At 41.9% G+C, this 144179-nt stretch overlaps 5 protein-coding genes across 7 annotated transcripts in view; 3 read left to right on the forward strand and 2 right to left on the reverse strand.

Moving 5' to 3' along the window:
• Positions 1–418: 418 nt before the first annotated feature.
• LOC139340977 (cGMP-dependent protein kinase 1) lies at positions 419–79282 on the reverse strand. Of its 3 annotated transcripts, none has more exons than XM_070977156.1 (18): positions 79026–79282; positions 68490–68656; positions 52914–53027; positions 32947–33052; positions 30094–30157; positions 24493–24570; positions 22749–22843; positions 10528–10593; positions 8154–8228; positions 3706–3802; positions 3431–3570; positions 2596–2685; positions 2028–2169; positions 1418–1581; positions 1072–1194; positions 924–986; positions 747–813; positions 419–624 (listed from the first exon to the last, which is right to left on the reverse strand). In XM_070977156.1, the coding sequence occupies exons 1-18, from the start codon at positions 79280–79282 to the stop codon at positions 526–528; spliced, it is 2007 nt and encodes a 668-aa protein (XP_070833257.1). In that variant the 3' UTR covers positions 419–525. The 3 variants fall into 3 exon arrangements, with proteins under 3 accessions (XP_070833257.1, XP_070833255.1, XP_070833258.1); XM_070977154.1 differs by lacking the exon at positions 79026–79282 and adding an exon at positions 75218–75902; XM_070977157.1 differs by lacking the exons at positions 22749–22843; positions 24493–24570; positions 30094–30157; ... (2 more) ...; positions 68490–68656; positions 79026–79282 and adding an exon at positions 10841–10917.
• A 19711-nt stretch (positions 79283–98993) lies between these two features.
• Positions 98994–118183, reverse strand: sgms1a (sphingomyelin synthase 1a). The gene is made up of 6 exons (XM_070977158.1): positions 118068–118183; positions 103271–104148; positions 103072–103189; positions 101277–101430; positions 100273–100439; positions 98994–99294 (listed from the first exon to the last, which is right to left on the reverse strand). The coding sequence occupies exons 2-6, from the start codon at positions 103882–103884 to the stop codon at positions 99118–99120; spliced, it is 1230 nt and encodes a 409-aa protein (XP_070833259.1). The 5' UTR covers positions 103885–104148; positions 118068–118183; the 3' UTR covers positions 98994–99117.
• Positions 118184–120794: 2611 nt separating this feature from the next.
• Positions 120795–124456, forward strand: LOC139341487 (multiple inositol polyphosphate phosphatase 1-like). Its single transcript, XM_070978039.1, has 5 exons — positions 120795–121272; positions 121334–121519; positions 122089–122186; positions 123493–123623; positions 123911–124456. The coding sequence occupies exons 1-5, from the start codon at positions 120795–120797 to the stop codon at positions 124287–124289; spliced, it is 1272 nt and encodes a 423-aa protein (XP_070834140.1). The 3' UTR covers positions 124290–124456.
• Positions 124457–125713: 1257 nt separating this feature from the next.
• Positions 125714–133235, forward strand: LOC139341203 (multiple inositol polyphosphate phosphatase 1-like). The gene is made up of 5 exons (XM_070977593.1): positions 125714–126359; positions 126431–126625; positions 128504–128601; positions 129366–129496; positions 131866–133235. The coding sequence occupies exons 1-5, from the start codon at positions 125771–125773 to the stop codon at positions 132242–132244; spliced, it is 1392 nt and encodes a 463-aa protein (XP_070833694.1). The 5' UTR covers positions 125714–125770; the 3' UTR covers positions 132245–133235.
• Positions 133236–133751: 516 nt separating this feature from the next.
• Positions 133752–144179, forward strand: part of LOC139341193 (bifunctional 3'-phosphoadenosine 5'-phosphosulfate synthase 2-like) — a 12244-nt gene continuing 1816 nt past the window's right edge. Inside the window, exons 1-10 of the mRNA XM_070977572.1 lie at positions 133752–133892; positions 136328–136442; positions 136550–136785; positions 136999–137137; positions 137351–137469; positions 139353–139466; positions 140384–140495; positions 142404–142609; positions 142852–142987; positions 144094–144179. The exon at positions 144094–144179 is cut by the window's right edge and continues 183 nt beyond it. Coding sequence (XP_070833673.1) covers positions 133866–133892; positions 136328–136442; positions 136550–136785; positions 136999–137137; positions 137351–137469; positions 139353–139466; positions 140384–140495; positions 142404–142609; positions 142852–142987; positions 144094–144179 — 1290 coding nt within the window. The 5' untranslated portion in view covers positions 133752–133865. The remainder of the gene's footprint in view (positions 133893–136327; positions 136443–136549; positions 136786–136998; positions 137138–137350; positions 137470–139352; positions 139467–140383; positions 140496–142403; positions 142610–142851; positions 142988–144093) is intronic.

The raw sequence follows: 144179 nt of genomic DNA on the forward strand, positions 1-144179 counted from the left end.
ACCAGTGAGCAACTGCAGTAACATCTCATTCCCTCCTAAAGTCCACCAAAGTATTTCACCAAACATGGTGGGGAAACGAACACAGAACTCAATCATCAGCCTCCTCTCTTTTTGAGACGTCCATCATCACATTTTTCTCATTTATCCTATCGAATAATCATCCACCCACTGAAACATCTTTCCCTGCGACGTGGGAAACTTGACTCCATAATCAGCCTCTCTTTATTGTGTTTATTAGTGTGTATCCCTGCTTTTTCTTTGCCTTTGCCTTTGGAGCCGAGTGTAAAACAACACTGAAGAAGTGCTACAGCAGTCCCACTATAAATGCTTGTTCCAGAGCCAAAGTGAAATAAAGGCATATCGGTGACCCAGAGGGTTTGCCATCCATCCGTTCAGCTTCTTTTCCATATGCTTTCTTTCCTTTTTATAGCAGTTTTTTTTTTTTACAACACAGCCATGTCCTCATGATGGCCTCCAAGCAAACAAAAGAGGAGTTTCTTTTGGTTTTAAGGGAAGAGGAGGACTTCAAAAATCAACGTCCCAGCCGGAGTTGTCATCTGGAGGCGGGTCCTCATTGTCCTCTGGGAAGCTGTCGAAGTTACTTGTGTCGACGGCTGATGTGACCTGGTGGAAAGACATTCACAGAAAGGCTTAACAAGCGGACAAATGGATTTTGCATACGAGATCACCTGGAAAGAAAAGGGAGTTATTATTAAGGAGTGGAGCAATCAGCAGCGTGCACTTACATTAGGGATAATTGGTGGTGTCAATGTCCCCTTCTTCAAGCCCTCCCAGTTGAAGCCCTCAAACCATCTAAAGGAAAAACAGCATCACATCGTCATTCCATGATTATATTTTACTGCACAATTATGCAGCCAAAAGAAATGAGTAAGAGGGTTCTATTCACTTATAGACATGCTTACTTGTGCTTTTGGATGTCTTTGACACCGTTTTTCAAGTTTCCCAGTCGTTCAGAAGGATTATCCCTGCAGCAGCGAGAAAAAAAACCACCATGAATCAGCATACAGACCACTTCAATGAGTTTAAACAGCTGGAAGCACCAACACTCACCTGCATAGCTTTTTGATTAGGTTGGCAGCATTTTTGGTAATTTTCTTTGGGAATTCAATCATGTCGATGCCTCTCAGGATGATGTTGTAGGTTTTCATTGGATCAGGGCCAGAGAATGGAGGGCTACATAATTGAGGCAAAGGTATTAGTCATGATAAGCAACAAAGACATTATGTACTGTAAGAACTGAATCTGTGAGCTCATGCGCTGAACTGTCACATCTAGATTTGTCACGTGTTGTAAGAAAACTCTCAGAAGATGTTTTTGTCATGTGTGGTATCATTTATTTCCTGACAGGGAGCACTTAAGATATTAGTTTAATGGACATGCCCGGGCTTGTGTGTACCTGCCAGTTAAGAGCTCAAACATGAGGATTCCTAGAGACCAGTAGTCAGCTGAGATGTCGTGGCCCTTGTTCAGAATGATCTCTGGTGCTACATACTCCGGCGTCCCACAGAAGGTCCACGTCTTCTTCCCAAAGCCGATCTTCTTGGCAAAGCCAAAGTCGACCTGAGGAAAAGGAAGAGTTTGTTGAATAAGATGGGGAATGATTTCATATGAATGTGGCTAGTGCTTGTATCAGATCATATCACAAGTTGTGTAATTATTTCAGTATTACAGTTTTTCACTTGATGCTTTGGAATGATGGATAGACAGAGTTGAGCAGCTGGTTTCTGCTCTGCCAAAAGCTACAAGCTGCTTTCTCCACAAGGAGAGAAGGGAATGGCTGCACTCCAGAAAACACACAGACTTCAATTACTCTTTTTTAGACTATGATTCTACTTTTGTTTACAACTAGCAGGAGGCAAGTGTTCAAAATTCATTCAAAATTCATTCCTTCACTGTAGCATTACAGAAACATAAGGTTTCATCTGTTCGCAGCTTTTCTGACTTTCACAAAAGACACAGATTCAGAAGTTTTTGGGTGGTAATCCCAATTAATACTGATGTCTTACCAGTTTGGCATAACCCCTGTGGTCCAATATAAGGTTCTCTGGTTTGAGGTCTCTGTAGATGATTCCTTTGGAATGCAGGTATGCGAAGGCCTCCACCACACAGGCTGTGTAAAACCTGGTGGTTGAGTCCTCAAATGAACCCCTGCAAACCAATCAGGACAACAGAGCTGAACTGTGAACCGTGTGGTGTCTAATGACAGTAGCCCAGCAGAAACGTCCTTTCTGAAACCAACCACAAGGTTTCTGCACAGGATTCCAATGAAACATTTGTGTGAAATGTTACATACAGAAAGGAAGCTCTTCCCAGAAAATTATCACCATATTTTAAGTACATATGCGACATACGCGCTTATAGCTTTGAGTTATAAACATGTAATCGAGGTCTAACAGTTAAATGTCTTCAGTTCGTATGAAGCACAAACATTACTCTCCTGATACACTGAAAACCCTGAAATCCTTGAGGTAACTTCAACTCTCCACATCTTGTGGTACTTACTCTTTGCGTATTAGCAGAAATATGACCCAGCTAATATAATTCAACTTTGTCTGACCTGAAAACACAGCTTACCGGTCTCGAAGAATGGTCCACAGCTCTCCTCCTAAACAGGCTTCCATCAACATGTAGAGGTACTTGCTGTCCTTGAATGTTCTATAGAGTCTGAAAACACCAAAGTGGATGTGATGTCAAACAGCTTTTAAATTCCAAAAATATTTGACGAATATCAGGATGGAGAGGCACAATTCATTAATGTGGGGTGTGCAAAATTAATTTTACAAAATGAAAATAAGAGCTGAAAGGAACTCGCACCAAACGACTGCTGCCACATACACACCGACAGTACATCATTTTAAATCTGCACAAGCATTGGACTGTAATTATTTAACACGAATACGATCCCACAGCTGCGTAGAAAGCAATTTCAGGTAAAACTACCTCAGTTATGAATTTTTTTAGATTTCTTTTTGCACTACTTTCCGTATCCAAATGAATAAGAGAAAAGTTTATTTGTAGCTCAACAACAACTCGAACATTTGAGAGGGTGTGCAGAGCTTCATACAGAAACACATTATATATACTGTACAGTGTGGTTTATGTGCAGTCTTGTTTTCTTTCAGGGTCAAAAGCAGAAAAAAAACACCTCGTACAGGTTACCTGAGTATCTCAGCAACATCGCGGGAACACACAAAAGCACTCGTACTCACATTCAATCTGCACTATCAGTACAATGCAAATCGTTTCCAATATACTTGACTTGCAGATCATGACAAACAACTTGCACACAGCTCCACTGAGATAAGTGGTAATCATGAACTATAAATAAAGTACTGCCTCTTGTGACACGTATGGCACATACAGTATATTTCATACATTTTGCTTCTATGACACTATTCGGGGAGTGTACCTAACAATGAAGTCAGAGTGGGCCTCCTGCATGATGAGTTTCTCTGAACGGATGTGCTCCTGCTGCCTTGTGTCGACAATGTGCCGCTTCTTCAGGATCTTCATGGCGAAGGTTTTGTTCTCGTCACTCTTGAGCTGAACCTGCAGCAAGAAGGAAAAGAAAGAACTTACAATACATAATGTCAGCCTGCACATTCACCTACACAGCCTGTTAAACAATTGTAAAGATGAAAGAAGTAATCATTCATGTTACTATCAAAGTGCAGTGCCCCCTACCAGCTCGACACGACCAAAGCCACCAACCCCCAGAGTGTCGATGATGTTGAAGTCAGCGAGGTTGAGATTGAAGAAAAACGCGTTCTCTGCTTCATACCTGTGGTGCCGGGAAAAGGGGAAAAAGAAAGAATGGGAACAGGATTAGAGATGAGGTGAAGGATGAAAGAAGAGATAATCCACTTTCAACAACCTGAGACAAAATATCCGTCTCCCCTTCAGCTCATTTGTTTGCAAATCTTAGGGGATTTAACTCATAGTAATCTATCAAGGATGTTATTGAGGATGTGGAGTGTATAAATATGAACACGTGAACAGGATGTGTTTGAGTTTAGTCCTCTGGTAAACCACTTTGACCTCTCTTTGAAAAGAGACATCTGTCCCACGCTTGTCCACATTCTCCATAGGAAAGAACAAAGATGGGACATCCGTCACACGAGCGGCTCACGACTCAGCTGGCTCTGAAGACATGCCTTGGCTCTGCCACTGAACACCCAAGCATGCCATTGCAGATCTGCCCATGCTGGCAGCGGAGACTGATTTCCACGTGTCCATCCCTTATCCCCAGATGCCCCGTGTCTTCTCTGGTTATTGTTTGATCCAGACAGAGTTTCATCAGCTCAGTCTCTGGATCAGTGGGCTTAGGACAGATCTGAGCATGGGCAGCCCTATCTGGGTCACTCGGAACAGACTATCACCTCAACGTCACGCCCCAAAACAGTACAGCGGTATGCCAATAACAGACATTTATCAAAAATACTTCGAAACTTGTATAGATATGACAGCAAGTGTCATAGAGAAGCAGGGATTAAGTTTATTTACCTAAAGGATAAATAATGACTCATTTTATACTGTTCTGCGCTTGAGTTTCATGAATAAAATGGCCAATGAGACACTTACTTTTGCCTTACTTCAGTGTAAGCTTGTGTGGCCATTTGAGACATGGAAAGAGATTTTTACCCTGCAAGCTGGAACAATAAAACCTTTTCCCTAAGCTGCATACCAGTGGGCACAGCGTTGGCACGTGTTGACAGATTACCGTGGCCGCTGTTTCTCGGAAACACTCCAGGTTACCGGGACAGTCAATGTTTATGTTTATTAGTGTGCACAGGCACAACTACTAGCATGGAAGATTCACAGGTAATCCTTTCATCTTATTCTCAACTCCCATCATCTGGAAACTGGCCCACACTCCAAATCTAAAAATGTTCCCTGCCCAACAAAAGGACAGTAACTGAGAGCACATGAATTACTGTGTGTGGGGACAGGATTATTATTAATGTCAGGTGTGCATGCATGGATTTATGAACGCGCAGAAAGGAAACCACGCACGATATTAATGAGATGTGGACATGAGGTGTTCAGGGTCTGTTTATGATGGAGGACTCATAAATTCTTCAAAGGACTGAAGGGATCAGGTTACATTATGCAGGTCTTCAGAGGTAAGAAAAGTGATAGCATCATTTGGCCAGCAGATGGCAGCATTGCTCCATTACAAGTACTAGGGCAAAGCACAAAGTCCTTGCTTATGAACCACAACTTCAAGCCTTTCAAGGCTGAACCACAAAATGAAGCTATTTCATTTGGTAGGCAATGGAAGAATCAACCCTTATATTCTATTCTGTGCAAAAGATGAACTCTCCTTTCAGCAAATAGAATAAGACGACAATGAATGTAGCTGGTGGAGTTCACTGCAATGAATTGTAACCATCCAAAGTTTTGTCAGGAACAGCACTTCCTGTTGCTCTGAGTCTCCACCGAGGACACACAGGCTCTCTGGGAGTTGATGAATAGTGGAGACATCTCCAAAAGCAGCAACACAAATATTCATACAGATTTTTTCAGACAGAGAACAACACTTGTCTATGTCCACGGCTGAAGCACTAGATGGAATATGATACTGGCAAGCAGACACAGTGGGACTCAAACCACACATCTACCTTAAATAGATGTCTAAACCATGACCTTGAATGAAAACTAACACAGAGCTCAGCTGCATCGAATACTGTAATGCAACCCTGGTTATTTACATAATACATGTATTTTGCGGTCCCTTGTAAGAGGTTGAAATGATATGTTGCGTATTACTGTCCATTACCAGCACTGCAATACAAAGTGTTCCTGCGCGGGTCAAGTAGCACCCCAGTGGGTGATAATCTGTATCAGTGAACGGATGAGATCATAAAAAATGATGCAATTCCCATGTGTCTACGTGCGTGTGAGTGTAAATGTGAGAGCGTGTTGTGTGCTATTATACTCATTTGCTTTGCTCTGGGTCTTCTTGGTCTAGTCTGACTCAAGGGAGAGAAGAGAGGAGAGGACAGCATCTCTGACCTTAAAGCTGACTCTCATTAAACGGCACTTTTATTTACCAGCAATTCCTGCTTATTGAACTCCTACACCTGCTCAATAGACACGGGACATGCTGAGTCATACTGGGTAATATTTTCTCATAAATCTTCAGTCATATAGAGTTTTATTCCCCCATGGGCCTGCATTAGCAGTAGGTGAAAAGTTAAGTATTTATGCTTAATACAAGGCATCTGCAAGTTTCATTGACTGAGATTTGAGACATTTTAATGCCAATTCAAATGGAAAATGTATTTTTTAGGACATCTAATGGCTTTATAATACAGTCAACAGTACAGATGAGGGGCGTCATGGAAGAGAGAGTTCAGGAATGACATGCAGCGGGGTCCTCGAACAGGGACATTACAGTTCAGGGTCAGAGCTATAACTCACAGACCAGCAGGACACCCTGCCAAAAAGAAGTTTTTTTTAGACTTCTGCAACTGAATTTAAGATATTAAAGCTTGCTCAAGAGAATTTAGATAACATCATTTAAGATTCTTTCTCAGGATTTGCAAAAAAGATTATTTTGTTTCTGGTAACTTATGATAACAGATTCTCACCTCTGCTTCCACTAAACAAAATACTTTGAATTCACATTTGATGCATGCAGAAATACAAGTGAGACGTTACAGCAGAGACGGATGTATTGGCTCTACTTTGAGTAGCGTGACGCTCCTCCTGCAGAGAGAAGCAGCGGCTTGATCAAAAACAATGTGCACATATAGCACATAGCGGGGAGCTAGTCTTTGAAGAAAAGACCTGTCAGCCTCACAGGGAGCAGCTGTAGTTTGCTGTACAGTTACAGTACTGCTGCATGGTGCTTATCCACTGTGACCAATTAGAGATATTTTCCATCAACGTGGGATTCTGACTCAGGCTTTCCTCACCACGACACAAATGTGCTCTGCTGGGCGGGGAGCGCCAGCGTGAGACAACACACATAAACACAGCTACCTTAATCAGGGTGAAAATGGCTTTGATGTGACAGATTTCAGGGAGTGAAGGGAGAGAGTGGCTGTATTTTAAGGTTAACTTCTGTAGAGAATAGGACTGATCATAAGTTTACAAATGGTTGCCATACAAAAGTACAACTTCTTGCTCATTTGCATAAAATCAATCTAAAACTGGCTTCCCCAGACACCTAGGAATGGGGAAAAAATGGGTGGAGAATGCACACTGCAGGTCTCTTTATATCACACACATCTGCTGGCAGAGCAATCATCAGTGGTAGTGAGCCATAAGGGGAATCTGGCCAGGGCTGAATGCCAGAGGCAAGCCACTGCACTCGCCCATTATACCCATCTTCTCTCTTTCCTCGGTGCCTCTGTTCAACAGACAAACCGCTGTTATGTTCCACTCCTTGCTGACTAAATACCACTGATTCCGAAGATGACTGACGCTCTCGGCAGTCAGCTAGAAATCTAAAGCATCAGACAGAAGTCTTGTCTGCTTTGTCACCCGCCCTGTTCTCTCCCTGTCTCTCCTCAGTCCTTCCATCTATCTGCATCCCTCTTCCCCTTTCCTTGGTGATAAGCTGCTCCTGCTCCCTCGCTCTCTGTTATCTGTCATTACCGGGTTCTTGTCTCTCCTCACCTTGACTCACAACATAGCACCAAGTGAGCCGGGTATCAGATTATGCCAACGCGTAGCTGCCTGAACCCCAAGATGCCCACCTCATTGCCAAGGTGCCCTGTGCCTTCTATAGTGCTATTCTCTTGTTTCCATAGCAACGATAAATAGAGTACATATTAATTCCTCCAGAAATAGAGGCGGAGGTCATGGCCCCTGCTTTCTGGCTCACCACATGGGTATTGTCTTGTTACGTAACAAACCTAGAGGCACCATGCATTAACAGCTGGTCGAGAGCAGCACGTTTCGTTATAAAGTGTTACTGCTGGTGGGGAGTCGTGACATGGTACAACATTAAAAGGGGTCATTGAGATTGAAAATGAATTTGCAAAAATGAATTAATGGGGGAAAAAAAAGATGAATGAAACAAAAATAAAGGCCAAAGCACAAAGCAATAAAACACATTTTATAGTCCGCATAGTGGATATTTTAATGAATTCATGCATACAAATAAATTGTAATTGTCTTACTTGGCTTTGGCATCAGCATCCTCATGGCCTTTACTGGACACATCCTCCAAACCTCCAATCAAGTGCTTGAATGAACTGCAACGCAATGCCACAATAACAGCAACCGTTAGAACAGCACATGAGCAAACTTTTCTGGGATTTACTTTGTTCAAATAAATCAAATCAAATCAAATCAAATCAAATCAAATCTATCCAGTCCAGAGTAACATGTACACATATTCTCCATTTACAATCTGTAATGAATGAATAGCTTATGGTTCGAGGAAATAAAGAAGCTTGCATTGTACACTGCAGGCGATCCGTAGAAGAAGCTGGAGCAATATATGACCAGACTGCCATAAAAAACACTGCCAGTTACTATTAAATATTCATCAGTCTGCTTTTAGAGACAAGCCACTAAAAATCACAGAGACCAGACGAGAAGACAGATCTATCGTGAAGAGGTGTAAAATACTGTGATAGCAGACGGTGGCTGAGTGAGAATTTTAGTGAGAAAAGTAGAGGCTGTGCATAAATCTTTTAATGAATGAATTACAGAACAGGAAAAAAAGTTATCATTAGACATGAAATACACATGGCAATATTTTCCGTTCTTTTAGTGCTCAGTCAGTTAAGTTATTAAACTGAAAGAAACTTCCTTTCAGACCTGAATAACAAAATTACAATAATTATCGGCTAATTTTCCAACTGGATATAGCAGAACTCAATTAATTTCCATTAGTATGACTGCGGCAGACATGAAAGCTAAAGAAAGACATGTTAACTGGAAAATAAGCTACATAATTCATTAACTCGCTGAAATAAAATCCTTCGAAGTTGCACTCATGGGGAGATCTGGTAGATGAAAAATAACAACTACACTTTGGCTCATTTCTCTCTGAAGTACGCTTCGTGTGCGAAAGGCTCCTAACATGCTGAGAGAACAACTAACTGAGACAGTTTTCATACAAAGCTTATCAGGCTGTCAGGGAGAAGAAGTAATACATCTGGTGTTTTCTCCTGTTGAGACTGTAATGCCTGTGAGCCGTGACTGTTTCCGAGCTGAGCTTTTCTTAAGGTGTCTGCCTGCTTAAAGTGTCTATTGTACAAAGTGAGTGACTCCCTGCTGCTTGTTTTTATTCCCTGTCTCTTTCCCACTGTCTCTATCTGCAACAATTATCCTTATCTTACCTCTTAAGGTGCACGGTTTTGTTTCAATGCTTCCAACATGTACGGACACACAGGAAATAAATGCACACAGAATAACAAAGAACCTGGCATCTGCACCAAAACTGGCCTGGCTGGGTGACACACGATGAGCTAGTTTTGTGGGCTCTGATAGCATTAGCTACTTGTATGACAGGCAGTGGTAATCACCTGTGCTGGATGACTCACTCACTATCCCCTCTGCTAGCTCTGAGGATGGCCCATTTGTGCCTGCCGTGTTCCCTGAGGCCAGAGGGAGGCTGTGGGTAAGCTGATACCGTCTACCATCCTCCCCACGCCTCATATCCATCTGTCTCTCTATTCTCACCACATGACTTAATGCCAGAGACGGAAGTGGATCGACATTATTTTTTCTAAAAGTACGATTTCTTGGTTAAAAAAAACAAAAAAACATCCTACACAAGTAATAAAATGTCAAACCATGTTACAGCAGTAAAAGGCAAGCAGCAATTATTATTTGAGCTGGTATTAGTTTTAAGGGCAATGTGAAGCTCAAAATAATGGCTTTGCTCTTGAATCTGACACACATCAGTGAAAAAACAGCCTTTGTTAGTCATCCCTGCACAAATGTAGCATACATCTAAATTCTTTGCTTAAGTTGACTGAAGATTTCGGGCAAATTTTACACCTGGTCACTTGATGTCATTTAACTAAGCAAGTTGAAATCTCATAAATCTAGCTGTTTGGGTCAGTGAGTTGTGAACATCGAAGCTGGATCAATCAGCAGTCTTTCGGTGATGACATGAATACCATTTATGACTCCCAAACTTTGTGAGGAAACATTCAACTGAAGCACTGCACTGAAGTGAAGCAAGATCCTGCAAATGCGCCATCTATTTCCACACCTCACATTCACTCAATTTGTCGAAATTAAACAGATAAATCTGGCATTTTCATGAGAGTCTTGATGTTTTCTTAGTTAGAAAACTGAAAGCAATGACACCTAAATGTGTGCCATGTTCATCCATTAAGGTGCAGCAGTGGATTCCTGCTAATGTCTCAGTAAACATAACACTTTATAGCCTGTCCTTTCCTGACGGTAATGAGCAAAGCAGAATTTGTGGGCTGGTTTTGCAAGGCTCACAACGAACATTCAGGCATTTCATTTCACTGCTAAAGCAACAAAATGGTTATTACGTTTTCTGGGATTCACCTTTGTGATACTCACTCTCTATCGATGACTAGACAGGTCACTGCCTCCGCCGCAATGACGTTGGCCGTCCTGATGTCCTCCCTGGGAAAAAAGATCATGCAACATAATCAGGCACAGTAACAACATTGGCACATTTGAGGCCGATATTAAATCACATCATTATTCATTTTAATTGCTTTGTCAGAGCTGTGATGATGGAAGCAGTCAAAATGTAACACCTGCGCCTCAGTTATGTTTCATTCAACTCCATGCACTCCATAAACGGCACTGGTACACAATGAAAACACTCTCAACAGGCAACACACGCCACTGCAAAGACTGGCATTACTCTTTATTGTATTTGACATCAGATTCATCTTCTTCTGATGATGATGCTTCTCCAGAGGAGTCGCCCCAATCGCATGAGTCTTCTGAGTCTGTATCCCAGGAATCCATCCTTCACTGTGAAAAAGTTTCTGCACACAAATCCCACAGCGATAAGCTCTAACTCGGAACCAGCATACTGCCCAGGGCAGCCCTTCAATAAAAGACACGTCTGTCGTAGTTGTATATAAATCTTCAAACCAAGTGCAGTGCTATCCACTTTAACGTAGACTAAACTATTACAAAAAGACAGGAAATTCTTCCAGGGTTGTCCCATACGCAGATTATTTCATGCCCCATCTTTTCAAAACAGGAAAAAAGACCATCCTCTGGATGAATTTCATATCCTGCTGGATAGCAAATTAAAAGCTAAACCAGGTTCTGTTCTAGGGAGTTGATTCAATTCAGCTGAAGTGCAAACAGTAACTGACAATCACTCTCTGTGTCTGATCTGAACTCAGACATACGGCAACCTATTTCAATGAGCCGAGGTGATAATTCCTCCGCATGCTATGTCAACTCCCTCTGCCTTCCTTCTTCCAAACACACACATAGGTACGACCATTCCTCTTCATGCACACACACATGCACTCACACACACACTCTGCCTCACTCTGTTGACCCCTTTGAATAAAGGTCACAGCTGGTGGGGGAACAACACATTCTGAAAGCTGAGGACTAACAGAGGAGAAGCGAGTGGAGGAGAGGAAGGCAGTGTTTGTCACGGGCATGGGATCTATGAACAGATGACTACTAGGGCTCTCTAGCTAGCATAGCGCATACAGTATTTCATTCACCTCTGATAAGCTCCTGTGACCTGCATCCATGCTCTTAACACAATACTCTGGCTAACATTGCTCCACCTGTTCTTCTGTTTGGCCACAACAGCATTCAATACCATTTGAATAAGCACACTTGGAGTATTCATAACCAGGTTAATGGGTAAAAGAACAACAAATGCCCCAGTTCAAATGAAGACACCTCGCTGTAACTATTGATTACGTGATAATTAGTTTGGGGAACAAGAGTCTTGAGAATTAGTTCTTAATGATTAACATTGCACAAGACTGACGTGAGAAGAAACGTTTTTGGATTAGTGGAATTCATAAAGCAAAGTATAAGAGACCCTCATAATATCTAATAGTTTAATGTGATGATTATTGAAATATTCAGAGATTGAATAGGGGCTTTCACCGTCAAGGGATGTTGAGGCACAAATGCTTGTAATGTGCCAGCTGTGAATTTGCCAGTAGCAATCCACCAGCTGTTGCGTCACTTCACAAAAACTATTGCCCATTCTTCTACAAATTTACCTGCTCCTGTCAAGTAGTGTGAACAAGCTTTTTAATTAATATCATGTACTGCATATACAAGAGGAGACAGCAAAAATGCTTCTCAAGTAAGATATTCATTCAAGATGTTCAGTACTCATACGTCAACAATTGAAGAATGGCAAGGATTTACACATCTTTGATTAACCTTTTTCTGACTTTAATACATTTTTGCAGATTATACATCACATTTTCTAAAAGGAAGATATTCAAACAAAAGCCAACTCATCAGGCAGGCAGACAGACACAGACAGACAGACAGACAGACAGACAGACAGACAGACAGACAGACAGACAGACAGACACACACACACACACACACACACACACACACGCACACACACACACACACACACACACACACACACACACACACACACACACATTGTGTTGATATCACTTGTGGGGACATTACATAGACTTACATTCATTTCCTGGAGCCTTACCCTAGCTCTAACCCTAACCCTAACCCCTATCTGCCTATTCCTAACCCTGTACCTAATCTAACCTTACCTAACCCGTAACCCTATCCTCAGTCTGCACCCTAAAATTTAATGATTTACATTAAGGGGACCAGCATTTTGTCCCCATAAGGGAGGTCAGTCCCCACAATGTGACTGTGTAAACAGATTTTTGTCCCCACAACATGATAAATACCTAGTCACACACACACACTCACTCACACACACACACACACACACACACACACACACACACACACACACACACACACACACACACACACACACACACACACACACACACACACACACACTCTCACACACACACACACACACGTCATCAGTGATAATGAGCTGCAACTACAGCGACACCCACAATCTGTTACATGAGTTACTTTGTCTCATAAAAGGAAGGCTAGTGTTTGTGTCATTTACTAACCATGGTGATACAACAAAACAACATGACACTTTGGGCTATGTTGAAATGGTGGTTACGTAAGCATGAATCATCCTTAAGAGACCTAAAGGGTTTCATATTGGAGAGCAGCTTGTTACACCTGTTCCCTGCTGCTCGACTGTAGCTGAAGAAAACAACTTAGTGTGCGATTGTGTTGATACTAGCGCTGTTCTACGTGAAACACAATCACTAAATAATATCTGTCACAATGATTCATTTGCACACTGCTGAGCCCAAGTCATCCACTGAGCCAAAGATGGCTCTGCACTTGTTAATTGCGGCGCAACAAGAAATACATTGGAAAACAGACAGACACACACACATGCTGAAGCATAGACGCACTAAAAGCAGCTGCATGCTGTGTCTTGAATGTCCTTTGGACTTACACAGAGGGGAGCCTGTGGTGTTGATTTCCAGTAGATAGTTGAAATGAACCTGGTAATTGGACAGTGATCTGGTGTCCCGGAAAGGGGTTAAGAAAATAACGTGGAGGCTTGGAGGCTGAGAGTGGAGCAGTAGCTTTGGCCTGCAGTGTTGGAAGTAAAGCTGAGCTCAGGATGGGGGCAAGAGCAAGAGATGGTTGTGGGACACAGCCAATAACTTGTGCTTCAGTTCTGTGACTGAGAGGTATTCAGGAGGGCCTGGACAGCTGAAACTTCACAGCTTGGTATCAAAGTACTTAAGTAAATGACTGCGGTGGTGTTTGTGCAGCTTTTTCCCATTAACCACAAATTGTGCATTCTCCACATAGCTGGAGAGCACGACCACTTTCCAAAGCACACGGTAATTTTTACGTTTAATAATATATTTTTCCCACTATTCCAGGTAGCCATTCGGTTCTGTGTATGACAAATAAGATCGCTTTAAAAGCATTTCCTTATATGTTCTTTTTTTATGAACATAGATGTAAACAGTCTAACCTTGAAGTTCATCAAGGAAGGAGCTATTGCTTAAACTGAATCAGAATACTAAAGATGGGCGAGCTGCCTACTTTTCTGACTTAATAGTAATAAACACAACCAAAGTATCCTGTTTAGCACTATTAACCAGCTTATAAATCCCCTTCCTGCTGTCATTCCTGCCTCATCCTCTGTTGAGAGTGAACATTTCTTATCTTTTTGTGTAGACAAAATCAATGGTGTGAAGTCCAATTTTTTCTGTTTTACCATCCACATTTTTCAGACATCCTACTTCACTGTCTGAATTTGCTCCCATCTCCCTTCAGATCCTTATAAACCCTGCAGCTCATATGTATTCCTCCTCTAGTCCATGTGATACAATTCCTACAAAATTCATAAAGTCCATTTTTTTCTGTCTTCTGTCCCAGCTTGCTCTCTACTTTCAACCACTCTCTCACATCCAGGTCTGTCCCTGACTATTTTAAAATTGCCAGTGTTCACTTCTTAAAAAACCCTCTCTACACCGAGCCCAGTTAAAGAAGTACAAACCAATCCCCAAGCTACCCTTTTTGTCCAAAATCCTTGAAAAAATTGTCCTCGACCAACTCCCAAAGTTGGCATAGTACTGAGACTGCTTTACTGAGAGTAACCAATGAGATTCTTATGTATGAGACAACGGTGAATACTTCATTCTCATCCTGCTAGATTTGACAGCTGCCTTTGACACCATCAATCATGCAGTTTTACTTGATAGGCTGCATAACTGTGTCAGCATTTCTAGTAGTTCTTTATAATGGTTTCATTCCTATTTGACAACACATATTTTAATGTCTGTATCAAAAATCATGTGTCCTCCTCAGCTCCCCTGCTCTGTGGTGCGTCTCAGGGTTCGGTCCTTGGACCAATCCTTTTTTCATCATATATGCTTCCTCTGGGTCATTTTTAGCCACTTTAGAGATGTGACACTGCTATGCTGAAGATACACAGATTTATTTCTCTGCTAAAGCCAATAATCTGAATCAACTGTCCTCCCTCCATGATTGCTAAACTGCCACCAAAGAATGGATGTAACTCAATTTCCTCACCCTAAACCCTAAACAGAAATTCTTGTAATTGGTCCTGATAGCTTTTTCTCTATAGGTGATCAGTTTATTGGTCCACACTAATATCAAATCTAATGCTACCAATATTGGTATCAGCTTTGTATATAAGTATATGACTTTTGATGAACATGTTACTAAGCCAGTTCTGTCCCGTTTTCTTCAGCTAAGACATATTGCAAAAATCAGACGTATGCTGCTTTCTACAGATCCTGAACTACTGATATACACTTTTACACACCTTTTCTCCCGCCTTAATGATTGTAATTCCCTCTACACTCAGTCTCAGTCAAGGAACTCTAAACCCTTAACACTTAGTTCAGAATGCAACTGCTGGGCTATTAACTAGAACTATGGTTTCACATTACCCCTGGTAGTGCTGCCCCCATTGACTTCCTTTGAAATTCAGAATAAACTACAAGATCCTGTTGATTACATATAAGGCTCTGAATGACCTTACCTCAAGTTATTTTTCTGATCTCCCTGCTTCAGCTGCAAAACAAAAGGTGATCCTATCTTAGCAGTTTAGCCCCACACCTCTGGAACCATCCTCCGTCATGGATGAGATTTGCTGAATCTTTGGACTGTTTCAAGTGGCTTCTAAAAATGTATTCTTACAGACGAGCCTTTTCATAGATCTCCATTCTGGAATTTGTTTTTTGTTGCTGTGTTTTTGTTGTCTGGTCTGTTTCTCACTGTGCTTATTTGTTTAGTCATTTTTATCTTTTCATGTTTGTGAAGTACTTTGTAACTGTATGTTTTAAAAAGTGCTAGCTTTCCTAACAAATTTTCTTAAGTTTTCAAGCTCCGGCAACAAGGTTTAAGTGTTACACCACGTGCTGAACAAAACTGCAGTCACAAGCTATGCTGTTCTATTAACCAAACATGGACATTGTGAAAAATTATGTGGAAAAGTTACTCACATGAACGCACTGATTCACATGTAGGGTATATTTTGTGGACCTGCTCTAAAATAAACCTTTTGTAGCAGTTTGTATTTATTATTTCTCACTGTCAAATCTCTGCTTGGACACTGACTCTCAATGCTTAATGCTGTTTTCAGCTCCCCCACCCCTCCACCCCCCCTCTTGGGTTCCAACACCTAAAATAAATGTTTGGCCTGTGGGAAACTCTGAAGGAACAGTCTCTCTTCATTGCAGCAATACATGACAATTGTGCCTGTTTCTAAAATAAAAAGGCAACATGGGATTCATTTTGACGTAGTGCTTCTCAAGCAGTCTCGAAAAAGCTTCAACTCTTTGGTCGTTGATTTTATTACTGTGATGGTATGAACTGAAAACAGTATCTGTATAATATCATAATACAGCTGCAATGCAAAATATATATATTTGTAGCTAGCAAATGGCAGAAATGAATGCTTTTACTCAAGGTACTACTACTACTACCACTACTACTACTACTAAAAGACTAAGGGTATGGCTTGACTAAAGGGAAATTCTATAAAAGTGCATTCAGACTGACCAGCTCTTCATCAAAAAATGCAGAATTTATTTCAATTAGACCACTGTGCTGGTTCAGTATGGATACCATCTAAGCACATTTGTTCGAAGAAAAACAGGTCAGCAAGAAAAAAGGTTGAATCTGGCACAGCTTTTGCAGCAGCACAGTGCGGCAATGTCCAGAAGCATGATGATCAAATTGTGAAAACTTTGTGTCGTTCTTCAATAACAGAATAACCTCAATTAGAGCCAGCATTGCTGCTGATGTAAACACAGATGACCTCAACAAATCCTGTCAAACAGATGTAACCATGGGAAAATCACCTCTATTACATTAACTGAGCTCTGCAAGACTGTCACTGAGACTAACTCGTCCAGCTAATGTGTTGACCCTGTACCTACAGCCTTTTGAAAGCAAGTGTTAGACAGAATTTCAAGTCATGTCCTGAAAACTATAAAAATATCTCTGCAAACAGGCATCTTCTCAGATGCCCTCAAAACAACTGGTAGAAACCCTTACTAAAGAAACCCAGCCTAAATGGTAATGCACTCACCAACTACAGGCTGATATCCAACCTTTCATTCATCAGTAAGATACTGGAAAAGATAGTTTCAGTGCAAATTTACTTTTATGAAAAAAAAAAAAAAAAAAAAAAAAAAAAAACAATCTGGAGGAACTTGAATCAGGATTTAGAAAATACCACAGTACTCAAACTGCTAATAATTAGTGGCCTCCAGACTAAATTCTGATGAAAATAAGGTCTCATTTCTTATCCTCTTAGACCTAAGGTGCAGCATTTGATACGACTGATGATGACATCTTAATCAATCACATTAAAAAGTTGTATGGTCTTTCTGACTGTGTGTTAAACTGGTGTAAAACATACATCAAAGGGGGAAACATCTTTTGGGATTGCTCAAGGGAGCTGCCTTGGCCCGCTGTCACTTGGTGGAATCATTAAAGACCACAATCTATCTTTCCATAGTTATACAGATGACACACAAATGTACATCTCTGCTGAACCAAATGATGCCGCAACTATGGACTCATTACTGTGTCTTGACAATAAATAAATGGACAAGCAATAATCTGTTTAAGTTAAATGAGAACAAAACTGAAATCCTACTAGTGGGCTCCAAAAAAAGAGAAATGCTGTTTCATAATCTGGGGAAATTAACTCCCTACACTGAACAAGACCTTGGTCAAGTCTTGGTGTTATCCTAGACCCAGATCTAAGCTTCAAGTCCCACATCAACAAGATGATGAAAACTTCAGTTCAAACAGCTGAAGTAAGGCCATTTCAAAATCAAAAAGATGCTGAAAAACTGATTTGTGCCCTTATTTGAAGATGACTTGATAGCTGTACTGCACTATTTACTGGCCTCCTCCCCCAGAAAACACAGAGATTTCAACTTATTGAAAACACTGCAGCTTAGCAATTAACCACAAGCAAGAGGAAAGAGCACATTACTCCAGTTTTAGCTGCTGTGCACTGGCTTACTATAACATTTAGAATTGATTTTAAGATCCTCCTCCTTGTATACAAAGCCCTTAATGAGCTAGGACCAAGCCACACTGCTAAATCCCTTGTTCACTATTTGCCTTCTAGAACACTGCGATCATCTGATGCTGGCTTATTGGATCAACAGCCATTTTTATTTTCCATCTTATTTAATGCATTGTCTTTATTTTCATCCGTATTTTATCTTATTTCTCCTTTTACTATCAAGCGGGTTTTATTCTCCATCTTATTTTACATTAATCTCTATTCCTGTTTTTATGTCTTTATTGAGTGATTTATTTGTTGTCAAGACAATTTGAGCTACAAGTTTATTATTAGCTTATTATTATTAATAGGGCTGTCAGTTTAACGCGATTAATTAATTACGCTGCAAATTAACGCGCTATAAAAATTAACGCAATTAATCATGAGTGGCAAGTCAATGCGCAAGCATTTTAAATTTGGCCCTTTGAGTGACCCGTAGGCTGCATCCTACCTGCGCCACTAGTCAAAAGCAGGGTGACAACAGACATGGATGCGACACCGGAGAGCGAGGCAAGCCTACTTGGACCTTTGAACGGCAAGTTTATTTATAAAAAGAACAAAGACGGGACTATTAACAAGAACGCAGTGATTTGTACCTTGTGTAAAAAAGAATTTTCCTATCACCATAGCAGCTCCAGCCTGAATTATCATTTAAACGCTAAACATGTAGTTGCTGCTAGTGCCGCTAGTGCTACCGTGAGCTCACTCCGCCAACCCACACTTGCTGAGTTAGGAAAACGAATGAGCAAAGCCACGACAGAAAAACTGACAAACTCAATCGCAAAGTGGGTTGCTGCTGATTGCAGGCCGATTTCAGTCGTGGAAGACGAGGGCCTAAAAGAGGCGTTTCAGATAGCGTCATCTGACTCTAATTTCCAGCTACCGTCGAGAACTACAGTGATGAAAAGAATTCACCAGCTGTAAAGTGAATGTCAGTGAATTGTAATGTCCTAGAATTCAAATTCTTTATTTGGGGACCTTTTGCAGATATGAGATTAAAATGCGATTAATTAGATTAATTAATTACAAATCCTGTAATTAATTAATTAATTTTTTTAATCGCCTGACAGCACTAATTATTAATGATTATCAGTATTATTCTTACCTATTATTCTTACCCAAATTTAGCATGTCATATTAGCATGCTAATATTTGCTAACTAGCACAAAAAACAAAGTACAGCCATGACTGGCGGCAAAGCAGTTTTTGCAAGTGTTAAGTCATGAACCAAAGGACAAATTAAATTGCACAAATTACAAATTTAACCTGATGATGGCACCAGATGAAAAGATAAGGAATCAACAATGTGATTGAAAATGATCCTCTTGATATCAATGTGTGCACCCAATGTCAGGACAATCCATCCAGTTTTTGTGACATCTTAATCAAAACCATAAATATGAACCTCGTGGTGGCACTAGAGGAAAAGTCAAGGTATCACTTAAGTATCAGGATACATCACCTTGGAACCATCGACGTCTGTGCAAAATGTTGTGCAATCCTTTGAAACAGGACAAACTTATGCTATTGTTTTGTTTTCCTGTTTTGTAAATCCCTACAGCAAATGAGTAAAAACTGTATCGGTTAAACCGTCAAAGTGGACTTCCTGGTTTGTCTGATCATCTCATCACCCTCACACAGCTGTTTTCGCAGAGGGCTATTGTGGGACTGAAAGTGGTCTGACGCCAATCACATTTCTGTCAGTGACATCACACTTTTTTTTTTAACAAAATCTCTCATCCTCTACTGGAACACACACACACACACACACACACACACACACACACACACACACACACACACACACACACACACACACACACACACACACACACACACACACACACACACACACACACACACAGTACTCAGGAGAAGAGGTCAGGGCACACAGCATTTGTGCTATTGGTCGAGTTACACCTCCACTGAAGGTTCACACTTTACTGTAAAAGGAACAATGTGACATGAGCTTCAAACAGGGAGTCTATCTTCTCCTGGAATATCCAAGTGTTCATTAAGAGCTACACAACCCTTAAGAAAAAAACATGTAATCCAATTATTCTTCAGCCGCTTGAATGTACATACACATCACACACCAGCACTCACACTCGCTCTAACAAACCATTACGGCTGGCAGGAGAACAGACTTTGATTTGTAAATATGTTCTTCTTACAGATCAAAGGCAAGGTCTTCCAATGGACAGAGCAGCCTTCGAGTAGGTGCTGTTGAGCTTCATGAGCAACGACACACATAGTTAACTTCTAATTAAGAAAGACGGCCAGCAGAAGAGCCCTCTGATCAAAAGCCTGTTTCCAAGATGGCCAGTGTCTCAATCATTTCAATTTGCAAGACATGCTTGACCATCAAAGGTGTAGTTGAATAGGCTAAGGCACTCTAAGCAAGCAGATGGCGAGGTGGGGAGAGCACTTTGTTTTCGTGGGATATAGAAAGATATGGTTTTCTTGATTAATCAAAGCACAAGATGCTCTTGAAGGTGCTTTGAAGAGCTTCTCAAAACGGCACACTACTTGAATTCTTATTCTGGGAAACACTACAAAAGCATTGATGGAAATATATGGATCTTTCAAATACATGTGATGTAGCATGTATTTATATCGAGGCTCCATTTCTTTGCTACATTATATTTGTGTGTGGACTTACAAGAAGTCACTGAATCTGCTGAAAATTCAAATGCTTCAACACAAAAGTAGCGCAGCTGCTCAATCCATTATAAATTAGCACTTTGTGTCAGGCTCTCATTCATCAAACAGCACATTTTTATGTCTCATTAGTATAAAAGGATCAAATTTCTATGTGGAACAACCCATTCCTCCCTTTGCCAAGAGATCGAGCTTCCTGTGTCTCACATGTCCCACATGCATTTTAATGCTCTGTCACATTTTATATCCTATAGTCATTAGGTTTAAGATATGGGAAGAGCCCAGCCATCTGTACAATTCCAGCTGTTGCCTGAACATCACATTTAGTGTTCCTTTTGAAGACAAAAACTATATTTAATGTGTGCTTTGACAACACATAAGCTGGCATTTATTTTTAATGGGACACTGCTTTGATTCAACTGAAGTCTGCATTTTAAAGTGTGTATTATGTGCACCTGAGGTGTAAATATTAAGTGTTGGAGAGCTAATCTGATATGACTTTCACATTCAGTGGCCACAAGATGGCGACATCTTCACTTCAGTTTCATGTTGACACTGCTGGCTATACCACGGGTGCATGCATTCTGTTTCTACCTGACCCCTTGCAGCCATAATACACTTCAGACCTTTTTTTTTTCTACCTTCCCTCTGTTTTAATAATGCAGTGTAGCACAGTCATGACAGAACACAACAAACAGTGTGATAAAAGCATCACTTCAGGACAGCGGTCTTTGATGCCAGAAGCCATATAAAATATTTTCATTAGAACAAAGTGTTCTTTGAGTGAAAGTGTTTGAGCATTTAGAGAGCACTGAATGTTAGCAGTGCCTGTGAATCATTTGATCCCTACAGCACAGACAGCCTTGTTTCCTGGTATAGATGTTTACAATGCTAGAGACTCTTCATGCTTTCTTATATCTGCTTATTCGATGTTACTCTCAATTGACATCAGCTGCTTTGTTAGTAACAGCAACTATGCTCACAAATTCAACACAAACGTTCATAGAAGAAAATGAAGAGGGTGAAAATTCATTATTACAAAAAGATAGCATGAAGAACGTCTTCATGTAATAATGAATTTGACTTGATGTCATGATGTTCTGGCGACGAGGAAGTGAGAAGAAAAGACCAAAAAATCTAGGAAGCTCTGAGATAATAACCAAACACCAAACTCCCCTCACAATAAATGACTTTTTTACTGTAGCTACTCGTCTGTGTGACATAGCTGTGTGCAAAATATAACACTTGGTGTGGTTGTGAGGGATCTCCATTATCACTTGAACATAAACACTTTTTCCCCTTTTATTTGGGCAAAAATAGAGCTTGAGAAAGAGGAGCGTGTCACAGTCATATGTGTTCTCATTTGTACTTTCTGAAAAGAGGGTTGGAGGTAAAATAGCTGCATCTTTAGCTTTAGATATTCATGCTGTTTGTATGCTATCAGCTAGGAATATGAGTCCATGTACAATCATTTAAAAATGTTTGCTTCTCAAAACTTATCTCAATATATTTTCAGTTGCACAAAAAACAAAAAAAACTTTGGATTTATATGACAGTTTCATCTCTTTCCTTCTGATCAGCTCAAGCTTAACAGTTTTTCTTTGGTTCAGAGAGAATTTCTGTGTCACATCTCAAAAATGTGGCTGGAACAGCCACAGTAAATCAGGCCTGAAGTTGTGTAATGTGCGCCCGGCTTTCAGCATTTCCAAACATTTAGCAAGTTATCATGCCTCTCAAGAAGAGTGAGTGGAGGGGGGAAAATCGGAACAGATAAGAGCTGGAGGCTGATTGAAGGCAAATAAGAAAGGATAGATGCATATTAAGTGTAAGAGGAAGGATATTAAAGACAGGTTGCAAGTGAAAATTAGAGAGGGAGTGGGTGACAGTGACGGAGACAGACAGCGGGTGAACACACAATTTAAATTGAGGAAGGCAGTGTCATCAGGAATAAACTTACCCTTGCAGTGCTTTCTCTCCAAACCAGTCTCCTTTTCCTAGGCTGCGCAGGTAGACAGGCTCTCCATTGGGCAAGTCTTCTCTGGTCACATTAACCTGATGAAAGAATGGAAATGCAGGATGAGGAGGGTTAAAGAGAAGAGTAGTGTGACAGGAAGGAAGATGGAACAAAAGTGAAGAAAGCAGGGTTGATGTAACAGTGTGAGTAAAGGAAAGGAGTTTTATTTGACATGGGTAACATTTCATTTACACATCATTCCAAAGACCCTGACAAGTAAATCATCTCTCAAGATGGCAGGTTAATCGCACTATTTCAAACCAGAGGGAAGCACCTGCATCACCCTCCTGTGCATGAATAGTCCGTTACAAACAGGTGACAGCCATCTATTTGCACGATGTGGGAGGCGCCGCTGACCACTTCATTAGCCGGATGACATGTGAGTGATGGCACTGTGCTGTGCCGCTAGACTTAACCAATCAAAGCGATGGTACTTGAGTAGATTTTAGAGGAAGTGAATGAAGACGGTCCTTTCACCTAATGAATGATCTTGTCTCCATCCATTAGTCGGTTCTGCACAGGTGTAGCAGCGCATCCAGCACCAGCAAACAAATGCTGTCTACACCTGATTGACAGTGTAATTATTTGCAATCTAATATGATCAAGTGGTAGCAGAAAAAAGCAAAGAGAGGAAGTAGAGGAGCTTACAGAGGGTAAAAAAAAAGTAGACCAAAGGGCAAATTCTGTGTGTGTGTTTTGACTTGCCCCAATTTAGTGGACTGTCCTCCAGACAAAGTGCACTGTCTGTGGTATAGACAGGGACAAAGTGAGAGATGAGGAAACAGCCAAGCAGAAAGCACTGTTAAGGTCAGGACTGTGTGTGTGTGTGTGTGTGTGTGTGTGTGTGTGTGTGTGTGTGTGGGTGTATTTATGCATGTCACCCATGAGTGTATTTGTTTGTGATGTAGTTGTGCCAACCTTCGTGAGTGGGTTGTATCTGTTTGGGGGTAAAAGGGGAGTAAAAAAAAAAAAAAGACAGGAAACATAATGTATCTTCATCTTTCCCAATGACACCTACATCCTGGACATGTGAACTGTTAGAAAATGCTGAGAATTTGTCTCACTCACTGGGACAACTTCCCACTTTGGACATCTTCAGTAAGCTATGTTTAAATCTTACCTTTTGTACAATTAAGAGACTTATGTTGTTAACAAATGTACATAATGAAAATCAGGAAGAGGGGCAGTGGAGGGTGGAGGAGTAACATGCCCCAGTGAAGGTAGGAGAATAAGTGAAGGAACAAGTGTAAAATGGACCAGAGGACAGTGTGGAAGGGGAAAAGGATAAAGAAGATACAGAGGACAAACAGGGAGGAAATGAGGAGGAACAGTGGGCATCGATGCATCAAAACATGTTAATGATGTAAGCACATGAAAGCCCTCCAACAGCATTGATACTGGACAAGGCGGTGTGTCATCTGTGCTCAGTGTGAAAGTCAGTGTTGATGGCAGAAAGGTGAAATCAAAGTGACTCCATTCTCCTCTCTAGATGCTCCCAATGGTGCTGCAAGAGATGATGAAAGAGGCGGCGCCTCTGTCTCTTCTCTCCGCTATCTCAAGGTGACTGATGGCAGCCAAATTCCACCCGAAAATACTACCACTTTGCTCCAAAGATGGGTGTCATGATGCTCTGCATTGTGACGTCGTGGCAGTAATTTTGCTGGTAAGCTGGAGGCTCTGTTCTCACCTTTCCTTTACTGATGATGAAGAAGGTGTCTCCTCTGGCCCCTTGTCTGATGATGTACTCTCCATCTTCATAATGTGTCTGTCAGAAGAGAAGACCAGAGAAGACCAGAGAAGTGTTATTCAGCGTTCAGGAACATTATGATTCTTTTGTCTCCTTTCTAACATTGGGATTGCCCAATTAGATGTATTTTCTTGTTAATCCTACAGACTGGCAAGGTTCCATGGGTGTTTCTCAGTCTTCCACCCACTACATGCTCGGATATGAAGTGTGACCTTGAATATGAACAAGCAGGTAAAGAAAATGTGCGAATAAATTGATGCTACAGCATCAAATCTGAAGGCAAATCACAGCTCCTTTCCCAGTGGAGAATTAACACTGAATATCCATTCATCAATTCATTGTCAATACCCCGTAATCCTGTTCAGGGTTGTGAGTAGAATAAGTGATACACAAGATATGACATAACTTAGTATGGTGTGAAAAACCTCATGTGCCATGGCCAGAACCACAGCACATGAAGCACAAGTAATCACTGACTAACCTTGGCAATAGGTTGACATCAGTTTCATTTTTCATTACAGCTCTGGTCAGGTTTTGACTTTCCCAGCAAAATACACAATATGCTGCATCTCAGACCACAATTCTAGATTGAAGACAGAGATCAATATTTCCTATTAGATCCTAAGTGATCTAATAGGTCATTTGCCAGGTTAGTATTCTCACAACATTTCCAGGAGAGACACATAACGTCTTATGTCACACTGAGTGTGTGTGATTCATGTCTGCTGTGTGTCACTCAAAAGCAGAGCTTCTTGTCAACAGTTGTAGTTACGATGTTTAGTTCAGCTTTATTTATTCATATAATGTACTCCCTTTTTCTCAAGCATGTCTTCAAGGACAGGAAAACAGAAAAACTAGCCAGATCTATCTAATCAAAAAATCAATCGCAGACCTAAATGATCTATTATAGCAGAGGACAAGACACAGGACAGCCTGATAGATTTAACCATTATTTGACCTGGCAACACAAACTTATAGAATCTCTGCACATAAAGGGAAATCTTACTTTTAAAAATAGGACAAACCTTGGAGGGGCCAAGTGAGATTACACATACCACTGATTGGTTGTTTATGGGGGTGGCAGCAAAGAAATAAAGCCTGCCACTTGCTTTGTCTATGAATCAGAAAAATACAAATTCAATCAACTTCCCAACACTAACATGTCCCTCAGCCAACAGTGCAAACACATTAATCATTTTGTACAGGGTTAACATTACTATTGTGTGTATTCTTTCGGCTCACTCACGTCATCCTCACACCAAGCCTAAATGATCATCTCATTAACTGAATTGCTGGCAAAAGAGGATTTGATCACAGCGATGTGAAGGTTGTTTGATATCATCACATAAATTTGTTTTAACATTCTGACAAGTCCTCACTTTTGCAAATTCTTGAATTTTCAAAATTTCTGCCCTGCTTTACATTTTCTGATTCAGGCACTGGCACAGTTTTGCTGTCGGTGATTTGGCTTGCTGCCTCCTTCTGTCAATGTACTTTCCCCTGACCTCTTTCTCTCCCTTGATGGACCTGTCCTTCACTATAAACACTGTTACGTGTAAGCCCATAGATTTCTATTTCCTGGTTCTGCTGCCTTTCAATTTTCCAGCTGAATAGAACTCGCTCTCTCTCTCTCTGACCCCTTTAACTGTTTAGGTCTTAACATTATCATGCTATGCATCATTTTGCAGTGGTACAATATTGTTCAGTGTAAGTATTCAATTTCAATTTTATCTTTATGACACGTAAGTATGTGTATGTTTATCAAGCTGCTGTACCAGGCAAACTATAATATCATCTCCAGTTATTATTTGTGTGGACTGGGACACACATCAGTCTGTTGGAGTTTGTACAAATCGATTGTGACCAAAGGATCCTGAAGTAGCAATATAATTCTTCACAGGTATTACATTGATTTTCCCCCTCTGATATAAAGTCTTAAGATGACCATTTTATTTCAAACTCAGCTATAAAAAAAAGTGACCCAGAAAACAACACAAGACCCATCCAGCATTACTCTACAAAATTACTAAGATGACAAAATACTATTAATCACATACCTGTACTTATGGCCTATTGGTGTGGAGGATATAAGAAATTCAACCGCTCCATTAACGTTTACCACAGTGCATCATCATTCACCACCAGCCTCACTAACGCGACCTTTAGAAGAAAGTTGTGATTTAGCTAACGCTACTTCTTAATATTGCCAATAACGTTGCTACGAACCGTATTTAAACGAGAGTTTGTGTTCACTTGAAAACTACCTAGAATGTTAAGTTAGATTAAGCAGTACCACATTACGGTAACTCCAAGATATTGGGAGTTTGCTCCAACGGTAGCAAAGATTAGGTTAGCTTAAAAACTTTAGCTTAACGTTAGCTATTAGCTAACACAATTCGAAAACGTTAGCTAACATTAGCCACTAGCAAACGACAGGTGCCGTACTTGTGTTTTGATGAGGATAATAGTTTCAAAAGAGCAGTTTAAGTTAGCGAATGGTGATGATGATGCCAATAAGATTAGGCAAGGTTACACAGCGTCCTTCCTGTACATTTACAAAGATGTCTCTAGCAGGAAACCTTAACGCTCGGTTGAAAATTGTGCACCTTAAACAGCTTACCTTCCCGGTATATTTTAAAGCCATTTCACGTGTCACTTTGATTTGCAGTGTTAAAAAAAACAAAAAACAAAAAAACAAAAACCTCTTCTCCGTCCCAGGGAACACTACACATGACTGGACTCCAAGGGCTGCAACTCCACACAAATTTTGCATATGCCGGTGAAGGACATTCCAGCTAGGATTTACTGGTATGTAACCCTGTTAACGTTAGATGTGTTTGCACATCATTACAGCACAGAAAAGTACGGAGCCCGCTAGGGCCAAGGTGAGAAAAATGTTTGCGTTAGCCCGCAGTAAAATTGGCGTTTTCCCGTTCATCCTCTGTACCCTAGCGAAGTTACACTAGAGGCTGTGCACAGGTGGCCCATTTCAGGTAAACATGTGTGGATAGACTATTTTACGTAAAAACCGAATGTCACCCAATGTTTACTTACTGTCTCTTTAATGATATATTTGCCACACAAAGTAAGCTAGAGATAAAAACAAGCTAACGTTAACAGCTGTTCATGAAAGTTCCAGCGTTTTGCTGCGGTGGATAAAGTGAAAACGGCAGTTGAAGATATGAAAACGTTAGAAGTGAAAGGTACGGAGCATACATACGTTAGTTCTGTGATTTTTGTCACTCACTGAACGCTCTCTTCCGTTTCTCTACGTGGACCTGAGTAAGTCATTGACTCATGTAAATGTCACAGTTTTTGTGCCATGCAAATGGTTTCCCTCCCTTTCCTCCCAGTGTGGTCCACAGTTCACCATCCCTGCTCTAAAACATGAACATCACAGCACTGACCTGTTTACTCAACCACATTTACTTAAGTCTGACAGTGTAAGACATGCTGATAAAATATGCTTCCTCATCCTGTCACAGGGTCGGGTAGCTCTAAAACTTTCAAGCACCAACTTTTCTCAACCAACTGGGAAAGATTTCAAATGTAAAGACACTAATTCCTCCGAGGGTCTTTAAAGCTTTGCTTGCTCATGAATCAGTTTTATTTAATAAGTCAGCTTTGTCTGGCAAAAAAGACTAAAGAATTTCCACATGTAAATAAGGTCTAACTGACTGAACTAATAACTGTTTTATGCAGACATGGGGGAGGACCTTGAGGACTGCCTACAGTCAAAGCATGCTTCTGAAGAAGATATAAACCAAATTAAAATGGACAAGGTAATAACATAACTACTCTTGAGAATCACCTTTCAATTAAATAACTTACTCAGTCTATATTAAATCTTTTTTCCATGCAAACGTTTTCAGATGAATGTTGTCTTCACACTGTCTGCATCCATTAGAGCTCTACTCAAAAGATATGCAAGTAATTTGGGGTTTTAAATTCTAATTGCTGATTGACCGAGCTGTATGGTATTATGATAGATGAGGAAAGAGAAAAACATCTGTTCATATGGCGCCCACTTGGCACAGAGATTGCCACAAAAAGGATGAAAAAGGCAGGATAGCTAGTTAAAGCCCAGTTGAAGTAAAACTCAGTGAGCTGATCCATACTGGGTGAAGTGATACAGTGTTCCAGTATGATGATATGATGTAAGATGATATGATAACGTGTTGGCTGAAAAAGAACCATGTGTAGTGTTTTTATTCACTGTGACCAAAAAAATAAAAACCATGACATAATGTAATGCCATGCTATAAATTCCAACTCTGTGAACACTGAGCAAACATGAGACTATGTAAGAAAGGTGGTAATTTAACTTTATGGTATTATTTTAGCCCATTTTCAATGACATTTTCACTGCACGACATGAAACAACCTAACAAATGGCACACTTAGTTTGGAAAGTAACTACTGGCAGGTTTAAAATTTGTCCGTGTACAGGTTCATATTTAACACCTAATGATTAACAAAATGGGTAATTTGCTGATTTTGCAGGCTACACAACTAGAAACTCAAAACAATCTTCAACATCAAAAGGCCAATCTCTTCCTCAGGTCAAGTCTTAAAGATTAGAAAAATCTGCTACAAGTTTGCATAAATAATTTCCCTCAATCTTTTCTTTAAAGCAAAAGGATCAAGGACGAATTTTAGTTGCATAAATGATTGCATATATACACACTGACAGTGAATAACCTATACAAGTAGGAAAAGGCCATATCTGAATGCAGTTCAGCTTACTGAAAGCCTCGATGTTCACAACACACATCAAAAGTGTAAATGAGATGTGTTTGCATAACTAAATTATGCTGGAGAAAACATCAAACGATGTGGTGTGCAGATGGGTAGAAAATGTGATATTGAGACTCATCTGAAAGTGCACACTGACCCCAGCATAAAGAGTGCATTCTGGAAAAAGAACATACCAGTGATGTTACATGTTTTAGATTTCGAACAAATTGCATATCACAACTGCTGTCCATTTTGCAAAACATGCTGTGGTGTTTCAGATTGCTTGAGGTATTTTACTGCCTTGCAGGCAGCCAGCGGTTTCCATCTGTTTACATATGCAGACTCTAGAAATTTGCCTGAGTTTTGTAATCCGTCATATTCAAAAGTGAGTCTGCATTCATTTTTGTTGTATTATTGTTTTGAGGTAATGCAGTGCAGACTTTTTAAAATCAATCTGCATAGCTTTGACAATATTTTGTTTGCTTTGATGGATTACACAACTCAAGCAAATATTGAATGCAGTGATTTCCACATCTGCAGAAATCAGTGGAAAACTATGGATGCCACAAAGACAAGTGGTAGGAAAGACATAATTAAAAGATGTTCTCATAAGAGTGAGTCAGTTTATATTGTTTGAACATACATGAAAGAGCAACAATTGCTCTAAAATCCCAAAGGTGCACACTTTGTTCCAAAAAAGAAAAAAAAAAACTCCATTATCTTTATTCATTAACTGTAATATGCCGATAAAGATGTGCAGAGTTTGTGCTGCAGATGTCACAGACTCTGACACAAAGAATTTACCTCCTCAAGGACATCTGCAAGCTTGCTCAGAATATCCTCCTGCAAGCCATGGAATGTGGGGACGCTGCAGGAGAAAGAAATGAAATGGTTTTTAGATAGAAGAATAGATAGATTCATACATATAAACAAAATTCTAATTAAGTCTTTTGTTGTTGTCAGATAAAAGAGATGTAGAAAGCGGTGTAGCTGGCAGCGCAGAATACAGGATGTACTGGCTATGAAACCATTGGCCGGAATCAAAACAGACCAGTGATCTGAAGAGAGCAACATAAATATAGGCAAGAAGAACACATACAAATCAATATTATGCTATGGGAGTTGGCCTGTATTACAATATAAATATTTCAGTATAATCTGGGCAGCATGTCTAGTTACCCTGCAAGGCATAGATCCTAAGGTTGAATACACCAGTGTGAGGCCTTAATGTTTGTTCCGCTTGCTTCCCGGCAGCCTCAGTGAATGCTATCTGCCTGTTATCAAGCCTACTAAATAAAACTGGCCCAATGTTTATCAAGGAGGAGAGAAAATAACCCGTGTTGGCGAACAAAGGACTTATCTCCCCATATCATCTCTGTTTCTGTTTCTCCATCTCCCTCTCCCCCCTCATTTTCCATGCTTTACTACAGTAATCTAAACCATCTTGCCTCGGCCCCAAACCCAGGCCCCAGCCACTGTGCTGATCCAAGTCTTGCTGCTTCCTCAACAGAGGGACTAGCTGATTAGTTAGGCAGTGATGACCTTACTCTACATGAAACATATGGAGCTTCTGTCCTCGAGCTGTGAAGCTGTTGACACATCCTCTGTTGTAGTAAATTTCCGATTCAACAGCTTAATTGTGTTACAGTAAATTAATTAAATATACAAGGCCAATGGGGAAGTGAGGTTTTGCTAATGGGAACTGTAAACAGTCTAACATCATTACACTTATGGCACCTTGCCATTGTGAGGAAAGCATAAGATAACCTTAAACATCTTCAGTTGTGATCTTGCAAACACCTTGAAAAATGAGCTCTCCTTCCACTACAGGTCTACTCGATTCCTTACGGCTAGACTTGCATCTGAAATGGAAGGGGGCAGAGGGTGAAGTAATGGCCCACCAAGCTTAACAATATTAATTCGCAGCAATACGCATTTTGTAAACCGAGGTGATGTTTGTCAGTTCATTAACGCTACCTTTGCTGTTACTCGTTCTGGAACAATGTGTTTGACTCTGAGAATAACTGCTAGAAAGAGCTCATAAAAAAAGGCTACACAAGCACACTCACTTCTCGTATGCAATCTAGCGTGGGATTTCTCAGTCAGTTTTTCATCTGTGTTCCTCCTCCACAACTTGTGAGAGCAAATATATAATTTCACAGCAGTTAAAGAGTGGGTACAAGACTCACAGGGCCCAGCATGTGTTTGTTCTTACGCTCATACTACAGCTCTTTTATTAGATCTGCTTCATGGAAACAGAACAGCAATATCATTATCTACATATTGTAAATGAACAAATGTTGCTATAAATGTCTGATTTCCCCCCCTAGATACCCATTTATAAACCAAACACACAGAGTGAGCCCAAACCAAGCAATGCATACATCTATTAAATATTTACGTATCTGTTGGACTGTTATGTAAGAGCCGCTGAAAGGCAAGAGCTGCCATACGGTACTTGTTCATACACTCAGTGAAGAGATAGAAGTGTTTTTGTGTGTCTTTTTTTAGTCAAAGCTATTCCTAAAATAGCTTCAGTCTCAGACGTGGAAATAAGATTAAAAGAGTTTTTTTATCTGGTTGGAAATGTATTTTTGGTACTGTACAGTAGGTCTTAAAGACCTGAAAAGGGGGCTGGAGATAGAGCAAGGACAGAAGTAGTATGCGATACAAGGGGTTTGTTCTCGCCAGACAGTATTTGTCATTATGGTCAAACACTTAGAACAACCTGTGATTTCTCTAACCTGCCGTATCTTGTGTAATTGTTCACTCTCAGAAGCTAAGGCAGAAGTGGTATGAAATTGCTGTACTGCTGCAAATGCCTTCAGGGGCCAGTATACTATATTAGAATAGCATTGGAAACCATCCCATCCTAACTATACCTTTACCTTTAAGGTTGCACATCAGGAAACCCATGTAGGAGTCATTTCTAGAGCAGTGAAATAGGTTGTTCTGGAAAGTGACATATGGCCTGTTCTGTAGTTTAGGGGTGTGATGATTTGTTGGAATTGTCCTGTGAAAAGTTGATTTCCTTAGTGCTATATCCAGCTGCCTGTACTAGTGTGCGAGGAAGCGAGAGGACATAGCATCACCTCTGAAACAAAGTCATTTGAAAATGAAGCAGGCACGTGTAATATAAGGAGGATGTGATATAATTTCCATAACTGGCTTGATGAAGACTAAAATAAAAAAAAAAAACAGGAAAGTCGAACAGAGATGTGGGTGACAGAGATTTATGCTGTAATTGCATCTCATGCATCTTTATCACTGCACACTGCTCTCTCTCTGTCTTTTGAAGTGTCTTTCTTTTATCCTATACTCCATGCAGGCAAAAAAAAGGAGTCTGCAGGCCTTTTAAGTGATAATTGGCTTCTCTATAGAGGAGTGGTTAGGGCTCTCTGATACAGATAGGGACATTAAAGAAACATGATATAGGTACAAGGTATTTTTTTCAGTAGGGGGAAATGATGCCTTCAGTGACGCACCAGAAATTAAGGATTAGATATATTTTATTGGCAAAAATTAGGACCGAGGAATCTTCTGAGAAACAGCTCACACATCTTCTCAATTCATTTTGTTAATTAATTCATTGAATTTCAGATCAAAGCCCTGTTGAAGCCATTTGTCATTGTGAGAAGATCTACCCCGGATACTCACCTTTTCAGAAACTCCATATACTCGGTGTGCTTGATGAGACCCGTCCTCATCATGATCGTCTGAAAACATTGCCGGTCAATGGCCCACAGCTTCACATTTGTTAGAGCTGGAAAGAAGGAGGCACAAAAACATGTTATGAAAGACAGTTATTACCCTCAAGCAATCAGAATAATAAAACAGAACATTTACTCTTAATACAAGCCCTGCGACAGCTTTGTGCTTTATGCATGCTCATTATGAATATAGTCAATATAATATGAACTTTAAAGTGTTTGATATTGACTTGAAATGTGAGAAGGGCCATAGTTGTGTCATGGCATTTGGCACGTATGGCTGAATTTGAACAAAAAACCTATTGAAATCACTGTTCAGAGAGTACGGTGGAGAAATCTGTGAACATTTGGGCTTAGTCACTCTTTAAGTGGCAATCTAAATGTTTTCTCTAGCTGCTGGTATTCTCAACAATTACTCTTTACTCAGCAGCTGGAGTTAATTGGTATGGTGCATGGATGGCTTGCTTCAAGTCACGCTACAACATTTTAATTGGTTTCAGGTCAGGAATCTGACTTGACTATGTCATTGTTTTTATTTCTTTTTAACTGGTTAAAGCCCCTGAGTTACTAATTGCTCTTTCTGTTAAGGGCAATTCTAAAAATGTGTGACGAAAGTTCTGTTTCAAATCACAAACAGCTACCCAGATATTATTCAGTACAATTTCCTGGAACAATTTGGAATTAATTGTTCCTTCAGTGATTGCAATCTGCACTGGCCCCGAGGCGCCAAGTCCAAACCATAATACTCTCTACATCTGGAGTAGATGGAGGTTAAAATGTCGGCATGTTGAGTTTTGGTTTTTTTTTCGTTTAAATATAGCACAGCCCCGCAGAAATTCATGCAAAACCTTTTTTTCATTTGTATGCCTGGCTGTTGATTGATGGAGGCATGGGTCTTCTGAAATTCCCTTTCATGCCGTTTTCAGTGTTATGAGCCTCAGCAGCACTTTCCCTGGGATCCTCTGTAGCCACCTTTGCCCAGAATATGATTTACCTCGACAGATCTCTGTTGTGTAGAGCAAACTACTGGAACCAGGCCATGTGGGTTTTCATCAGAGCAATGGACCTCTAACACACACCTGAAATTCATTGTATTTCCCCATTTAACCCCCCATTTAAAGTTTGGTTGTTGAGGCAGAAACTTCCTTACAAAACAAGTCAAATTCCCATATTACATCCAGCTGAGCCACGATGCACAGTGACTTCCAAAATTCAGTGGATCACTTTGGTAACAGTTTATGGTGATTACTTCAAAATGACCTCTCACTATTGGCAGTATCATTATCTTCAGCAAGAAAGGCTATTATTTGGACCTCATTGTTTCACTTGTGCAGTCGCGCAGTGGACTGTGAGGAATAATAAGATAAACGATACAGAGAATCCACAGTCTGACCCCAAAACGAATCTGGGGATCCCCAGGGGGGCCTGTGGCCATGGGGACGTGTAGTAATATTAGGAAAAAAATTCATCAGATGAGTCAGTCTACTTAATATTTTGCCTAAGTGTGTATGTCTGTTGATAGAGCTTTTCATTCTGTCTCATCTTCCCAGTGTGACAGGTCTTCTTCACAGGGCTCTAAAGATTTGTTATAACAATGTGGTCTGTATTGATTATACAGTTGTATGATAAATTATTTTTCGCTGACTGTCTTCAACTGCAAAGTTGAAGTGCAGGCTCAGCTACTGAACAGCACCCCTGCAGCTGATGGGGATTCAGCGTGTCACTTCAGGACACACAAACTCATATACTCCTCATGTGCTCATACACACACCCACATACACTACAAGTCTTTCTCTGCAGATGAAGAGTTTGGCAGCACTTTAAAATAGGGCCAAACCACAGGAGAAATGCCCTCATTACACAGACTGACACCGTTTTTAGTTGGAGACACTTTCTTGGAGCAGGAACCCCAAAACGCACAGTATGGCATAAAAATGTATACACAGATATGACACAGATGTGTGGACACGCATATATGCAGACATCCAATGCAGGCAATCATAGCTATCAGATGCACACATACAGAATGCGCATACACAGGTACACACGAGATATAAACACACACATGTTGCTGTGTGCACATACACACAAACATGCACATACCACCAATGAATAATTAATCATATTACACACTCTGTAAAATGTAAAATCATACACTGTGTTGACACAGTGGATCGTAATACCGATGCCAAACACACAATATTCTATTCTTTTTCCTTCTTCTTTCCAAAGGTGTGACTTAAAAAAAAAATCCAATCATATCTGGATCTAGTTCCGTCTTATCTGATCAAAAAGGTTATTTTCCTCAGGGTGATTTGGACAAATTAGACTGTAAACACAACAAAGCTGGTATATGGAGACAGGTGTAGAGAGAAATGATTAGAGGAGCCTTCTAATTTGACCCCGAAGCAACAAGAGTGGGAGGTTAGACGTCATTGCCCACTATGCAGTTTGCAATGGAGTGTTTAGTGGGAAAGTGGGAGTGTGGGGAACTGGGAAATAAGATATGTCAGGAGCCTGCAGCGCACCACAGTAGGTAAGTGTATTATTCAGAGGGTTGACTAAATTGCGATGAGACTCAGGGAGCTAGTTATCCTGTAGTGAGGGCGCAGATAACTGTCTTACTGCTCATGGGTTGCCGACCATTAGCTTCACAGCTTTGTGGATATACCTAACACCCATGGCAGTGCTGGAGAGGATGCAGGGGTGTTGTGTGTGAATAGCTTTGAGGAATTGTTCAGCGTGTTGTTCCAGTGGGATGATAATTGGCCATGCAGCAGTGGACTGTTAATGCATGCAACATGAAAACCACAAGTGTATACATATAGAAGGTAAACAAAAAAGCAGGAATGCCTGTGCAATTTAATGCAATCCAATAGAGGCCTGGTAATAAGTACTGGTTAATAGTATTGGTTCAGTTCAGTTTCCTTCAGTCTTAGTCTGGGAATATAATTATTAGCATTTGCATCCAACAGCCTGCTGATGTGCACCAATCCACCAGTGTGTGGGCTTGCATAGAAATACACTGTGCAGGTGTTTTGATACTTGGAAAATGCAGCCGATGTGTCTTGCACTTAATTGTTCATTTTGTCTCAAATATCACGTTATGATAGTTCTTTTTTGTATGTACATGTATACTGCATTAATTCACATGCATTTGTATTATAAATTTGATTCCCTAAATTGAAAGCATGCTAACCTCAATATCCACGCTGACTGCTGTTAAACACCTATTTTCTCTTTGCCCCCTGAAAGCGCCGCTAAATTGAATGTAATCCCACCTCAGAATAAAGCATGCTATTCATAGCCACGCCGCCCACAGCTGAGCACGTTATCATTATCATTCGCTTGCGCTGCTTTTTTCATTCCGTCTCCTTGATGCAGTGATCGTAATCCCTCACCCTTCAATTTCTCCCACTTATTTGCAACAATAGATCAATAGTGTTGATTGTGAATACTGCAAAACTAGCCAACTAGCTCCCTTAGCCCCAAAAGAGAGAATAAGGCTGAGGAAAACTGAGAGATTATATGCATGTGGATGTTGCCAAAAGCATATCGTTGTTCCTGCAGGACAAGCCATGTATGTAAGGAATCACTCATTCATTTGACACATTCATATTTCATTGTAACTGAATTTCAGCCCAGGGCATTATGTAAATGTTCTATGTGTGTTTGTTCTTCTAATCTAATTTTTGCTCATTAAATTATATAACTATAGGATGTCTTCTCTGCACTCTCGCCATGACAATTTACATCCAGCGAGTGTGGGGTTTGGGAGCATAAAACCTTACTGTGACTGTAATCTTGATTTCTGTTTTGAGTGCAATAAGTTTTAATGGGGTTTTAAAATGACTCAAAACAGTCTACGTCTGGCCCTTGATGATTCAGCTGAAGTATAAAACATCTGCCATTTGCACAGCAGAAAATTCACATTCGTCTCCTAAAGCACCATGGGGCTACATGAAAGTGGTACTTAAATAAAGATTAGGCCAGAGTCTCAAGCAGTGAAATGTGCCTGGAAACTTGTACTCTGATGACAAGGAATCTATTTGTTACTAACATAGTATTAACACAGTATAAAGCACTGCTCAATGTACATCACTGTGTGTAAATACACAGACAGAAAATAAGCTCCCTCTCTCCACATTCATCTGTCTCGAGGGTGCAGGAAATCTGTTTATTATCTGCCTCCTGCTGGGCCTGTAGGTACCTTTTCCAGAGGAGGAAAAAAAAAACTGCCATAACAAGATCATGACAGATGATGTTATGTATTTTGACACAATACTATATATTATTCATCTTCCTCTCCCATTTTTTACAACGTTACCATGCTGGCAATCAGATCATTGCCACGCAGCAAAGAAAATGTGTTGGAAAAACCTTGGAAATATTAATCAGCGTGTCTCTTTGGTGCTGTGTTGATTATTAGGACATGTAGATGATTAACCTGGGGTTGTACGGCTCTGAGAGACAGAGTGGTGTCTCCAAACTAATTACTGAGAGCAATCACCATATTGTTCTTTAGATTTAAGAGTCCTTGAATTGGTTTTCACTGTCATTATAAAAACGTTTCCCACCGTCAAATCCGTGACTTAATTTCTCTCATTAACATTTTCTCCCCTCTTTTCTTCCCTGTAATGTGCATGAAAATCTGCCATTCTCCTCTCGCTGACTCTGAGACAAACACACAGTCACATACATGCTTAAAACCACTTGGTCACGTGCACTCTACTCCTTCGAGGCTTCCTGCATGTCTTGTTTTGGAAAACGTTAAGAGAGCAATGCCGAGCGATGCTGTCAGGACTGCGAGGTGCAAGAGTGTAATCTCCTTTCCCCCCCAAGTCATTAATAACATCAGCCAAGTCTGATTGCATCTGGATGAGCTCTTTAGAGCGTGAGAAAGCAGGACAAGTGATTTACACCAGACAGTGTCATAGAGCCGAAAGAAAAAGGAAAACAGAGGAATTCTCTTCATAATTCTGGATCTAATTATTAGTACTGATGCTTAAAGGAACACAAGGCAGTGTAGGAAAAACAGATTCACTGAGCACATGTTTGGCACTAGCTCAAAGGTGTAATAAGTTTCTACAGTTGACATTCCAAAGAACAACAAGCGTTGATTTACATTATTTGTTGTGAAGTGGAGCATTGCATGTCTCTAGTTAGGGTGGTAGCATGTGCTCTTATGACAGCTTTCACATCTCAGTGAATCCCAATAGAGGAAAGTAGCTGGCTTCATAAGATGCAGTCTCCAGCTGACAGTTCTGCCAATGCTCACCCCATGTGGGAAACAGGAGCCCATAGACTTGGAGTAGCAGCTGTTTGAGAAATATTGAGCTGAAACACCAGCCATCCACCTACCATGTTCACCCACGCTATGCTGTATAGAGCGCAGAGGACAACCCATCTTTTGTATTGGAGAATAACAAATTTAATTACTTTTTCTTTTTTCTTTTTTTTTTTGCAATGGTATATAAACACTGTTTCATCACAAAACCATCTATGTAGACCATTAAAAGTGAAAATGACACCTAGATGTGTGGGAGTCATAATATTTAAATGCATAAATCTAACACTGAGCACAGGCAGGATACTCTTTTTACAGTTTTAGCTGGAAACTTCCTGTCAGAGGCTGATTGAATAGGAGTATTCCTAAAAGCGTGCTGTCAGCTTTCTCTGCCGAAGAGAGTCCCAAGATAAAAACACCATTCACCACTCATCTCTAACATTAACAAACCTCACTCCCAACCTTTATTCATCAACTCTAGCTGATGGTGTTTGGAAGTTTATTATAAACATACACATTTAGAAGACTGGAGTTAGATCGGTTTAGATAAGTTTTCCATTATCCTGAAAGGAGAGTGTCCATCTAAAGTTGGCTCTGTGGGCCTCCTCATACTCTCTCATTGCTTTCCTAGATGTGCTCTCTTTGTGGACGGTCAGTCATGATGGGTGACAATCATTTTCCATTAGCTGGCGCTATTTTAAAAACTGTTGTCCCTTTAAGTTCATGTGAGTATGAATATGAGTTGAACAAAGTAGATGGTGGAAAGAGTAGGGGGATGTCTTTGCTTCACACCTTTGCAAAAACAGCATTTATTTAGGACTAAACTCCACATTTGCAGACAAATATACAAAGGAAAGGGGGCATTCGGGCAGCACTGAACAGCCATGGTTATGCATTTTACAATACAGTTGGATAAGAGGAATCCAATCTCATGAGTCATAATTAATGGGCATGAGTAGTACTGATAGACATCAGGTGTTAGGCCAAAGAGAAAAGTGACATTTCTCTTTGAGGAGGAGTTAATTGGTTGACAAGAGAATGAAGAAATGAATAAGAATGAAAGAGCAGCGTGTTATGTCAAAGAAAAATAGAGCAAACTCTGTTAAACGCATTGTTCTTTTCAAAAGCCTTTAATCACCCCAGTCCATTTCTAACAGGCCCCTGCCTTTGGTTCAAAACAGTTTTCATTAAAAGGGATCTCTATCCCTACTTTTCTACAAAGATTTCATTTCATGGTGTCATGATGCACCAGCTACTTGAGCTGGTGACGTCAATGGGACAGACAACTGCTTCTGCTTCAAAGGAGCAAGGGAAGCATCTTAGCTATCCACTGCCCGCATCATAAAAAATTACCTTTTCAGCATAAATTGCTTTCCCATCGGTTTGTGAGATAAATTTTAATTGTTTGTTGTCCTCATCATTACAGACAATGAACCAGAAACTATTTGCCACAGAGGAAATCAGTTTGAATAACCTGATAAATTTTGCTGTGCCCGGCTGTAGAAAATCAAATGGAGGAAATGAAGTGTGTTTCCAATTCATCAGCAAGTAGGTTATTTTTAGGCCCTGAGTCCAGGTTGTATCAGGTGGCACATTTCTCTATATGGCTGATTCTGTGGATTACTATAAGTCAAATATCCTGTAAAACCACATGTCCCACGTTGTCAGCCAGATTTAGTCATGTAATATGGCGAGATAATATCCTCCCGAATGAGTCAACCATAGTGTCTACACTAAAATTACTACAAAGATATGAGTTTTTACAAGAAGACATAACTTGTGTCATCGTTGAATTTCTGTCAGTCAAGGCTGATGTTTTGCAACCCGCTGAGGCAAAAACATCAGAGTGATAGCTTCGATTCTGCTTTGCCAGAACACAATGAGTATATGTTCCTGTGTGAGTGAGTGACTGCGTGGCAGCATGTGTACGCATATTCATCATCGCATGTGTGTGTGTGTGTGTGTGTGTGTGTGTGTGTGTGTGTGTGTGTGTGTGTGTGTGTGTGTGTGTGTGTGTGTGTGTGTGTGTGTGTGTGTGTGTGTGTGTGTGTGTGCCACTCTGACAAGTGGCCTCTTTACTCTGCAGGAGTCCTACATTCAGCTCTGTTTCTCTGAAAGCCATGGAGAAACTGTCACAGGAGGAAGAAATGCATAAGCATGCACACTTTTATCAAACCAGTGAGTTGCCCAGAGATAATAAATGCCTTTCTCTGTTCAGTGTAAAAAAAAATAAAAAAATCTATATATATATTTATTATTTATTATATTTACTCGCCAAACGGACAATCTACCTGCATTTGGTGCTTGGCAGGTGTTAATTTTATCACAGATCCATAACAGTATAACTGATACTGATACAACCGATAATTTGTCAGATCTGTGACCAAGCAAATATTGACAGGTATCTTTTAGCCACCCTCTAAATTAAATGCCCTTGTTGGGTCATTATCTTAAGTCGCAAAATGTTTATGCTTAACATAAGAGCAAAGCTTGCAATTATTTGATCCTCACCCAATAATTAATTGATTAAATTTCCCTTCTCCAAACATTCGTTATTATATTGGCCTTTCAGATTCAGATTCAGATCGGCCAGTTTATTCGCTACCATCCACTTGTCATGGGGGATGAAATTAAGCCTTGTTTTGAGAGGATGAAGGCCAGAAAATAGAAATTTATTTGCTCATCAGTCAGTTACTTGAATTCTATTTCTATGGCTCAAACATCAGGGCCTCTTCACTGCCTTGCAATTGCAGGCTGCTTGAGCAAGTATAACCAGTTACCGTGTGTGTGTGTGTGTGTGTGTGTGTGTGTGTGTGTGTGTGTGTGTGTGTGTGTGTGTGTGTGTGTGTGTGTGTGTGTGTGTGTGTGTGTGTGTGTGTGTGTGTGGGTGTGTGTGGGTGTGTGTGTGTGTGTGTGTGTATATATATATATATATGAAGCACTGTCTTCTTCTTAGCCTGTGCTTGCACTCAATGCCAGCCATACACTGTGACCTGCTGTTTGTATTTTTCCCCATCCAGTTAAGAAAGAACAATCAGGCCATTTTGAATGAAAGGTCAGCCCCACCTTCTCGCCCAGATTGGCTCAGCATTAGTTAATCTAACAATTTGGCTGCAAATACCTACATGGTATGCGTCCTAGACTGCTGGACCACACCTATCAGATCTTTGCACTGGGATAATCAAACAAAATTACATGTTTAAATCTGCAAAAAGCATTTTCTTCCACACTCATCAAATCTGATTCTCAAGGCTACATTTTCTACAACGTGTAAGAGAATGCTTGCTCCCTTTTCCATGGACAGATCAACAAGTTCATAAAATCAATAAGACCATAAAATTACCAAGGACATGAGTCATACACACTCTAATTTGTTCTGTGGGGAATTAGCTTCGTCCAGTCATCACTTTTGGTATCGAACACCACATTTAAACTAGCTATTTCAAATGACTTGTATCCAGATAAAGATGCATTTACACCTTCCAAACAGCTGGACAGAATACATCGAAATGCAGAGAAAGCAAATTTCAGTCTATCTTGAGTTCTTCTTGGGTGCATTTACATTTTTTAAGATGAGATCCTTATTCAAGCAACCAGACTCATGAAGTGACTAATGTCACATTCAGATTACGCAATATTTTTCTCTGTTAAGAAGCTGTGTCACTGTGTCAGATTAGGCAATTATAGAGCCACATTAGAGTCAATTCTTGCCGTCTCTTGGTCCAGAGACAGACTACACATCGGCGTCTGACCAATCATCATTTGCTGTCTGTCTCGAGCTGATGTCATCGATAAGGAGCAGACTTATGGGAACGAGAATGTAAACAAATAATGGCGTCTGACCTCTGTGTGATACTGTTTGTCAGGAAAGCCCGTTTAGAGGTGAGTGTGGAGGAGCGCTCGGTGCTCCTATTGGTGAATGTCACAAAACACATCATGGAAGGCAAAAAAAAAAAAAGCTGACATGAGGTGGATAAAAGAATCACTTTCTGTTGCCAAAGCGTCTGTCAGGTTGGGCTGTTATTGGGCTGATATCATACATACGTGTAAGCGGATTTCAGATTCCAGACAAGTTGTACCTGATTCAAAGTACTGCTGAGAGGAGTGCAATGCAAATGAACCCTGGATAATGCAAAGGCAGAGAGCTTTATCCTTACTTGCCTGACATTCCCCCAGAGCCACATCCACGTTCATATCATTGGCCTGTCCATATTGTCACATGAGACTATTAGCATAAACCATGTCAAAGGAAAGCAGTTGCTTCAAGCTACACCTGCAGGGCTGTTTTCTTACTGACTGACTGTATATTGCTGCTGTCTGAGGCTGCCTCTCTGGGTACTTTAACCTTTCAAGCCATCTAGACCCCAGAGGAGCATCTAGCTCTGGGCTCACACCTGCGCTCCAACTGAGAATCAGGACAACAACAGCAGCAGGGGCCCTCAGTCCAAACACACACTCACTGGGACCTTTAACACATACATGTCCACACAAAAGTACATAAACATTCAGATGCCTCCATCCAACTAAAATAAGCCACACTGTGAAGGAGTAGACAGACATCAGACAAAAATGCACACAGCGACCAGCACACAACTGTAACTTCAAATGGCTGGGTGAGGGCTACCCTGCCGCCATCACCATTTTACCACCGCATTTCTTTCTGCACTCTGGAAACAGTGTTGCCATGGCAGCATTGGAAACAGAGAAATTTTTTTCCCCACATTGTCCCACTGGAATTGTATCTACCAAAGCCATTCTTTCTGCCTTCTTCTCTCTGCACCTGTTTTTGCATTTTATTCGGTTATCCAGTGAAATCCTTTATCTCCTGGTGGTGTACTGTAGGTCTCCTGAACCTCTGCAAAGGGAAGAGTGCTAACTTTTAAAACTAAATATTAGGGCTGTCAGTTTAACGCATTAATTAGATTAATTAATTACGCTGCAAATTAACGCGCTATAAAAATTAACGCAATTAATCATGAGTCGCAAGTCAATGCGCAAGCATTTTAAATTTGGCCCTTTGAGTGACCCGTAGGCTGCAGTGGCAGGTTGCATCCTACCTGCGCCACTAGTCAAAAGCAGGGTGACAACAGACAGGGATGCGACACCGGAGAGCGAGGCAAGCCTACTTAGACCTTTGAACGGCAAGTTTATTTATAAAAAGAACAAAGACGGGACTATTAACAAGAACGCAGTGATTTGTACCTTCCGTAAAAAAGAATTTTCCTATCACCGTAGCAGCTCCAGCCTGAATTATCATTTACACGCTACATGTAAACATGTAGTTGCTGCTAGTGCCGCTAGTGCTACCGTGAGCTCACTCCGCCAACCCACACTTGCTGAGTTAGGAAAACGAATGAGCAAAGCCACGACGGAAAAACTGACAAACTCAATCGCAAAGTGGGTTGCTGCTGATTGCAGGCCGATTTCAATCGTGGAAGACGAGGGCCTAAAAGAGGCGTTTCAGATAGCGTCATCTGACCCTAATTTCCAGCTACCGTCGAGAACTACAGTGATGAAAAGAATTCACCAGCTGTAATGTGAATGTCAGTGAATTGTAATGTCCTAGAATTCAAATTCTTCATTTGGGGACCTTTAGCAGATATGAGATTAAAATGCGATTAATTAGATTAATTAATTACAAATCCTGTAATTAATTAGATCAATTTTTTTAATCGCCTGACAGCACTACTAAATATCTGACCACCACTATGGACATGTCAGTCACAGACAATGTGATGCCAATTTGTGAGCTTTATTTTTTCATTCGTTTTAAGTCCAATCAGTAATTCCCATTGCGGCAATTTCACATATTTGTGTCATCTCCTTTTCTCTGCTTGTCTAATTGCTTGACTGAATATATACTGATATACTGTACAGTCCATTTGCCATCTCTCTCATTTTTTTTCCATTTGCATGTTTATATTTTGCACTTGTATGGTTACCCCGTCAATCTGGCATATAATCATTGTGAACAGCCTGTGATTTGAAAAAGACACAGTTGTGTTGCATGTTAAGAGTGCACACTCTAGCTTTCCTGACTCTAGGAGCCCTTATCTCCACTCCCCTGGTTCACAATAATGACTGTAATCTGTTGTTTCTCTTAATAGATGTAGTAGATCTCTATGGTACATGCTATATACTCCTAATACTTAAATCTACTTTCTGAGGTCATACGTATATTTGCGCAATACTACAACGTGTTCTCGGTTCAGCAAGTGCGGCTTCTCTCTCACTTCTCACATCCAAGTACTGTGGAACGTGTGAAATTACTTAGATATTAAGATGACCTGCAAATGTCAAGTTATAAATTCCTTACATATCCTCATGAATTACTGTGAAATAGCTCTTTTGTTGTATATTGTTAAATTTAATGGAATATTCCATTGTTTTTCAACCTTATATCAATGATTTAATGGAAAGCAGCAACAGTCTTCTATGCCTGTACTGTCACTTATTTCTTTTATCTTTATCTGTGAGCTGACACTGAATACCTTAGCTGGTTAGTCAAACATACAGGTAGCTAGAATGAGGCGGCCCCTCAGACAGCACAGACCATGGTGGCGTGCTGTATCAGAACCTGTCCAGCTGGCTAAAGAGAATGGATTAGCATTTACCCAGTATACCCAGCTTATAAATGTTCTTTGGAAACATGAATAACACAGGAGCTAGCTGCTGCTACGTGTGTCTGCAAACTAATGCTTATGCTTGTATTATGTCATCAGCAAGATCATGCTGTTTGTTTTGATGCTAAATGTGGGTAATTAGCTTTTAGCAGTTGCTAATTATTAGGATTAATGTAAGACAGAGCAAACACTTGCTACAACATATTTACTACATTACATTCCGCTGAATTTATGAGACCTCACCATATTTGAAGTGCAAATTGAAAAAGCTTACTCTGGTTCTCAAAAAGAAAGAAGTAATGGGGTTTGTTTGGAGGGTGGTTTTCAAGTCCCGCACTGCTGCATTTTAATCACACTGAAAACAAATTGTGTAAAATGCTGTTGTTTTTCTCTGCTTGCAAGGCAAAAAGCTGTTGGTTGGTATTCTGCACTAACATAAGAGCAGTGCCCGAGAGTAAGGGGAGGCCCAGAGAAGGCGCCGATGTTGTGGAATGATGCTGCAGGGTCAAAGAGAGGCTGGAGGTGATCTCACAGTTCAAGTCATGCATGAACGGCAGTAAAAAGCCACGGGAATGTTTTGTAGGAAGTCTGTGTTTCTTTGTGATGCATAGATGAAGCAGTCTGTAACAGCACAGGCACAAGAATAACAATCAGGGGACTGATTATGAAAGAGACAAGAAATGTGTTCACACACAAAAGTGGGTCCAAGAGACTTTGAGGGCACACTAACAGTCTTACCAACAACGTGTTTTATAGACAACCCAAAAACAGAGTCCCCTGCAATAGCCACCATCCTCTACCTTCCGCACCGGACATAATATTTAACTTGGTGCCTGGTTCTCCAAAGAGTCGAACCTGTAACTTATCTCCTTTTGCCAAAACAAGATTCGCTCACTGTGGACAGAGAGATTCCTGAGACTGAGCAGACGTAGTCTACTGCATGCACGCTCACACATTGACACACACTCACATGTACATTTTCTTCTCTCAGACTGATTAGACAGACGACCGTTTGCTCATCCCCAGCGGAAGGAAGGGTTTTCACACAGCTGAGCCATCGCTCTGCTACAAGGGCCATTCTCAGAAGGCTGCAGAACAATGCTGCTGCTGTGCGTTAATTTTCTCCCTGTGATACCATGATACGAAGTGCTGTTTTTAGTCACTTACGCGTGTGTATGAATACTGATGCACAAGCATTGGGCCTCCGCTAGCTGCCATGTTTCATCTATTAAGATGAAACTGCACCTATCAATATGCAAGCATGTGTGCATACATCATTGAGTATGTAGTTATGCATGTCTGTGCTGTCTATAAGGGTTTAAGGACGAATTCACCTTCCCTGTCGTGGAAAAACAATATTCACACGGACAGATAAACAGGCCTTAAACTTCTGGCAGTTCGGCTTTTAGAGCTATATATTCATGAGTCAATGGCGCATGGTGCCATTACCCCACAACCCAACATGCACCCTCATGAAAATAGAGCCCTTAATCTTTAAGGACAGACTCAGTCATGGGCTGGATGGCTGCCATCCGTAGGAAATGAAAATCTTCTATCATATTAATTAAGACTCATTTTTATCTCAAGTCCACATTATCTGGGAGAGTTAGAGTGTAAATGTCAAATAATAGGGATCATTAGCAGAGAGGAAATGTCAATTTGAGATGAATATCTGTAGTCTGTAATGTATATGTATAGACTGGTTTGCATCAATATGCATCTAATACATTTATGCATGAGATAATCATCGACACCACCCGTCACCAACTGTGTTCTTCTAAAAAATTTATTATTTTAAACTGGATGTTAGTTAACACTACAAATTAATTAACAGTGGATTTTGTTATAATGTGTTTTTCATAAAAGGCATGGTGATCCTGTAAGGCTAGGTCTATTTTTCACGAGCTTTGGTTAGGTTTGCATTACTTCCACTTGGAGTCACAGAAGCTGGATGTTGAAACCATTTATCCTGTTTCAAGCTCTATGTTGACTTGGTAGCTACTTTTCACGTCTTCTCAATTGCACCATGTGGTGTTATGGTGTCACAACATCGATGTGCTACCATAGCAGGTACTTCATTGGTTGTAAAGGTCAGTAAAACAGCAATTTCTAATCCTATCCATGGGTTCATTTTCTTTCTGAGCACAAATGTGGATTTTTTTTTGTAAATCATGAATGCAGATTAGCTGAGGTACTCTGGAACCTGCAAAGGTACCCGCTCAGGTACATATACCCCTGGTGGGAACCACAGCAGAATCCAGAAATAGTGAGGAGTGCACTTCTGTACTGAGTGCAATAATTCTAATGATAGCTTGTATAATGCTCAAAAAAGAAACAACTAAAATATCACCTTTACTCAATTTATGGAGTGACCTACAGGATAACAACGATAATAATACAATCCACAAATTAAGCTTTTCATTCTGAGCAGCACATCAGTGTGATCGTCTCCTTTTTCCCTCATTTCCCTGAGAAAACACACATTTGCTATGCAACAGCTTTAATCCCCAGTCATTTAGTTTCCAGTCAATTTAATACTACCATTTTCGTATTAATGCTTGTTTTTTTTTTTTCCAATACCAGCGGACCCACGCTCATTTAAACAGCCGAAACATAATTCTCAAATGTGCATCTGAGCATGAAAGGCAAGACGTGCCAGTGTGCAAAATGGCCAATCCATGTTGGACATTGATCATCATGAAAATAAATGCTTGTCAAAAACCGGACTGCACTATACCGAATTCTCTCTGTATGTGTGTGAGAGAGTGAGAGATAGTGAGGAATACATGTGTGAAATGTGTGTGTGTTTTTGCAAGCCTGTGTGTCTGCTGCTGGCAAACCCCCCAACAGTATACTTAATGGCTAGAACTAGACAGGATTTCCTTTCAAACACGTTACCCCCATCTCTCGATTTAGATGTTCTAATGTGGTCCAGTGCCTCTCAAAATAAATTAGGATGTTGCTTTGAATCAAAAAGTATTGTGATGTAGTCACACGTTCAAGCATGTGCATTAGATATGATCCCAGCTGAGGGCACAGCTGAGTTTCTGCAAGGATGTCTGAGACCACTATAATTAAGATGGAGCACACAGATAATCAGTCTCTCTGATTATGTTAGTAGTGACTGGCAGTGACCTCACGCTCTCAGACAGGACTGGTCCAAAACAATACCAGGATTCCCAACGCTCATTTAGAATAAAAAAAAAAAAAAGCTGTTCAGTAATTGTCGGCTATGACTGAACAGCTTTTTTGTGTGTGTGCGCGTACCATCATATTTGTTCAAGCCATAATTTTGTTTTCAGTTTTTTTTTTTTATTTGATTGTCTATAATCTAAAGGTCTATACTTGACCATGAAAGACCTTGGAGACAGTAGTTTGATAAATTAATAAAAAAGACCATGAGATGAGGTTGAGAGCTAATCAGTGGACCTTAAATTATGATTATGATTATTATTATTATTATATTTTTTTGTCAAAGGCCTACATTTCCATTGTAGAATATTTAATAAGGACTGCTAACAGCATCTGCTTGTGATTGGTTAACATTTAGATCCAGTAACTGCTTGTTACAGCTGTCAAAACTGGTCAAAAATGACACTCTATTCCTTCTTTTAAAAAAAACCCACATAGGTTTGAACAGTTTAATTTCTATTTTTGAGCATTATGTCCATAAGAGGGTAAACCAATGCAACGAAAAACATACTGTGCTGCTGAATTATTCACATGTTGAACTTGACCTTCATTTCTTTTACAGTCAATGAAAGTGTCATGTGCAGCGTTTCCATTAGAAAACATTGGTGCTGGTCCACGTGTCCGGGAAGATTTTCAATAACTGACTATTGATTATGGACCCCATTTTCCCATGTTTTTGTGTCCAAGTAGCTAATGGAGACAACAGTTGTTGAAACTGGTACATTACTTAGAGAGAGTGCTGCACCCGGCAGCCATGAAACAGGCTTCAATATAGCCCCTCCAGGCATTCGTGCACTGTAAATATACATCCACTGAAAGCGTTTTCCACTGACCAGTTATTCTTCTAAGATTTAAATATGTTGTACTTCAACTGATTTTCCCGGAATAAAAACATTGATCTCAGATTTTGTGACTCCTGTCCGTCATGCATTTATTCAATTCATCCATATATTTATTTTCACAATCAAATGAAAAATGTGATTATATATTCGAATTTAGAATATTCGTTGACGGCTCCAGTACTTATTAGTCACTTTAGATGAAACAGTTGCAGATCTTCAGTCAAGTAACTGAAGTTTGCAACTGCATGCTTGGATCCCACAGCTTCGGTGGGCATTTTCAAGAAGTCAACATCGCCACAAATCACTAAGATTGTTTTCAGTGATCTCTGTCCTGCTGTTGGCTTGAGGTGCAGTGATGTTGACTTCTTTGTCTTGCGTCGTGCTGAATTGCATCCTGTTATGCCGTCAAGACCAGTTCTTCATGAAACTGTGACATTTTAATGCTATAAAAAAAATTTTTAGCAGAGGACCACTGCCCCTCTTCTGTCTGCAGTCAAAAAAAAAAAAAAATACCAATTTTGTCTCACTTCCCTTGAGGTGGCTCCCTCATTTTGTTGTCACTGCTGTCCTGTATTTATCACCTCTTTCTCCTGTCTCTCACACCCACTCTTTTCTCCTACTTCTCTCCGACCAGCATCTTCCAGATTGTTGTCATGTGAAAATGATGTGATATGGATTTGATGGCTTCTCTGTGCTGCATCTCAGGCAGCATTTTTCTCTCAGACTGCATGTAAAATCCCACCTCATTTGCCAAGACTGGCAGAGCCGAAGCCAAATGTGGCCATAACTCTACACTGTGAAAGATTTAGGGGGATATGCTTGTAGAACATGGCAGAAATGGAGTAAAATAAGAAGCATGTTTCATTAGTGAAAATAAGAATAGTTTTTGTTATCTTAGAACAAGCTCTATCTACCTACAAAGGGAAGGGTGAGGCAAAAGGTTTTCAGTTGGTTGCAATCTCCAACCTCACTGCTAGATACCACTAAACTCAAAAAACTGGACCTTCAAGTGTCTGTATCCTGGAACTAAACATAACTTATTGATCGGCGGAGCTTGTTGGGGGCACTGCACAGCCTGGGAGTAAGTGCTGCTCAAAATGGTCAAGTCAGAGCAAACTTATAGTACATGAGTACATTTCTCACGGGAGAGTAAGAGCAAGAGCTCACACATGAAATCACCTGAAGGCTGAAAAGAAGGGGGGTCGACGGGAGACGGACATCTTCTTCGGCCCCTCCAGTAATTTGCAATCATAGAAATGCAAGAATTACCACAAATTCCACTGGTCATTGCAATTTTGCTTCATCCCTGCAGTACATCTGCATAAAAATGTGTACCTGGATGAATGTTTGCCATTCAAATCCATTTCTCGCAAGAAATACATAGCTTTCTGTTTGTATATTGCTATTATAATGTAACAGATTACAGCATTGATTTAGCAGATTTTAGACATTTTACGATAAATCACAGATTCTGCTGATTCCATTACTGCCAACCATTGTCCAAAATGTGTTTTTCCTTCTTTCCAGGCAGCTCTGTGTTCAAACTAGAGTGGTCTGACAAACAACTTGCAGAGAACTGGAAATTAAGTGAAGTTATGTCTGCTTTCACTGCAGTCAGAGCCATGTTATTCCTTTGTTGGTTGACAGACTTAAGATTGATTCAGAAAACCAGCAGACACAATGCTTACTTTGATGAATTACTGAAATCAAGCCAGTTTCAAGTCTGTGATTTTCACAATGTTCTAAAATGAACAGAAACCAAGAGAGGAAAATAGGAAAGACACAATGAAAAATCGGAAACTCTGCAGTAAGCTTTGGAAATGGTTGCCGCTAATTTAAAGGAAATGCAATTAAAATAAATGAGATAAATTATATCACTGCTACAACATTTCAAGCTCATTTTCCTCTCACTGGAACTAATTAAATCTCATGAATGAAATCAAGTTTAATTTTAAACGCTTGTGCCTGTTTAATTGTAAAGTAAAATGTGAAATGTTGCACAATGCGCTGCAGCTCTTGAAACAAAGAAACACTGGAAATGTCATCATTATGTCAACTACCTAAAGACTCCATGGTGGCCTTGAGTCCCTGATTGGTCTGACTCTGTTCAAATCACCATCTTCAAATCATCACATGTAACTGTCTCTGTGAGTTTTCTTAGTCGGTGGCAAACTCTAATAATCTCTTCATTATCACAGTTAGCAAAAATGTCATTATATCATGGGCTACCTTTGCAGTTAAAGGATGTGGTCTGCTATGACAGGGAGGGGGTGTGACTGTACACAGCTTTATGGAAGAGCCCTTCTAAGTCCACACAAGCAGGTTCATCAGCTCAATTCTGTCAAAATGTAATTACTCATGCATATGAGTTAGGAGACCATGCAATGTAAAGTGAAATTACACTGAGGATATATCCTCCTACAGGGCTCCACACGCACATCAAATTTAATTGGCTGATTGGAGGCTGAACCTCCGTGCACACTCATCGGGCAGCTGCATGATTTCCACTGAAGGCTGTCACCTCGCCTGTCCTACGCAGCAGCTGAATTCCTCTACATTCTTGTGTAGAGACATAGATTAAACCGAAGACATCCACTCTTAGAGGCAGCGCCAGTGACCCTGTTAGGCTGTAAACACACTTCTGCCAATGTAGACAATTACATCATTTGTTCCATGTGGAGTTGTTATTAAGCAGCGAAGCACTGGCGTTCATGAAAAAGTATTGTGACAGGGATTACAGGCCGATGGGCTGGTGGCAGGCAAAAGAATATACAAAAGAAGACGACAGACACTGTGTCGCCTGTGGGAAGGGGAATATTTCATCCCATAAGAGTTGGCTCATCTCCCCGTGGGCACTTGTTGCCATAGCAACGGGAGCTGGGAGTTCCGTCAGGGTGGTGTGGTCAGCGGTACAGGATCGCGGGACATGAAAGGGGCGAGCGAGGGGTGTGCAACCTTGCTGCCATCATTCATCAAACCCGTTTCCTCCACACTTCAACTCAGGCCTCCTCGCCCTTGACTGCGAGCCCGAGAGACCCCCACCCTTCATGCATTCATTCATACCTGGATCACACATTGATTTTCTTCCGGAGCAGGGAAAAATCAACCCAATCAAAGCGTGTGGAATTATTTACCAGTTCAATAGTGACTTTACTGAATAATGATTGAGTATGTTCTTTAGTGTCTGGAGAACTTACTCAGACACTGGCCTACATTCATTTATTTTAATTTCAACTGCATTCATGAGCACAAAAAACACTTTCACCCACCAGATCTGAGCTCATCTCACCTTTTGTCTATTTATTATTCCATCCGAAGGCACATTTCCAGTGATTTCCCATTTCCTGCCTCACATAAACACACATTTTTCATCCTGACACGCTCTCTTATAACACACTAGGTCTCAAATGTGCACAGTACACCATCTGTCCTGTCCTTTCTCAGTCTCCTCTCCTTACTCTATTAGGCTGACTATTCAAATCAGCAGTCTGATAGACCACCTCCTCACCCACTGTGCATCCTCCATGGTTGGAGCTCTGACACCTGAAAGAGCAGCTGCAGTGAACCTTGACATTCAGCTTCACTGGGGGTCTCGCAAGACACTTAAGTGGAGTGTTGTGGAAACACAGAGCGGTGATGGGTAGCTTGCCATCATGACCGCTGTGTTCCCCATTCATACGGTGATGGTGTGATTCCTCTCTCTGTGTTGACATAAGACTGATATCTTACGGGCAGAAAGACCCCTAATCCTCCACAACAAGGGAACAGATTTCAGTGTGTGTGTGTGTGTGTGTGTGTGTGTGTGTGTGTGTGTGTGTGTGTGTGTGTGTGTGTGTGTGTGTGTGTGTGTGTGTGTGTGTGTGTGTGTGTGTGTGTGTGTGTGTGTGTGTGTGCGCGCAAACATGTGGACATTCGATGCACACTCATGTGAGCACTTTGGATGTTTTTCCAGGTGTCTGTGGAGACTCACTCTTGACAGTGGCAGTCCTGGTGCAGTTGTAGAGAATAGCCAGCTCTCCAAACACCTTTCCTGGCCCCATGGTGCAAAGCTTCAGGCTCTCCTTCGTCACCTCCACCTTCCCGTCTGAAACACGCACACATATACAGGTACACCATCAGGCATAATGCTATTCAAATGGCACATTTATTTTCCTGCTTGATTACCCAAGTGTGGAAGTCCTCGAGTGCATTTGAAATGTGCAGCAAACAAAGTTTTAGTGATGAAATGGAGTGGATGATAGGTGTCTGAGGGCTTTTGCTTCATTTTTGGAGGCACCCAACCAGAGTGCTCTTGACTCACTGGGCTGGAAAAAAAATAAGATTATTTTGCAATGTGGAGTTTCCAAGGGCTACTGGCCTCCTACCAAGGCCTGTGTGTGGCCCTGTTAAATGCAGCAGTCGCAACATGAGAAAAATATACTTAAAGCTTAACACTCCATAACTCACACAGCATGGTATGCCTTTAAGGTGAGGATGTGTAAATCAATATACTGCATGTGAAAATATGTTAGCCGGACTGAGGAATTCACCAAGAATGATAACACAGTGACCATCCAGATCTGTAAACATATTTTTGTGTTGAAAAAGCTTTACCTTCATATGAAGAGCAATGATTAAGGAACAATCAGCTGCTTTTAACTTCAATAACAGTAGGTTTTTGCCAACAAAACCCATGCTTAAGAAGCAATAAACAACGCTCAACAATGCAGATCTGCTCATGAAGCGAGCTGATTGGTTGATCTAACATCCTGTCGGCAAGTTTTCTTTCAACGTCTGGTTAAACGTCTTTAGACTGTGGTTTGCTAAACGTAACACTGCTTCCTAGTGCTACGTTATTTTATGTTATGCCCCCCGTGTCTGAACCACCTGTGTGCGTTCGCTTACATGCGGCCCAGAGAAGCGTAATTTCATCTTAAAGCAAGTAGCCACTTCTCTTCTTTAACACTGGAAGAGGCTCTTTGCCTGTGTGAATGGGGGATGGCTGCTGCCACCGTGTAAAGACAAGCCTCATCAAGCATGCATGCTTTCCTGGAAACCCAGCATTCCAGTGAGACCATAACTGATTCACTGAGAGCAAAAACCCAAAGAAAACATTTAAAGTCGGCACTAGACTGCTGATGAAATTTGGAAAGGCGATAAAAGCCGGCGAGTCACCCGCAGAGGAAACAGTTTGACATGTTATCTTGTTAGAGAAGGCCGTGAACGCTTTTGACAAAATGCCTCCAAAAAACTCACCATGTTTCAGGACAAATTCTTTCCTCTACGCTGTAGTTTTTCCACCATACTGGAACTATAGTGCACCTTGGTTTTTTACCATGGTGAACAATGAAGTATTTATTAACGCCCAGCATGACACCCTGCACACAGAGAACGTTCAGCTCTTAAAGTGTGTCACCATCTCACTGTGTCGACTTCCCTGTTGTTTTCACTGCCTCTGTTTAATGGCCTTTTTTGTGTCAGAGCTTCCCGTCATGGTCTCTACATTATTCCAATCAAATTAAGAAACTGCTAACTAAAATGTCTCGTCCTTAAAAAGCTGTTTCCACATTTTTAACAGCGCTCTTTCATTATTATCCGCTTCAATATTCATAAGAGCTTTCTTAGATTGATTGGCAAACACGTAACAATGGTAAATAATCCCCGCCGACTTTCAGAGACTTGTGAAGTCTGAACCTGCTAGACAATAACTATTCTTCAGAAATTTGGTACATAGAAAAAATATGAAAGCACTCTTGTAGTGTCTTATATTCCTCCCACTTTTTTCTTCTCCACCCAATTAAGCTCGTGTTTGTCGCTTTAATAAATGACTTCTTGTGAATTTCTCCCAGAAAGACAGAACCCCTGCTTGTTTACAAGAGTAATTGTAAAACGTTTCATGAATTGAGTATAGCTGAAATCATTTTTGTAGTGCCAGTCTAGCCTTTGAAAATCTATAAACACTATAATTAGTGAGTTCAATTCGCTGCAAGATTTAAGTCGAGAGAATGGCCATTGAGAATCGATTGAGCACAATAAGTATGTGCCAGGCTAATCAGTGAACTGTGAGGGGTGCTGACATGATCTTTCAAAACTCCTGAGCTGTTTCATGAACTGTTAAACCTGCCTGTCATAGGTAAGAGAGAATGGATGATGAATACTTTAGACAAAAATTGCCAATGATTTAGCAACAGCTCATTTTTCCAGTTCAGAGACTGCAAGCGAGGACCAAAGACAGCTCTGTGTCTTTGTTGCCTTTATCTAATCAGGTGTAGAAAAGGTTCATGTTGATCATTAAGTGAAAGGGGGGAAGTGTCTATCATCAATAGTGCACCCCATTTGAGGTGCCTATTGAGCCCTGTGATAACACATTACTGTTGTTGGGAGGCTTTGATCCATCATCAAAAGGGTAGCAACATGGACTTCCAGTTGGAAGAAACTCTGCATATTTCTAAATGTACAGATAGAAATAGGTTCAATATGTGCCCATATGACGTGTGCTTTTCAAAAGCACACACAACACAGCGCTTCATTAAGTCCAATGCTATGTCTGTGCTTTAATAACTGCAGTGCCTTGTGGATGGGTTCATGAGGGGACAAAGACAGCCACACATCAGGTAACAAAACCTTTTTGCTTGACTGTGGACAAAGCTTATAATTTCCTGTGGATAGCCTTGTTATTAATTCCCGACAAAGGTGAGTAGTCTGAGCACAGTGCTTGTTTTGGACAAGTCACTGACTGCAGGCTGTGAGGGAGCTGCTAGGAAATTAAGTAATCTAGTTATGCAATTATGTGAATTCCACAAATGGTATTTTTGAAAGAAAACTTGTTATTCAAGAGTTCACATGAATCAATTCACACACTGATGGTCCAGCTCATTTCTTGTTTTTGTCTCTAGTCCTGCTTTATCACACTCCAAATTCACCTTTCATATGCAGGTGCCATTCAAATCTGACAACACAACAGGCAAATAGATGTCTATTAGATTGTCTCATTGCGCCATCGCTCTGATAGCAAAGTAGAGCCATTTAGCAGCTGTCGACTGTTCTTGTCTAAAGACAAATTAAAAATGTGATCCGAGGAAGAACTGAAAAATTGAAAATCCATGAAATGCCGCATGAATAATGTTAACTGTGTTTTCACTGTCAGTGTGTCACAGCATGTCTTCTCCCCTGAGGTGGTGTAGCTGTGTTAATGACTGATCATTTGAATGCACTCAGCAATGTGCTCCAGGGCATCAGGACAGACTTTCCTCTGGCTCAAGATCCAATGTGATTCTGGCTGCGTTCCAAATCAAAAAGCTGCTGTCTTTGGGTTGATTTTATCTCACACTGGTGCTGGAGACTTCACAGATGAGAAGCAACATGAATGTTCCCCTGCTCAGCCTCGAACAGGAGTGACAAATCTGACCAAAATATCAGATATTTTCTATTAAGATATCTGTCTTTAGACAAAACCTGATGGCTACGAGTAACACATTAGATCCAAGAGAAAAGCCTTTTTGTAATGGCTACTCAAATGTGCCTCTGTGAGCAGCATGTGACACAAGGCTCTTTATCCCCCCCCCAATAAACTTGGAGATAAGGACATCTGTTAACTTCCACGTGGAGTCTTTCACACTGAGGCCATTAGACTGTGTCTATAAATAAAGCTCAGTTTCAGGGTCAAGATACTGTTTAATTCGTTATCCTCTTCTTTCATTTTCTTATGTTTTTCAAGCAGCACAAAAAGGACATCAAGAAACAGGATGTGGGGGAGTTCAAATCCCCTTGAGAATAACAAACCACCACCATCCCATCCTGACAGGCCTTGCTCTTCCGCCACTGCTCAGGGGTCAGATTACTCCATCCTATCCCAATGCATTAGAGCACTGTATACCAGATCAAGCAGAACCTTGTTTCATCCTCCCAACGGCCAGAAAACAGGGTTGTTACCACTGAAGGTTTTAAGTGGTACAATGCTGAATTGGACAGCTCAGCATCAATATGTGTGTGATAAAAACATCCACGTCTGACAGTTTGAATGCAGTTTTGAATGCTTTTGTGGAGGAAAAGCCATGAGAGAAACTGAGTGTTGGATCTATTCAACAGGGACTGAAATGGGTTTAGAAAATCCCAGGGTTTAAAAATCACCATGCTCTTTATTTCTTAAAAAAAAACAAGTTTGAAAGATTTCGTGAATTGCAGTTCATTCAAAGTTTGACCGAGAAAGGCCTGAAATGATAGCGTTTGATAGCTCTGAGCTGTAATTTCTGTTTTGACGTTGTTTTTCAAAGAGCACAATGTGACCTCTGCAAAAAAAAAAAACCCGACACTTTCAGCAGAGCAAGCATTTATAGCTGCCCTGTTCTGAAAAATGAGACACATGAATCAACGCAGACATCAGAAAATGAAAAATAAAATACTGATCAAGATAAATGGGGTGCTCTACTTGACGTTCAATGAAAAGGTATTATAAGGGCTAGGCGTTTGGGTAATTGACAGCAGACCTCATTAAATTAATCAAAAACGTTAAGTTGCTCTGAAGCAGCATTCAGATGCAAGTCATGCATTATTTTTCTCTCCGGTTAAAAACAAAATAAATCTTAGACTGTAAGAAAATCCAGGTGTGGGCTGAAGTCAGCAGCAAGGACAAACCCGAGGAGAGAGGCAGAGAGTAAAAGCACTGTTATTAATCAGGGAGGAACTCAGAACGGGAACACAGTAAGTTCAGAGCAGTGGAAGTGACAAACACTGACTTGTTTCAGAGAGTCCCTGTTTGTATCACTGCGGGCTGCAATAATACAAGCAGCAGGGTGATGGGCAGACAGCGGACTTTGACTGAAACGTGTTGTCGTTGACTTGTGAAATGCAAATGTTAAGATATTTTCAGCCAGTGAGTGGCTATTTTCTGCGCCTGCCTTCTGGCAACAACGGTGTTCTGTGTTTTGAATGGGCAGCAGCAGGGTGCAACTGTGCCGTCACGCCTAACAGCTACATCCAGTCCTCCTGTACCAGGCGCTACAGGCGGCTGCTGTCCACTTACTTCAATCACACCATGATGTTGCTAAATAGAGCCTGTTGTAGCTTGAAGTACAGAGAGTTGTTAGCAGTATAGCACAGTTAATGCAGCAATTTTAGCTCACTAATGTCATAGTTTATTGGGCCTGACTGGATAATCAAACTCCTCACTGATATAAAAGGGGAGGACAAAGTAATAGGAACACCTGTCTGTATATTGCAACACAGTTCAACAGCACCACAAACTGCAGCCTCCAAAATTAAAAACTGAACAGCCTTTATGAAGGCATGAATTGTTGCAGATTGTTATATAAGACTGCATTAGTTTTAGCCAGGTGTACCTAATAAGCTGAGTGTTTTAAAGCAACACCAGCTTCAACATTTGATTATCCAATAAAAGTTGATTTTAGTTAGCTACAATTGCTGCATTAATTGTAAATGATAATGATGTGTTTTACACAGCGTCCCAAATTTTTTTGGAATCTGCCTGTGAACATACAGCCAGCTGGACATTTGCCCTGCATCCTCCGTCCTTGTTTCACAGAGCCGCACGTTTGCATCATATGCTTGTTGACTGTCAACAGACCCGTGGAGTCGTCTGCGTAGCCCTCTGCAGTTTCAGGAATCTCACCAGCTGAAGGTGGAGGAAGCTCACTCTTGTTTTGGTGTCTTTCCATGAAACACCGGTGCTACCGCTGCTTTTAAATCGACAAGAACAGGTAGTTTTGTATGTGCGCGCTGCTCCGAGGGTTGAATCTAAGTACAAACTAGCTGACGTCAAACACTCCTCTTCAACGTATGCCATTTTTATAACAGGAACAAAAAAAAAAAAGGAAAGGCAAAAAGCAGGGAGAGGGCGAGATAAGTGAGGTGAGAAATGTAAGAAGAAAGCGACAGAGAGGAGAAAAGAAACAGAGGGACAGCGGGGGAGAAAGACGAGGAAGGACACCTGATGCTATAGGTGAGCACTGCCGAGCATCACATCATTTGAGATGAGAGCACTCCAGATCTTTTTCAGCTGAACTGAGGCATGCTCACACAGAGCGCCCCGCTATCTGCACAGTGAAAAATTACACCGCAGTTTTTCACAAGTGCAGCATGAGACGAAACTGTGTGTTGTCAACTGGATACGGAGGACGGCTGGTTTCATCCTTTTTACATCATTTTGCCTTGGAGACATGAACTCGGCAAGAATATACTGTAGTGCCATATGTCTGTCTTTTAGAGCCTTTCAGCCTCACTCTGAAGATTACTTTCATTCATTGGGAGTAATCGGACACATGAGGTGAGACACGACAGCCATAATCCCTTGTCTGAGATCCCTCTTCTGTCTGTGTTTTCATTAAAACATAATAATGCCTGGTTTCATCCCTGCGACTGGCATCAAACTCAGCTTACAGCTCCTGTGTTGACAAGGTGATTGATAGCCTGAGCAGGGGGCAGTGAAAATGCTCATTTTGCATTCACAGACCAAATCACAGTATTGTAATTAGCAGTTAGCGTCCATGCCATGCACACATACTCTAGCTTTTCTTTTATGCAGGCCAGACTTAATTAGACAGCTTAAAAATCAGAATGCAGATTAATATGGCGACTTAAGTACAACAGTAATGGGTTTCTCTCATCGCCACAGCCTGCTCTCATTTCAGTAGCCTGCTGTATCACCACAGGAAGGCCTTTACAGGGAAACTTAGATTGAGAGTGTCAGGGACACGAATACACACAGAAACATAAACACGCAGTGTTTACGTACACATATACACAGCAAGACTACAGCCACGCTAGTGTCTGCTCCGTAAGCCTGCAATTAGGCACCGCTTTGAGCTAAATACTAATATGCTGATGTTTTTAGGTGACCATCTTTGGTCACCTCTGCATCTTTAGCGTGTTAGCATTGACATGTTTGACCTACTGATGGCGCTACAGGAAGTTGGAGGATCACCAATGTCAATATACTTCATGCCGAGGGGGACATGAGGGTCTGTACCAAATGTCATAGCAATCCTTCCAATAGTTGCTAAGATGTTTTAGTCTAAACCAAATGGTGCACCGACCGACAGACCAACATTGCCATCCATGTTCTATATCGTCACTGTGGGCTCAAAACATTATTATAACACTATTTTTTCTTCGATAATGTCAGTAAATGCTCTGTCATCAAGCTTGAAACGAGGCTGTTTTTCTGAGTTGTGGAAAAGTTGAGATAATTAAGATGTGCTCCTAATGTACACATGCATATACGTATCTGTGTATGTGTTCACCGCCACTCTACACACACACAAAGTCAGTGATTTGTGCTTTTGCTCCAACAAAAAAGTGTGAGAATTCCCATGCTGGGGTTGAGAGTATTTGGCGGAGGCAATCAAAGTTCAAAAAGAGATCAAAGAGATGAATTTTAACTCAATGAAAAGTCTGCAGTGAGAGAAGAAAAACGTAAAAGAAAATCTTATCTTGAACCTTGACTTCAGTGGCATTGATTGATGAAAGTGGCCTTTCTGAGCTCGATGTATTCGAGTATGTAAGTACCAATAAAAGCCAAGAATACTGATCAGCCTTCCAGACTGGGCCCTGCCGTACTGTCTTCAGATAACAAAGTTGTTTGGAGCCTGTGCCTGCTATATTTTCTTTATTTCTGCAGCTATTTCACGCATATGTATATACAGTACGTGTGTGTGTGTGTGCTGTGCATGAGCTAGTCTTAAGGGTGAAGGCAGGGATTTGTCCGTCACTGTAGCAGAGCAGATTACTCGCGCCCTATCTTGTATCCTCAAGTCTGAACCTCGGCAAACACAGAGCTTATCCAGTCACAGCAGACTCTCAGCATTTCTGCAAGTCTATGGCCACCACCTCCTGACACACACACACACACACACACACACATACACAGCAGCAGGCATACAATACAGTATGGTTTATACCTGCCTAAGTCAAAGCAAAGAAATATTTGCATAATATTGGGCTCATATGATGCTCGTGAGCTCTTTTTTGTCACTGTCTGCCTTTGCTTCCTCCTCCTCCTCCTCTCCACTACTGTCTCACATACACCAGCACACACACACACACACACACACACACACACATACTGCTTTCATCCTCTTTCCAGATGAAGAACTCTCACAAAGGGGATAAAGGCTCAGGGATCATTCACAAATTACTCATTAATTCTTGCTCTGAGGTGTATTCATCAGCCTCTGAGGAGTAAAAGTGGGGATCAATTCCTATACTAGGGTTCAGGGGAGAAAAACAAAGGCCATCTCATACTTATCAGAGAAGAAGAAAAGACGTTGAAAGGGGCTGAATGGGAAAGAAAGGCAGAGGATATAAAGAGAAACAAGCATAATGAAATGGACAGATGGGTGAAGAGCAACAAAGGAATGAGACTGTAGACGGAAAGAAGTGATGAGCGAGTGGAGAAGAGATAGTGACAAAAGGACAGATTGGGGTCAAAGTCAGCAAAATGTGAGGAGGAGCAATGGAGGGAAGCGTGCATGCCTCTGGTCTCGTGTTTCAGCATTTTGAATCGATAACTTACACCTGTGTGTGCGTGCGTGTGTGCTGGCAAAGAGAAAGTGACAAAGGGAACAACTTGGAGGTAGGAAGGGCAAATGAGAAAAGACACTTGCCAGAAAGAGTATTTCACTTAGTGTTCAGGGCAGATGGTGCACCACTCAACGCAGGTGAGATTATTAGTCTGCAACACACACACACACACACTCCATTTGCACATAAATGGAACATTAGCTGAAGTTATATTCTTCTAAATGTGTGTCACATCATTAGGCTATTATAGGTGAGCAGGTGGATGTTTACCCACCTCCTTGAGAATCAATAGGCTGACTTCGCTGTAGTGTATATAAACTCTACTTCTTCCTTTCCGTGCTTCTTTGCTCATCTTTCTCTGAATCTCTTTTTGTTGCTGTTATTTAAAAAAAATCCATCTCTGGCGATATATGCTTTGCATCTGGTTCATTCACCGTTACGATGCCGCTTTAAATGAGAAATCAAGTCACAATTTGTGAGCATGTACAAACATTTTTCTGCAGACTCCTTCACAGTAATCAATTTTTCATGCCTGGTGCATCAACAGTGCCGTCAGTCAAGCAAATGAAAGGAATCACACACACACATACGTACATACTCTAGGTGTACTTATTTCTTATAGGTGCATGTCAATTCATATATATCTTTCAGACAAAAATATCATTACATATTTCATTTAATAACATGCAACTTTGTCAATGTACTTTCTCTGCACTTGTGGACAAATACAGGGCTAACACCTGATCCTGGCGGTTGCTTCTCATGTGTGTATGTGTGTGAGATAACAGGGACAGTGTTTAAATGTCATTCCAATTACAGACCCCTCACCTTTTCCCCAGATGACACCTTAATAAACCGGCTCCATAACTCTAATGAGGCTCCAGCAGGAGCCTCTTCAGGGTTATCATAACAGCTGATAGCTTTGAAGAAGGCCAGCTTCAGGTGACTCGGTCCCATGGTAATAATGGCACTGCATTGCCATGTTACATAAGTGAGTACATACATACACACGCATACAGAGTCATTCATTATACATTTGATTTTAGTCCCAAATAGCTAAAATTGAGTTCCCTATGACCCCTTTTCAGTGGCAGTGGTGAGTGTGAGCTTCAGCAGCAAGTTAGGGTTCATTATTAACTGAGAATTGGCAGCTGTACAGCGCAGAGAAATACAACAGGCAGCAGTTCTAGTACTGAATGTTGGCTACATGCTGTATTCTCCGGGGCCAATCTGTAAGCTTCAACATTTTACTTTGCTGAGCTGCATTAGTTAAGTTGCCAGGCAACAATGCAGGGCAGTGGGTTTGTGCACTCACGTTCCTGGAGCCCGATGCGTTTTCTATTTTCATATCAACTTATTAATATGCGAATATATCATAATAATTACAAAGATCAGCCGATAATTTATAAACAGCAGTGGCTGCGGTGCTTTGAGTAGCAGTAATAATGATACCACTTCTAATTTGCTTTACATATGGTGTCCTTTCATACCTCTGACACTGAGTCACACTCAGGTCCCCCCGTTGATTACATCTCTACACTCTGCTCAAGATGAGCGAGGAGCCAATCTCCCTTTATCCTGCCTCATTGGCCAGTGAGCACACAGGGGCTCCAGCCTATAGCATAGAGAGCAGATCATTCCAGACACATTCATTCATTTTCTCTCTTTCAGATTCTTTCGGAAACTGATCAGCTGGTAGACTGGTTGGTCTTTTGGGCAGGCGATTGTTTTTTGCTGATTTTTGCTGATGAACAAATAGACTTCACACCAAACGCGCCTAATGAGGATAAAAACAAACAAGACAGTGAACGTTGAGCTCTGGAGATCAGCTTTCATGTCAGGTTTTAATAAGTCAGCCTGTAAGGTAGAGCAAGGTGACAGAGAGGTGATAAGGTGCTAGTCGAAGCTAAGGAGGATTATCACAGGATAAAATATGCCATGAAATGATATGTAAACAGACACCTGTGCCCCTCATTTCCCTATGTTGTTCATATTTGATTAGAGATACATGCAAACAGATCAGTGTTTGATGCCACACACAATCATGTTTGCTAAATATCTTGAGTGCCATATCATAAAAAAAACATCAGACACTCCCCTTGCACAGAGAAGTATTGAGCCACAGTGGGTAAACATTGCTATTCATTGTTATTCAGAGGTCTGTCTCAGTAAAAGCAGCAGGAAAAGGAAAATAACTGGAGGAGCGGTTCAGCGTGAGCCTGAAAACAGCGCATTGTTCCTTTCTGTCATTCACACATTAAAGGATGCCATTTATGCCTCACTTCAAACTTCAAGTCTTCTTGGAGAGCTCTGTCAGAATATTATGTTTGCCTTGGCTAACGCAAGGTCAGATAAAATAATTGGGACTCTATCCAATTTATGTTGAGAAAATGTCAAATCCTGGATGTATTCTCAAATCCCCTGAACACCTTCGCCTGAATAAAACGCTCTACAGTGCATCAATGGCTGCATTGAACAGGGTAGCCTGTCAAAGGAACTGTCAATGTACTGCGAGCACTTGGGGTTTAGAGTCGACTCAGATTGCAACTCTTTCTCCTCACTTTTCCATCTGCCCTCCCTGCACACTTAGTAAAACTGATAAAATATATAGTAAGGGCAGAAAGCTAGTTCTCCCTAAAAGATAACAAATAGAAGAAAATACATAATTCAGAATCAATATCACGTATGCCTGCATCCCCCGGCAAGGCTTTTTTTTTTTCTTTGAATGCACCTGATTCTCATACAGGATGGAAGATACCGACTGTTAAGTGAATTTTCAAATATGAATGCAAAGTTAGCAACGAGAAATCTAGTCCGGGGAGCCGCCTAACACATGCTGTCATCACGATGAAGTCGTCAGAGAGGAGAAAGCTCGTTATCCAAACTGTAGCTTTATGCAAACGCACGCAGCCCAGATTTTTACGCTACAACCATTTCAAGAGTTATATCTAAACATAGCAAGAGCTGAAACAATTAGTCAAATAATCACTCAATCTGGAACGATATGTCAACTTGGGAAGTTGGAAACTGTGGTCGACATGCCTCACTATTTCCTTACAGCTCGTAGACCAGAGGAGCGATTGATTCATTGACGAAAGAGTTGGCAGTGAAACAGTAATGAAAATAAATGTTACTTGCAGCCCTAAATGCAACATTTTTTAACCTTCCACCTGGAGCTAACCTTCAGACTTGACAGGTTCAAATATGAGCTTGAACTGTTTTACTGTGAGTAATGTTTAAGCTGCCCAGCTGACAGGTGCAACGATCACCTTTTTCACTGCATATGAGACTAAACCGATCATGTGTTCTTAATAGGTTTGAATGTTGGCATAGGGCCAGTATTCACTGTGTTCATCATCATATCTCTACTCTCAAAGCTAAGGATTTCCTCTGTTACACCTTTAACAAGCTTACCGTAACACTGTTAACCTGTTCCTAGAGGACACGTAAGCTACATATTTGTATTAGTATCCACATTTTATTAGATTAAGTTGAACGATTACTATGAAGGAAATTGTGAGGCTTTTACTGTCAAGGAAGTTCTTGATAGTAATTGGATGTGATTATACTAGTTATCATCATTAGCCACCTGTACGGGTCTTCCCGGATGATGCAGCCAATCAAAAATCCTCTCTCATCTCCATGGAAACGTGAGCCTTTATCTCAGTCGCAATCAGTATTTTAAAGAGGGGCCGGTGTCAGTTACAGCCCAGTGGATGCGACCAAAATACAACAAACATTCATTATTGCAGCTACTGCCAAGCAGGCAGCCTCATCATAGCAGCAAGCCAGTGCCAGGATCCACTGTTTTGTCTGATGTTTAATTATCAGCTCCAATCTGCAACAAAAGCTATCTACTCTGAAGCTGTTTAAACAGGGGGGCTGTGATTTTCTCTGATATCAGTCTAGACTCATGGACAATAAGTTCCACATATGCTCTCATATTTAAAAAAAAAAATTATATTTGAAGTGAGATCAATGATATAATGCACTGTTATCCTTGTTTTTGTATCACTGTGGTTTGACTGCACTTCATATGGTCACATGATGCATGATAAACGCTGTCAGCCCCATGGCACAATGTTAATGATTAGCCTGGCATGTCTCAGTATGAGTACAGCCTGAGCAGTGAACACTTCATTTGCGAGGAAAATGATGTACAGTGTGTGTTTGACATGGCATGGCGCAGTCAGACGTGCTGTCAGCATGGATTAAAAAGTCACAGACTGTGCTGGGCTTTCACAGTCCTTGGTACAAAGTCGTCGCTCCTTGGGCTAATGCTTTTAACATTTGCTTTTTATGCAAAACAAGTCAAGGCCGGAGACATTTAGAGCGAAAACTGCAGGCAAGGGACAGGCTGAGACGCGAGACGAACAGAGAGTGGAGGAGACAAGAGTTTGGGGCAGCAAAAGAGAGCTGATGATGTTCACTGAAGATAAATATGTTAAACCTGCCTTGAGGATTTGAAAATGGGAAATAATTAACCGCACATTTGATTTTGGTGGCATATGACCACTGTTGAATTGAAGCCATATTTCCACTCAGGCTACAGCTCTTCCTCCATCACTGTCGGACAGGAAATCACAAAGCCCCTCAACAATTATTTCTCTTACAGATTGGTATCATTTGTTCCCCTCTTTCTGTTGAGCTCAAGAGGAACCCATTCATCACGCCAGTGTGACACTTGCTCATTTGTGACCTAGCATGACGAGTCACCTCTGGCACAATCGACTTCTCGCAGCCTTCGTCACAGGATTCAGATCGACTCAGTAGCTACAGAACGGGTGACCAGCGTTGAGCAATGGCTACAGATTTTTACACAATCGGCTCAGGATCTGGAGATTCGTGGCTTTCTGTGAGAACTGCACCTCTTTCTTTTTCCCGTTTTCCTCCACAACTCTTGAACAGAAAGATACAATACCTGACTGTCACTTGTGCAGGCCACAGTTGTGTTTTGCATTTCATTTGCATTGTGCCAGTTAGACTCTTTACATATCTGACGTCTCTCTGCAGTCTACAGATAAGGGCAACAAGTGACATCTTTCTTGCAACAGGGACATGAACAGTACATGGGAGAAGTACACAAATCCTTTGCTAAAGTAAAAGTACAAACAGGACAATGTCAAAAATACTCAGCATGAGTAGAATTCCTGCTTCTAAAACTTACTTAAGTGAAAGTACAGAGGTATTTCTCGCAAAATGTACTTACATATCCTGAAAAAAGGTACCTGTTACCATTATATTATTATATTACTATATTATATTTTACTGCTGTACTTAAGCATTCATGTGCCGCGTCTTAGTTTAGTGTATTAGCATGTCATCATTTTCTAATAAGCACAAACGCAAAGTTCGGCTGAGCCTGATGGGAAGGTCATTGGCTTAGCAACGAATTGAAAATCAGACAGATTTATCCACTGTTGCACCATGAATGTACACAGTATCCTGGCAATCCATTGTACATTTCTTCATATTATACCTTATATAATTACACTTATCTCTTTCTCGAAGACAACAGTATTCATTTCAATCATGGAGTAAAATACCACTGCTTGTGTACTGATCAATACGACTGAGTCATCTCTGTAATACAATAACCTTTAAAGTCACAGCGCCACAAAGGGTTTTTGAATTCAGACCCAATGACTCACTAAAGACCGGATGAAGACAGAAAGCAGTCATAACACTTCTACTGGCATCCACACAGGGACACTGCCTGTCTCTGGAGTCCTCTCAGATGAGACAGACAATCACAGTGTTTTACATAGAAATGTAGGTTTACGGTAGAATTAAACTAACAATTTCTCTTAGTTTAGTAAAATTGCTGTCTCATTTTTTCGTCCCACAGATCTTTTCTTCACAGTGTTCGGCTGAATGGGGCACCCAGGAAATGTCTGGTCAATCCTATAATCAAAATAGGTCTTGGTTGTCAAATCCTTACAGCAGATAATGAACTGCTGTCGGTTCGATTCCAGCCGGCGACGTTTGATGCATGTCATATCCGTCTGTCTCTCTCCCTGTTTCCTGTCTGCCTCTTCATCTGTCACCGTCAAATAAAGGCAAAATAATAATAATAATGAAAAAACTAAAAAAAAAAAAAAAAAGGTGGCTGACATGAAAGAATAGGAGCAACAATCAATATCAGCAGTCCTCCAAGTGAAATACCGTCTACATACCAAACAAGATGCAGTCTTATTGCTTCTCAGTTTCTGTGTTCTCTGTCTCTCTCTCATTCTTCTGCTGTGCTGTTTTTTAGGTCCTGAATAAAATGTTTCCACCTTGAGACTTCTTGAGTTACAGTTACACTGCTCATGAACTTGTACGTCAGAGCCAAGTGCAGGTTATGAAGGGTGGAGAGCAGAAGGGAGCAGCAACAGTAATTTACACATTCAATAATTTAATCTCTATTATGTCAAAGTTCACCTCTATATAATGATCAGTTACACTGTGCAGGCATCGACCGTCATCGTTTTCCCTGAGGTCAGATCTATTGACGGGGATGATGGCTCTCTGAACGTTTTATAGCAGTATTGCTTGTCACAAATCATGTAGCAAGAATGCCCTTTCACAAGTCCCATCAGTACCAGTTTGGACTGTTGTTCCTGTCATCAGAGCTCGCACTCTGTTTCATCAATGCTCTTTTTGAAAAATGAAATAAAAAGGAAAATACAAGCCACATGCTGAAACAATACTTCTGAAAACGAATGAAATATAGAGGACTCAACGGGCACACAGCATCATACAAAGCAAAATCTGCGGGACATGAGTGAATCATACAGCATCGCTGTTCAAGTTTTGAGTTTCAGTTCATCGCCCTTCAGCAGCCCATCAATAATGCCCTTTCATAGCTTTTCTATCATTGTCAGGATGGTGCTATTGAAGCTGTCCAGAAACACCCCTGCAGAGCCTGTTAAATCTCATTTATTATATATTTATATGTAATTATATACTTCTTTTTAGGCTTTTTAACCTGTGTAGATTTGTGCTTCCACAGGATGGACATTTTACCTCTGTGCATGTGTGTTTTTACCTTCCATGACGTAGACCAGCGAGCCCACATCTCCTTCCTTGATGATGCAGCTGTCTTTTCCATACTCCACAGGGTACATGCAGTCCACGATCTCTTGGATCTGCGACAGCTCGAGGTTTTTCATGAAGTCATTGTCCAAGATGGCCTCCTTGATCAGATCCTTGGACCTGGATACAAGGTGAAATAAAATGATGTCATACCTGTATACACACAGATTCAGACGGCATTGGTGTGTCTTGGCTGTATCACACATATGTCTGATGTTTGACTTGTATTTTAACAATGAATTACAACCCATCTGAAATTATACGACAAAAATACAACTTGAACTGGAGTTCCAAAAAAATGGCATAACTCTGGGGAAGAGGAACTGATGAGCCAAAATAGATCAGGACATTAGGAATGATGATTGAGAGGTGGGTTGTCCGTGCACTGGTCCTCAGTTCATGAATAGATACTTTAAAAATGAAGTACTCCCAGGAGACTTCTACTTATTTCAGTTCGATTTTACCCATCGAGATACTTGAGAGACCATTCAGAGTCTGGGATAAAGTTATTTCAAGGTTTATACAGAATGATCAAAAGCCAAGAACAAATTTGAAACATGAACAGGATGTAGCACTTTCAGCGTTTCCATGCAACCCAATTAATTCACTGGTTAATAAAACAAATAATAATATTAATAAATAATTTTTTTTTTTTTTAAAAAGGACTGGCTTTAATCCAGTGAATCGCTTTGTTCAAATTTAGAGCTTTGCTCAAGGATTTTTTTTTGTCAAGGCATCATAAAATATAACAACAGACATTCAAAGCTTCTTATGAAATTCTCAATAGAAGATTTGAATGAAAAATAAAAAATAAAAAAGACATTCAGAACAGGTGGTGTGCTGAGCACTATGAAGCCAAATAGAAGAATCGAGAGCAATATGTAGAAGGAAGGCAAATTTAAAGCCTCATAGGAGGCAGAGATGTAGAGAAGGATTTACTTGAACAAGTCATTTGATTTACGTTAGAACTGTGGATTAATCTAGTACAAAAATAGAGATTAGAGAGAGCTCAGACTACTTCCATGCATAGCCTTTGACACACATTTCACCTCAGGCACTCTTGACCAGAGGTTCAAACAATGGTTTCCAAGTGTATAACAGCATTATGCAGCGTAATGAAGGATGGGAATGTCATGAGTTTCCAGGAGCCGAAACAAAACTACATTAAACAACCAGGATGACTTCATATGTCTGCAATTAAGGGCCTTGTATGAGAAATACAGCACAATGGGAATTTAGTTAAAAATGGAATAATTAGAATCATGACTGGGGTTTACAATTCCAGGAAATATAGAATAATATCTACATTATATCAGCACCTCGTGGAGAGAAGAGGAAATACACTTTATGTAAAGCTGAACTAGTGTGTGAATACTTCAGATAAATGGTCGCATTTATGGAGAATGGCGTCTACAGTGTCCTCACATACTTGGAGAGAACACTGTTGGAAGAATGAAACTAGATTCTTTATGACACCCAAAATTAATAATAAATACTTGTCAACAGCACAACCATGTAGGAGATTGCCTGCATCCAGATCTTTGAATCCACCGAGCTGACTGATTCGCCTGGCATCACGACATGAAACAGCAGTTTCTCGTCTGAAAAAGCAGACGATCCAGTGAGCGCCATGGGGGACTAATGATCAGCCAATCAGCACCGTGAGCACGATTAATGCTGCTCTCGTGCTTTTGTCAAACGCTGTCAATCTGTGCCCTGAACCCAAGGAGTAATAACAAGAGACCGCCATAGACAAGATAGACGCTGCCATCGAGGCTTTTCTTCACCTGACACTGTAGTTTGTTTGTACTTTACCCCGCTCCAATCTTAAAAGAGAGGGAGTGGACACAATGTCAGACGGAAGATGGAAAAGGAGAGTAAAGAGGTGACAGCTCTGTCTGATATCAGGAAATGTTGGAGACCATGTGGGGCAGTCAAATGCACGTTATTTATGATACAAGAAAGAGGCCCTGAATGTGTCACAGGATCAAATAGGTTTTATGGAGACAGGGAAATCTTCTCTTATCGTTTTATGTATGTGTGTCTTGATATATGTGTGTGAGATCTTTCTGTTATGGCACAGCGAAAACAATTAAGCATTGAAAAAAAAAAAAACAACCTTGGTGGAGATCAAAAAGTTGACCAGTTCACCAGGCACGCTGCTTTATTTCTAAGGCAATTAAAGTCTCATTCAAACTGCACGGCAGCTTTTCAAAAAAAAAAAACACATCCTCATTTCAAGGATGTCAAGGTGCAGCCTCTTTATGCCCTCCAAATGCTGAAATAAGTCAATAAATAGCATAATCCATGCCTAATGGAGGTGGATTGTTTCCACTCAGGGGTGCGTTTCTGAAAGCCAAATCAGCCTTCAGACCGCAGTCATTAGGACATTCCACAGGTTAGTATTTTTTGCAATGACTATGCAAGGAAGGGAGAAAATGCAATTAACTGCAAAGCTAATGTGGCGTTGTCAAGGTGCAGCTCGGTGTACAGGTGAAAGAGCATTTTGTCAGGCAGGCTAAAGAGAAAAGCGAGGGCAAATGGAATGAGACAACAGCGAAAGGGAACATAATGTCAAATTATCATTTAAATTAGGAGTACACATTAGATGGTACGGATATAACACACCGCTGATGTAGGAGAGACATGTGTCCATGTGTTTACAACAGGTGAATGAAGGCCAGACGCAGTGCGGGCTGAAGCGAGCATCAGTCCGATCCACTCTGACAGACGGAGGTGTCAAGAGATGGGAGAGAAATTTGGCCGGAGTCTTAACAGCAAGTCAAGATCAGTCATTTACTGAAGCGCGTCGTCACCAGTCTGAGGTGCTCGACTGGGTGCTGCGTGGCTCGTTTTGACAGCTGGATGAATGAGGTTAATAATATGTATCAAGGTTAATCCAACAAGGAGTCCCCTCCTACTGACAGCTGAGGCTTTTATACACTAATTCATAAAAAAACCACAGAGAACAGTCTCTTTCCCCGGATCGCAGGCCCCGGTGAACTGCCTCTCGCCTTTTGTTGTGTTCAGTGCCCTTTTCAGAAACTGATCACCTGAAGAGCTTAGAGCTAAAAGAGCAAATAACCTGGGAGGCATTTCTGAAGCAGTGCTCCCACCACACACAGGCTTCTCTGCCCTGCTGTCAGCCTGCAGCGACGTCCTACACAAACCACACAACCACACAATCTAAACTACACAACCAGAACTTCAGTGTCTGCCATGATACAATACCAGCAGTGCCCAGGGTTTTTCTTTGTTTTTTTTTGTAATGTACTGAGCACTATGCGCATGCCTGTGTTGAACTTTTAAGGTCATACATACGTTGCCAAAACTATGACAGATTTCCACTGAAAAGCATCTCACAGCTGGCACATAAATACAAATTTTCGACTTCAGCCGGCATCTACAGATCATTTGGACGCGTCATTTTTACACCGTCAGCTGAATGAGTTTTGGTTTGGGTCTAGAATAACATGCTGAAATATCACTAATGTGCTTCTCTCAATGTGTTTCGCATTCATCAGTCTGATGAATTTTCTGTTCGGGTTTGAAGGCCCGTGGATCCCCAAACAGCTCTGCTTTTAATCTCCGACAGCAGTGATACGTGAGGATAAAAGCGAGGAGCTAAATTACTAAAGACCACCATTAGCAAGCTGCCACAAGCAGTTAGAAAACACAGATTGCTTACTTACAGAACAAAGTACCATCCTGCTTGACGTTTCTTGCATATTATTTCTGGATCGATACACTGATCTCAGTAACAGGTCAGTTTTCTCCCTTGAAAGATCATTAACTTTATATATTCCTATAGCAACATCATTATCCCACACTTCCCTGTCATTTATGGACATGCCTTTGTCAAGTATGTTTTAGGAACAAGTCACAGACAGGGGACAGATGATGAGGGGTAACAAAGATTTTAATTGATTGAACCTACAGTGCAGTTGCTCCTCCAACAGAGCAGCCAGGATGATCCAAAGGTTCCTCATTAGATAGTTTCTATTCTGCCCTTGAGTGTCAGAACAAGTTACTCATGGGAACTGAAAAGAGGAGACAGAGGTGTTGCACCTATTTTTAAATCCACCCCACGGTCTTATGTTCAGATGTGCACCGTGCTTCCCAAACCTCCCTCCTCCTCCTCTTTTCAGCAGACGACTGCACAAGGAGGAGTAGATGATTTGGTTCAATGGTCACAGCTCTCGTTAGGTTTTGGGGAGTAAACCTTAATAAAGATGTGAAGTGCTGTTTTTTTTTTTTTTTTTTAAACTGTGATGATCCTTATGATCCCTCCTGAGTAAGTGATGCTTTCAAATAGGTTTAATTAAAGGCAGAGATAATGGAAGTCCACATTTCCTTAAGTAAACCAACAGGAACAAATTGGACATCCGTTCTTTTCCACAGTGGAAATCTGCGTCCTTGACCCCGTTTCTGTTCCGTTTACACCCAGGAGATTTCTGGCCTTCTCAACCCTGACCGGAACCCCCCAACTTGAGCCTCTGGCGGCAACGTCGAGCAACGTCCTCCAAGCAGACCCTTACGAAAACATCTGCCTGCCTCTCCTTTGTGAGGATGACAAATTTGCCTTCATCCCCTCGTGAAGTTTGGGGCTGAGCAAGTCCAGCCTTCCTTAAAAGGAGAAAATATGCTCTTTTAGGAGGAAAAACGAAGAGGGGTGGCAGAAAAGTGGGAGAGGCTAACAGAAATAAGAGGCAGACAGAGGGAGAGCGTATGTGTAAGAACGCTCTATGGGCCTTGTAAAGAAGATGAAGTGAGTGGGAATGAAAGAAAAATATAAACATTTGGCCAAATCCAAGAGGCATTATGACTACACTTCAATAACCCAAACAAAATGAAAATGCACTGGTGCCGTTTTTATCCCATGAGGACACTTGCGTACTTCGTTAAAACAGAAAACCTCTCTATTCTCAAGCGAGCAATAACAAAAGTTAGAGAAGTCACACAAGAAAATAAAAAACTTCAAATGATTTGCTTTTGCAAGATGCTCGGGCACATATATCAAACTGAAGAACGGTCATAATGCTGAACTAATAAGAGAGCATTCAACAGTCTATCTGCTTTTCAATCATGTTTTTTTTATGTGTATGCTTATTAGAAGAGAAATATTGAACACAATTATCATTCTCTGCCAGACAGACGGTGCCAAAAGGTGTGGCAGACACTCAGCAGGAAATTGAAGCCGTTGAGGGGCACTGATGGAAGTTCAAACAGCCTCATGCTAAAAAATCATTTCGTTTTCAGCTCCATCGTGTAACTTCCTTTCAGTTTGAAAAATGTCAAAATGCAGGACAAATGGATATTTTGGAGACCTTGTTTTTGTGTTTCCTGTCAAGGTCTCACTAAAAGCCTCTTTGGGAAATCTCTTAATGGAAACAGGCAAAAGCTTTAGGATGAAGACAATTATCATAATAAAATGGTCACTCTGTTGTGTTTTCCCCATCTTCCCTTTCAAGTGTCTCGCGATTATTTACGACAGCGAGACAAAGAAAGGCAGACAGATCTGACAGGTATAACAAAGACGAACGGCCTTTTCTGCTCAGATAAATACCCACTTCATTTTTTAATCTTTGATGAAATCCTTGGAGCTTGTTTGTTTGCGTGTCGATGACGTTCGTATATGACACATCTGATCTCGCTGCAAAGCCTGAGAACAGAAACATCTCATATAACACTACAAGGAAATAAGGATAATATACCAATACTTTAAATTTTAATTCGATGGTCACGTGGCAGCTTATGCCACGTGTCTTAATTGTCTCGCCGTGCCTTGCAAAGCCGGATTTAGTTGTGAAAATGTATTGATTACACTCAATATGTCCACGTTTCAATGTGCTTGCAGAATGGAGATAGATATTCTTCCTGTCCACCAGGGGGTAAGTGTACTGACTCATAATAACACAACCCTTAAGTTCAAACCCAACAGAGCGCTGGATTTGTTCACAACACAGGGCTTTGTTAGTGCCAGTTTGACAACCAGACCTCATGTTGCAGGCCAAGTTGAGTTGGAGAGAGGTGTGTTCACTTGACTTTCAAAAGGAGAGAGAGAGAGAGAGAGAGAGAGAGAGAGAGAGAGAGAGAGAGAGAGACTAGCTCCAGACACTCATAAGGTAAACATGCACAGAGCGGCTGTTAAGACTGTCACAGAATCACAGCTTGGGTAGAATACACTGGTGCATTACACAGAGCTGCTGCCATCACTACGTCTCTAAACCTATAATTCCCTGTCACTGGATGACGTTTCATTTCTCTCTCATGTTAAACCATAATCAGGATAACTGATATTCAGCCTTTTATCACTGGGCTGCTGATAGTCTTAATTGGTAACTGTCACTGATGACAGCTTCCTGATATTTCCCCCCTCTCATTTTCATACTGTAGCTGACGGCATCAGTTCACATTTTCCTTATACCCATTGTGTGTGTGTGTGTGTGTGTGTGTGTGTGTGTGTGTGTGTGTGTGTGTGTGTGTGTGTGTGTAAGAGGGCACCACCTCATCCATATGCGCTACAGGTGCCGTACCTGCTGCGCCACACGTAAAATTACGCACACGAATCAGAAAGGTGGTAAAGGGTGAATGAACTCATGCTGGTGCGCAACAGCCTATGCAAAATAAGAAAAGAAAAAGAAAAAGTGAATATTATGCGTTTATAATTCAGGCACCTACTGTGGGCTTTTGGGGTAGAAAGGTAGGGTGACATGGCTAAGATCCTGGATGTCGAAGGCAGTGGGTTCGGCCGAAATTGCCTGCCTCTTCGTCCGCTGCTGCTCATGCAGCTCATTCTGCTTGTGGACCTGCTGGGTTGCCGGTTTGATAACGGAGCGGTATTTGTCCAGCTCGTTCTGTAGTCTCTGTATAAGCTCGTCTTTCTGGTCGAGCTCCAGTTCCAGTTCGTCGATGAGCGCGTCCCTCTGGCGCAGCTCCTCGATCTTCTCCTGGAGCGCGTACTGGAGGTCGCGCAAGGTGCCCATTTCGGTTGGCGGCGACGAGCGACTTCCCAATAAGTTTACCAAAGGGTGCGCAACCGAGTCTTTATCCTCTCTCCTCTACCACGCTGCTCATAAACTTTATCCGGCATGAACGGCTTCAGAGGATGCAGCGCTGGCTCTCTTGAGGGGGGATTCCTCGCCGCACTCCGTCACCAGCGGATGTTGGGAATTTATGCGAAGGTATGTCCGGCGGTTGCCGCGATTGCCAAGGTGAAAGCGCCTCGACCACAATCACGCAAAGTTTGCCCTCTATCTCTCTCTCCCTCCCTCTCGCTGCCTCCCTCCCTCGGCGGTGTGACAGTGGAGGACCGTCCTCCCCGAGTGCGTCAGGCTGCGACCCAGAGAGAGCGCTTGGCGAGAAGGGCGCCTACAGGAATCTGTGGCACAGTGCAGTCTGCCACTCCAGAGAGAGCCGCGCTCGTCTCACATGAATAATGGACTCAGTGTGAAAGCCACTGCTTGGAGAACCATGGCATCATACCTCAGCAGCTCGCCCTGAGGCTGCTGAGTTACAAATAGATGAGCACCGGAGTCTTAATGGATGGTGAAGGTGATGGAAACTTAATGAACCTCGATGTAAAAATAAACATCATCTGCCGAGGAAGGAGGCTCCATTTGTATTGTGTTGGACTACTTGTGTATTTTGTCTACATGGGCAAAAGTGAAACTATGAGAAAATATTTGAACTCACCGATGTTGACTCCAGTGCTGGATTTGAACCCAAATGATGCTTTTGAGGGAATATGATGAATATTAAAGTGGAGAGGATATAATTACACTTTTCCCAAATCCCTGCCTAGCAACCGTTCATTTTGGTGACAGAATCCAAAGTGGAGCAAGTTAATGTGCTCCAGGCGAAATGTGGCCATCTCACAGCCTGTCAAACAGCAGCAGATTTGACAATCCTGAGGCTCAAGACTCTCCACAGCAATTCCACAGTCCTCATCTAATCTAGTGTTGTGTGTGGACTCTGCTGGTGTCTGTCCACATTATCCCAGTGAGTCATCTGAAGCTCAGCGAACAGCATTTGGCCTAATGCGCTCTGGACAAATTCAGAGGAGGATGAACTGCCAAGGACAATCTGATGGAGCGACTGAGGCTACAATGGCAATTACTGAGCTGAGAGGATGGGGAGCCACTGGCTGACAGTGGCGTCAAAAGGCTGAATAAACGAGATCTCTCAGGCTGTGAGGATAGGTGTGTTTGGTTTGTGTGGTAAAAAGCATCTTTTACCTGACAGAATGCATGTAAACAACCCTAGACAGACACAGCTGGTCTAATAAAAGATCACAGCTGCCCTCTTGTGGTGGGTCAATGCATCAACTTGGGGAAACAGCAACAAGGTGGCGTGCCTCTGCTCTGTAGGCAAAAATGTCCAACACTTAATGATTCAGCGGTGTTTACATATCATTGCATTATGACTGATGAACAATTAGTTCCATTGTTGTAAATGCTGATATGTGCAGTAGCCCTGTGTGCAATAAGTGAAAACAAATGCACATCAGTGGCCTAGCAAACGATGAAAAACCTGTTTTCACACATCACAGATACAAAAAAGTATAAATTACAGCTTTCTGTGAGACTTTAAAAGAGATAAAGCAACTGTGGGAACACCTGTTCAACAACCAATGCAGCTAATAGCCTATATTAAGCTATTAAAATAATAGCTTTAAAATATATATATGTAGAAGATTTGTTTCTCTAAATGCAAACACCAAAACTTCTAATGAAACCAAAGCAGCCTTTCTCCTCTGAGCTAATTAAAAACTTCCATATTTTCTTTTATCTCTGCCAAGGGAGGGACGCTGGGCGCAAAGCTCAGGCAGCAGCAGAGCTTCCTTTATATGAGGAAACTGCAGGAGATAGGTAGAGCTGGAGATGTCAGGCTCTCCCCAGTCCACTGTAGCATCCCCACATCCTCCCATCATCAAAAGGCCCTCCCACTGTCCTTCAAAGGACCTCTGCGCTTTAAATTTCACCTCGCTAACCATCCAGCTCAGCCCTTTTCCTATGCAGATCAATAGAAACAGGATCCGTTGCTCCATGCTGCGGTAATCCGATGAGCGGGGCAGGCCGCCGGCTGGTGCCATGTCCTGACTCTAATGGGGGTCACACCGTCTCCGACCCCTCGGCAGCCCAGCGGCCATGGCGGTGCAGGTGGAGGCCCTGCTCCAGACACCCGTGGCACCGAGAGCAGTCACATCACCCCATCGGTGCTTTTCACAAACGCAAACAAGCTTACTTCTGTTTCACTGCACAGAGTGTATAGCCACGTGCAATTTATTTGTCCACTGTGCCATTCAAGCACTTATTGTGCCTCGTCAGCTGACACATAATTTGACCCTTTTCACAATGAACCCTGGTCCTATAGCAAGGCTGAAAAATGATGATGAAGTGCAGGCCGACATGATGATTTTTGTCTTGAGTATAGCTTATTAGTCATTATTTCTCAATGAACCTGGGTCATTCAAGACCTCCGTGCCTCATTCTTAATTATTTTTTTGGCCTCAGGACCATTTGTGTGCTCTTTGGTGTTGTTTGAAGGCACACTGAGTATCAGCTAGTGAGCACAAATGAGGACCTTCCCTAGCTGTAGTTTATTAATGCAAATGAAGACTGGAAACTGTCTCGCCATCTTAATAAAATTAACCCCATTGTTTCTTGCTTTAATTGAGCAGGCAGAGTGATTTCTGCTTGTGTGTGTGAGAGAGAGCGACATCAATATAACAGCTGATTTATCCCGATGGCACTGTAATAATAGAAATGGAGAAATTAAAAGAGCCAAACTTTTTGATGGGAGTAATTAAAGCCAAATCAAGGAGAATAGACTGAAACTAAGTGAAAGGATGTTAAGGCACAGGCCTCCTAAGAAACCCTCAAAATCAAGACAGTCATACTGTGAGGCTAAAACGAGCACCTGAAGGTGATGAAGGAAGCATATGGTCAAACAAAGCGTTTTCTAATGGAGTATTAAATATCCTCAGACATGCACTTCGGGTCCTCAGCGTCCAGCTACTAAAAGCCAATAATGCATCGCACTTCCTCCTGTCTGTGTCCTGTGGGACTGCCATGATGGATCTGATCAATTAGGAGCTCTTTCTGAAGCTCGTCTTGGAGCTGCGTCATCGGCCCCAAGAATGAAAGTGCTCGTCCATTCATGGCAAACGTCTCCATCTCCCATTTAGAAAAAAAGGGGGGAAAGAAAAAGCAGAAAACAGACAAAAAAAAAAAAAAAAAAAAAAAAACCTTGGTAGAGACATGACAGTGAAGTACCACAAGTACCTGTGAGCGTGCGTTTGAGTGTGTGGAGGTGTCAGAAACACATTTACAATCACATTTCAGAGTTGTGCTTCCTAATAACATAATCGATCCGCCATTCATGGCACACCATCTGATTCTGGTCGTGAAAAGGAGAGTAAAAAGAGATAGCACACACAGCTGACACAGGCTCAACAAAGTGCCAACGCCTGCTCAAAGAGTCTTACCAGTCGGACTTGGCATATTTCCGAAACGTCTGCCTTGACAGGTCCTGGTGCGTCTGAGGCTCCGCGGAGATGCCCTGCGCCCTGCGGGTCCTCGGTCCAATAAGTTGAGCGCTGGGCAGCACAGACTGACATTTGTGTAATTTTCTCTTCAGTTCTTGAATCTCGTCTTCCCTGTCCGCCAGACGCCTCTCCAAGTCCCGTATCCTCTCCTCCTTTAGCAGCAGGATCTTGGCAAAGTCGTCCTCCAGGTCACTCATGTTGAAATCTCCGTTAAACTTTGCCGCGATCACGATACGGACAAACACGATTAACTCCCAGCAGTCGCGCAGGTTGTGAAAACGGGACACAGATGCCCACCCCCCCTCCTCTAAATACGCGCACGATGATGATGCTCCGTGGATCCCCTTCACTGCCCTCGTGTTTATTAGAGAAGAAACGAGCGGAGCGGTGTTTAAGGCCGGGCGGCGGACGGTTGAGGGAGCAGCGCCACGCTACAGTCCACCGAGCCTCCGGGGAGCTGCTGATGAGCCTTCATTGAGAAACCAATTACAGCTGCTCTTCCTCTCCGAGGACGCAGACAGGCCGTCAAACTGGGCACTGAAGAGCCGAGGCAACTCCTCTCACACTGCGAACACACCACAGAGGAAGCCCGGGGCTGCTGCTGCTGCTGCTATTTGTTTACCATCTATCTGCACAATCCCCTTTGAGCGCAATGTTAAACACCCACATCACCTCCCCGACCTAACTTACAGCAAAAATCAATTGTCCCGCACCCGCACTGGCTCCACTGCAGCGCGCACAGGACTGTAGACTCTTCGCAATGGTTGCGTTTTATATATGGAGTATAGGCACACATCAGTGAAGTGCAAGTAATCTCCTGATTATCACGATCTCTGTGTGTTCTGGTGATTTGCTCCCTTAGTTGCACTGAAGTATCATTGTGATGATTTATTGATTATAAATCTATGTTTTTAGGATAATTGCACAGCCCTGATTAAAAAAAAAAGTTTGTAGCTGTGCAAAATGAAAATAAAAACATACAAACAAACTGTGTTTACAGACAACAGTTTCATGGCCGTCATGTGTTCACAAAGTGGTGACCCTCGCTCCATCCTCGCTTGTGAACTTTTCCAGGACGCCCCTTTCATACCCAAGCATGGTACTATCACCTGTTACCAATGAACCTGTTTACCTGTGGAATGATCCAATGAGGTGTTTTTGGAGCATTCCTCTACTTTCCCAGTCTTAAGCTGCTCCTGTCTCAACTCATTTGAAACATGTTTCTGCATCAAATCCAAAATAAGGATATATTTAACAAAAATAATGAAGCTGGTGAAGTCAAACATTCAATATATCGTCTTTGGACTGTTTTCAATTGAGCATACATCAAAGAGACGAGTAAATGATCATATTCTGTTTTATGTATTGTGCCGTGTCACATACTTTAATTACAGTAAATATGTCCAATGTTATTTGAACTCAAAGGATACAAGTTTGCCTACAAAGAATGTATGAAATTAGAAATCTAGACTTTGCTCTGAAGTTATGGTTGCAGAAGGTAAAAAGTGGCTGTTATTGTATGTGCCCAGCATAAAGTAAAGATGATTGCACAAAAGATTTGAAAGCGTTCTGTCTCACTGACGAGACTAATCAGTAATAACATACTTTTTCAACAACAGCGCTCATCACCTTCACCCTCAGTATGCTGTGTGTGTGAGTGCAGTAATCGATCATCTCTTCTGTCTGCGATATTAATCTAACCCAGCCAGTCATTTTTATGCACTATTTTTCATTCTGCTGCCTAAATCTGTTTCAGCTCAATGAATTCATTGAGGGGGGGAAGAGCTCATGGGCGCTAGGGGGATGTTTCATTAAGATTCTGAGTTAAAAATAGAGTGAACAGATCTTCCCTTTGCTGCTGTAGTTCAACACATCTCACCCTTGTCTACAGCTTGCCGTCTTATTTTCCCACCTCTTATTTGCTTAGAAATGACTACTTGTTGCTGGAAAGTGCGGCTGTAAAGGCGTATTTGCAGAGTTTTATTGTACGTTATTTCTTTCCCCTTTAAGCCTGCAGCTCTCCAAATGCATCTTGGAGGAGGATATTACCATGATAACAGGTCGCAGGACTTGTGATAACTTCAGTTATCAAGTGCAGTGGTTCGCATCACATGTAGCACATATGATCTGCTTCTTTACTGCTGCTTCTGAGTGGCTCTTTGTGAGTGCGTTAGACAATAACAAAGTGAACATAATCAGCATTCAAAGACAAGGTGAGGACCGGCGTCGTGCTGTTACCAATGTGGAAAACAGTCATTGATTAATTATGTATGCAGCAGACACTGTGCCCATTATGACAGTGGTAAATTAAGTGTCACCTTCTGTGACCATATCCATATCCACAGAGAATATGGTTGCACGAAAAAAGCACTGCTTACATCATGTTCAAGTAACGCGCTTTCATGTGTTTGGACAAAAAGATGCAGAATATCATCGATCAGTTTTGCATTAAAATGTGTTTGATCTTATGTCAAAACCAGAACCAATATACGCCAACCAGTGCTTGTTCCTTCACGCACTCATTACATCATCATCATGGCTGTATCAGCAGCAGTGGCCTGAAAGGTGTATCTGTGTTTCCCCCACACTCGTCTATTCCCATGTTTACACAGAGTGAGTAATGCTGCACTACCAGTTTCAGCTTGTGTTGTCGGAGCTCTGCATGGGTCATCTCCCGTGGATGCTGTGGGTTAGATAATGGACGCCGTGTTAACCTTATGGCACCCAGAGAGAGATGCTTGGAGAGTGGCCGTTCACAGGCGCCATTGAGTTCATGATTGCCGAGTCCGGCCGTGCTGTGATAACGGGCTGGTGTGCTGTCTTTGCAGTGTTTCTACAGCATCTCTGGGCAGAGAAAAGCCGGTGCCCTCTTGTTCGCCTCTGGGACAGATCAGCTTACGGAAGAGAGAGGGCAGACATTAGTCACTGTTTTCCTGTAATACACTCACACACACATACACACACGGGAGAAACAGAGAGAAGTGTCTTGGGTATGCCCAGACATATGCTTGCACATCATTATCGCCCACGCACACACTTGCATATAAAGATTTATGTAACCATTCACAAAGCTAAAACCCCAGCAGACACACAAACATGATCGTGCCACCATCCCGTATGGAAACCTTAGAGGGGATTACTGTAAGTGCAGCAGAGGAGGAGGTATGTTGCTGCGTCTCTGTAGGGCCTTCCCCCTTGAGACACTGATGTCTTTGATACTACATGTGACTGTGCTCCCAGTGTCTCTGTTGGCGTCCCAGCGAGACACCACCAGCTGGCTGCCTTCCTGGGCCCGCTGTCCCTGGAGAAGTGAAATGATCGCTGGGAGGAGGTGAAAGACAGGAGAGAGACGTCACCGGGGTGAGGACGGGAGAGGCGCTTTTGCCCGGGGCAATCTATTTCAGAGCCTCTTCTGGCCCGTAAAAAACTGCAGCAAATCCTGCACTTTAGCAGCAATATCAATACGCCGACTTCACATCGCATCAGTGTGGTCTCACATCGTAACATGATATCATATCCCGAGCTGCAGATTGATCACTTGGCTCACACTGGAGATGGATAGAACCAGAGCTCAGGAAATTGACTTAGCAAATGCAGTAATGATACTTCCTTCCTGCCGTCCTACATCGGCACTGTCAAAATCAGATGGTGAGGATAGGGTGTATTTCAGCTTGTTTTTTTTTGTAAGAATGCGAATGCTGCAGCTAACGATTATTTTCATCATTTATTAACCTGTTGGTGAATCTGTCTGTGAAGATGCTCAGTTAAAGGCAACCGGACGTCTAGCCTGATCTTTAAGAGGCTGTAATCAGTATGTTCACGATGGATCGCATGACTGCCCCTCAGCTCTAAGGAGCGTGTAGCATCTTTAAATATATTGATTTCTCTTTCTGTTTTGGTGCACTCCCTCTGCTCTCATCAGAGCTGTTTCCAGATGCAGCTTTTCTTAAGCTCAAAAGCTCTGATGGACCCACTTCCACCGCCTGCCCAGCACCAAACGGCGGACTGAAAAGGTTAGCAACTTAGCGAGTGATGTAAATGGAGTGAATATTGGATTTTCATTCATCAGGTGGACTGAAACACGATCGCAAGTGAATGCTAACGTGTCGTATCTGCCAGATGTGTAATTAGGCAACAGTCTGCTAACAAGTTCACCTCATCAGCTTAAAAGGAGATAATATGTCAGTGTTGTGTTTACAGCTTGTTTCATGCCCCCATGTGGCCAAAAAAGTAGTTACTGCCTGTTTAAAAAGTGCAGTTGCCTTTGACTTTGCTTTGAGTTGCTTTGGAATTTCCCCTTGTGGGACTAATAAAGGAATATTGAATTGAATTGAATTGAATTGAATTGAATTGAATTGAATTGAATTGAATTGAATTGAATTGAATTGAATTGAATTGAATTGACCTTCCATCTGGGCTGCACAGTGGCGCAGCAGGTAGTGCGGGTGCCTCACAGCAAGAAGGTTGCCGGTTCGATCCCCGGGTCAGGCGGGGCCTTTCTGTGTGAAGTTTGCATGTTCTTCCCGTGCATGCGTGGGTTCTCTCCGGGTACTCCGGCTTCCTCCCACAGACCAAAAACATGCTCATTAGGTTAATTGATGACTCTAAATTGTCCGTGAGTGTGAATGTTTGTCTGTCTTTGCATGTGGCCCTGCAATCGGCTGGCGACCGGCTCAGGGTGTACCCCGCCTCTCGCCCATCGTAGCTGGGATAGGCTCCAGCCCCCCGCAACCCCGAAAGGGATAGGCGGTATAGATAATGGATGGATGGATGACCTTCCATCTATCAGTGAATCACTGGATCATACAATCCATAAAAATTTAAAAAATATTTCTATCACAGTTTTCCAGAGCTCAAGTTGACAGCTTTAAATTGCATTTTTCATCCAATACCCAAAGATATTCCATTTAAAAATGATATGAAATAGAAAAAACCCTCACATCCTCACATTTTGAGAAGCTGGAACCAGTGAATGTTTGGCATTTTCAGCTCGCTAAAAGACTTTAAATTAACAATCAAAAATTGTTCAGTTAAGTTCCCAGTTGCTAATCGGTTAATCGACTTATTGCTTCAGCACGACACGCTGCTCGAAAAAGAACTGCACTGTGATCCAAAGGTGACTTGACAGTAAGTGTGAGGAGAGACTCTGCGTCTGGTGTTACAGAGAGGAGAAATGTGTCTGTGAGGTGAACAGAGGGTCAGGGGTCACTGGCTGGAATGCAGCATTCCCGTCATCTTCCAGGTGTGCTGTGTGACTAACATTGTTAAGACCTCAGTCACATGTACGGTGGTCCAGAGAGCTCAAAGCGCAGAAATGAAAACCAAGAAAACTGAGAAACCACAGTCTGCATAGAGTTACGTAGAGCAGAGGTACTGAAGTTAACTGAAGAGTGATTTATTCTTCTTCTCCTGCTTCTCCATACCAGCCTCCAAATTCAAATACACATGTTGCATGTTTTGAGCTCCCAGGGCCACCGTACACTGAGGGGTCGAGGAGGTCAGAATTACATTTTTTGTTCACTGAAATAACAACTCACTGGGAAATAGGGTCAAAGGACAAAAGGTGTCTGTGTGCTGTACAGATTTTGATAGCTCTTAAGGGAAATTTGTGGTTTGTAATATTGAGCTATGTTGATAAAATGAGCCTGACTGGATTTCTCTCACACAATAGATACTTTATATCTGTGTCAACAATCCAACGACTCATGAATGCCCTTTGTTTTGCCGATGTAAAATCAAGAGTCATCAGCAAATGTTAACCTGAAAGAAAGACAAATCTTTGCTTGCTATTGTTGTCACTATCTTAGTCTGCTGATGTTTTACTTGTCATGACAAGAGAAAAGCATTTGCTTCAAGGACAAGTAGAGCAGACACACGGCAACAGAAGAAGACACACAAGTAGACACGGCCATCGGCTCTCACCCTCTGCTTGTCATTCCGCCAAACCCTCTCCAGATTGTTCCAATATCAGCTCATTTTTCTGGAGAAAATGGAGGCTGTGCCGCTCTGCGCTCGCTCGGTCCAGGCGGGATTGTTTCCTGCTCCTCCAATAATTGTCGGGCGTGACAGAGGCGTCTCTTCTCACGCCTGTCCCAAGTCGTCTGACACATCAAGGTGCAGTAAAGAACAGCTGTGCTGTTGTCGTTAGAGAAAAAAATAACCTTTTTGGTTCCTGCATATGTTTATTTTCACCACGCTGAGGCATGTTAGAGATGTGTCCGAGTGAGGAGTTGACCTTAGCAGTACATTTTATGGACAAAACTGTGTCTAATTTGTGGTTTAAGGCTAGATTTTTAGTTATTTTCATCTGCTCATCAGAGTTTGTTTACCTTGTTTTCATTCTGCATCAAATCTGGTGACATATAAAAAAGACTGGAATCCCTGCACTGATCACATTATTGATATCCTTCATCTAGTAATGGACAGAGCCTTGGCTGTATCGACTGAAAAGAGACATGTTACATAAACTGTGAAGAAACCCTCTCATCTCTTAGGCTGTGAGACAACAAACAGCCGTCTTTCCTCCCCAGCTGGCTGTGCAGCCGCTGCACTAAAGCAACAAACTCATATTGTGGTAGAGGTGGGATGTAATTGATGGTTCTGTGTGAAATGAAATGACCCCGTTGATGTCTCCAGCTCACCTCAAACCCCTCAGCCTCACGCATACATGAACACCGTCTCACTCCCTCCGTCTCCGCCTCTCGTCCGGTGTGTTTGTGTTAGTGAAAGCATGTGTTTGAAAAGGTTGTCACCTGCGACACATTTGCGCTGAATAACCGCCTGAGAGGATGTGTTGCTTTGACTTTTTTCCTGGAGCTCGAAGCATTTGTTAAAGAACGTCGCAGCCTGTCTGCAAAGAAGCCTCTTTTTCTTGCGTAATAAGCCGTAAACACACCTGGGTGATGAGTCACATCGCTGGAGAGCTGGGACCCACTAGCGTGCCGTTATCGGGCTGTTAACAAGGAATGCATTTAATGGAAGCTAGTTTGAGACAGCACGTTTCTCCTCTGGTGTAAACCACACCATATGGAGGCTGTATGCCAGACTTCCTTCCGCGAAGGCCGGGGATAATGTAGTGTGCGCAAAGCTTCCACAGCTGATTCTGGAAAAAGTGTTTTCATAGCCCTGTAATGGTTTTCTCAACTGTGATGTTTTCTTGAAAAATGTGTTGTTCTTTACTCAGAGTGATCGTCTCCAGCTGAAGTGTTAGGACAAGTGTTGGGATGAAAGATGTCGCTGTCTTTCCTCGCTGCTTCCTTCCAGGAAGTTTGCAGCAGAGAAATTTCTCTTGTGGCCTGTTAAGTTTTCATCGCTGTTTATATTTACAGAGCAGAATTATGTAACTTAATACCCCAGAAAAAGGTCTGATAACTTTGTAATAATAGTAGTAATGTTTTACCAACTGGTACAAATACATACAGACTATGTTAGCTAAATGAAAATGCAGTTACTAATCAGATAAATACAAGGTGATATTGATAATATTGGTAATAGTGCCCAATTTAAGCTCAGTGATGGTTGTGGACATGGACAAGCTTCACTATGATCACTGGGGATGATGCAACTCCTGCTCAAAAGGTGCATCTAGAGTGAAGTGCATAGGAAATACTAAGCTTCATCGTCTACTTTCACCATAATTGGACATTTCTACCACTTGTCGGAGTCTCTTTAAAAAACAAATTTTGCTGCTGTTAGTGCCGAAAACAACTGAGAAAGGGGTCAGAAGCTCCTCTTAAAAAGGGATTCTTGTAAAGCTTTTACAAGGCACCTTATTTATTCAGCCTCTTGTGAGCAGGGAGAGATATTTTACGTGGCTTAGATGAAGTCTGACATGAACTTTGTTAAAATAGAAACTTGCACATCCCGTAAAGTATAAGTAAAACAATAAAAATGACAAAAAGCGACAGCGTGAATATGGAAGACCTTAAAACCTCAACAAATGACAACTGAGGAAGTACAAGTTCAAGTTTTTCTGCGGAAGTTTTTTAATGTAGCCCGTTGAATTTCTTCTGGGAAGTTTCTTTGGAGCTCTTTAGAAGAAACTAATACTTCAAGAGAGTTTCATCACAACACGCTCAACAGCCTTGTTTATTCAGATCCGACTTTTTCAATCTCGATACCGATACCTGGACCTTTGGTATCGGCCCATGCTGAGCAATTGCTCTGTTTAATTCATGCGCTGAGCCTGTGTGGAGGAGGCTGGGATCAGTCTTTAATGTGAAAGGCCACATCAACACAAAATGTAAATACAAAGATAGAAGTGTACATAACTAATAGCATCCAGTACCAGATGGACCCATACCTGATCCCGCTATTGAGTCAGTATCAGACCAATATCTGATCATTATTGGTATCTCTGCTGTTTGAGTGATGAATGATAACATCACAGAATCCTGCAGACAGAAATATAAAAAATGAAGCTTTTAAAAGTTTATACTTTTAAGTAAATCACACCTCAGCACACATAGGTTAAACTGTCCTCCATCACACCATGTGCATCATGATATGACTGAAGAGGAGGAGGGCCGACATTCTGGCCAATGGCAGCGCCTGGACAGGAGCGTCATACCTCTTCAGTGAGATGAAAGGTTGTCTCTGTGCTCGTATAGCTCCACGTTGCTCTGAAAACAAATCACTTCAAAGCTCTTTGAGTGTATTCTCAGAATATTTATCAATGCAACCCTGACCTGAGCTTAAAAGCAGACACCTCCTCCTCTCACAAGTGGACTGCCTCATTAGCTGTTAATAGCTCCCTGTGTTATGGTTTGATTAGCATGTGAAGAACGTATAGGTAGCTGCAATGCAACTTAAACAAAAGTATGTATAATTAGAAAAATACATTAAAGTATCAAAAGAAAAAGTACATGCATAAATATGGCTCCTGTGAGTGTTATTACATCTTTAGATTATTCTCCCAGATGCATTAATGCTGTATGTCGGCAGTATTTACTGTTGGTCAAGGTGGATAAGATTGCAGCTAATTATTTAGATTTAGATTATTTTTGATATTTTATTTTATTAAATTTGATATTTTTTTATTGTTGCATGAAAAAATAATTGCTGATCAATTTTATGTTGATCAATTAGTTGTTTCAGCTCCAATTTTATATACTGTCAGGTCATTTAATGTATAATACATCATATTTTAAAGGCTGGCCACATGTTTTGTGTATGACATCCTTCTTGAGTTCTTTAATCTGTAAAGTCACATTAACTATTCCTGTCAAATGAATGTAGTTGAGAAAAAGTGCAATATTTCTCACTGATTTGTAGCGCAGTAGAAGTATACAGTGTACAAGTAGCTGAACTTTGTACTTAAGTGCAGCACTTGAGTAAATGTACTTAAAATTCCACCACTGAGCAGCTAGAAGACAGTAGCATTTGTGAGCTATAGAGGTCTAAGCTACTTGGACCCCTGAATTCCTCGGGCGCATGCCTTTCTCTGCAGGGTTCCCAGCAAACTAAGCAAGCTTTGCGCAACCTATGGAGGGACAAGTCATGGCGGAGACCGGCCCAAGCGTCTGGGCGAGCTCTGGCAGCGCTGCCACAGCACGCCTTCGCTTCAGCAAGCTCATAAAAGTCTGCACAGCTAAATATAGACACAGGCGGTCAGAAGGATGGCAATAAATCAGTAGGAGACCCCCAGGGCCCGATGAGAAAGGGCCCTCAGATGGTGTAGCTTAGCTAGCTGCCATTAGGCTGATCCTCAGCCTGTCACTGAACTAAACCCCTTTCATGATTTGTTCTGTGACCTAAAGACTTGGCTGTATTTGCTTTTGCCGCTGAAGGCTCTAAAGCCTCATATGTTGCTTTAATGTTCTAAACAATGACACACTTTTAATACTTTAATACCTCCAGATTTAGCCTTTTACGAGAACCCTCTCCTGTCTGCAGGGCTGCTGCTGTCTGCTTTGCACCCAAAGAGCCTCCACATTCCTGACTCAGCTGGACATTCAACAGGCCACCACCTGCAGCATGTCAACAAACTGCATAAGGTTAACACCCCCTCTGTCGAAGGGGTTGTAAAAATAGTGTCTTACTTACTGGATCTGTTAGTGAACGCTGTCCAGTAACAACTGGAAACATAGAAGTGGGAGTTGAAAGTAAGAGGAATTGAAAGAAAAATGAAGAAAATAATAAGAATTTTAAGATGCACAGCCGCACACAAAAGACAGAGAAGAGATTATTCTGTATTCATAATAAAGAGACAACAGCAAAGATCCAGAGATGTCGAGGACACAGATGATAGAGTTTAAGCTCAAAACAAAGGGCCGACTGCCATTTGCCTGTGGCTGTGCATGCTAACAACGGGGGAAGGAGAGGCATGGTTTCTTGTCTCAGCTGTCACTTCTGAGCCAGTGGTGGGAAAATGGGAGAGCAATGCCCACACTCTGGCTCTCAGTCACATCCACCGACCGGATAAAACACACACGCTGGAACATCTTTTGTTTCCCTCCTTCGCTTTGTCTCGCTCAGATTGATGTGAGTCAGTGTGTGGCCCAGAGGAGTTTTCCCAAGTCATCCTGTTAAAAAGATTGAGTGACTGTGATTAAGAAAAGCATCATTAATTTTCTTTGGCAGCTGAATGCGCCGATCTGCTTTGATGTGCGATTCGAGAAAGCATCCTTCAGCAGGAAGGAGCTCGCTCACTGTTGGTTACAAATGTGCTTTCCATATTTGCATGACAAAGACAAGACTGATATTAGGAGAGACTGAGATCTTATCTGCAGCTCCTCTTGCGTTGTTGCTAATTTTGCGCTGCGTTACAGTTGCCTGGTAGCCGGCGATGCCCTCTTCATTTGCTGTCCACATCACATGGCGCCGGAGGAGCTCACCCAGAATAACTGGACAGGCCTCCAGAGGCAGCTACTCACTCATGTAATATGCACGAGCTGAGTTGACAACTCTATCTTGGATATCACGGAAGAACGTCAGTGTGAGAGATATTGACAGTGAGATGGTCTTCATAGACGCTGGGAGGAATCTTTGCCTTTACGACATAACAGCATACTCACCCTGCGTTTAGTCAAGAAAGACACTTATGACTTTGCAAATGCAGTAAAAATCTAATAAATCTTCTGCATGGGTGCATATCAGTGGAAAAAAAGAAAAAAAACTGGTGGATGATTCAGCCTGAAGGAGCGCTCGGAGATATCTGGTTCACAGTCAGGCATGGCTGCCGGGAAAAGCCTTCATGTTGCAGGCGTGATCATTCTTCATTTGCGTGTGCTGCAGTAAATCAGCCGTGCAGGTCTCCATTAAGGAAACCCTTTGACCTCGTTTATGCTCATCGAGACAGACAGCATCACTCAGCGGACACGTTCACCAGCCAGCAGAGATTTAGATTTCAGCTCTTATTTCTGCCATTGTCGTTGTCTCTTAAGCCACGTCAAAGACGTCTTTTTTATCTGATCTCCCATATTTGTTACACAAACTCCTTTTCTGCTTTTATACGGCGGAGCGAAAGGTAATGTTCCCACGGCCAAAGATTACTCAACAAAGAGGACTTGAGAGGATCTGGAACATGAATCAGCTTTTAAGAAATACAATAAAGATGAAACGGCAACTGAATCTGCTTTTACAGGCTCTACTTTTGAGTCTAAAATCCCTGAATTGAGCAGCTAGAGCTTCAGAACACATTGTCTTCTCTGACTTTCAGAGATTACAGATTCAGACGTTCAAAATAACAGTTGTCTTGAAGATTGTTTGATGGGTTAAGATCTTTTCAGCCATGTGCTTTGGTGCCGGGCTGAACTGCAGAAGAGCATCCTTTGAAGCCAGAAGTGCTCCAGTATTTTGCTCAAGGACACCTCATGCAGGGTGTGTGCTTTCTGGCTTCAACAGCCTCAGCAGCCTCTCTATTTAGGGTCATTATTCTGTCCCTGGTAATGTTGTAACTGACTGAACTAATATGACAGCCACATACAGTGTTACATAAGACTTTGTAGAGTCTGTACTTATCGCTGACATTTACCCGTTTCCCCATCTGCTGACCAAAGCTTTGTTCTTCTTTCATAGCGTCCAAATGTCATCGCAAAGCTAAAAAAAAGTCCCAATGACACCTTAGATCAAAGGCAGCGCTGTCTATGTGGCTTTCTCAGGCTTTTGGTTTTTGAAAATGATCCACGTGTAGTCGTAAGTCAAACAGCTAGCAGTGCTACTGAGAATCACCAAAGGAGGAGAAAACCGGAGCAGGGAGGCCGGCTTTCAGTCGACGCTGCCATATTTTAAAATCATTCCTTATTGATTGCTTCACTGTTGATGGGCTTTTCAAAGGTCTTCAGGTCTGGATTCTGACTCAACACACAGCATACTGATGGGAAAAGGAACATTTTCTGGATTTAGACACGTTAACTTTTCAGTGCGGGCTTTTACAAGCAGCTGTGAATTGATGACCAGCAAGTAATGCAAGAAGACAGCCAGTCTTAGTTTGCCATAATGGTTTGAGTGATTGTTTCAGGTGACACTCTGGCACACTCTGCTGCTGTGGCTGGCATAAGCACCTGTCGCCTCTCCCAACCTGAAGCTCTGCATTGAAACATTAAGACATGGCCCTCTGCCTACCAAAAGTCAGCAACATCTGCATCAAATCACAAATATTGATTGGCAATCAGGGTATTCACTACATTAAAGCTGCTCTAGTCAATATTTTAGATCAACAGTGGATCAGATGACTGTGTATAATGTGAAAGGGGTCATTCCTGGTCATGAATCCAGAAAAAAATTACCATCCACATTTCACAGTCCCCCTCAACTCTATGCAGCTTTTTAGCATCTTTCAGCTCATTGCATTGCTTCTTATGGACCGCAGCTGTTTAGGTTGTCTCTCAACACTCTCATCGACACAGCTTCCAAACATTTTCAGCAAGAAAGCTCTGATTTACCCACAAAGCACCAAACAAAAAACTAAGCAACTAGCATCTGATGTGAGAGAATTTAGCAGCTGAAAAGACAAATATTTCCCCCAGGAACTAAAAGGACACACATTTACCAGGTGGCCACAAACTGGATTTACTGGATATGTTAATAGAAAGCTGTGCTAATACAAAAGGATACAGAATAATGTAATAGTATATGTTGCTTTTCAACCTGATGTCAAGTTGCTCTTTAAAGTAAAGCATACATACAACCAAAAACAACCAACCAACCAAAACCAATGATGCTGATGCAACAAAACTTTAAATATATTGTCTTTGTACTGTTTTCGGAAAAGGATTAGTAAGTTATCACATCCTGTTTTATTTATGTTTTACAGAATCTCAACCTTTTGTGGACTCAGGGTTGTAGCAACAGATTCCGGGTGAGCCACTGGTCAGCAGCAGTGTGGTCTCTGTCTAAATGACACTTTGACAACCAGGATGTGACAGGAATCAGTCTGTCATCTGCTCACACAAACGTATCGGCAAGATGGCTCACTTCCAACATCCCTCAACAAAAATAAACTGCTCAGCAGCCAGAGATCAAAGTGTCTGTTCAAGGATGGCGCATTAAAAATCGGCCTTCCAGGTAGAGTGGGGAGATGATGGACGTCTCTCTGTGTTCTGTCTGCTGTGCCAGCACTGGTGGCAAGGACTGTGGACAGATGGCACAGAAAGTGTTTCCATCAGTCATGAGAGTGTCCCCTCAGTTGGAGCGAGTTGACTTTTGACTTGTTATATCACACAGTATGTCGTTCTCTGAGGCGATTCCAGCTCGAACAGGGACTCGGTCCAAAAGCTTCAGCATTACAGGCGATAGAGGAAGCAAAGTCACGTACTGTGTTTAACAGCACAGCCTGAGCCAGAGTGTGACTTCCAACGTCAGACACTTCTTAGAGCGCGTCATGGCCCGCCGATGACCTCCATCACCACCTTGTCACATTGTCTGTTATGACTGCCAGTTTCTTAGTCACCTCTCCAGTGGTAGATGGACTGAAACTGCAATACAGTTTCAAGTGGTCAGAGGCTGGAGGGAGTGTTGGCCCAGCTGACAGAGTGTGGCGAGATGAGCAGGCTCTGAAGCAGGGATACACACAGTGGTTGACATGAGGGCGGGACACAGTCGCCTCTTTAAGCTCTGGTCATTTCATGGTCTCTTGAGAGGTGTGATGTGGAGGAGGTGGTATTACTACTCACGGTGTGCAGGGCTGCACTGGGAAAATAATAAGGCAAAAATCCACCTTCACAGCAGACGCATATACTGTGAGTGCTTCTATTTATTTTACGTATATTCTTTCTGCTTGCTGTTTATGACAGAAACATACAGTATCTTTTCCTCTTTAGTTGAAAAAACATCCAAAATTGTTCAAATCAGGATCTTCAGTTTCAGGAGTTAGTCGGTCGCATTTTAATAATTAAGGCAACAGGAAGAAATAACCATATAAATGTAATGCTTGTGTGGTTTTGGAGTGTTTGTTGACAGATAGAGATCATACCATCAGGTTAACAACAGGCGGGGGAGTGGACAGTCTACAGTTGGATGTGTTGAATTTACCCATTTCATTTCCCATTTTTAACACTGGCTCGACACTCCAGGCCAATCAGCTCGACAGGCCACCAGGAACTCTCCTGGCGCTCCCGACAGACACTCCGGGTCTGATGGTGTGTCTGATGAAAATAACTATCATCATTACAACCTTCAATGTGTTCAGCAGCTGCAGCCAAGTTCGTTCCGGTCCCGCAGTGCTTCGATCACTCTCGAGAGGTAACGTGAAATGAAAAAGAGGCCTCCGAACTGTGCAGCTTCTCTAATGACCTCGGCACATCTCAAAAATAGTTGGCAATAAAAAAGATATAAAAACTTGATGTTGTTGAAAGCTGCTCTTTAAGCTCTTCTGCTGTCCTTCAAATCTGTGCTTACAGAGACGTGAACCAAAACAGCAAAGAGAATATTTAACTGCTGTATAATTGAAGTGGCTATAATCAGCATTTTTTTTTAATTAAAATTAAATGAAAATGTGAAAACAAGTGACTGTGTGAGAAATCACTTGAACCTGCAGCTCCACTCTGCTTTACAGAGCTGAATAGTGAGTTTCAGCTCATTGTTTGGCTGTCTGGTCTGGCTCACTCTCACTGCTATCATAGCATAGCATAGTTTTGGCTACAGCAGGCTGCTGTTACCACTGTAAACTACCTACTCAGCACCAAACAGCAGTCAGACACAGTTAGCAACTATTTGATGAACATAGTGGAGCATTTAGCAGCTAAAGAGCTAGATGGTTCCCTCAGGAGTTGGTGGAGACCAAAAATAGAGCTAACAGAGAGGGAATATTGCACTCATGGCCAGAAACACAGCTCCAAATGAATGATAATGTGGCCCCATAACTGCTGGATGTGTAAATAAGCAACTGTGCATTGATGGGATTTTCCATCAATGCTGTGCTCACTGCCCGTGAGTGGGCAAAGCTCCCAGTTATTGCAGATTTAAGTATATTCTGACTTGGACAAGCAGCATCACTTGTTATAGATATCAGTGAGAGGAGGAAATGAATCGTCATGCGTATGCACTGCAAAAACACTCCACAGCACTCGAAAAATGATTGAAAACACAGAGACGTGGGGGGAATTTTGTGTTCAAACTGATGCCTTTATTAAATTTTACAAGACATTAAACAATCAACGGGCTTCATGAATGCAGATGTGTGTTTCTTTCTGTCCATTAACTATCAGCAAGCACAGGAGGGGACGAGGACTACAGTCCAGAACATGACTGTATACACAATGGCAGTTTTATTACCCAAATCCCTCTTTCTCATACCACCCACTTTCTGAGCCATCCATTAATAGACAAAACTCCATTTGCACTCCAACAACGTTATCTTCGCAGACTAAGTATGGTATTATGGTGAAAGGCCACGCACTGCTGAGAATAGAGTTTGCTTGTGAACCCATGAATCAGACTTGTTTCTCTTGGCTTCATGGCCTTGAGAGAGGAAAGGTTGCTCAACAGCAGCAGACAGCGCATTGTGATGCCATCGTGCAAGTGTAAAAAAAAATAAAGATATTACGCTTCTTCACATGTTGAGGCACAGTGAACAGAAAATGTCTTGTGTAGGAAAATGATTGATAGACAGCAGAGCGTAGAGAGTGGCCAGAATGGAAAACAGGCTGCTGCAGCTTGGACGCCAGAGCAGGCTGCGTTTTCACATGCTAACACATTCTTCATGTTGTCAAATCATTTGCAGAATATGATCTGAATAAAACCAAACTACTGTAACCACCTGAGTCAAAAGAAAGTGCCCCACGCAAAGCACTTTACCCCCCCCCCCAACTCTCATATCAAACATAAAGCATCAGTAATTAAGAACACAGCCCGTTTTCTGTCCACAGCACAGATTGCACAACTGTATAATTAAAATATTTTCAGCCACACAAAGCTGCGGACTATCTTGAGAGCATCACTCCGGCCTATAAAATGAAGTCAGCTGAAAGTAGAAGATGTTTAGAGCGCAGATCCGCTCCACCCTCCCCCTCATCTGACTGTGTACAGTAGTAGTGTGTGGGAGTTCGGCTTGGCTGGCCGGTGCAGTCTCTCCAGGGTGCCAGCAAATTCTCCAGCTGGCCGAGGAGCCAGCTCCACATAAATATATGCCCCTTTTCATCCAAGGAATTGTGAGGACCCTCTTGCTCTTTCAGCAGGCAGCTGCAGAAAACGCCAGAGGTGACTCAAACTCCCAACAACAATTTATCAGCAGCTGAGGTCGTGATCTAATTAGTTTTATTTGGATCTCTCGAATCTCTAGAGGCTTCCAGGGCGAGATGACAAAATAATAAGCACCGGATCAGTCCTGTGATAGTTTGGAGGATAAAATTCTTTTGGAGCCTTTTTTTGTGCGAGAGCACTTCCACAATTTCGTTCCTTGAATGTAATTTCATTCCCTGCTTTCATTCCTTGAATGAAATCGGGCGAAAGCCAGTCGCTAACTTTAAATTTTGGCCGTCTTGAAGGAAAACCAGAAAACGTTTTTTTCTTCTCGGCGTCTTGCTGGGAGTGACGGCATCCTACGTGAACACTAACTTTTCTGAAAAAGTTTGATGGGAGAGATGTTTTAGTTTTGTCTGTACTCTTTTGGAGGGCAAACATTTCTGTGCATCTTTCAGGATTTAGAAAAAATGGACTCAAAATGTAATGCGGGATTGTGATGATTAGGAGATTAGAAGTGTTAATAATAAATAATACCTAGCAAGGCTTTGACAGTATTACTCATCAATAATGAATGTTCTATGTTACAAATACTTTAGATTTCAGGCATTTCTAGTCATTATCACGAAGTGTGATTTACAGAAATGGCTTTAGAGGGTTGGAAAAACACGGGGCAAGTGTATATATGCAGTGTTTATTCAAAAACCTCATGTTCTGCTGACTAACAGCTGAGTGGACAAGAAGAGAGGCTACGGGAAGTTTGAAGCATGAGTGCGACATGTCGGAAGGGTTAGCAAGCATTAAATATATCAGACGTGCTTGCAGTAGGTGGAGAGCACAAATGCATACTGGAACTCTTTCTGGAAGGAGAGGCCAGCCCTCACTACACTGGTCTTATTTATGCAACTCAATGTGTCCATCTACTGGCTGCTCCAGGGTCTGCCATGACGTCATCTTTTGGCACAATGAGTCGACACAATGCAATCTGCTTTAAGGGACGTGTTATGATGAATTTAGAAAGACACCAATAGTAAATCAGATACATTATAGTAAAACGTTTTATTCAAAAGTGTCCCAGGTAGAATCCTTTATCATATCTTACAAACATCTGGTATACGCACAAAAACAGAGACAAGGTGGGTAAGAAGTTTACAGAGAAACACACAGGATAACCAATATCATTTATTAGAGACAAAAAGAAAAATCCAACTTGATCGGCAAACAAAAGAAGTCCAGCCTTCATCCTCGTCAAAGCTCCCGAGCATTATTAGCGAGCAACGTTTGGGCCATTGCTTCAAACGTCATTTCAGATCGAGATATGGCCGTATGCGAGGAGCCTGCTGTGCTCTTGAAAATTAACAAAACGTTCTTTCCAAGAAGTGAAATGATTGGAAAATGCTACAGATAGGAGGGTAAGTCTGTGCTGTAACTGTCGTTGGCATTGAAAGGTAACATAAGCTCACATTAAAAGTAACGCTTTTTTCTCACCTCCTCCTTTTGACAGTGGTCAAAGAAATTAATCACATCATCGATGTTATTTGGATTTTATATAACCTAAAGCTTAGTGCAGTTTTTCTTCATGACAGCTGATCAGTTTATTTTAAAATTTCACCTTCACATGAGTTAAATCTTTCCCTATAGATGGACTTGTGCAATACTTTACAGTTCAGTCAGTTACACAACAAAAAAGTCAACGAGTACAGTTTATGATTCGGATCATCAGTAAGGATGTAGTTCACATTCAAGGAAATCTGTTGTCCTGTTTGCACACATATGGCCAGAGAGATCATGAGCTCTGTGCATCACGCTTCATCTTGTTTCCCACACACAAGTACCATATTGAGCGTTTGCTACTTCTACAAAGATCATTGCGGCGTCGCATTCGAGGATACGCCGTCTTCAGACTGGAAGGTAGCAGCTGGATTTAGCACAAGACAAACCATACAAAGCACGTACAGATGCATCACAGACATGCTCAAAAATGTCGCCTGAAGCTTCAGTTTTCACAACTTTGGCGTTCCCTAAACTCAACACGAGTGTCACGTCGAACATTTTCCTCTGGAGCTCATCGCCGAAATGGTTACAAGACAAGACAGCGATGAGGGTTTCAAAATGGGACTCGATGTGGGAACAAGAGAGGGGCTCATTGTCTCCTGAGCAAAGAGATGCAGCGATGATGCAAAAAGAGTGTGAGGTCCAGGATAAATTAACGCTCCACCTCAGAGACGTTTCTTATGCAATTTGCACTCAGGCAGTGATGTTTAGCAGATAATGTTGGAAAGTAAAACGAGCAGACGTGGTGGAGTCCACCGTCAGCTGAGCATCAATGATCCGTCTTTGAACATGGCTGGTGTTGATTAAAGACTGATTGGTAAAAATGAAATGTTACAGACATAAAAAAAAATACAATTAACAGTCACTTCTTCTGTTAGAACAGCATTAACCAACTCAACACAAACTGACATCATAAAGCATCAATAAATAAACGGGACATTTCAGTCACTGTACGGAATTTTGGAAAAACCAATTTTCTGGTAAGGCTGGCGTAGTTGTTTTACATTCATGGGAATGAGACCGTTAACTAAGTACCACCTCGCACCGCGGTGTGGTCACACCCGCTGCAGAGAGACACAAGACACACAGTACTTGAACTGTTTTACAATCAAGCTAAGAAAGGCACTGGAATAATGTTATACCACATTAGATTCGTATGCTCTCAGTTATCCATCTTGAAAAAGGTAAAAATCTAAAAATCTTTTCTTGGACATCATTTGTTTTTGAAAAATAAAGTTTGACATACTTAAAAAAATTGTTTTTTGCACCTCTGACTCATTTTAGCAAGGACAGTTTACAAAAAGTAATTTGCTATAAAAAAAAAAAAGAAAAAATGCTTATGGCATTTTGGTTATCAAATAAGCTTTTCATTGACACCGTTTGCACTAAAAATCTCCTAAGAACAAGAAGACATTAACTATGGTTTTGTGCAGAGGAGAAAAAAAAAAGAATTGAGTCCTTATGGCCAGAAAGCAGATTGAGTTTGAGAAGTTTGGTGATATTTCATCGATCTGCTACAAAAGCAGAAACAGTTATGTGGCCCACGAAGAAGAAAAGACGCAAAACAAATATAAATTAGTGCTCTGTGTTGACAAATACACCAGAAGAGAAAGAGGACGAGAGAAAACAAAAATTCTATTATACATATATATCTATATATATATATATATAGATATATATCAACACATATCGAGGAAAAAAAAATACTAGGTGGGTCACAGTGCTACCCATTTGGACAGGGATGTGTCTGTTTCTAGAGGTGAAAGGACAGCGCGCTACATTTAACAGTGCCATCTTCCATGGGTAAGAACAGCACTTATGGAAGTCATAGTCCTCGCCTGCTTTGAAATGATGAGGGTCACTGGAGGTCCAGTTTGCTGTACTTCACCCCGCGGTTCCACTGCAACGCCCGCAACGACAGCGGCAGCTGGTAGTTTCGAGGGACCGTGCCGCTGACGTTCTCTTCACAGTATTGGAACAGTCTGTACCACCACACGCGGGAGAACGGGTTGCTCTGCGACGTCTCCTTCAGCGACTGCAACCAAAACACACAGTCAGCTCATTTTTACCGGTTCATTTTTGGTTTGAGCAATTTACTTCAAATTATTACTCAGATTTACCATTATAGTTATTCAGGGACTTGTGCATTTCACATTGTGTCAGCTGTGCTTTCGGTTCCTAAAGCCTTTCGCGTGGACTCGCGTACAGATAAGAGCAGGGAGTGGAACAGCCAAAATGCTGCACTTGAGAGCAACAAGCAAGAAATACTGTCTGTTGATTTGGCTAAGATACTTCATCACACTGAAGCCATAAACATTTGGGGAAATAAGCTTCTCTGCTCTATTGCAAAGAGTTCACTGAGAAGATTGATATGACTCTTGTGCCTGTAAATTGAGCTGTAAGCAGCAGGTTAGCTTTTGTTCGCACGAAGACTGGAGTCGGGGACAAACCGCTTGGCTGCCTCTGGCCAAAGGCTTGGCTACCAATTCTTTTACAGCTCACTAATTATCACATCTTATCTCAAACCATACAAAAGCAAAACTGTAAAAACAACAGGGGTGTTATGTGCCCGTCAATTACTTGTCTTTAAGATAAGATAACCAGCTTCTGGCTGTGGTTTCATACTTAGCGTACCGATATGAGAGTGTCAGTGATCTTGTCATATAAATCTCAGCGACATAGTGACTAAGCGCATTTCCAAAAAAATGTAAACCTACTCGTTTAAAGGACATGGCTGCTTCACTATAAAAATAATGATAAAGTCTGACAGTGTATTTCATCATGTTGCCCAACCATACATAGAAGATAGCATTCCAGATTGCTAACAAAGGAATGTGCTGCATGTGCTTTGCAACTCGTGCTTTAGCAGCTAACAAAAAAAATGTACAGATAGTCTTTATACTATCTGCAACATGCCATCCTCTATGTTCACTGAAAGACAGGTTCCAGTTTGTTCCTGTGCACGAGTGAATTAAAGTACAAGTTCAGTAACATTAACTTGTGTTGCACTCACCTGCTGGTTGGCCATCGTGTGGTACCACCAAAACAGGCGTGTAGTGATGAAGTATGCAACCACCACATCCACAGTGTAGTGGTCATGTGCCAGAAGGATGCAGAAAATCCCTACAGCACTCAAGGTCCAGCAAAGCCAGTGGTACCACCAGAGCCGCCTGGGGGAATCTGCCAGTCACACATAGCAATCGAGCAGGGTTAATACAGCAGAGACGCACATTAGACAGTCTATAGCAGATCAACCGACTATAAAGAAGAGACTGAACTGTGTTTAACAGCTAGACAGGTCGTCAGGAAACACTGTTTTTGGCCTGAAAAGTTCCAAAGGTGGCTTTTCTACAGGAATATTAGCCAACCATTCTCCTTTTCACCACTAGATGTCACTGCTGTATCAATCAGGCTTGTCGGCTCAACTCTGGTGGAAAAGCATTGCACCAGCAGAGGACTGTTGACTCAAAGTCTGCATGAGAAATGTAATAACGTCTATGGCTTGACCAAGCAGTTCAAATGCTCCTGCTTCTGACCCTTGAGCACAGCGCTGGGTGTAAAAACCGAATACTTGAGATAATCAAAACGAGGAACAGAAAATGCGGTTACGTAACAGAGCAATGTCTGAACAGGCTGAAACCAACATGTGACCTGATGTTTCAGAGGATAGCGCAACATTTTCTCTACATTTCCTTTGCATCTACGCTTTGTGGTGAGAAGTGTTGCAAAGGGTGAGCAGTACTACACTTTATCAGGGAGACGCAGGTGGCACTGAAGTAGTGCTTTGGGTGCCCATCTGCTTGGTCTCGGCCTTGAAAAGCACATGGTTTAACAACACAGCCACCATTTCTGATGTGTATCTTTCTTTTGACATCTGAACTGACATCCTGAAGGAAGTGTGCATTAGATTACAGCAGATGTGGTTTTCACAATGACACGCCGCAAAGAAGCTAAAAAAAAAAAATCATGTATGTCCTGTACATTCTTAAACTCTAGTAAAGACACAGTGGAACTTACACTCTTTGATGAAGAGGTACGTTAGTGTTAACATGACGGTGTGGCCACTATACAGATAATCTCCACACATTGTGTGGGACCCCGTGATTGACAGGCCCCCACCGGCGATCATCTTCATTATTCTCCTCATCTGTGCCTCCCAGTTCCCGAGAAGCTGAAAGAAACAGAGCCATTCATTACATCATCTTTAGATTATCAATAAAGGTGCAATAACTGATAAGATGACCGGTACATGCTGATGAAATATATGATGTGTAAAAGCAGGATGCAGAGGAGAGAGAGAGAATAGAGCAGCACAACATGAATGAATCCAGACAGCAGTGTTCATTTTACTCCTCAACTTTTTTCATACAACACATCAAATTCTCTCTTACAATACAACATTGCAGGAGGATCTCAGTTACAGAGGTATCCCGATGCTTAACAAAACATTGTAACGTGGCAAAAACACAAATTTACTGCATGAAGAATAGCCTCTGTCAGAGTGAAGAAGCACTCAGCACTAACAAGCATTGTAATGCGGTATGAGGTATACCACATGTTTTGTAAATCCTTATCTGGGAAGTAACCCTTAATCCATCAGATAAATCTAGAGTATCACAAAGATCTCCCCCCATACTTCCCCTGACATATTAGTAACGGTATTGCTGAATTGAATTGAAAAGCAGCACAAAGCGCAAATACCCATGTAAACTGGTCATTTGTTCATGTAAACAACCTGTAGTATTGTTCACATTTGCTGCCACAGAAGGAAGCAGTGCAACATACTTATAGAACAGAGCATAAGGGTGTGGCAGTCGAGGGTGGTGGATGGGTGTAACACGTGTTTGATTTCAACACTGGAGGCCACGGATCAGTACATGCCTGCTATGCTCAAGCTTCTTCTGTTTTTTTAACCATGACGATGAACTCGACTCATATTTGCCCAACACTCACGGTCTCACAGGCTTTATCTGTAACAGAAACTTTAGCTGCCTGACACTTGGTTGCATGTCAGATGAGCGCAGTTTTCCCAAACCAGTGTTACCCATACATTGATTTATTTGTGGCGAACCGCCACAATGTCAGCATTGGCCGCCATATATTTTCTTTTCTTTCTTGTTGTTACTATTTAAAATGGGCAAAATGTTCTTTCACTGTCGAGCTGTGTGCCGAGCAATGATTCACTCAGCCCCTCCTTAGCCTGCTCTCCTCTCTCTCATACATATGACAACATACCCGTGTGTGAACAGCCCCTCCTGTCCGTGGAGACTCTGAATCAAAACAACACTCATGCAAGAGAGGAAGGACTGTTGCTGGCTTTTCCCCGCAGATAAGACGGTCGGTCAAATTCCTGAACAGAATCGATCCTGAGCTAATGAATGGTTAATATCGCGAACATGTCCAAAACTGATGCAAGTTAATTGATAAGTTTGTCTATGCTCTTAACAGTACTCTGTCAATCCCTCAGACCCCCACCCTGCTGCTGCTGCTGCTGCACAGTGGCTTTCAGTGAAAGGACATAAATCTGCTGTCCTAGCAGAGCAACTGCAACGTGACCTTATAGGAACTACAAAAAAAAGTGAAGCAAACACTCAGAGCTCCTCTTACTCACAAAAACACGGACATGCACAAATCTTCCAATCAGTGGTCAGCAGAGAGCACTCAGAGGCTTTCAGCTTACAAAAGACATCTCATTTTTGCAGAATTTGCCCATTCAGCACAATTGTGCCGACAGCAGTGAAGTACCAAAGAAGCCTTTCTTGCTCAACCAAACTACAATGGTGCGGGAAATAAAAGTGTGTATGTATCATACCTTTGGAGAGCATTTGAAGTGCATCCCGGGAACAGGCAGAGTGGTGATGTACATTGTAATACACCGGTACAGATAGAGCGTGCCCACAATGAAAAAGAACCGCCTCCCTATAATTGACCTGGGGAAAAAAGACAAAGAGCTTTCATTTAGATGCAATTCAGATTTTAAAAGATATTTGGGTGACTAAACTACGCTGTACCTGTGTTTGAGCAGAATCCACTGTATGAGCCAGAGTCCCACTAACAGCATGCCATTAATCTCACAGATGGAGAAGGCCCACTCCACCCTGTCAAACAGGTCGAAGAACTTGTCAGGCAGTGGTGGGGTATGCTCCTTTGGCGGTACTCTCTCGTGGACCACTGAAATGACGACAGTGGTGGTCACAAAGCACGCCACTGCGTAGATGAATGCTATGCCCGTCTTCCCCCACTCGGCAGGGAACGAGGAGCGTGTCTTTTCAATAGTAGGGATGGGGATGTGGACCATCTCCATCCTGAAGTCCTTCAGCCCCAGTGTGCCATTCCTCTGAGGCTTGCTCGTTCCGTTAGGTAACCCACCAGCGTGCCCATTGGCATGGCCATTTTTGTGAGCCTCGATATGAGTCTCTATCCGCAGGGTCTCCAGTCGCTCCAACAGCTGCTGCCCGCCATCAGACGACACAACCGACAGGGGATGCATCTGGAAATCTTCCTCGGTGAGCCTGAGCAGAGCAGGGCCGTCCGTCTGACGGAGAGCATCTATGTACTCCAGCATCCCCTCTTTGCTCAGCCAATTGGACACGTCCTCTGCTGACCATGCTGCCACCTTCTTCATCTTGACCAGGAGGCAATGTGGAGGATTAGGAGGGTCCTCTGACAAGAGGGGAAGGTTCAAAAGAGGTTTGTCTGTCTATGGGTTAGCGGCAAGTCCTCCCCAGTTTTGGCACATGGTGTTTTCTTGCACCCGGAGGGAGCCCAGCCTCCTCTTGAAGTGATGGGGGGGTAGGTAGTAGGGCCACTCAGGGTTAGCGGCAGGTGAACCACACTGGCCTCCTCTGGCTGCCCTCACCTCATCAGCTCTTCCCCACACACTGCACCTCTGTTAAAGCAAAGACAAAACAGAATGCAGTGATGAAAACCACAGCCACTTTCACAACAGTACTGCATGTAGTCATGGACAATGGCTGGTCAGACCGGAGAGCTAGTGTGTAAGCTCTGAATTAATAATAGAGAAAAATCACCCATGAAACTACTTAAGGTCCATTTCAAAAACATGAAATATGAAATGAATAATTCATATTCCAAAGCTTTAACAATAATACACAACAGAAGGAGGACTTGATCGATCCACAGGTTTCTCTTCTTTAATCCTCAATGCCAGGAAACATTGTCATACATCAGTGGCAACATTCAGAGCTGATGTGCTCCTTCAAACGTGATTATACATACAAGTGGAGATGATCCATTATCCTTCACCACAGAGCAAATGTCAGCATTCACAAGTCCTGCATGCACTGGCACTTCTGAAATACCCACATGAATGGGTTTCTGGTTCAGAACCGCTATTAATAGGCAACAGAGTGTAAACAGATCTAAAGGAAAGGAAAAGGAAGTAATGGCTGGGAAGAGAAGAGAATACATGTACAAGGAGCCAGTGGTTAATTATTTACATGATAAGCAGAATAGATAGCCAAACAGATAAATCTTTATTGCTACTGTTTAAGTAGACTGCCAAGTCAAGTTTCCATGAAATTCAAGTTAACCAATTTCCTACCCAAGAGAAACAAAAGCATCTACAAACTCGTCTAATTCACTGTGTAGCAGCTAAACATAGCTCTTTCACATATCTCACTTCTCAGCTTTAACTTTGTTTTCCACAGTGTGTGTTTCTCGTCCAGGTGTCAAGCAACAGCCAAGACACAGCGTCAACAAGGAGGTGAACTCACACGTCTGCGGCATACCGCGCGTTTGTTTACAGTCCGCGATGTCGGCGGTGGACACAGGGTGGCCCCCTTGTGTTCAGGGGAGTGCATGGTGCAGCTGGAGGCAGGTTCTGATCTATTGCACGCATATGAGGAAAGAGGGAGGATGGGAGGGAAGCGGACTGCAAGGAGGAAATCATAAATCTGAGTGAAGGTCAGCACTCAGCGCTGAGACGGCCCCACCCCTACGGTTGGCCAGCAGTCAGTCCCCTGCTCAGTCGGCTCAGCTAAGGCCGATAGCAGCTGAACACACTGGCAGGCTGGCTGGTTGGCAGGACAACAAACTGCACATCAGTACCTCGCCTCACCTCGGCTCAGCTCAGAGGCCTGTTCATTTAGGCCAGCAAAACAGGGCCAAAGAAATGGGCTACGCACTGGGTCATCTACAACCCTGACAACACCTGGCATCCAATTTATTCCTGCTGAGGTCTGGAGATCAGTTTGACCTAACAACACCACAATTCCAATGAAACATGAAAACATTAAAGAGCAAGTGTAAAAACAAACATATGGATAGCATGCAAACAGCACAGCGTGAGAGTCCTGATTGCAACATTTAGCTACACGACAACCCAGCTGTGTACCTTCACATAGTGTGAGAGTGCAGAGGAGAGCACTATTTAGTAGAAATAAGGAGAAAGAGAGACACCGAGCAGTTGCATCAATGTGTTAACAGTGCACAATTCGGACCCATCAGAGATTAGCTGTCGCGGCGTCAGCTGTGTGCTGAAGACCTTTGGTCCGCGAATCAGCTTACAGCCGGTTTGGTGAAGAAATAATCTCACTCGACTGGACTGGGAAAAACAAACTAATCCTGAAACTAATACACTAACCTGTATTTAGTCAGGTATCTGAATACAGTGGTCTCAGAAATCCCACAAATCCTGCATATGAGGGCTTTTGTCATTTGTACATGAACATTTCATGAGAATGTTCATATCCACTTTGGCAGTGGAATGACGGAAAGAGTGTGACGGTGCTGGACCTGGAGAAAATACAAGTACCTGGAGTACATACTATGTACAGTATGCACTGAATTATTTCCATCGGCTGTAACCTGACCCTGCCATAACACGAGGCTGTGGAAAACACATATTTCATGTCATCGCCTGATGACCAAGCAGCGGGGCTTTGATAAAAATGTGTCCACCACAAGCAAAACAGATGGAAATCTGACCAAGAGTGAGAGTATTGTTTGAGGACAGAGAACTACAGAAACAAAGGGAAGTCTGGAAATGCTTCCGCCTTACGATGCTGAGGATTTTGATACAAGATAAAACATCGAAGCTGCTCCTTAAACAAAGGACTTTGACTTTGAAAGCCTTTTTGTTTCCCATAAGAACCTTAATAAATATGACATCACCCCAGAAAGGCCACACTGATAGGTCCTTAGGTGCGGCGAGGTTGAAGAATTCATTTTCAGAGCAGGAAATTCTATTGTTGTATGTTTACTTATTTTTGTAACCAAGCTCCCACTTCCAACCCTGACATCATTCATTTCAGGATGTTTAAGGTGTTGAGAGAAGTGGCTTTTTTTTCATTATCTTGGGACATTACATAGACTTACATTCATTTCCTGTAGACTTAGACCCTAACCATAACCGTTACTTGCCAAACCCTGACTCTAACTTTATCTGTAACCTGAACCCACGTCTTCATTCTAAAATTTAATGATTTAAGTTATGGGGTTCAGCATTTTGGACGCCATAAATATAAAAAAAATCACCACACACAGGCACACAAAGGTGAACTTTGAATCGCTACAATGCTGATACAGCGGAACAGAGTTCACACTTGAAGTGATAAAAGCAGCTATAGATCCATATAGATCAGCACACAGGAGGGAGCTTTCACAGGCAATATAGCAGACTTAGCATGTGAAGGGTCGCTGCAATGTGGATTGGCGCCCCCTTTGAACCTTTGTTTTGCTCTAATGCTCTGTCTCAGGTGTTGATTTTGTTTCACTGATCTGGCTGCACATTCCCTGTTCCATGCATAATGTCTAAACTGTAAACTTAGAACTAACTATGTAAGGTTTATTATACAATTGTTATATTTGTAATTCCTTCTCCCCCCCCTTTTTTCTTCTCTTCCTGTATGCCATTCTGTTTATGTGATATGTTTTCACCTCCCTTTGCTGTCATGTATGTTCTCCCTTTAATCATGCAAATATGGCTATTAGAATGACTCTCAGCACAGCGCAGGTGTTTGCAGATCTTGGTGCATGTGTGTGCGTTTGTTACAGCTCACATGGGCAAATCTTTAAATCTGGCAGGGACCCTGGGTTTCATTTCTTTATTTGCCGTCTTGCTGCGCTCATTTGTTTGTTTAAGTTGCTATAATGGTCCACCTTGTGTTTCACATTGAACGGCTTGTTTGTTATAACACAGAACACTAATAATTTAGCCCAGTGTCTACATTCAGCATTCATGTCAATTGCACTTGAAGTGACTGTACGTGCTTCCCCAGAGAAATTTAACTGGCATGTAATTATTTTAACATCACTTAACTTCGATTTGTTAGAATCATTATTTGCCCAGTGTAGGTTCGCTGAGCACATATTTCTCTTTTATCATCCCTGCTCCACATGCAGACAGTGGAGGTATGCTGACAGGTGAGTAGTTTAGTTCAAAGTGCTACCACACCCAAAGTCGTTTCGGCATACAACAGTCACCTCCCAAGGGCTTGAGGAGAGGCTGCAAAAAGTTTGTAGTTTGCAGTCAGCTGAATTGATAGATTTGTAGATAATAATAGTGACAAAAACAGACTCAAGGCACCTCAGTACATATTAAATTATGATGGTGATATTATTTGTTCAGATTGATGGGTAAAGCACTTGCTTTCCATGCCGGGTTTCGAATCTAAAGTCAATGAATGTAACCTCAAACTAGTTGAGGAGTCTTCTGTTCTAAGTGAATAATCAATTGTTGTTAAACAGGTAACACGGCATCAGCATAGCATGGAGGAAACAGACACCGAACATGACAGAAACATCAATATCATCAACATCATGTCAAAGAAAGACAGACCCCTGGAAACATCTTGGTGAAGCAGCATTCAAAGATGCAACATAGCTGACACATTATCTGCCCAGATCAGACCTTTTTGGTAGTTAATGTCACCACTTCCCCCTTTTTTTTTTTTTTTTTTACACTTACATGCTGTCTACACCTTAACCCAGCGGAAATGCTACCACAAATATAAAAACAAACAGTAGGGTGTATTATTTTAATAAAGTTAAACCACCAGGAGTAAGACAGCTAAATTAGCGGGGCCCACTCGAGAAAGTGATTGATTTGAAAATGTAAGACTGTATCATATGAACATTAAAGCAACTGCACTTTTCTCTCCGCGCGGTAATTTTTTCCCTGCAGAGAGTTTGGTGCGGCCAGGGGGAGGGTGAGCGATTTAGCACAAGGAAGTGCATGTGACATCACCAGAAAAATATCCCACCCAGTAGCGACAATATGTCAAGGCGACGCAAACATAAACATACGGCATCCGTAGCCCATCTTTAGGCAGCCAGGGTGGTGCTGAATGACTCATTCACAACGGCTCTGAACGGCCTTTCAGAGAAGAGGCGAGTGAGACTGAGTATGACAACAACACAGAGCCATGTTAAAGCCAAACTGCCTCTGCTCTGAGTTTCATCTCGACGTGCCATAAATACACATTTACTTGTGTGAGTAGCAACCCGGACGTACCCCCCCCCCCCCCATTAAAACTGTAATTTAAATGTTTGCCACTTCCACAAAATGCTGTGACAACTCACTACACTATTATATAACTTACTGATAAAGTCTACAAATGGGCAGAGGGTGATCAGGTGATCAAGATTAGTCTGAACGAGTTTCAACACCCATGCAACTATTAGCATTTGAGTCGGAGGTCATAAGAGCACTTAAAACACTTTCTTAGACATTAAACATTAAACACAGCAGCTGACAGAGAGAGGAGGACATATACAGAGAAAGATCAGCTTTTTCTGGGTGAATAGATGTTAATGTTACTTGTAAAAAAGGAAGCTTAAAAAAAGGCGACGAGAATGCAGAGCTTTCAAGTTCATCAGGAGTCATTAATAACACCATCGAGCACTTTGTGTTCAGGAAAGTAGTTTAAAAAGCATGTACACAAGGTTTCTTTGGAATAAACAGGGTGTTTCCTGAATGAGTTGCTGGTGAGTTCAGAGTTTAACTAGCAGTTTAGGTGTCATGCTTATGGAGTGGGGGAAATCTGGCCCTACTGTTGATTTTGCTGAGACACTGGGACATGTGAGCCTGCTTATTTGCTGCATCAAATGTTGTTTTAAATGGGGAAAAAGGGGCACAATGACCAGGGCATGCCAAACTGGCCTTGTGGCAGAAGGGGCATTTAGGCCACACAGCAGGGCGTCCACAGCACGGTGTAATTCCTGCCCTGCTGATCTGAATTTGAGCTTCACAGTAGAGGGCACCTGCGCGACACAACCTAGTACTCCTGTTCCTAAATTCCCTCGTCCTTAAACAGCTCAACAGCAGTGGCCTCAGAGGGAAGAAGCATTGTTTTCTGACCTGTCACCACCCTCTGTTTTTTAGTTTCCGCCTCCTCCTACATTCTCCTCCTTGCCTGCATGATCGGGAGCCAGCACCTATTCATTGTACTTTCTCCCACTGTATCTCTATTCCTGCACATTTGTTTCATTCTGTGATGTCTTTTTTGGTTGCTGTTGGCCTTTAAAGCACTTACAACTTGTGAGAATTGAAACCTGGTTGGAAAGAATGGCTTCCATTAAATTGGCAGAGGTACACATATATAAATATTAATGAGATGTGAGGACAGATATACAGTGACAGAGCCTCAACACACAAGACACAAGCACACGCAGACACGTCAACCTGAGGCATGTTATAGTTGGCCTTGCCGGTCTTACCACATCATGTGGAAAATGTAGCTAATATCTGACAAGCACAGTACACCTCTTACGTAACATAAGAATCAGTGAACACCAGGAGTCATCATAAAGGCTTTTCACAACAACATGTCTGTGCTTGAGCTGGTTGCTGAACCAAATCACAAACTGTTCCAGTGTTTCCACCAAGAAACCCACCATAAATGCAGAGTGATGTCAGCAACATGCAAAGCTAAGCTAATTTCTAGGCAACAAGAAGCAAAGAGCAGCAAGGAGAGCTTTGGCTAGATATTAAATGTCATTCAGCGACCCTTGAACCAAACGTATGCTCTGCAGGTCATGAGGTTGATCCTCAAGAGAAATTCGAAATGAACTGGAAAGTTGCAAAGCTATTGTGTACAGCTATTGTGAAATGAGAAAAAAGAAATGTGATTACAAGAGAACAGAAAAGGTAAAGACAGCATAATGATAAGAACCGTATCAATTTTGTCTTGCCGGATATAAGCTGATATTGAGCGGGTCACTCACTGCATTTATATAGCATCCATGTTTCACATGCTTTGCCAGTTGCCATCAACTACCACAGTCGATCATGAGTTGATCAGTATGTAAGCAAATGAGGCAGAACTGCAACGAATTAGTTGACTATTAGTCGGTCAGTCAATCAACAGAAAAATAATCATTAACTAATAATTGATAGAGATGCACCAACAGTGGTACCAGTATCGAGTCCAATGCTGTGCTCATATACTCATAATTGTTCTTGTAAAACTACTCCAAAACAACCACACGCTACCACTTTACAGCAACGCAGCATTAACATCTCATCATTTGAGCAGTTAGGCAAAGAAGGAGCAACGTCAGCAGTACGTACAGCATTTTGTCATCCAAAAGAGCGTCTAATCATGTGGATGAAGAAATTTTCAGCAATTCAGTATGAAAATATTCAAAATTTAAGAAAGTTTGAATTCATTAAATTCACCTCACCTTGGAAATCTACGAGAGAAAAATGGAGAGGGGTCTTCAGGAATTTGTCAATAGCTCATCAGCCATGTGAGTTCAATGTTGGCTGTGTCTGAACTCGTTTGGAAAAAAGTGGTTCCACCCCTCGTTAAACGCAATTACTCCAATGAACAGGTTGATGGAAAGAAGGCTGCTAATGCTTCTCATATTTGATTTATCTTTGCACAACAAGCAAACAATGTCAGTGACATAAAAGCCAAAGCCCCCCCCTCAAGAAACTGCTCTGAAAAGAAATGCTTTGCCATGTCCCTGCCTTGTCTCCTAAGGGTGTTGTCCTTGTTTTTCAAAGAGTGGTATCCCTTTACAGGTATTTTACCTGGTAAGACAAACTCACGGTGGGTTAACACCACACTCTCACCTGTATCCCTTTACACCTGGTATACAAATACCTCACAGGAAGACAATGCAAGGCCAGTATTTACACAACTGGGTCAGCAGTGGTTTGAGTGAAAGACTGCACAGTTAGAAGTAACCATATATGCGGTACACAGTTGTACATTACACAGTGGTTCAGTCCTATTGTTAACGTGAGTTAATATACAGTACTCACACCAAGCTTTATGAAGTACGGTGCTATGGCCCCTCCTGCTATTTGTAAGAAACTCTTCATAATCACGTTCATAATCAGTAAACCCTTCGTGAAAATCCCTCATAGACCTTAAGCAACTTTGGTTAAGCACTATAAACGTCTAAGATGCTAAGTTACCTCAGTGCATCTGTCTATCTTCGTTTAACTGTATGGGGGGGACAGACTAAATGATTAAACAGTGTTTGGCTTGAGTGAACACACAGGAGATGAATAACATGCCTGGAATGTGCTGCATTTTAGAGATTAAAAGGGTCAGCTCACCTAAATCTCACAAAGACACACACAAAAACATTTTACCACTAACCATGCAGAAAGTTTCTGTTTAAATGTCAAGGCTTTGAATTTTCTACCTCTAAGATAGGACACGTTTCTTGCTTTAATCTGAGTTTCAGATCATCATCATTTTCTTGGGTTTATTTCAAATGTGTTATTTCTTAATTTTCTAATTGTGCTTTGATATTTTACTGTCATCTTGTGTGAACCTTTACCTCTTACTTTGAGCAATAAGCAATAAAACAAAACCTCAATTTCTGTCTAGATGCTCTTCTTGCTTGTAAATCACAAGAGTTTATAGCGCACAATAAATCCGATCAAAACCATTCACGTGAATTTATTAACGATATGATTATACTCTGAGTATTTATTAAAACAAAAGAACAATGAAGGCCAGTGATACTGTAAGATTGTAGAAACCATTTCCATTTAGAATCCATTTCCAAGAAACATCAAAGCAGTCTTGGTTTGACAATAGTTAAGCTTTTACAGAAGTCGTAGCACTATCACACAAGCTATCAAGGGCAAGAAAAATCTATGAAACGGAGAAATTTCACACTGAGATCTGATGATGGCCTTGACTGAGTACAGTTCCTGTTAAGTACGGCCACAGGCAACGAGGCTTGATATTTCTTTTTTCTGTCAGGGAATAATCAATCTGCTAGCCATAACAGCTGACTACAGAGGCTCCAAAACGTGTATTATATAACATCCTCCTACTACATAGGAATATTACGCTTCTAATTTTATCAGATAACTACAGTTGTAGTGGAAGAATGAAAATTTGCATTCCAAATAGGATGAAAAAAAAATATCTTTTCAGTGCAGGGCCTTTAAAGTGTCACTGAGCTGCGGTCATAACTTCATGACATAGCGTGTTGGTTTAAATATTTCCATTAAATGTGGGTTGTTCTTTTCTTTTGCAATGTCTGTTTTTAATTTCAAACAAGTGACCATACATGGACCCCCTTATCATTCATTCCTAAATCGATGAAGTTAAAGCAAAGGCAGCATTTTATTTATTTATTTATTTATTTATTTATTTATTTTTTAACTGTGTTACAAAAACCATTAAGCTGATCTGTCATTACATGTTATTAAGAGGACAAACTCTAAAATGCTATAAAACTCCGGGTCAAAAAGTGCTTCATAATGCAGACCTTAGCCACTCTGCTATCACAGAACAATACTATGTCCAGGCAGTCTGTGAATTAACAGACCAGAGAACATGGATGGCTCTGGAAGAAGTCTCAGGGGTGCTGAGCTGAATGGCACAACAACAACCACACTGGTAGGTGCTACCTGCTAATGAGGAAACCACCTGCAGCTTTGAGTCACTTAGTAGGATGTCAGGCCTTCACAGCCCCCCAAGCACCAATGCATAACTTTCCTAGCATCTCTGTTCAGCTGCACGTGGTGCAGACACATCAGAAATGATATCTGGGATAGCACCCAGGGGACTTGTCATCAACAGGGAGTAATTACTGTGCAGCACAGCACTTAGCCCATCTTTTCATATATCAACTGTCCAGACTGCAGAGGTCTTTGTCAACAAGACTGACAGACTAACAGATCTGCAATGACATTGCATGTTTGAGCAGAAACATGCCATTTCCTAGCTGTGTTCTTGCATAGCTGACACGAGAAAATTCTTCTTCCACATTGCATGAATGTTGTGGTTTACTTTCTTTCACACAACACAGCTCACAAAATGCACGTCCTTCCTGGACTGAATGTTAACCATACAATTTAAAACACCATAACATCACCTGATGACTGACTGATGGCCTGTGCTTTGGAATTTTTTGAGACCGATATGCCGTATTTCAGGAGAAAGAACTTGCACAGTACACCGAGTTCTGGCCCTTGCTTTCTTGTTTCTCTGACGTGTGCAATCTTTGATGAAGATGCCATCCATTGTAGCCCGTTTATGATCACATTTGATGACCTCAAAGCTCCATGGCACTGTACGAAAAGCCACTTTCTTGTCGAGCAAAAACTTCACATAACTGCAGTAATAATGTTAAAATTTCTCAGAGGGAAACTTAATACATATGACTTCAAGTACAGTCAATGTTTCCAACTGTTTTTTTTTTTTGCTTCAATTATTTAAACAATATATACACTGTTGCATTCTTAAACCATGAAGCATAAAGTAAGCTTAAAGGGGGTTAGGCAAGTTACAGACAGGGCAACACCCAAAACCACAGACAACATTACCATACTGCATCTTATCTTCTCATGTATAGTTACAAAGTTTACTTCCATTGGCTAGAATTGAGCAATGTTCAACATCCTCACATGGAAATACAGTAAATTAGGCCAAGTACCCTCCTAATGACTGTTAAAATCATAACAACAAGATTCCTCTACTGCACATGAGCATAGGAAAGTTTTTCTACACCAAAGATGCACATTACACTATTAGCAGACATTGAGTTGGGTGGAGTTTCAAGTTGCTGTAGTAAAAAGGATAGTACAGAAACTATCTCTCACATGACTCCCTTGGACCTTGCTATATCATATATTCAGTGTCTCTTTTACTTTTATACTTTGTGTGTACATAATTTGGTTTTAATCTATTCATGGCTTTCCTTCAAGGACAGTAGTGGACACAAAATGACACACTGGCCTGCCAAAGTCACAGCATCTACCCTCAATATAGCATCATGTTCATTTTCTATTTAAAATAGGGCAAAACATGCAAAAATTAGGGCAGGAGCAGGTCTATGGTAATTAGGCTACATAAACTATAGTCACACTGGTGTATCGTTGATAACGTGTATCAAACACCCAGAGAAACTTCACACAGGAATGCAAGATGAGAAAAGCGTTACTCAGAACAAGTCAGGACAGGGGGATACCAAGCTCAGTTTTATGCAGGCTAGACAATAGCACAAGGAGCCAAATAAAATGACATTCAAGACTTAAACGCTGCCCTTCTGTCCCACAGGGATTATCAAATTTTAGTCTCATAATTTGACAGAATTTCTTTTCTAAAAAACACAAAATAGGCTACATGAGAGCGCCACTAGCCTAGATTAGCAAAAAGCAGTTATAGGCCACAGGAAACTGGGACATCATGTGAGTGGCAGTAAAACTTCATGTGTTTCTAATTATGGCAGAACAAGATTGAAGCCATTGCATATTGTTTCTCTGGAGGCAAACCTATGCTGGAAATCAAATTGTCAACTGCTGTTAGCTAGGACAAACACTGTAGTGCCATGCGCTGGAATAACAAACAGGCCAAGGCCATTGGGCAATAGCATCACTCCCTGGTTATGACTATTGAGGCTCAAATACACAGACACACACATTTGGGAATGTGTGATCATTTTAGAAAAGACTAGTATGCATTTCAAGAGTCAAATGTGCATCAGTGTCAGAATGTCAGAACACAGTATTTTCCCATTAGGCATCTGAAGCCATTTTGATGAGAAACCTGTTTAAAAACAAACTGACAGGTGACACACACAAAAAAAAAATGGTGCAGGAATTTGCCATGGACCTACACACTGTATCAACAGCAATGTTTTAGCGAGCAAAGCTTTGATCCAACAGTGATCTTATTCAGCCTTTGTCAGGCAAACAAACATTGGCAGACAATGCAAATTTTGTTGGACTTGGCAGTGACGTGTAATTTTGCCTCAATTCAATGGTAAGTACAGGTGCTTAGTTTACATTCAAATCTATGGAGGGGACAGTCAAAAAAAAATACAAGACAAAACAATACATGTATCTGTGTGATGGAGACAAAAAAAAGACAAATGGCCCAATGTGGACTCTTTAGAATCTAATGCTGACCACTGAGCGTATATACCTCCTTTAATGAATCTATTTGTGTCAACTGGATGGAGTAGAATACAATCTTGGCCCTTTGTTTTTTTTACCTCATCTTACACCAAAAAAAGGTGAGGTGAGATCATTTTAATTATGGTGCTCTCTGTAGTGTTAGGAATATCCATACTAATGCAGCTTTAAACTGCTGTGCATATATGCAACATAACTCAATTCTATTGTAAAATTTTGAATTGAGAATCTCGTTTCAATAAAGTTTGTGGCCTATTTTTCTTTTATTATTGATTTAACTCTTTAGCAAGTTGACAGGAGTCATGATACTTGCAGAGCTGATACTTTCTTCTAAATGTTAGCAAACCATTGCTATTGAGGTATTTAGGCAATTAACCACTACCTCAAACTCACCTTTATGGACACCGAAAATATATTCAATTGACGCTCACAGTGTATCTTTACAGACCACAGCACAGAAAATAAAACCTGTACTGTGTGCACTCATTCCTTCCCTATTGTCTCTCTCCATCTGCTCTTATCTGTTGCTGTCTCTCGCTCCTTGTCTCCATGTTGCTGCATGAGTCTCGTCTGTCTCCCTCATCCTGTCCTCTTGACATCTGTGTCTGTCCTAATTTCCTGACAGTCAGTTTCTCACATTTTGCCTCCAAAATCAAGATCAGACATTTACACAAGCTGACACTAACAGGGAATACAGATGAGTCCAAACATTAATGAGAGGGATGCTAATAATATAGAATGATATATGTGAAGCTCTGATTAACTGATCAGTCATATCCATGCAAGCCACGCTGTTTTCATTCAGAAAAACTACACCTCGCTCTAATGTCATTAAGTAATCTGCAGCCTGTGGCCATAACAACACCTCCACAGAGAAACAGGAGTGTGTGCTCAACCCAGAATTAGACAAACAGACCGCTTTGTTATGTTTGAATTCAAATATAAAACTTTATGAAGATTACTTTATGACATAATAAAGTTTACCAGTATGCATTCCCTTAAGACAACTGTGAAAGGAAAGCACTTTTTCCAAGGCCAGGGGAAGTTGATGATTCAAGCTACTATTGGTGAAAACGTTTGTCCGTCAGCTGAGACAGTTTTCCAAGGTTGAATCAGAGCTGTGCCTTCTGCCTACAGAAAACTCATTGTTTCCAGTTGTTGATAATCTGACATGCTTTGCAATTGGACCAGATGCTGTGCTAACAACAACCCCCATTTACTCAATTTAACATTCCCCCCTTGACATTCACTGCAGTCACAGTGTTCAAAAGTTGCTTTCTCACCAGTTCCGTCACACAGACGTCTCCCTGCTTATTTCGATCACCGTCTCTGTGGGCTCATCTGTCTGACCAGTGAGTTGCACTGTGGCCTTAGTGGATGTTGAGTTAGCAGTCATGCACAGCAGGTCCTCCTAACAGGGCTGATGTGTCTTTTTCCAGCGACACAACTGTGCAAACACATCTGTGATCACGTTTGCACCCTCTTTTTCCAAAAGGGGAAGGGACGTATCTGTAACACTTCAAGGAAAACAGCACTAAATGAGGCCACCCGTACCACCCTCTTCTTTAACGAATACACGAGGCAAAACAGATCCCAAATCGACCGTGTCGAGAGACGCAGGGCGAAATAGAGACACAAATGTTTGCCTACATTACAGCTCTAGCTTAATATTTCCAGAAAAACAAAGCCAGGGTTGGCTTAGCGGAGAATATAACGTTATTCGGCGATTCACTGTAGTAGGCACACCTGTGAAATAGCGTTACATCAAAATCATGGTTGACACAGGTGGTTTTAACGTCCTAAAAACACTGCTTTCATTCACATTAAGGCCTCGGCAGCCACTGTATATTGTGGCTTAAGAGCTTATAGTCTGACCACCTAAAAATAGACAGGCAAGCTGGCGTCTTCAGTAGTGTAGCTAGCTAGCACGCTAGCTAAAATTCAGCGTCCACTGTGGTCGTGTATTCGTAGAGCGATTTGGGGTTAGCTGTAACGGTTAGCTACATGACTGTAGATTGGAAGGCTGAAAAATGTTTGTATTTTACGTCCTGGTCTATATTTTACCCAGCTCAGCTTTTTGCTCGAATTTAAATCCACACGGTGCTAACTGAGAGTAGCTTCCCTGCCAATCACGCTGGATCAGAATTAACGATAACGGTGAATGTTTTTCGTCAACTGGTGAAATATTCTAACAAAGCGCCGTCAACAGCATAGGAAACGGTATGTTTAGCAATAACTATGTTTAAAAAAAAAGTGGTCTGACAAATATCTTATGCCGACACGACATAACGTTTGTTACAAGTGTCTGACTCAGAGTTTGTGTCACAGCATCAGACATTAACTAATAACAGTTACCTTGCCACGACTTGGACTGTTAACTACATAACCTCACTGAGAGGGCTCAGCGGTAAGCTAGGTCTGCTTTCCACAAGAGACTAATGTGATGTAGTTACCTTGTCTTCGAAATGTTGAAGGACTTCTCTTCAAATTGTAGTGGCCTTAACCGCAATGTGGTACGAATCCCTCTGTAAGTCTGTCCTGTGTTTTCATAGATAGGCGGTTTGTGACTGGAGAAGCGGGGAGTTCCCTTCGCACCGTCACCCGTGCTATCTTCAAGTACAATCAGAAATGATCTGTCGCACGACGACAAAAGACGGAATGCAGTGTAATGGGTGGCAGCAACACACTCGATTTCCTGACACAAAAATGTCGCTATCGACCACGTATATCTTAGCATATTTAATTCACTTTATTTAGCAAAGCAATACGCGATCATACATATTAAACATTGGTAACGCTGACGTCGGAGCACAGGAGGAGCATTTGAATGCAGCTACTGTGACAACCACGCAGAAAATGCAGCGTTGGAACAGCACAAGCCGACCCCCCTCACTCAACTGAAGCCGTCTATTGGTGAAGGGTTGAGCACACCAAATGGATTAATGACATCACAGCAAAATTAAAATCTCAGATTACTCAAAGTACCGATTGTTTAGCTCAATAAACCACTAGATCAGACAGCTAACATGAAATTACAATGCAAAGTATTGATGTGAGGGCTTCATCAAGGCTCAGGGGGTGAAAATTCAAATGCTCACTTACACTAATTTTATTTGTCTTTCATTCTTCATGCTTCAAGTGAGCTGGCATTGCTTATCTTGAATAACCCATGAGTACATTTTTTTTGTTTGTTTAGTCTGACAGAACATTCACTGTCTCTACAGGCAACTTCATATCAGGCTTAACTGATATGTGACTCCTTCAGGGATCAGCTGATCCACTTGATTAATCTCTTAAAACACAGTCTGTTTCATTTGAAACAGCCTCTTTGCTATGTAAAGCATGACTGCCACCAAGACCTGCACCTCATAGAATTGTCTCCAACTAACATGACATTTTTGTTCTAGGCTCTGACAAATCATAAAAATCTTTACAACCAAGCACAGGCCGTGACTCGGTTTTTGATTGGCTCCAGGCCAGATCATCCCAGTACTTGCTTGTTGCAGACCCTTTGCACATATTTATTCCTCTTGCGTATTGAGGTTTTGAATTGACTGACCACTGCATGGGACTTCTGCAGGACACTGTAGATTTTGCACTTTATTACCAGAAATTCCAGTGCAGACTAACCAAAACTGAAAACTCTTAACACAAATGAAGTTATTCATCATCTTATTGCCTGTTATAAGAGCTATGCATGTTAATATCTACTGTATGTACACCATTTTTAAATGAGACTAGATCATTTTCAGTCCCTGCAAGACTTTGATCATACATGATGTCAAAATCTGTAGATGGGGGTCTTGCACTTGTGGAGCTCCTAGTACATAACAACTCAATGAATTCTGATAAACAAGTGGCATCTTATAGGGTCTAAACAGGCATATTGAAATGACAGAATTTTTTTTTTACCAATGGATAGACTAATATGAGTTAAATATGAGGTGTAAGGCTATGAAATGAAAAAGTGAAATATAGCTTTAAGACTGATTTTCTACCAAACAGCATCAAGGGAGAACAATAAACAAGCATCACAGTGACTCATTAATAATGTGGAGTGGATGGGAAATAAATGACAAGGTCAGTCAACCTGCACTGTTCTGCATAAGGACATATTTTCTTTGAATATCCATTTCATGCTGCAGCTTGATGAGCTCTTGCACTGGAAGGTGGTGAATGCTTAATAGTGTCACTTTTATCTGAAAGCAGTTGAAGTGAAACGACTGAACGTACCACAGTGCTGATGTTGACATCACCCAAACGTACTTTTTGCACTACTTTATTATTTATGTCATCATGCATGAATATTCATGACTTCTGTGCAAGTCATCTTGTGCAATGTATTGTTTTATTATTCATATTTTCCTCGTGTGCAATTCAAAATCCACTGTGAAAGAGAGCCATTTTTCTCAAGGCAATATTGTTTTTACACTTTTACTCTTTTCTATATAATGTACATAGCATCTCTAGTTGATTTGATTTTGTATCTTTTTGTTGTCTATTTGTTCTACTTGTTCTTTTTTCTTACCTTGCAACAAGTGAATTTCCCCTGTGTGGGATCAATAAAGTTTTATCTTGTTTTATTTCCATGTCATTTCGAGCTGTGATAATGAGTGTTTGTGTGCCTAACAGAGGTGCTGTCAAACCAAGAAACTGTGGTCAGAGCGTAGGTAAAACAAACACTGTCTCCTTGCAAAACAGGTTTACAGTGATGCCGTAAGACATGAAAACATGTCACAAACACACGTTTTTGTGAAAGATGAGCTTTGCTGCCAATTTTGCAATACAAACAATGAAACAACAATTACAGGAAGGGGCTGGATTATGCTCCACAAGACATCTTTATAAACTGACAATACTTCTGTATTTAGTTTCATTATCCATTTTCACCCTTTCAATTATTTCTTTGATGTCGATAGCAAGCACAAAATGTGTTTACATTTCAGGTTGTGCTGCTGTGAGGAAATTGGGGTAAGCAAACTGGACTGGACTCTGCACAGTCCCTGTTGGGATGTGGCCACACAAATGTTTCAGGTTCGCCAAGGTTTTGCGGACAGCTGCCTTTTAAGACTCTTCCTGAGTGCATCATGCAGACTTTTCTTTGGAAATTCATTGTCTTTCATTTCCTCACCATCTCCTGCTGTTTACTCAATGATGTGAATCCTGAGGACAATCTGGATATGCCAGCAATTGCCAAATATCTCAACACAAAAGGGCGATACGAGGAAGTGAACCCGTATCTCATAGAGGACATATTTGCTGTAAATAGGTCTATTTTGCAACCTCCATCTGCACAATGTCAAGAGATTCATCTGACAGCCATCATAAGACACGGCACAAGATACCCAACGACCAAAAACATTAAGGAGGTGCAGCAGCTCTACAACATCGTCCTGCACAATGCTTCAGGTGAAGCAAGCTGGCTGCATGAAATCCAGACCCAATGCACGATGTGGTACACCGAGGACATGGACGGCCGGCTCGTCCAGAAAGGTGTGAATGACCTCAAGCATCTGGCCGTCAGGCTGTCAAAGCTGTTCCCCTCAATGATTTCAGAGGAGAAGCTGCGAGGTGGATTCATCCAATTCATAACCAGCTCAAAGCACAGGTGTATCAACAGCACGCTGTCCTTCAAGGCAGGACTGACAGAGCTGCGGGCCATCACAGGTATGACCTTGATGATATGATACAGCATTATGATTTGCATGCATTTTCAATATGACCTGTTCCTCTCTTCCTCCCCAGATAAGGTTTTTTGACCAGTGCGCCAGGTTTGTGGTGGAAGTTGATAACAACACGTCTGCTGTGGTAGAAGTCAACAAGTTCAAGCAGGGACCAGAGATGAGGAGGGTCCAGGAGAAGATTGCAGACCGTCTCAGAGTCCCATACAGTCTCATCACGCATGGTCATATCTACATAAACATTACACTTACACTTCTGGATGTGTTCATGGATTCTATAGTATTCAGACTTTGTCATATCTTTCAAGGATCCTTGCCCTCAGTGGTTCCATTCTGTAAACTGCATTTCTTAAATGACTGATCAAAACTATAGGTGTGTCAGGTATATTACAGATCCCCATATGAAAAGACTCCCAATTCTTGAGTACATTTGCCTTTAAATGTACAGTACTGAATCTGTGTCACAGCCTGAAAGAGGCTTTATATCCGTGCTTATAGATTAGATACTGTATATCAGCTGTTACACATCAATTTAAACACAATGATAGTAAAATTGTCAATGTCCACTAGGTGGAGCCATTTTTCTAATTTTGAAGTAAGGAGAGCGGCAGTGAACCTTTACAGGTATGGCTTCAAAAGGTTGCAATAATTAACCTCTGAAGCTTAAAGTGGAAGTATGCGCTGAGGGCTTTCCAGTTAATTTTTCAAGGATGTCACTGTTGCGGCATTTCAGATTTTAAAACTGCTGCAATTTCTGTGTTATGTCACCACCAAATGTTTTACACTCCTGAAGATTTGACTGAGGCTGCATTTAACTTGTGTGCTTATGAATTTGCAATCAAGGCAGTGACCTCCCCCTGGTGTCAGCTCTTCGATGAGGTCGATGCAAAGGTAGGAGCAGTTAATGATCAACTTCCGTCAAATGCTTCGCTTAATGATGCTTTTGAGGCTGATCAAAGTCAGACAGGGGATATATGATATTTCCTTGAAGTTGATTTATTTTTTATTTATTGCAGTGAGAACCATCTTCCTGCACAATGGGCCTTTTTCACAGATTTTTGTCATAACAGAAAAATCACAGGTGTTTCCGATAATATTAGCAAAGGCTCAGTTCTATCCAAGTGTCCCAGTAAGTCACAAATGAGCCGACAAGCACAGTACAAGGACCCTGAAACTGAAGTAGCCAAATGGAATGCAGCCATAATTCATTTATTATTTCAACTTTTAAAATTCCCTCTGTGAAAAAGGTGTATTACACACCGTGACACAGCCCTGTATTTCAAAATGTCTACACTCTGCAACACTGCCAGCAAATTTGTCTCCCGTTTCACCATCACAAGTTCATTTATTTATTGGGCTATTTATCACCAAGGCGCACAGCAAGAAGGTCGCGGGTTCGATTCCTGGGTCGGGCCTTTCTGTGTGAAGTTTGCATGTTCTTCCCGTGCATGCGTGGGTTCTCTCCGGGCACCCCGGCTTCCTCCCACAGACCAAAAACATGCTCATTAGGTTAATTGGTGAGTGTGAGTGTGAATGGTGTGTGTATGTTGCCCTGCGATCAGCTGGCGACCGGTCCAGGGTGTACCCCGCCTCTCGCCCGTTGACAGCCGAGATAGGCTCCGGCCCCCCCGCGACCCCGAAAGGGATAAGCGGCATAGAAAATGGATGGATGGATGGATTTATCACCAAGTGCAGAACAGGAAATTTTTTAGTAAAGTGGCTAACCAGAGAGGCACTTCACCTGATCAGATGGGCATTTAAGGCCGGCGAGATGTGCACAGGTGATGTGAGGGCACAGAAACTAAACCAACTATTGGATCCAACACAAACAGGACAATGCAAACAAACAGCTCTGTCATATCTAGGTCAGAGGGACTCTGTGCCTTCAGCATTATATAAATCATCTATGTATCCTATTGCTTCTTTTTTTAGGAATGTAAATAAATAACTTTATTACTTTAAAAAACACTATTTTTATTGATAATTAACTTCAGTGGCTTGTTCCAGCATATACATTTGGAAGCAAACTGTTTTGAAAAGTGTTTTGTTACACTTTTCATTAACTAGGAGACCCTTTGGCATTGTGTGCATAAGAAAGAGCACTTTGTGTCTTGTGTTACAAACTGACCTGACACTGCCTGAAACCTCATCTGGCAGGATGCAAAACAGGTTGCTAAACTGGGATGCCCACCAACAGGTAATGGAGTATGCCAGTGACCTGAGGGAATACTGGAAAAGAGGCTACGGTTATGATATTAAGAGCAAGTCAAGCTGCAGGCTCTTTAATGACGTGTTTAGCCGACTGAACAAAGCAGCTAGCGAGAACAAGCAAGTGAACTTTTAAAGTGACCTGCAGTCCAAAAACTCTGAGGGGAATAGATGAAACAATTACAGGTATCACTGATTTTATCTGCTTGTCCTTCAGTCTTGTTTGTTTTACTGTTGCTCTTTCATTCTGTTTGGAAGTTTCATCCTGTTGTCAAAAAAGAAAGATTTATAAATCATCTATTAAAGATTAAGCATCCAAAACACTGGTCTGTGTTCAATCCACAGCTCCTTCAGTGTTACAGCAGGGGCTCTGTTAAATTGTGAACCCTGTTTGTCCTGTATGTCAGGTCAGGCCAGCAGGTGACTGAACCTGTGACGGTCCAGATCAGCCATGTAGACACCCTCCTGCCACTGCTTACTCTCCTGGGCTTCTTCAAGGACAGCGATGCCCTGACATCCACCAACTACGCCTCACAGACCCAACGCTCCTTCCGCACCAGCCACATGCTGCCCTATGCTGCTAACTTAGTCCTAGTGCTGTACGACTGTGGGGGAGTCGACCTGAGACTGCAGCCACTGCTCAATGAGAAGCCTGTGACATTCCCCGGTCTGACCGACCCGAGGGCCTCCGTGCCGCTCTATGAGGACGTCAAAGAGCACTACAGGGAACTGCTCCAAGGCTGTGACTTTGAGACGGAGTGTCAGCTGTTCAAGCATCCTGCTTAGGTTTAGGCCGATAAGACAGAATCTGAAAAAGAAGACATTAAAGTGGCTTTATTTGCAAAATGGAGTGAAAGTTGTGGTTGTAATGGGAGCATCTTAGGCTGAATGCTTCCCCTGTGCAAACCATGAACAAATCACAGTTTGAACTGGCCTTATTAGCGTTTTTAGCATTTTTCACTTTTTTTTTGTTAAATAACTGTAATTAAGTACACTCTAGTACTGTATATATTGACATATTTTATGCTATGTTATGCTTGTACTCCACTCAGTGAGTGAGTGAGATACTGTGGTTTGAGATCCTCTGCGTTTATTGAGAGCTTTAGCTACTGATTATGACAAAACACACAATAAACTTCTGAAATACAACACACTGTTAAAGATTAAAGCATTGGTTATTCATCTTACAACCCCTCAGCTTTATCTTTTTATTCTTTGTAGGGGTCAAATGAGTTTGTTGGTAACTCGGTCCACCTCAGTTAGCTACAGCAGGAAAGTGTTTATACTTTGATGCATCAGTATTAGCAGTGTCATATTATACCAGTCACAAAGGCAGACATGTGAAACCAAGTACCATGAAACCATGAAACTGACGATGGTTTTACACTGTGGTTTTAGTGCTTTAAGTGAAGGAAAGGTCCTGACCACCTCTTCCACCACTGAAGAGCAGTGCTGCAAATCTCACAATACACTCCAACTCCAAGCAGTGCTGTAAAGTAGCTAAGTACATTTACTGAAATACGGTACTGAAGTGCAACTCTAAGGTACTTGTACTTTGAGTATTTCCATTTTCTGCTCCTTTAAACTTCTGGTGCACTGCATTTTAGAGGGTATATTGTAGTTTTTACTCCAATACATTCATTTAATAACTTTACTTACTTTGCAGATCATATAAAACATAGGAAAAAAAATGAACTACGATATATTATTAAGAATAAAGGATGATATTGATGGATACCCAGTGGTATATAAAGTGACTGCAATTAGCTCCACCTTTACCAACTACAACATTACAGTGATTAACACATTAATGAATCAGTAATTATAATGCAACAGTATAATAAACATTACCCTGGCATGGCCCGATCTGCATGATGTGTACTTTCCCTTTTGTCTTTTCACTTAATTAAAACTTTGAATGCAGGACTTTCACCTGTAAAAGAGTCCGTCTTCCACTGACTCCAGGGCATGTTTTATGGCGTTACTTAGATCTTATAAAAATGGTTTCTTCAAACATGGTCAAGTCAGGGGTTGAGAACACTTATGTTAATAAAATGTACAGAGGAACAGTCATACTTAGCCAGCGGTAATGTGGTTAAAAGTGGTCAATGTCCATTATTGTCTATTACGTAAAAGTTTGGGGTCAGGCTTATGTCGCTGCTCAGAGCGTCTGTGATTGGTGGAAGAGTGCGACCGGTGACGTCACTCCGTTTCAGCTCCGAGGTGGGGGTGCGCGCGGCCACACGTACAAGCTCTCGGGCTGCATCATGCCGGCCGCTGTTTGGAAACTCATCGCTCTTTATTTCACCTCCGCGGTCCACGTTTGCTGCTGCTTCCGTAACGATGTGGAGCTTCAGGACAACCCAAACATACCAGCAATCGCCAAGTATTTCACCACGAAAGGGAGGTACGAGGAAGTGAACCCTTATCTCATAGAGGACATACTCGCTGTAAACAGATCGATTTTACAGCCACCGTCCGCGCAATGTCGCGAAATTCATCTGACAGCCATCATACGGCACGGCACAAGGTACCCGACGAGCAAAAACGTCAAGAAGATGCAGAAGCTTTACGAGCTGGTCAAGAGTCGCGCGGTGGGTAAAGAGAGCTGGCTGCGCGAGATCCAGACCCAGTGGACGATGTGGTACACCGAGGACATGGACGGCCGGCTCGTCCAGAAAGGTGTGAACGACCACAGGCATCTGGCCATCAGGCTGTCAAAGCTGTTCCCCTCGCTGATTTCAGAGGAGAAGCTGCGAGGTGGATTCATCCAATTCATAACCAGCTCAAAGCACAGGTGTGTCAACAGCACGCTGTCTTTCAAGGCAGGACTGACAGAGCTGTGGGCCATCACAGGTATGACCTTGATGACGTGTTCGGGATTCACCACCCACGTGCGTTTTCAATATGACCTGTTCCCTTTCCAGATGAGGAGTTTGACCACGCGGTGAATGATGCTCTGATGAGGTTTTTTGACCAGTGCACGAGGTTTGTGGAGGAAGTCGATAACAACCCGTCAGCTCTGTCCGAGGTGGACCGGTTCAGGCAGGGTCCAGAGATGACGAGGGTCCAGGAGAAGATCGCAGACCGCCTCGGAGTCCCCTACAATGACATCACAGATGGTCAGTGGAGGATTGGCCAGATCAATATATCATTACCACATCGTAAAGGTTCAAGGTTCAGCTTTTATGGGCATTCCACAATACAGGATTGTACTCTGAAATGCAGCCGGAGCACCCTGCCCACACAGATCACTCATCAACAAATATTCAACGATAAAACACAGTAGGCAGTAAAACAGAACAAAGTGTTTGAAAGTAGCACTAAAGGAAGAAATAAACGGGAAAACTGAATTGTATTTATTAGGAAGATACGCAGTCAAGTCAACTCAAATAGAACTTTATTTGTCCCGAGAGGCGTGATTTGATGTGCAGCAGTAAAACAGCAATAACACGCAACATCACACAATATCCAAGAAGCACACAAGGCAAATAAATGCAACATATAATGACAAGTAAAACATAAAGTACTGCTAAAGGAAAGCAAAGCAATATTTACAAAGTATGTTTGGATGATTGTGCTACCTTAAACTATTAGCTGTGACATGGCTGAAGGTAGGAAGGAGTGTTTGTATCTGTTGGTGTTGGCTGGTGGGTGTTCAAAGCCAGAAAAAAAAAAAAATATTACAGTGAGTAATAGTGATATAAAGTCTCTGAGCCTGGTGCAGCGGTACTGTCTGCAGGATGGCAGCAGGTACATCAGTCATTGGCTAGGGTGGTTGGGGTCTTTGATGATCCCGTTGGTCTTCTTTCTGCCCTCCTGCATATAGAGGTCCTCCGTGGGCGGCAGCTCCATCTTGGTGATGAACCCAGCAGTTTTCACCACCCTCTGTAATGCCTTATGTTTGAGGGTGGTGCAACTGTCATTCTAGACGGTGACGCAGCCAGTCAGGATGCACTCAATTATTTACATGTAGAGGTTGCAGAGTATCCCAGAGTCCACGTCGAGCCTCCTCAACCTGTGGAGGAGGAAGAGCGGTTGTCTCACTGTCTCTGTGATGATGTTGGTGTGGCAGGCCTGAAACTGCATACTCTCTCCACCATAGTCCCATTGATGTGTGGGGGGTGTGTCCTTCTCCCTGTTGTTTCCCCTAGTCCACAATTAGTTCCTTTGTTTCGCTTACATTAGGATGGAGGCTGTTGTCCTGGCGCCAAGATGTCAGCACTCTGATCTCTGTACGCCATCTCATCGTCGCCAATGTTCAGGCTGATGACTGCGGTGTCGTCAGCGAACTTGATGATGGTGTTGGAGCTGTGGGTGGCCACGCAGTCATGCATGAACAGGGAATACAGGGGAGGGCTGAGCACACAGCTCTGACGGTCACCGGTGTTGAGAGTCAGGGTGGAGGATGTGGTGCTGCCTGTTCATACAGCCTGGGGGCTCTCCTTCAGGAAGCTGAGGATCCAGTCACAGAGGGTGGTGTTGAGTCCCAGGTGTCTGAGTTTAATGACGTGCTTGAAAGACACAGTCGAATTGAATGCTGATCCATAGTCAATGAATAGCATTCTCACATATGTGTTCCTGTGGTCCAGGTGGGAGAGGGCAGTGTGGAGGGCTTAGGCAATGGCATCGTCTCTTGATCTGTTTGACCTGTCTGCAACTTGATGTGAGTCAGGGAGGGAGGAGGTGTTTACCAGTAACATGCTGGGAATCCACTCAAATATTTGATGACACCACAAAAATGAGTGAAAGTAGAGTAGTCAGTGCTGGCGGGTATAGAATGCAAATGTCCCATAAGTCATGTTTCACAGTGAGTATTTGCACAGTAGGTGGAGCTTTTTCTAATTAGTATTGTATATTAATATGTATTGATATGGTTTTTAAGTTTCAAGGCAAATTGTGCCACGTGTCAGTGCTTTTTGTGGTGTTTGTTTTAATGGCTGCCTGGCTTGTTTGATTTTATGATTTTTTAACATATCACTGCAACTTTTCTCCTCCAGATATGGCCGAAGCTGGATTTTACTTGTGTGCTTATGAGTTTGCCATTAAGACTGTGAACTCTCCCTGGTGCCGGCTGTTTGATGAGGTCGATGCACAGGTACGGGCCTCAGCTATTTAATGATTGTAGGTTTAATGTGCTAGTGCCATCAAATGTCTGCATGAATGAATCTTTAAAAGCGTGCAGGTAAGATTTCATCATGAGGGTTGGAGGAGATGTTTAGCTTTCAATAACATCAAGTGCTCATTTGAATGTACTGAACTGAGCACACATCAGCCCCTCTAGCCTTAAAAAGATGGATCAAACCCTCTCGGGCAACACCATATGCTAAAGCAAACGAACAGACCTGTCTAATCATGTTAGATGAATCCAGCACCATCAGTCCAAGACCGTCAAGTCCTGGGAGGAACAATGTCACCAAAGACACTTTAGTAGGGCAACAACTGTTTATCTACTTGTTTGTTTTTAATCCTGGACAGGGGCTGGAATTGAGTTTCACCGAGATATCCAATATTACATGTGTTGCATTCGTTGTTCCTGTGCAATCTGCATTATGAACAATCAAATGCATTTAAAAAAGGGGGGGGGGGGGTAGAAATGTTTGCAGGGTCACGTTAGAGAAAGACTTGCCTGAGCAGTAAGCAATGCTTTCTCTGCTTTGCCACAGTATTCATTCATTGGGAAGCTGTTATTCGTGACACAAAGAGTGTTTTGTGTCTTGTGTTACAAGCTGACCTAACACTCAGGTAGCCTGAAATGGTACCTTGCATAACAAAAGATTGACAGATTACTGTTTTTTTGTTTTTTTTTTAAACCTAATCTTACATCTGAACGAGCGCTGACTTTTGCTATCTGTTCAACAGGTTATGGAGTATGCAAATGACCTGAAACAATTCTGGAAAAGAAGCTATGGTTATGATATTAACAGCAAGTCGAGCTGCATCCTCTTCCATGATTTGTTTAGTCGACTGGACAAAGCTGCCAGCGAGAGCAGGTGAGTAAAACTGAATATTCTTGAAATATTATTATATTCTAACATCAGTATTGAAAAAAAAAAGCCAACGATGCCTTCATCTGTCTCTTAGTTCTTTGCAACATAGAAGCTAAAGACAGAAAACTTAATCCAATTATTCCTTACACCAATAATGCATGATGCACATGTTGCTAGTTTCAGCCGTGATTTCGAGTCTTCGTTTATGCCATTACATACACATTAATGTCTGTGTCTATCAGTGTGATACTGACTGAGCCAGTGTAGCCCCGAAGGCTAACCGGAGGGCGAGGTGGTTCCCTTAATGGAAAATATAATGAATCTAAAACATATGACTGAATGTATCACTTGAATCTCAATAAATGTGTGATACCACAGTCAAACAAGTAAACAATGCATAGAGGACAAGTTAAAACTTGTTCAACTGGTTAAAGTCCTACATTCAGTCAAAGACAGGCACACAGATGAACAGACTGTTCTTGCTCCATTATAATTACCAGTCGTGACAGCATGGCTGGTATTGTTGTCACCTTGTGTGTGCGTCTATGCATCATTGTAGCAACAATGTGGTCCTGGAGACACCTACAGTAGCAGGAACTACCACAGAAATGGTTTTAAGCTCTTTGCCAGGTGGATATGTCTGTCTGTGAACGGATTTTGTCAAGGCAATAGCGTCACAATCGTGCAAGATGCAGCCATGGAACCACACAGGTGTACTTGAGATTAAAATGAAGGCAGAGTTCGAAGATGAGTGATGTCCGAGTAAGGGCGCTAGAAGCAGGGGGGTACAAAGTAGGGGGAAAAGGGGCCAATTTTGAAGGCACTTTATATGTTTTGCTGAAATATTCCCTCGTTTTATATAAGGAATGTACAAAAATACATAAATGTATGTGTCATTTTTGGCTCATTAAATGAGATAAATAATCAGTCGTTTGGCAAGAACATGATGAAGTTTCGGGGTAAGTTGGTTAGGTTAAGGTTAGGGTCAGCCTGTCCACAGTGAATGGAACTCAGTGCAATGTCCTAACAAGGATAGCTGCACAAACGTGCGTGTGTGTGTATGTGGTTTGTTTCTTTGCGTGTGGTATGACAACAGAGTAGAGGAACTGAGCGGAGAGAATAAGACCTGGTCTGGGATGTGGGATCTTAAAGGGGAGTAAATCAGTATTGCTGACAAGGTGCATTGTTTAGTGAGTCAAGCACAGGAATGCTAAACTTGCTAGGTAGCATGCTCAGGAAAGAAGGACGAATAGACAAAACCTCTGGGACATTCATAACAATATCTCAGGACAGCACAACAAATATGTACCAGTGCATGGAGATATGTGTATGAAGTATGGAAAAACAGGCCAAAGGCAAGCAAGTAAACATTAATTTCCAGTGGGATCAAATTGTACAATGTGCTGTATGCTTAGGTTGCTTTATTACCAGCTGCGATAGCGAAGCTGGTATTGTTTCCATCAAGTCAGTCTGTCTATGTGTGTGTGCGTATGTGTGTGCTTTGGCAGGTGTTCATGTGTCTGTGAAACTGTTCAAGTGTGTGTTCTTGAGATCAGAACGAAGGCAGAGTTCACAGATGGGTGTTGTCATATTTATGTGATGATGCGGTAATGACTGCTGAGTGGGCATGGGTCAGAATATCCGCATGTTAGCAGGTATGTGGCTGATGTGATCCAATGGCAAGACGCAAATCGGCATACAGATCTGTTTTGAATGAGGTGACCTTCATCAGGAATGAGATTTCTCATGAAGTGCATGTGTCTCCATTCTGGCCCTCGGGTCCATTTGCTGACCAAGGCCCTTAAACCTCCAAAGTAAAACCTTGAGTGGAAAGCAGTTACCGCACAGACTGTGTTGTTGTTATATCTTGTGTGTTTTCATGTAGTTATTTCCTTTTAGTCTGGTGAAATGAGTCTATAATTCAGCTTTCCTAATTACAGTCAATTTACAACTTTAATTTAAGTAAGGCTGGAGAGAAAATGACAGTTCTCCTTCACTCAGACATCACTATTCCTTTCCTAAATTTGTCTGCACAAATAAGCCACTTTTTCTCCCTTGACCACTGACCAAAATCAGTTTCTGTATAAATGTAGGGCCATGAATCCACATTTTCATGTGGAATCTGCCAAGGTTGAATGATTGATTAATTGATTGATTAATGAATTTATTATTTCGATTATCGATTGTTAGAAAGTTGTTAAAACTAAAATGCGCAGGGCCAAATGTCTTCAAATGTCTCGTTTTGTCCGACTAAAAACCCACAGATGTTTAATGAGCGATCGTCACGTTTGAGAAACAGGAGCCAGAGATCACTTCGTCACAGCTCATTCTGCGTTAGACCTGAAACAGATGTTGTTTGTCCTGTATGTCAGGTCAGGCCAGCAGGTGACTGAAGCTGTGACGGTCCAGGTCGGCCATGCCGAGACTATTCTACCCCTGCTTACTCTCCTGGGCTTCTTCAAGGACAGCGCTGCCCTGACGTCCACCAACTACGCCTCACAGACCCAACGCTCCTTCCGCACCAGCAACATGCTGCCCTATGCAGCTAACTTAGTCCTGGTGCTGTACGACTGTGGAGGAGGCGACCTGAGACTGCAGCCACTGCTCAATGAGAAGCCTGTGACATTCCCCGGTCTGACCGACCCGAGGGCCTCCGTGCCGCTCTATGAGGATGTCAAAGAGCACTACAGGGAACTGCTCCAAGGCTGTGACTTTGAGACGGAGTGTCAGCTGTTCAAGCATCCTGCTTAGGTTTAGGCCAATAAGACAGAATCTGAAAAAGAAGACATTAAAGTGGCTTTATTTGCAAAATGGAGTGAAAGTTGTGGTTGTAATGGGAGCATCTTAGGCTGAATGCTTCCCCTGTGCAAACCATGAACAAATCACAGTTTGAACTGGCCTTATTAGCGTTTTTAGCATTTTTCACTTCTTTTTTTTTTGTTATACTTGAGAAAAGACAGATTTGGTGTCTCTGAAATAGGCCATGATCCCAGGCTAGGAATCTCATTTCTGTATCATCACAGTATTACTACTTCTATAGTGCTCATTCTCAAGGTTTATTTCCATTAATGCACACGATAGAACAGGAATTAAAGAATGTGTTTTTGGAGTGTACTGATTTTCCATGTTGTGTTGGAGTATGGACATCCTGAGCATGCTTTATAGTGCTGCATTTATTTATTTAGCAACATAGCTATTTATGACAGCTGAATAGCTGCATTAAGAAAACAGCCTGAAATCAGCCTTCCTGAAATCAGTTCCTATGATCATGTCTTAAAGTTTTTTTGTGTGCCACTGTCGAATAAGTCCCCCTACAGGGTTTGTCAGTTGCCACTAATTAGTTCATCAATGGGTAATTAATCATTTACTGATGCTTCAATCAATTATAGGCCTGTAAAAAGAGCAAATTGATTTTACAGGTTTTCCTAAATACACTACTAACATTTGCAACTGCAGACTAGATGGATTAAAACCCTTCACTGATGACTTACTCATACGTAAAATTGCAGACTTTTCACAATGCATTAGTAAATATGGAAAATCAAACGAATTACTCGCACTCTCAAACGACTCGCCGTGTTTTAACTCTCACAGCAGATGTTTCTTCTCACAGCTGGAAAATGCTCGTGTGTCCGCCTACTCCTCTCATGAGCACACCCAGTAACGTTACGCCTAATGTCATGTTTGGAGCATTTATTATTCTGTCCCCATTTACTCGGTTAACAATAAAGCGAGGTTACTTAACGTGGGCTGAAAAACATCACTGAAATGGGAACATTTCCACCCAGCAGAGAGAGCAACGTTAACCTAAACCTTTAAGCTAGCGTAACTGACATTAGCTTTAAAGCTGCTTTTAGCAAGCTAACTCTCAGCGGTTATTTGAAAAAAGCTAATTAATTAATGTTTTCAAGGGTTCAGCTCAGTTCAATATGGGAACTTATAGATTTTTTGGTAACCTGAGTTGAGAGTAATAGCAGCCTGTAATCTTGCGGAACTGTCATAATATGAGCAACTCATACAGTAAGGGTGTATTTTAGTGGTACGCGTCTCTGTTTAACAGTACTGTAATTGAATATCGTGTTTAACTGCAAACTCCAGCCCAGTTCTGCCGGTTTCAGCGCTCGGCCCCGTCATGTCGTTATGCTTTAGTATTGGCTGGTACGCTGCAAATTATGCAGATTTATGGACGTCGGAGGAGGAGGCTGGGCCAGCGGAATGCTACGTGTCTTGGAAGTCCCTTTTAAAAACCCTCGTCTTCTTCGATCAACTTACCGCAGGCGAAAGTTTGGTGATAACATCTCGAGCGAGCGGCAGACTCCCCCCCGATCCAGGCCTCTGTGTGTCCGAGCCCGGTGCTCAGCCGTCGTGCGAAATGTCCGGAGTGAAAAAGATTCGTACGGTAAGTAGATGTAGAGATCATGGGAAGAGAGAAACAACTCAGATACAAGCTGTCATCAGATTAGCCTCAAATGTATGTCAGAAAGTGCAGCAAAGTGTGAACCGCCAGCGCTCGAGCGCCATGGGAAAACTCCTCCCAGATGTGCGTTAAAACAAGTGTCCTATTCGTACACAATCTCACTGTGACTGTCTGCTTTATGTTCCTCTTATTGGCGATCCTCTTACCACTGAGGTCTGATGCGATCGCGCAGAAAAAGCGGTGAAAAGTGGGCACAATCAGTTGGCTTTTTCCCCTCAAGGGACCGCAGGGTTGTCGCTGTAAAAGCTCATTTTCTGTTGCAGAAGAAACTTTTGTGCCTCTTTACTGTAACATACCGCCAGGTGTGACACTTCCACTACTGCCTCTGAATAGACCGGCTGTTGTAGTAACGTAACCATGTCAATTCGGCCCATTCATACCGTCGGGCGTCTTGTGAGGAGGGGGAGAAAGAAGCCACTGTGAAGCGGCAGGCTGATGCTGCTAACATAGAGAACATACGTGGAATCAGATCCGCGAGCATCGCGATAAGACGGTAGAAAAGCCATGAATTGGAGGCTGCAAAGGTATTTCCATGCACAAACCTGTCCTGTGTCTTTTGTCCCATACAGCTGAACTGACACATCGCTCAAAGTGTTGTGACACTGATTACACGTTACAAAGCAAGACAGACAGCACAAATTCTGCCTCCAGCTTCTTCCATATATTTGTAGTATTTGCTTCACTCCTCTTTCTCCTTTCTTAAATTGTTGATTAGACAGAACAATTAACAGAAATACTAGGTTTTGGACAAAACAATTAACTGAGAAAATGATAGACTAATCGCTGATGAAAATGTTTTTTTAGTTGCAGCCCTGTTTCCATTATTCACATGTGGCCTCGGCTGAGAAATTTCAGAAGACTTTATCGTGGTTTTATCTATTGTGATTTCCCAAGAAACAGGATACAGGCTAGGCAGAACTGGGAGGATGATAAAAGGAGTTATATAAGGTAGAATAATAATAACAAGAGTGTATAGCACATTTCTGACACGGGAATGCAGCTGAAAGGGCTGTTCAACAGGACACTTGAATGCCAAAAGCAAAATTAAACTAGGAGAGGAATGGTTAAAACGAAATAAGAGGTTAAGACTTGAGTGGTCTTGAAGTTTGTTTGTTTGTTTTTTTCTTCAATAAATCCACAGTTATGAAGTGCCATGATTTTTATGGCAGCGCACAGACTCAAAAAACACATCGTGTCCCCATGACTGTTGAAAGGAAGGAAGCGAGGATGAGGAGCAGTGTGCTGGCAGGCTGATGGAAGGAGAGAAGGTGTCTCCTGTGCTCGGAAAGGACAGAGCTGTGTGTCACTCACCTCGTGTGGGTGTGTACATGCACAAGGTGTAGGATACGTGTCATTTGGGGAAGGTTGCGCTCATCATTAGAGCATGTGCAGCATAACGTGAGTTGCGGCAGTGGTTCGCTTTGAAATGCTGCTCGAGGTACTTTAAAGCGGCTGGATGACGATGACAGTAGTATGCATTTACGTGTTTCTTCTGCAGTGTTGAATGTCACACTTTTGTTAGTTAGTTTTTCGAAGTCATTTGGTGTGATTTCTGTTTTTTATCTTAAGCTCTGCCCAGATTGGTTACTTATAAACTCACTAAATTCTTCCCAATTGAAAGACAGTCATAAAGTGTCAAGGTCACTGATTGTAATAGTCACGTCTGCGTTTGTGTGTGAGAGAGAGTGGGGAAAATGTCTCTTGAAAGGCCGATTGTGAGTTTGAGACTGAAACCCTGGGAGGGTCTTTTCAGACAGGTTAAAGGCACAGGGGGTGGCGCCTGAGGCAGGGGGTGAGTATGCAATACGTGCAGCCATGGGATGGATGTAGAGAAGAAGGGAGAGTGGGTGCAGAGGGCGAACGTGTGGGCATGAGCACTGCCACATCATCGCTGGGCTGCAGGCAGCACACTGGACACATTGTCCAGTCAGTCCTCCTCCTCCCTCCATCCCTTCCATGCCTCCCTCCTCTACCCCTCCCCTTTAGAAGTCAATACAGCCCCATTTATCCACAGCCTGGTCCACATAGTCACTTCGGGCTGGGTGCGTAAAACCAGTCAGGCTATGACATGGTTGTTCAAATGACGTGCTAATATGACAGGATCAGGCCTGAGGCTTCTCTGTGGTATTTCTCTACAATTTATGCACAACAGGTTATCCTGCGGGTGTTTCAAGAGTGCTAAAATTAAGCAGAACAAACAGGAGGTAGAATGCGTGTGTTGTGTAGCATATTTAACATTTTCTGATGGCATGTTGAAACCACTCGCATCCTGTTTGCCTACTTATTATAATAAACAATTCCCCAGAACTAATTTAGTTTGCCTGAGCCTAGTCTGAGCCTGCGTTCTTCTATTTTAGGATCTCAACAGGTCAACCAACGTGGTGTTCCAGGCCCACCATGTCAGCCGGAGCAAGAGAGGGCAGGTTGTGGGTACCAGGGGAGGCTTCAGAGGATGTACCATCTGGCTCACCGGTAAATATTGTCTTGTCCACCTTGTAGGTCATGAGGCAGCTCCTTTATCTGCCACATACATTAGATAAGGTTTAATCTGCACACATCTTATCACATTTTCCCACCAGGTTTGTCTGGTGCCGGCAAGACTACCATCAGTTTTGCCCTGGAAGAATTCCTTGTGTCCCATGCTATCCCTTGCTACTCGCTGGACGGAGACAACGTTCGCCACGGTCTGAACAAGAATCTGGGCTTCTCTGCTGAAGACCGCGAGGAGAACATCCGTCGTATTGCCGAGGTGGCCAAACTGTTTGCCGATGCCGGGCTGGTGTGCATCACCAGTTTCATTTCTCCTTTCACCAAGGTCAGAATACAGTTGCAATCATTTTCCGGTGCATATGTGTCCATTTAGATCGCTAAAAACATTAAATGAAGATTGGCACCATACATCTGGTGGACTAAAGGGTTTGCGGTCACAATTTTTGTGTCCAGTATCAAAAGTACCAGCAGACCAGAATACACTGCAACACTTTAAACTGTATTTAAAAAATAAGGTATGCACTGTTTTCCTCCACAGGATCGCGAGGATGCGAGGAAGATCCACTCGAGCGCCGGGCTGCCATTTTTTGAGGTGTTTGTCCACGCTCCCCTTGAGTTGTGCGAGAGCAGGGATGTAAAAGGACTTTACAAGAAGGCTCGCGCCGGAGAGATCAAAGGTCTGTATGACAAGGTTCGCCTCAGTAAACTCTCTCCCAATTTTTGTTTTTTGCGTGCTGCCACTCTGTGATTCATACGTGAAGCCAAGCCCTTTCTAAAACCACAGGGTCGTTCAGTTCATGTTGAGGCTGTACTGTGTCCTATTCAAGTAAAAATAGTGCTGATGGGGTTTCAGTGACATTTCTTGTTGTGGTTTTTACATTTCTCACCAGGTTTCACTGGGATTGACTCAAATTATGAGCGTCCTGAGGCTCCAGATCTTGTGCTGAAAACAGGAGAGCTCTCAGTGACTGAGTGCCTCAACCAAGTGCTGGAGCTGCTCAAGGACCAGGTGGGTGTAACAGACGGTCAGATACACCCCCAACATTTGTCTAAATGTTCAAGGCACAATGGGCCGCTGTATTGTTCATGTTGCGCCTCGCACGTCATCACCATTATAGCCGTCAAATGCTAATACCTGTGAGTTCGCCAGCAAACGGAAAAATATATCCCGGTTCAAACAAGCCGCTGAGGTCATAAGGCAAATTCAATATCCTCAGGGATGGGCTCGACTGGTTGGCTTCTTAAAACCAAACAATGATTTTAGATGTTAAACACAGAGGAGATTGTGATGTTTATATTAGGCTCTGGGTCTTCCATTCCAGCGCCGTGGACTTTCACATGGAAGGGGAGAGGATTGTAACATTTAGGCAGAGAACATCACGGTGACCGTGAGGTGGTGTTTGGTCGCTCAGAGCAGGTGATATTTTGGACATCAGCTGGCAGGTATAGCAGGTCATTGCAGGCGCAAAAAGTAATGATTCAACGGGAAAGAAATGAACTACGTATGCACACAGTGTAAATCACATGGTATCAAAATAAGAGGTTAAAAATAGTAGTTTTAAAAGTGACTCCGCTGCAGGACAGTGTAAAGGAACCCATAGGTAATGACTCGCTTCACATGTAGAGAAAGGTATGTACTGAGTGTTGCTCTGGTCTCGCTGTAAGAATAACAGTTAGACGAAGACGTTCTCTTGTACCCAGTGCCATTGTGACCCCAGGATCATTGGTAAATATGCACAACAGATCAGACAGATACAGGCACAGAGTTCACAGTGGTTAAATACTGCTTCAGCTGCCAAGTCACTGATAAAATAAATGTGTAAACACATAAACTTGTTATTGCTTTGTCATGGAGACAGAGATTAATTATGTTTCAGAATGACTTGAAAAGATGCTGTAAAGGTAGTGTCCTGTTCCCATAAGTGCATTGCTTAATAAATTGCCGAAAGGCAGGTAGCAGGGATTATCGTTATCTGCCCGTACAGTTGACTTGGTTTATTTTTCATCTTTTAATCATGACTAATAAGACTTGAGACAACATGTTAATCTGAAAAAGCACATGGTAGGGCAGAAAGCCAGCAGTCCTCGGGATGATGAAACTCTAATTCGTGCCTGATTTAATGGTTTTCTAAACACAATAAAAGTCATAAATTCACCCTTCAAACTCAACATTTTGAGAGCAGCGACACATGGTTCCTTAGTAGAATGAAGATTCATAAATTTTTATGAATGGTTTCTCAGACCATTTAGAGCCGGTCTGCTGTAGACTGGTTAGTGCAGACTTATGGTCCCTTGTGAAAGTTTGAAGGAGAGACAAGGGGGAGGGGGACAGGAGGAAGAAATGAACTAGTGAAGCAGGTAAGGTCAAGAGTTTTACAGTGTTTGTTAACCTTCCCATTTTCTCCAGAAGCTCCTCTCTGCTTACACAAATCTTCGATATGATGGCCTGAAGATAATCCTGTTTCTGAACCGGTTGTAGTATTTCATTTAATTAATGATGGAAATGTACCCTGTACACTGAAAAGCTGGAGTTAATTTAAAACAACAGCCCTCACATCTTTTTGCAGTAGACCTCAAATGAAACTGTAGTTTTTAATGGATGAGTTCAGTATTTTTGAGCTTTCATTCCTCATTATGGATTCTATCTAGCTACAACTGTTTTCACTTATTCTTATCTTAAAGTATAGCCAGAATATTTATGACTCAATTCGTAACATCTTCAACTAAAGACCCCCCCACACACACACACACACACACATACACACACACACACATACACACAATTCCTACAGTGTATAGAACAAACATTTAATTGATTAATCGAGAAATTAATCATAAGATGAATAAATAACAGCTATAATCTTAATATTCCCTTTTTCTCCTCATATGTAGAATATTGTACCAGGCGAGATCATGGATGAGCTGAGCGAACTGTTTGTTCCGGAGAACAAGCTGGATCTTGCTGTGGCTGATGCAAACTTGCTTCCCACCATCAGCATTACCAAGGTGACGCACCACTCCAGTATACAGTCTTCTTTTTATCATGCAGTGGGCCAGAGGGCCACACTGGACATGGCAGCTTCTCACGATAAAGCCATAAACATGCCCCACTGTTTGGACTCTAACTGCACTGACGCTGACTTGCCTGGGTACTAATAAAGGCATAAAAGCCGGCCAGGCATACAGCAGTGCGCCTGCCTTATCAAATTACCATTCGGGTCGATTCTACCAAAAGAAGAAGAATGGCTGTTTCATTTTCCTCCAGAATTTAGAGCACGATGCCACTCAATCGCTCTGGTAAAGGAAGCTATGGCAGTCAATCATCAGGACAGTATGATGGCACAACACATGACCGTTATCGATCCACCAGGTCTACTTTCTCAGTGGGCCTTGTCAAATTGTCTATTTCACTCTTTATTTGTGGGTTTGTGTTGTTTCATCTGTAGCTCTGATGCATTTCCTAAGACTTGGCGAGACATAGTTAGGAAAGTTCAGCAGACTTGTTAACTACCATTTATTCAAGCTGCAACATGGCCAAGAAAGTATAATAACTCCAGCATATTTTTATTATGCGTGCCTCATGTTATCTCAGACCATCTTGTCAGGGTTCGGTGAGGACGTTAATCTATCGATCACAGATAGATCAACAGTTGTGTCATTCCAACACAGCACAATGAGTTTGGTACTGTGCCTGTTTTCAACCGTCCAGCGTTCTTACAAACGCGTTTCACTGATTCTGTCATTCGTAGTGTTACTACACACTTTGATTAGTGCACTGACATTTACAATACACTGAATGCCATCAGCGCAGTGCGATCCGTGGCTTTTCTGAAGTGGAAGCATATGTTAAGCGTTTTGCAAATGTTTTCAGTATGGCCTATCTTTCATGCTGTTTATTGTGAATGTTTTTCTTCTGTCCACAGTTGGATCTACAGTGGGTGCAGGTTTTGGCAGAGGGCTGGGCTAGCCCTCTGAAGGGCTTCATGAGAGAGAGAGAGTTCCTCCAGGTCTTACACTTCGGCAGCCTGCTGGATGGTGAGCGACAATCACACCCTCATCTGTATACTTCTATTAACCAGCCAGGACATTTCCTGTATGACACACTGCCCTAAAAATCACAAACAGCAGCGTAGCATGAACCAGATGAGCTGCTCGTTCCCATTCGAACTGAGAACCTTTGTTTTTTTAATCATAGTGCAATTTATTTTGAAATAAGTCAAGAAATGAATGAATAAATGGAAAAGTAGGAATGATTTCTTTATTTCCAAACAGAATTACACACAAACACTGAAGCAGGAGGGCTCAACCAAAATGCCAATTACATGACAAACAGTCATACCATATTTAAATAAAGACTTCCAGCCGTTGATATCCATGTTCCAAAGAAGCACAAATCACCACTGCAAACCACATACTGCACATGTTCCTAAAGCAAAAAACATGCAATGTTTTTTACACAGAAACAAAGGAATATGAAAGAATATCAGCTACCTGTATGACACAGTTTTTCCAGATACTCTGACAGTGTAAAAGTGACAGTTTCATTGAATTCTGTCATTATTTCAGCATCTTTCAACCCAAAATGAATCTTTGGTTTCAGTGAAAGGCTTCTGCCTCAGATCATGACACTGTATTTAGGACAATATGAACCAAATGTTTGTCTCTTTCTGTCTCATGTAACTCACATAACTAAGACACACGTTCCAGTTCTTCAAAACCATCAACACAACCTCCCAGATGCAGGGGTAAGATACCAACCATCAGCTGACCAGAGGCTGTGTCCTCCTTTGATTTAAAAACATGCTCGTCATTTTGTCTTTGGATTCCACTTCAATACGATCTGATTTCTCCTGAAACGACTGAGAAGCAAATCAAAACAAATTTAATCAAACCAAAATTAACTTAATTTTTCAAAACAGTCAGTGCACAGTCTACTCATGAAACCATGCCAGTGTACATCTCCTGTTGTGGCTGTAGTCTACCCCCCTGACCCCCCTTGAACTTATTTTAAACACACATAAAAGTGGATATTATGATTTACTTTTCATACAATTAAATTATCAATAGGGCGGCACGGTGGCGCAGCAGGTAGTGCACGTTCCTCACAGCAAGAAGGTCGCCGGTTCAATCCCCGGGTTGGACAGGGCCTTTCTGTGTGAAGTTTGCATGTTCTTCCCGTGCTTGCGTGGGTTCTCTCCGGGCACTCCGGCTTCCTCCCACAGACCAAAAACATGCTCATTAGGTTAATTGGTTACTCTAAGATTGTCCTTAGTTGTGAGTGTGAGCGTGAATGTTTGTATGTCTGCGATCGGCTGGCGACCGGTCCAGGGTGTACCCCGCCTCTCTCCTGCTGACAGCTGGGATACCCCCCCCCCCCCCGCAACCCCGAAAGGGATAGTTGGGTATAGAAGATGAATGAGTGAATAAACGATCAATATTGGTGCCACTTGGAGTGGCAGACGATGGACATTTTAATCACTATCCGTTGCTGTCATCTTTTTGTTTCAGTCTGTTGCTTTCAGATTTCTGTGTCAATCATTGAGCCTGTTTCCACTGTTTTTGCATTACTTTGTTTTCTCTTTCAATCATTCATCCATCACTATTTTAACTACAGATCTATCCATTACATTCAGCTGTTTGAACTGTTCATTCATAACTTTTCCCGCTTGCTCAGTAGTTTTAACACACTTTCACCTGTGGTCTTCAGGTGTTACCATTGGCTCAATATGTGGATATATTTTTTTTAAATTAAAGAGCACCTTTAATTGCGCCTCTGCACAATCTTATCATATGCCTCCTGGCAAATGCAGAAGTACCACTTGGGGTACCTCTGGTTGACGATCACTGTTCTAAGTGCTTATCCGCCATCGTAAATCTGAAGTAGTCTTAGTGTTTACAGTTTTTGTAAATAACAATTCTGAAATAACTTTTGCCTTGTCTCAGGTGGGGCCATCAACATGTCAGTTCCCATCGTCCTGGCTGTTAGCACTGAGGCTAAGCAGGAGCTGGCCGGCTGTGCGGCTGTAGCTCTTGAGTACCAGGGTTCACGTGTGGCTATTCTCAGGAACCCAGAGTTCTACGAAAACCGCAAAGAGGAGCGCTGTGCCAGACAGTGGGGCACCACTTGTCCACAACACCCTTACATTAAGGTAATTAGGCATCCATCACACACTTATAATTTCAATGTCTACCTCGTGATTGCAGTGCAGACAGTAAGATCTTCTGGTGTTTACGTCGTTGTTTGTGATTTTGTGGTGAACAAAACAGGAAAATGTTACCTTATTAAAAACAGTTCAAAGGCAGTGCTTTTACCTGACATTAATACTAATTGCAGTTAGAGGGAAATATTTGAGTCGGCAAAAAGTAATCATCTGTTTATCACTTTGTGCAGATGGTTATGGAGGGAGGTGACTGGCTGATAGGTGGTGACCTGGAGGTGCTGAAGCGAATCAGATGGAACGATGGACTTGACCAGTACCGCCTCACTCCACAGGAGCTCAAGCAGAAGTTCAAAGACATGAAAGCAGGTTAGAGAATAGAAATTACTCATAAAGCTACAGTAACAATCAGGGAACAGGAAATGACATACAAGCTGTTGTAAGCAGCTACTGGTATGACATTTCAGTAAATCTAATAACCATCGCAGCTGGTGAAAAACTAAACATAAGCATGAAAGCAGTTTATTTAGCAGTGCGCCGTTTGTCTTTCAGAAGAACTTGACAAAGGACCAAGTGAAATAAAATGGTAAATTTAAAGCTGCATTGTGATGTTTGTGGTCTGTGCACAGTGATCAGGGGAGACATACAGGATCTTTCTGAAACGTAATGTAAAAATGATCACCTATTTTTACTCTCACTCACTCACTTGTGTCATTTATTTATCCACACCACAATACAGTATGCATTTTGGTCATATTTGGTTTTTTAGCATCTTTGCCGCGCTGTGGCGCCTGTGGTCGAGCTTTGTTACCGATGCAAGCATGCTGTGATGTGCACTTAACGGATTAGACTGACAGTATTCTCTATTTTCTCATTGTTAACGAACTCCATGAAAAGACCAAAACAATGCTTTAGTCCAGTTCAAATGTTCTATAAAGTAGCTGTGCACAGGTACAGGTAGAAGTAGTTCATTTGTTGGGGGCTATTTTCTACTACAGATTTGGCATGCTGGTGTGGACCGACACAACAGTGCTCCTGGTCATGGTGTGATGTCACTCAGTACAACGGTGTGGCTCACTGATGAGCTTTGAATAGTTTCTGGACAACAATAGAGGTTTAACGGGGACGAATAAGTCTTATTAGGTTTTGCTACAAACACAATGCTTGTAGCAGTATTAATTCACTGGTCTTCTCCTGGGATTTGTCAGCAAAAAGAAAAATCTAGAATATTAACAGACTTGTCCTTTAACACAGAGGCAATTTTGATGCCAAATGTATGCAACAAAGTCTATTTGAGTCATGTGAAAGGCAGTATGAGCATGTTTGCTGACAGCTATTAAAATGCACGATATCGTGCACGTAATTTGGATTGCACATATCATGAAGCTTCCCTGTACTCCAGTACTGCTGATATAACTATAAAAACTGTCTTTGTGTAAACTTTATTTTGTGCTGCTGCTTGTTGTCCTCCTTAGATGCAATATTTGCATTCCAGCTGCGTAACCCGGTCCACAATGGTCACGCCCTGCTGATGCAGGACACCAAGCGCCGTCTGCTGGAG

This window comes from Chaetodon trifascialis, chromosome 13 (genome assembly GCF_039877785.1).
Source record: "Chaetodon trifascialis isolate fChaTrf1 chromosome 13, fChaTrf1.hap1, whole genome shotgun sequence".
Classification (NCBI taxonomy): Eukaryota; Metazoa; Chordata; class Actinopteri; order Chaetodontiformes; family Chaetodontidae; genus Chaetodon; species Chaetodon trifascialis.

Excerpts from the sequence above, each read along its gene's own strand:
- LOC139340977 (XM_070977154.1), bottom strand. The coding sequence starts at position 75,522 with ATGGGCACCTTGCGCGACCTCCAGTACGCGCTCCAGGAGAAGATCGAG. Across the intron at positions 3,571-3,705 it reads GCTTTGGTCGTGTCGAGCTG|GTTCAGCTCAAGAGTGACGA; the intron begins GTAGGGGGCACT and ends TTCTTGCTGCAG. Across the intron at positions 814-923 it reads AAAGACATCCAAAAGCACAA|ATGGTTTGAGGGCTTCAACT; the intron begins GTAAGCATGTCT and ends TTTTTCCTTTAG.
- LOC139341487 (XM_070978039.1), top strand. The coding sequence starts at position 120,795 with ATGCCAGCAATTGCCAAATATCTCAACACAAAAGGGCGATACGAGGAA. Across the intron at positions 121,520-122,088 it reads ATACAGTCTCATCACGCATG|ATTTGACTGAGGCTGCATTT; the intron begins GTCATATCTACA and ends ACACTCCTGAAG. Across the intron at positions 122,187-123,492 it reads TCGATGAGGTCGATGCAAAG|GTAATGGAGTATGCCAGTGA; the intron begins GTAGGAGCAGTT and ends GCCCACCAACAG.
- LOC139341203 (XM_070977593.1), top strand. The coding sequence starts at position 125,771 with ATGCCGGCCGCTGTTTGGAAACTCATCGCTCTTTATTTCACCTCCGCG. Across the intron at positions 126,626-128,503 it reads CTACAATGACATCACAGATG|ATATGGCCGAAGCTGGATTT; the intron begins GTCAGTGGAGGA and ends TTTCTCCTCCAG. Across the intron at positions 129,497-131,865 it reads AAAGCTGCCAGCGAGAGCAG|GTCAGGCCAGCAGGTGACTG; the intron begins GTGAGTAAAACT and ends CCTGTATGTCAG.
- sgms1a (XM_070977158.1), bottom strand. The coding sequence starts at position 103,884 with ATGAAGAAGGTGGCAGCATGGTCAGCAGAGGACGTGTCCAATTGGCTG. Across the intron at positions 103,190-103,270 it reads TGGATTCTGCTCAAACACAG|GTCAATTATAGGGAGGCGGT; the intron begins GTACAGCGTAGT and ends TTTTTTCCCCAG. Across the intron at positions 100,440-101,276 it reads GTACCTCTTCATCAAAGAGT|ATTCCCCCAGGCGGCTCTGG; the intron begins GTAAGTTCCACT and ends TGTGACTGGCAG.